Source organism: Bos indicus, chromosome 28 (assembly GCF_029378745.1).
Source record: "Bos indicus isolate NIAB-ARS_2022 breed Sahiwal x Tharparkar chromosome 28, NIAB-ARS_B.indTharparkar_mat_pri_1.0, whole genome shotgun sequence".
Taxonomy (NCBI): Eukaryota; Metazoa; Chordata; class Mammalia; order Artiodactyla; family Bovidae; genus Bos; species Bos indicus.
Genome location: NC_091787.1, coordinates 26,220,829 through 26,363,430, shown reverse-complemented (window position 1 = coordinate 26,363,430; position 142,602 = coordinate 26,220,829). Strand labels below are relative to the sequence as shown.

Below are 142,602 nucleotides of genomic sequence, written 5' to 3'. Positions count from 1 at the left end.
GCTTGTTGTGTGCACTGAGCTTTTCCAGTACTAACTCATGTAGTCTTGACAGCAACTCTGTGGGGTGGGTGTTGTTTTCTCCTTTTTACAGGTGTTGAAACTGAGGCAGTGAGCGGGAGAGAAACTTGCGCGCAGTCACAGTTAGGAAGCGGCAGCCTCGTTCTCTTTGTTTTATGGTTGTTGTTTAGTTGCTAAGTAGCCCGCCAGACTTCTCTGCCCATGGGATTTCCCAGGCAAGAATCCTGGAGTGGGTTGCCATTTCCTTATACAGAGGATCTTCCTGACCCAGGGACTGAACCCAGGTCTCCTGCACTGCAGGCATCTTCTTTACCGCTGAGCCACCAGGGAAGCATTTGCTTTAAGCAGAGCAATTTTGTGATTGGTCACAAGGTCGAAAGTCTCTTGGACCGTTCCCAATCCATATCCTCAAGGAGTCAGTGAAAAGCATGATTATAGTACGTTTGGTTGATTACCGTTGCAATGAAAATATTTTCTTAACCCTTGACCTGTATGTGTGCGTGATTTTATGAATAAATGTATTGATTGTGAGTTGACTCCATTAGCAACAAGGATCTCTCATAAACATTTTATTGAGATGCAGGATGAACTGTTTCTTCACTTAAGAGACAGGCATGTCACATGATTTAGAGATGAAAGAAATGAATTAGCCATGCTACCAGATTCATATTCTGTTGGGTCTGCTAGTAATTCATCCACAAAATCATCAATTTTAAAAATAGGTTCAATTTTGCCCACCCTCCAAGCCATTTTACTTTTTCTGTGATCCAAATGTTTGATGTTGTGTGAATTTAGTGGGCTTTTATTTTCCATGATTAGTTCTAATCTGGTTTATGACAGCTATTATAATTTGTGATAGTCTTACCCTTCTGAGATCTTGGGATGCAATTACCTTATTAATTTCCTGATCCTCACCTCTTCTAGAAGACTATATCATGTAGGTGTATGTTTTTATCTGACATATCTAAGTACATGAGTATGAGATTTCTATGTCCAGAGTAATTTCATTTGAGCATTCTGATCTCCTTTGAAGTAACCTGAGATTCCCTGGGAGTGTCATAAAAACAGATGGAAATCATTGGTTTAAGCTCTTCTTTGAATGTAAGTTAGGCAATTCTAGATGGTATATTAATTCCATCAAGGCACCAACTGGCCTAACTCTAAATAGCAACTTGGAAGCCTGAGGTTATGAATGCCCACAAAACATCAAGCTAAACAGTTTTCCACTATGCTAAGAAGCAAACACAGCTTCTAAATGTACCTTATAGCCTGGAAAATATTAGGCAATCTGACGTTAAAGTTTTTTATGAGAGAAATGCGGAGTCTTTCCTGTTGTTATATTTTTAATTTTAAACATGATTAATGTTGAACATTTATTTCCTTCATCAGAACTGGTGGCTTTAAAATCTTAATCATTTTGGGTAGTGAATAATATCCTTAAAGAGAGAACACATAGGCAATTATTGTGCCAGCAAAGTGCATTCTTGGTGTCTCAGGCTAAAATGAACATCGTCCCCTAACAAAAGAAACATTTTACTGGTTCTGGTTCTTAAGAACAACAATAGAACATGTCCTTTTAGATACTGTGTCCTGACCTTTTGGGCTTCCCGGATGGTACTAGTGGTAAAGAACCTGCCTGCCAAAGCAGGAGACACAAGAGACACGGGTTCAACCCCTGGGTCTGAAATATTCTCTGGAGGTGGTAACCCACTCCGGTATTCTTGCCTGGAGAATCCCATGGACAGAGGAACTTGGCAGGCTATGGTCCATAGGGTTGCAAAGAGTCAGACACAACTGAAGCGAGTCAGACACAACTGAAGCCAGTTAGAATGCACGCAGGACATTTTGGTTTGAAAGGGGGATTTACATGAGTGGGTGTGATGCATATCTATGTATATACATCCACATATGAACAAATAAATATTTGGTGTGTATGTTACATGTGTGGACGTTATAAGATGGGTAGTGACTGAGACTGCTGTAGGTTCAGAATTAAGCCCAGTTTGGGACTTCTCTGGTGGCGCAGTGGATAGAAGTCCGCCTGCCAATGCAGGGGACACAAGTTCAGTCCCTGGTCTGGGAAGATTCCACATGCTGTGGAGCAATGCCGTGTGCCACAGCTACTGAGCCAGCGCTTTAGGGCCCCTGAGCCATAGCTCCTGAGCCTGTGAGCATGCCTAGAGCCTGTGCTCCGCAAGAGAAGCCACCAGTGAGAAGCCCACACATGGGAAAGAAGAGTGTACCCCTGCTCACCAAAACTGGAGAAAGCCCAGGCAAAAAAAAAAAAAAAAAAAGGCCTAACTTGGATTTTAAAGAAATCTACCAAATGTTTAGCATTTAACCAATGAGCTCTGTTGTAAAGGAAAATGAAATGTTTCATGTTTCTAAGGGAAATACATTGTCAGCCCCAATTATGCAGAGTTGTAGTTAGGGAAATAAGGCACGTGATGTCATTAAATTGAATGGAAACAGAACCTGGAGCTCAGGGGAGTGTGCCAGTTGGTATCTTGCTCTGTTTGGTGCTGGAGCTCCCTGGGAGATCATCCCAGTACCCCCAGGCAGAACTCTTCGTGACAGTTGTGATGGGAAGTGGCAGCGTGCGGCTAGAGACTTTGGACTTCAGCATCTGTGTTGGGAGATTGTGTGATATGGCCTCACACCTCAGTGAAATAGCCCTTTACAGTTCAGATCCATTCTAGAGAATGGGGGCATTGATTTTCCAAATGCACACAAGCAGAATCCCATAGTAAAACTATAATTTATTTATACAAATGGTGTGTTTTTACAAAGGCCATCTGTCAGTTGACTCTCTGATCTAAAACAAATCTGTTTGTTCCCCAGAAGAAATAACATGTCTGTTGAAAAAGGATTTATGGACGACAGGCTGCCCAATCCACCAGCCATTGGTATAACAGTAACTATTTATGATATATTTACTTCTAAGGGAGTGCTGTGAGTAGAAACTATTACTTGTAAAAGTATGGTAATTAATTTTTCATTACCTCAAAGCCAAGAAATGGAGCCCAATCGCATTTATTAAGATTGCTGCACGAGAAACATGTTTTTTTCTAGAAAAGTAAAAGCATTCAGAGAGCTATGGCCTCCTGGTAGTGCACGGCTCTGATGGATGGGGTAGGACTATGGGCTTGAACTCAAGCCCTGGATTTGGTTTTGGAGGCCAAGAAGGCAAATCACTATTGAATGGTCCTGGCCACTTGATTTCTAGGCACCAACTGGTAGCCCTTATTGAAAATTAGATCTTACCATTAATACTGAAGGAAAAGAGGACTCTAGGTGGGGGAAACGAAGGAGAAGGGAAAACCCCCTGTCCCCATCCCTCTACACAAAACAGATACTCCACCGGATATTCATATTTTAACAATGATTTTGGAATGGAATCTAATATTTCTTAATATGTGCCCTTTTAAAGAAACTGGATTAGGTCACAGGAGAGTTACAAAAAGGTATGTTTTTCTTCTCTTAGGAAGCTTGCCATCTACCTGATAGCTCAGGACATGGTGATAGATACAGAAATCACCTTGACATTATCAATAAAAAATGGTTCACCAGAGTCAGTGGTTATCTTATCTCTGAACCCTTTCCTAAGTCAACACCAGTTCTTATAGTTTGGTTTTCCAAAGTATTCTTAAAATTAGCCCTACCAAGTTTTTTCCCCAAATATTTAGTTTTATTTTTATATTTCAGACATTAAGATATATATGACACCTGAATATGACACACAGATAGAAAAGTGCAAAGGTAGATGGTCCAAGGGGTCCTTTCCCTGTGTCCGCCAGGCAGCCAGGTGCATTCCCCAAAGTTAAGTTGCTTCTCTGTCCTTCCAAGCACCACTTTTCCCCTGGGTGTCTCTTTGTGGACAAAAGTGTTATTTGTCTTCTCCAAGGGACTCTGGAAGAGTATAGTCAAACCTCAAAGGGGACAGATTCTATGACAGCACATTAACTCCTCTTTGTTAAGATCTCAGGCAGAAGTTTGGGCACAGAGACTTGGAGGTGAGCTGTCGGTGAATGTAACCACGAGGACCTCCTGCTGATGCAGCCAAGTGAAAATTCCTACCCCCCACCACTCTTGATCTAGAAAAATCCTCATGTGATGTGAGTCAAACCCCAGAGACAAGGCCGGCACTGAAATACATTGCGTCTATCAGGCTGACGGTCCAGAGTCCCAGCTCTGAAGGCAGGGGGACCCTCCCTCACCTCTTGATGACTGCTTGATGATGCCTGGATGCCATTCTGTTTTATTTCCCCATAAATACCTCCCAGGAGTGGGGCTAGAGATGAAATGGGCACTGCCCCAGACCCCCATTATGTGGACAAGTCTCCCAGGGCAGTTGGACTGAACCCATTTACCCCCAAGCTCCCCACTTCAAAGGGCATCAGAATCGATGAAACATCTGTTGACCCCCATCACATCCAAGGTCGTGTCTGCTTGGGATCTCTGCAGCCTGGGGCCCCTGAGCAGGTTCACCTTCAGCTGGCGCTGCTGCTCCCTGGTTTGGGCTGCTAACATTCCCACCTGGAGGCCGGTTCCAGCTCAGCCTTTCAGGGAACTGAAAGCAGTGGACCAGGGCACAGCATGTCCCTGGAGCCTCCACGGGCAGGAGGCTGATGTAGCCAAGGCACTAGAGAAATGAGCTCTGGAAACAGTGGGAATGGGGCAGCTCATGGCTTCCTGCAACCTTTCAGCTGTGGCCTCCTCAGGTCTGGTTCTCAGCAGCCCTTGTGTTCCTCCCTCCCCTATTCTTACAGAGGAAGTTAGAGAGAGAGAGAGAGAGAAGAATTTCATGCTTGGGCTTCAACAGAAGACTTCCTGCCTCACCTAAGTATTCCTTCCATTTGATTTGAGTTGGAGAAGAGTATCAGAGTGAATGGGAAGAGAGTTTATGTCAAAGGAGACTTAATCACTCACACCTTCACTGTCCATACAGGTTTCAACCTCTTTCTTCTTTTTTCCCCTCCCTCCCAGTCTCCCTGCCCCGCCCACCCCGACCTTCTCCCTTCCTCCTTCCCTTCCTTCTTTCTTTCCCTCCTTCCTTTTTCGTCCTTGAAAATTCTTAGCTTGGGTTTTTGGGCACAGAAAGGTCCACTGAGAGCTATTGAGCTCTTGGGAGATATTAAGGCTCTGGGACGATTTGTGTGTGTGCGTTTTTGTTGAGCTCCATCTTATGTTGTTGGCAGCTTCTCATGGGGATTTCTCCCACAAAAGATAGCTGCCCACTCAATCTTCTCATCTCACCCCAGACTCCTCACCTCACCAGCTAGCTCTGGTTCCTTTGTTATGTACTCCCAGAAAACCTCCTTCATAGCAGATTGAAAACATTTTTCTGTAAAGGGACATATAGTCAATATTTTAGATTTGTGGAGGATATTATGTAGGTATTTATATAGCAAGAGAAGAAACAAATGTCCATAATTTTTTGTTAACACAATTCTAAATATAGTAATAATAATGGAATATGATATTTGTTTTTATTTATTTAAAAAATTAGTTTACTTTAATTGGAGGATAATTACTTAACAATATTGTGATGGTTTTTGCCATACATCAGCATGAATCGGCCACAGGTATACGTGTGTCCCCCCGATCCTGAACCCTCCTCCCAACTCCCTCCCCACCCTACCCCTTTGGGTTGTCCCAGAGACCGCTTTGGGTGCCATGCTTCATGCATTGAACCTCCACTGGCCATCTATTTTGCATATGGTAATGTATGTGTTTCAATGTTATTCTCTCAAATCATCCCACTCTCGCCTTCTCCCACTGAGTTCCAAAGTGTGTTATTTATATCTGTGTTGCCTTTGCTGCCCTGCATGTAGGACCGTTGGTACCATCTTTCTGAATTCCATATATATGCATTAATATATAGTGTTTGTCTTCTCTTTCTGACTTACTTCACTCTGTATATTAGGTTCCAGGTTCCTCCACCTCATTAGAACAGACTCAAATGTGTTAAATATTCATTAGAAGGACTGATGCTGAAGCTGAAGCTCCAATACTTTGGCCACCCGATGTGAAGAGCCAACTCATTAGAAAAGACCCTGATGCTGGGAAAGATTGAAGGCAGAAGGAGAAGGGGATGACAGAGGATGGATGGCATCGCTAACTCAATGGACAAGAGTTTGAGCAAGTTTTGGGAGATGGTGAAAAACAGGGAAGCCTGGTGTGCTGCAGTCTATGAGGTTGCAAAGAGTTGGACATGATTGAGCGACTGAACAACAGCAATATTTCATTGTGTATATGTACCACAACTTCCTTATCCATTCATCTGTCAAAGGACATCTAGGTTGCTTCCATGTCCCAGCTATTGTAAATAGTGCTGCTGTGAACACTGGGGGCCATGCGTCTCTTTCAGTTCTGATTTCTTTGGGGTATATACCCAGCCATGGGATTGATGGGTCATATGGCAGTTATATTCCCAGTTTTATTTTTAAGGAATCTCCACACTGTTCTCCATAGTGGCTGTACCAGTTTGCATTCCCATCAACAGTGGAAATGAGGGTTCCCTTTTCTCCACACCCTCTCCAGCATTTATTGTTTGTAGACTTTTTGATGATAGCCATTCTGACCAGTGTGAGATGATACTTCATTGTGGTTTTAATTTGCATTTCTCTAATAGTGAATGATGTTGAACATCTTTTCATGTGTTTATTAACCATCTTCATGTCTTTGGAGAAATGTCTGTTTAGGTATTTTGCCACTTTTTGATTGGGTTTTGTTTTTCTGGTATTGAACTGCATGAGCTGCTTGTATATTTTGGAGATTAATTCTTTGGAATACAGGTCTACTAATGAGAAGAATGGGATTCTATTTTAGGGGTGATAACATTTCTCCTCCTCCTTTCTTTCTTCTCCTCCCCTTCCTTCTCCTTTCTCTTGCCCCTCTCTTCTTCCTCTTCTCGTAGACATTTCTCTTGGATCTCTCTCTGCATACTCCAGGCTGTGCTGCTTGCTTTCTAGGATTGCTGTCTAATTATTTGAGGGATTTATCATTTATCTCTCCCACCCCTTTAACAATTTCCTTCTCCCCTTTTGCTGTCCTTCTTATTTTTGGTTGACTTCCTTGTTTTGGTGGGGAGCATTTTCCAGGAACTTCCTGAGAAAGGGTGCATAGAGGTAAAACTAGTTGCATATCTGAAAGCAGCTTTAGTCTATTAATACTCTCACATTTGATACTTTCATCTGTGCTCATTTCTCTTACACTTTTTCTCCTTAAGGGTTTATGTCTGTGAATTCCTTTATTATTATTTTAGTGGAGTTTCAGGAGGAGGTGAAAATAAACATAGGTAACAGAGTTTAAACTTCATCTGCTAGTCAGTGCATTTTTCCTTTTTTAAAAGAACCCCGTCCCCTAAATTTTAGTGAGATAGCCAGAATAACGACAGTTTTTCCTTGTTTCCCTTGGAGCTCGATGTGGCTGTGTTATTAAGTTCTGGCTAGTTCTGCATGTGATATGTGTGTAACTTCCAGGTCAAACTCTAAAGGGAAGAGGCTGGTCTTTTCCTTCTCTACCCTTTTGCCTGGAACATGGTTATGGTGGTGAACCATCCTCAACCTTGCAGAAGAAGGTAACACTTGGGGAAGGCTGAGCAACATAGAGAAGGAATCGGGTCCCCAGCATAGTGGGGCACCTTATCAGCTCTGGGCTTCTAACGATCCCTGGTATGTGGGAGAGAATTACACCTCTGTCTTGTTTAAGTCATTGTGAGTAGACTAATCCACTGCATGTTCAATCTGTCACGTTCAACTGGAGGAGGTTCTTCATTACGTGTAAAATAAATTTCTCACCTTTTTCACATGAGGGAATTAAAAGGCTCAGAAGTGGTGAGCAGTGGAGGAGGTAACATGTCTCTCATTGGGTGATAGGTGAACTGCTGTCACGTGACCACACTCCTGACTTATTTTGTTTTTCTTCATGTGGGTTCCTGGAGCTTAGAAATGAAAGATTTAGTTCTAGTCCTGGTTCCTCCACTGTGTGACTTTGGAGGTGATAGAATCTCTTTTAACCTTAATTTCCTCATCTATAAAATGATAATAATGGTTAAGAATGGGGTGGGGAGGTGTACCATATTGTGCTTTTGTAATTAAGTCTTTAAATGTTTGCTCTAAAATGAATCTTTAAAATGAATTTTACTTAACATATAAATTTACTGACTTCTCTGGTGGCTCAGATAGTAAAAGCATCTGCCTACAATGCAGGAGACCCGGGTTCGATCCCTGGGTTGGGAAGATCCCCTGAAGAAGGAAATGGCACCCCACTCCAGTTTTCTTGCCTGGAAAATCCCTTGGACAGAGGAGCCTGGCAGGCTACGGTCCATGGGGTCGCAAAGAATTGGACACGACTGAGCGACTTCACTTCCTCTGTCCATGGACTTCTCCGGGCAAGGATACTGGAGTGGGTAGCTGTTCCCTTCTCCAGAGGTTCTTCCCAACCCAGGGATCAAACCCGGTTCTCCTGCACTGCAGGCAGATTCTTTACTTTTGAGTCGCCAGAGAAGCCCCCATAATATCAATAGCTATTATTTGTTGAACATTTTCCATGTGCCTGGGTCTGCAAAGCACTTTTAGAATAATGATGATGTTAATAATAATAAACTCTATTGCATGCTTATGATGTGCTGTGTATTCTGCTAAGTACTTTGCATGTATTATCTCATATACTTCTTACAATAATTGCGTATGACCCAGCAATCCCACTACTGGGCATATACCCTGAGAAAACCATAATTGAAAAAGGCACATGTACCCCAGTGTTCATTGCAGCACTATTTACACTAGCTTGGACATGGAAGCACCTAGATGTCCTTTGACAGATGAATGGATAAAATAGTTGTGGTGTGTTACTACTGGAATACTACTCAGCCATAAAAAGGGATGTATTTGAGTCAGTTTTAGTGAGGTGGATGAACCTAGAGCCTGTTATACAGAGTGAAGCGAGTCAAAAAGAGAAAAACAAATACTGTATGTTAAGGCATATATATGGAATGTAGAAAAATGGTACTGATGACTCTATTTGCAGGGCAGAAATAGAGATGCAGACATAGAGAACAGACTTTATATACAGCGAGGGAAAGAAAGCGTGGGACAAATTGAGAGGGTAGCATTGAAACGTATACATTAGCATATGTAAAATAGATAGCTAATGGGAAGTTACTGAATAGCACAGGGTGTTCAGTGCGGTACTCTGTGACAACCTAGAGGGGTGTGGGGGGTGATGGTTCAAGAAGGAGGGTACATATGTATACTTAAGACTGATTCATGGGTTTGATCCACGGTCAGGGATACTAAGATCCTGCATGCTGCTTGGCATGGCCAAACCGCACCCCCCCCCAAAAAAACTAAAGATGTACATTAAAACAAGCATTTTGGATGAGATGAAGAACAGTCTTTTGCAATGAATCATTGAGACGTACCTAGGGCATGTTTTCCTTTCCTCTTCTAGGCTTCTCTGGCAAGAGGCACAGTTACATCACAGTCTCAGAGAGAATTTGTCTTCTAACTTTGTCTTATGGGCCCAAAGTCACACAGCTAGTGGCCCAACAGGCATCAGAACTGGGACCTTCTGATGGAGATTCCAAGGTTCTTTCCATTCCACCTAACTGACTCTGGTAATCTCACTACACATCATTGTGTGTGTCTTACATCAAAGGTTAGAAGAGACTCCAAAATAATTCAACACAGGAAGATTTTGCAGTTGGATTTCATGAAAATGAAAATGACCCCATTTCTTTATTGACACACATTCATTTTCATAAAAAGATACTTTTCATGGAAGCAATTAAGTAGATGTACCCAGAATCTTCTGGTGTATTCATAGATTTATGACCAAAGGACTGTGTAGTCACCATTTACTGATGAAATCATTTTCTTATCTGTACAAAGTCACAGCTGCCTTGTCCTTTGAGTCTGGTTTTGTCAAGAGGCCCAGTTCTCTTTCTGGTACACTGGGCTACCTCTCTCTCTGGTTGCCACATTCATCCAGCTCGTTAGGTGAAGGTAGTCACCACTTCGCTCTGTGTCGATGATCATGAAATTTAGTGCTCCCAAACACTGTAACAAGTGAGCAAGAAGAACCTTACTTAGAGCCAGAGGTGGTGGTGGTTTAGTTGCTAAGTGGTGAAGGCAATGACACCGCACTCCAGTACTCTTGCCTGGAAAATCCCATGGATGGAGGAGCCTGGAAGGCTGCAGTCCATGGGGTCGCTGAGCGTCGGACTTGACTGAGCGACTTCACTTTCACTTTTCACTTTCATGCATTGGAGAAGGAAATGGCAACCCACTCCAGTGTTCTTGCCTGGAGAATCCCAGGGTCGGGGGAGCCTGGTGGGCTGCGGTCTCTGGGGTCGCACAGAGTCGGACACGACTGAAGTGACTTAGCAGTAGCAGTAGCAGTCTGACTCTTGCAACCCCATGTTCTGTAGCCCACCAGGCTCCTCTGTCCATAGGATTTTCTAGGCAAGAATATTGGAGTAGGTTGCCATTTCCTTCTCCAGGGGAACTTCCTGACCCAGGGATCAAACCCGGGTCTCCTGAACTCCAGGCAGATTCTTTACCTACTGAGCTACCAGGGAAGCCTGTCAGAGCCAGAGGGGCTGGTCACAATTAAGATCTTTAAGAACTTTGAAAACGACATCCCTGTAGAGTGGCTATGACAGCTGCTGCTCATTGATATGAGAAACCATTGGCTCAGAACCAGCCAGCTCTGAACAGCAGGGCTTCATGCGCTACTCAAAAGTGTTTATTTCTTTCCATGGTGGTTGCTGAAATGCAGGCTCTAGGAATCCTGCTTTAAATGTGCCGCTGGAGACTCTGGGCTATTAAGGGTTATTGCTAGTGGTCCTCCGTCTAGGAAATGATTCCAGTTCTGTATTATCCATCTTTGATTTGGCTTAAAGGACTGCATGTATTACTGCAGAACGTTGTGGTGATTTTTGTGTTTGCTTTGGTAACCCGTATAGTCATTTGTAATGAAAATTATGTTGAGGATATTATGGTACATAACCCAAAGAAGCAAATGTTCACCCATCAGACGCTCTCAATTCTTTTTAGAATAAATTCTGTAAACTAAGCTTCACACGAACATGTTTTTATTTTCCAAGCAGAATGTGTGTTCAAATTACCTTTAGCTCACATTTATATATCCTTAAAATGGTTATGTGTATGAATAATTCAGTTGAGTTAATAAAATATAATAATTTTCTTATATTGCTTCAAGGTTAGATAAAATCCCAAATTTTGAACCTCTTTGTCATGAAAAAAACCTACATTATACATAGTGAGAGCTCATGACATCCCATGTACCACCACACTCCTTTTCAATTTAAAAAAAATCAGTAATCAACCTGGACATTCCTTTTATTTTTTTAAAGTACGTTGTAGTCCCTTTACTAATCTTTTGAGTGTGTAAAGTGTTTTCTTGCAAATGCTATCAGGCTGACATTCTTTTGTGGCTAATCTTACTTGACCCAGCCCTAGTCATTCACAAACAACAGATGTTCACGGGCTATTTTTCACTTTCCTGCTTGCTCTGTGAGCAATTAAGTTTGTAGTAGGCTGTGTCTTTGTCAGGTCCTCAGATTTCCAGTCAAACCTGGTATTTTCCTTGAGCTGATTTTTCCTCTCCTGGGATGCGGTCTTTTGGTGCGGTTGGCGGTTTGTGGCAGGCTTCATTTACGTTTGTTCTGGTTTGGGGTACAGCTAATTCAGGCATAAGGTTTCTGTCAGATGATATTTAGAGGCACTCTGTATTTCTGTTTGGAATTCTGGAACTATGGCTCTTTCTACAGAATTCATGAGTGCAATACCTCAGTCTCTTTGTTTACAAAATAATCACAAGACCTTCTAGACAAGAGCAGAGTCTCCCAGGGTCTCTAACTATTAACTCTAGCTTTGGGATAACTGTTCCTGATTCCTATCTCTCAGTGAAATATTATTAAATTAGAGCAACAGATTGACAAAATGGGGTTTTAGTTGCCTTTAATTCAGTTCTGTACAAAAAACTTTTGGAATATCTACTGTTTACTAGACATTGACTGTTAGCACACACTCCAGACCAATTTGGAAAGAAGTGGGCAGGACTGATGTAATCAAAGCAAAGATGCAAAGATAGTGAAATGAGTATGAATTTTTTCCCTAAAAGACCACATATCCAATTTGTGGATAAAGTGTTTCTGTTCGAAGTATTTATTGGTTCTATTTATTTTTATTCCTGATTGCAAAAGTTAATAGTATCCATAGTAGGCATTTTGGAAAAAAATAAGAAAAGTAGTCTTCATCAACACTCTCAACATCCATAAACTAACTATTAACACTTTAATCTCCTTCCTTTATTCTAAGCATGTCTATATGATTCACAAAACTCTTTATATTGTTTTTAAGAACTTTGTCTTGTAAGATAAAACCTCTATCTAGAAAATGACTCAAATGTATGGCTTAATATGTTATCACCAGGTGAGCACTCATAATTAATATCTAAATAAAGAAGTGGAACTTTACCAACACCAGAAACCCCTCATTCTGCCCCATCACCATTTCAACCCCCTCACCTCCCATGAAAGTAACCACTATTCTGATTTTTATCATGTATAACATTTTATCATTTATAACTTCTATGTATGCTACAAGCCTCAAAATACATTATTATTATTTTCATTAAACTGCCAACGATCTTTTAAAGAGATTTTAACAAATAAGAAAAACACTTTATGCAAATATTTCCATTTCTGGTGCTCTTCATTCTATTGCATAGATTCAGATTTCCATCTAAGTTTCCTTCCATCTGCAGGACTTCCTTTAACATTTCCTAAAGTATAGGTCTGCTGCTAATAAATTCTTTTAGCTCTTTTATGCTTGAAAAAGTCTTTATTTTACTTTTGTTTTTGAAAGGTATTTTTTTCTGAGTATAAAATTATAGGAGTGTAAGTTTTTGTGGTCATTTAGTTCTTAAAATATTGCTCCGTGGTCTTCTGACTCGCTCTGTTTCCATTCACTAGTTTTTATTTTTAGATTTTTTTTTGATGTGGATCTTTTTTTTTTCCAAAGTCTTTATTGAATTTGTTACAATATTGTCTCTGTTCTGTGTTTTGGTTTCTTGGTCATGAGGCATGTGGGATCTTAGCTTCCCAACCAGGGATCAAACTCTCACCCTCTGCATTGTAACGCAAAAGTTTTAACCGCGGGAATGTCAGAGGAGTCCCTAATTAGTTGTATTCTTATCAGTTGGCTGCTTATAAGATTTTTATCTTTACACTGACCTAAGCCGTTTGGCTAAAATCTTGTTGTTGCTCCATCGCTAAGTCACGTCTGACTCTGCAACCCCATGGTCTATAGTGTGCCAGGCTTCTCTGTCCTTCACTATCTCCCAGAGTTTGCTCAAATTGGTGTCCATTAAGTCAGTGATGCTACCTAACCATCTTATCCTCCACCACCCCTTTCTCCTTTTTCTTTCAATCTTCCCCAGCATCTGTGTCTTTTCCAATGAGTTGGCTCTTCGCATCAGGTGGCTAAAGTATTGGAGTATGCCTTGGTAAAGTTTTCTTCTTGTATTCTCTGCTTTGGGTTCATTGAACTTCTTGGATATATGCATTTGATAATTTTGATAAATTTTGGAAAAATGTCATCCATTATTTATTTCTTCAATTTTGGCCCCACATCCCTTCTCTTTCCTCTTCTTTGGGGACTCTAACTGTGCTTTTTCAGGCTGCTGGAAGTTACCCCACTGCTCCCGGGTGCTCTGGGGTTTTTCTTTCCCACACTTTTTTCTCTGTATGTTTTATTCTGGATAGTTTCTATTGCTAGGTCTTCAAGTTCAATACTTTTTCTTCTGTAATATTTAATATGCTGGTCCTCCTGCCCAGTGTGTTTTTTAAAATCACAGATACTGTAGTTTTCATCTCTGTTCATTTGGATCTTTTAAAAATATTTTGTTCAAATTGCTGCATGCTCAACCTTTCTTTTACTTTATTAATTATGTGTATTGTAATTACAATTGTTTTATGTCCTTATCTACTAACTGTTTGCGTCATTTCTGCCTCTCCTTTTTATGGGTCGCATTTTCCTGTTCCTTTATATACCTGGTAATTTTTTGTTGGCTCTAGATCTTATAAATTTTAACATGTGGGATACTGGATATTTTATATTTCTGCAAATATTCTTGAGTTCATGTCTGGGATTCAGTGAAGTTACTTGGGAACAGTTTGATCACTTTGAGGTTTGCTTTTAAGCTTTATTAGGTGAGGTGCAGATCATCTGGAGAAGGAAATGACAACCCACTCAAGTATTCTTGCCTGGAAAAACCCATGGACGAGGAGCCTGGGGGTCTGTGAGGTTGCAAAGAGTCAGATACAACTTGGTGACCAAAAAACAGCAACAGGTGAAGTCAGAACAATTTTTGTTTTAGGGATGATTTTGCCCCACTACTTAATGCCTCATGAATTATAAGGTTTTTCCAGGTAATGGACTTTTCCTGGATTTACGTGAGCTCCAGAAATTGTTCACCTTTCTCTGTTTGATGGTTCTTTCCCCAGATTTGGGTGGTTTTGTTATAGCCATGTGCTGATCAGTACGCAGAGGTTGTTCTCTGCGGACCTCTGTTGCTCTTGTCATGCATTCCTCTCCTCACCTGTAATTTGCCCCGTGGACTCCAGCCACCTGGCCTCCTGGACTCCCAACTTTGTTTCCTCAGCTCAGGAAGACTGTCGTGTTTCTCCTGTCTGCATTTTGGCTTGGATCTTTTCTCTAGGCGGTAAGCTGTGGCAGTTTTAGAGTTTACCTTCATTGTTTCCCATGTCTTGGGGATCACTGTTCTGTGCAGCCAGAGAGCCAATATCTAAAAATGCCCCTCCCCCCACCACATATACTTTGTCTATAGCTTGGTTATTTCAGGTGGGAAGCTCAGTTTGGTCCCTGTTACTCCATCTTGATCAGAAACAGAAGTCCCTATCTTGACTTCTATAGTGATTGCTCATTTATTCTACTTGGTAGTTTTATCACCCAGGGGTGCATCTCTAGAAACTTTAGTCTTGCCCATAAGAAAGTTATTATGCACCTTTTAAGTCTCTTTTAACATATAGACTTCTTCATCCTTTTCTTTCTCTTTTGTTTGATCTGTGGAAGAACTGAACTGTTTGACTATGCTGTCACATGCTCTGGCTTTTGCTGATGCATAATTTTGGTGTAAGTTTAACATATTGCCTGAGTCTTTTATATTTCCTGCAAATGGGCAACCAGATCCAGAGGTCTGATCAGTTTGGGGTTCAATCCCTTTGGCAAGATTTCACCAGGAGGTACATAGTGTCTGCTTGTTTCTCTTTTTGTAATGTTCGCATTAATGTTTAATGCCTAAATGTATTCATTCATTGAGGATTGCAAAATGGAGATATTCTAATTCTTTAATTTCTTTTTCATTTATTAGGTGGAGTGCTTTATAAAGAGACACATGTCCTCATTACTATTTGATTATTCATGGTACAGCTTATATGGGAAAGTAGAGTAAATGATTCATTTAAGATAAAAAATTGGTTTTATATTATTCTCTCAAGATGACTCATTAGTTTAAAAATTCATTTTTAATATCATTTTTAACTCATTGATTGATCGGTTTTAATCAATTGCAATTATACTTTTTGAAGCTCAAATTGCCCTGTCTCTGGTTAGGGGCAACCTCTTCAAGTTGGCTCTGAGTTTTTTTTTTTTTAACTTTTTATTTTGTATTGGGGTATAGCTGATTAACGAACGATGGGACAGTTTCAGGTGAAAGCAAAGGAAGTGCTCTGAGTTTTTTTTAACACCTTAATAGCTTAATAAATTCCTCTGTAATATGCCAATATATTCCAGGCTCATCTTGTACATTTCTTGCCCCAAACCAGGAATGGGAACTTGCCCAAGAAGTCTTTTCATGGAAAATGGCATTTTAAACACTCTGCTAGGGATGATCATTGCTGTTAGTTGATCAACGTTAGATCATTGCTGCTGGTCATTGTTTTCAGGCTTCTTTAATGCACAGAGCTAAGATTTTATGTGTATATGTTTATGTGTGTATATTTTTTCTTCTAAGAGAGAGACTATCTCATGTGTTCATATTGACACTTCTAATTCATAATGACAGATTTGTAAAATTCAACTTCTTCTATATTACAATTATATTTCCTGTCTTCTACACCAAGAATCTTGATTATTAAGGACAGAAGAGATGATAGAAATATGATATCCCATAATTACTCATCTACTTTATCCTCACACAAAACACCCTTAGAATAACAACTGTAATATTACAACCCCCAATGTTATTACTAAGGGCAGTTAAAATAATATTTTTGCATGTTGTGCCCCACTTAAACTGTATCAACTTGTTTGCACTTCAGCCTTTTCATACTATAAACCTCTCTCTTTTAGACCTCATTTAGTGTTAGTTCTATAAATAGCTACTTGTTTACCACTTATCACCAATCCTTATGTTAAATGTTCCTTTAATCATTTTGCTTGACTGAAGCTCCTTCTCTGGTATATTTCTCAAGAAGTTCTCATGGGAACAATATTTCATAAGTTTTTGTGTGTTGGTTAACACTTTATTCCTTTGTACTTGAATGCTACTTTTACTGTCTATAATCTTAGGCTTGTATTTTCTTTCTTTGAATATCTTAAAAATATTCTCCATTTGCTTCTGGAGAAATGCTAGTGTAGAAATGTTTCATGATAATCTAATTTTCTTTCTTTTATAACTCAACTACTGTTTCAACTAGATTTCCAAAGTATTTTTTTTAAGTTTAGCAATTTCATTAGAATATTTTGTGATATTGGTCATTCTGGGTTGATAATCTTAGATACATATGATATGTTCTTTTAAAATGTAGTTTCAAAATCTTTTAATTTAAAGAAAGTTTTTAAAATTATGTGTTTTGGTATTTATTCTATTCCTTTGTTTTAATTTTCTTCTTTGGAGACTCCTAGTATTCATACACTGAATTTTCTTATAGACTTTATTCTTAAGAGCACTTTTAAATTCACAGAACAATTATCTGAGATCACTTACTTTTGTCTTAAAGATTCATACTGGATCTTATTTAAAATATCTAATTATTGATAAATAAAAAGGCAACTTACTTTTTGAAAGATAGTTTTGCTGGCTACAATATTCTTGCTTGACAGTTCTTTCTTTCAGCAATTTGAATATATCATCTCACTGCCTTCTGGCCTCTCATTGCTGAGGAGAAGTCAGCTATTAATCTTATTGGGGTTCCCTTATATGTGATGAATCATTTTTCCCTTGCTGCTGTCAAGATTTTAGTTTTGGGTTTGAGCTTCAGTATTTTTACTATGATGCATCTGGTTGTGGATTTTGTGTGTGTGTATTAGTATTTATCCTACTTAGAATTTACTGATTATTGTAGTGAGCCCAGGCTGCTTTGATGTAACACATAGGCTGGGAGGCTTAAGCAAAAGAAATTTATATTCTCAGTTATAGAGGCTACAGGCCCAAGACCAGGGTGTCACCATGGTTTCTTTCTGATGAAAGTTATCTTTCTGGCTTGTGGATGTTTGCCTTCTTGCTATGCCCTCTCATGGTGGGGAGAGAGAGAGAAAAAAAAAAGAGAGAAAGAGAGAGAGAGAAGGAAAGGGAAGGGAAGATGAGAGGAGAGAGTTATGGTCTTTCTTTCTTTTCTTATAAAGGCACTAATCCCATCATGGGGATTAAACCTAAGTACCTCCCAAAGCCCTTACCTCCAAATACCATCAAATTGGAGGATAGGGCTTCAACATATGAATTTTGAGTGAAAAGAAACATTTAGTCCATCTCATGCCTCCAAATTTAATTGCAAGAAAATGACTCCCAACTTCACATTTCTAACAGATAAAAAATTTATTTACTGCCATCGTATTTATTTATTTATTTATTTATGGTACCTACAGATGTGAGAGTTGATCCATAAAGAAGGCTGAGCACCGAAGAACTGATACTTTTGAACGGTGATGCTGGAGAAGACTCTTCAGGGTCCCTTGGACTGCAAGAAGATCAAACCAGTCACTCCTAAAAGAAATTAACCCTGAATCAATCTCTTAATTTCCCTCTGCACTGTCCTCACTTCTGGCAATCAGCTGTTTGTTCTCTGTATGCTTGATTCCGTTTCTGTTTTATTATATTTGTTCATTTACTCTGTTTTTAGACCCCAAAATAAGTGAAATCATACAGTATTTGTCTTTCTCTGCCTGACTTATTTCACTTAACATAATACCCACAAAGTCATCTTATTCCTTTTTTTAAATTGAATTATAGTTGATTTACAATGTTGTATTGGTTTCTGGTGTACAACAAAGTGATTCAGTTATGCATATATATTATTTTTCATATTTTTCCACTATGGCTTATCAAAAGGTATTAAATATAGTTCCCTGTGCTATACACTAGAACCTCATTGTTTCTCTATTTTGTATATAGTAGTTTGTATCTGCTAATCCCAAACTCCTAATTTATCCCTCCTCCACTCCCTTTCCCTTTTGATAACCATAAGTTGGTTTTCTATGTCTGAGTCTATTTGTTTCATAAATAAGTTCATTTGTTTCATTTTGTTTTTTATTTTTAAAATTCATTTATTTTTGGCTGTGCTGGATCTTTGTTGCTGTGTGGGCTCTTTCTCTAGTTGTGACGAGCAGGGGTTATTCTCTAGTTTCTCGGCATGGGCTTCTCATTGTGGTGGCTTTTCTTATTGCAGAGCATGGGCTCTAGGGAACGTAGGATTCCAAAGTTGTGGCACGTGGGCTCAGTTGTTGCAGCTTCCAGGCTCTAGAGCACGGGCTCAGTCGTTGTGGCTCACAGGCTAAGTTGCTCCTCGGCATGTGGGACCTTCCTGGACCAGGGATGGAACCTGTGTCCCCTGCACTGGCAGGCAGATCCGTTACCACTGAGCCACCAAGAAAGTCCCATTTGTTTCATTTTAGATTCCACATGTAAGTAATATCGGATGGTTATTTGTCTTTCTCTTTCTGACTTCTCTTAGTGTGATACTCTGTAGGTTCATACGTGTTGCTGCACATGGCATTAGCTCTTTCTTTCTTTATGGCTGAGTAGTATTCCACTGTGTGCATATACCACATCTTCTCTAACCTTTCATCTGTTAGTGGGCATTCAGGTTGCTTCCATGTCTTGAGTATTGTAAATACTCTGTGAACATCAACCCTTAATACTCATTGGAAGGAGTGATGCTGAAGCTGAAGCCCCAATACTTTGGCCACCTGATGCGAAGAGTTGATTCATTAGAAGAGACCCTGAAGCTGGGAAAAATTGAAGGTAAAAGGGGAAGGGGGCGACAGAGGATGAGATGGTTGGATTCAATGGACATGAACTTGGGCAAACTCTGGTAGATAGTGAGGGACAGGGAGGCCTGGCATGCTGCCATCCATGGGGTAGCGAAGAGTTCGACACGAGTTAGTGACTGAAAAACAACAAAAACAATAACAACGTTAACATTGGGTGTATGTATCTTTTCAAATTACAATTGTCTCTGGATATATGCCCATGAGTGGGATTGCAGGATCATATGGCAACTCTATTTTTAGTTTTTTAAGGAATCTCCATACTGTTTTCCATAGTGGCTGCACCAAATGACATTCCCGCCTCCAGTGCCTGAGGGTTTGCTTTTCTCCATACCCTCAAGAACACTGGTTATTTGCCGTCTTTTTGAATAGCCATTCTGATAGATGGGCTTCCCTGGTGGCTCATCTGGTAAAGAATCCACCTGCAGTGTGGGAGACCTGGGTTTGATCCCCCGTTGGGAAGATCCCCTGGAGAAAGAAACAGCTACCCACCCCAGTATTCTGGCTTGGACTACATACATAAAGTCCATGGGGTCAAAAAGAGTTGGACACGACTGAGCGACTTTCACTTTCACATTTCTATAGACATGAAGTATCTCTCATTGTGGTTTTAATTTGCATTTCTCTGATGATTAGCAATGTTGAGCATCTTTTCATGTGCCTGTTAGCCATCTGTATGTCTTCTTTAGAAAGGTGTCTATTCAGGTCTTCTGCCCATTTTAAATTGGGCTGTTTGCTTTTTTTTTATGTTGAGTTGTATGGATTCTTTGAATCTTTTGGATATTAACCCCTTGTCAGATTATATTGTTTGCAAATAAAAAGAAATTAAAATGTTTCCTCTATTGATGGTCATATAGGTTTGTTCCTATTTTTTAAATAACAAACAATGTTACATTGAGTACTCTTGTGCATTTTCTCTCTATATATGTATAATTATATATGTAATACATTGGCATATATTTTTATCTATATAATATTGATAGATGATATATAAAGTATATTGAAAAATATTTTGAAGTTGTACACAGGGCAGTTTCTAGAACTATTGATCAGAATGTTTCTGTTTATACTTTAAATAGACAATACTCATGTTCCAATGAAATAATTTCCCATTTATTTTCCACTCATTCTTTTCTTCCCACTTGTTTTCATCTATTATTAGGACAATTTTAAGAGAATCATTGGGAAAAAAATCAACCATAATCCTGTCACTTTACATGAGGAACTTTTTTTGTGTGAGTTACATTTGTTCGTTTTGTCCATGTATTATTAAAATCTACCATTGTGTTTTCTGGACAGGGAAGCCTGGTATGCTGCAGTCCATGGGGTTGCAAAGAGTCAAACATGACTAAGCTACCAAACTGACTAACTAATCTTGTTTCCTGTTTATTTTCATTCCACTTAAAACTGTCAAAAACATTTCCCTGTGTAATTACATAGTCTTTCATCATCATCTTTATCATTATCATATGGTTTTATGATGGCATGATAAACTGAACAGATAAGATAGTAAATTTACTTAACTGTTTTGATGGAAACCATTCTAAACTGTAATTAAGAAAGATGTTCCTATCCCTTTTGCCCCAAAGATGCATGGATCTTTAGGTCTCTATTTGGAAGGGCTAGGCTACTTTCTGGAGGCTAGTCAGAGAAATACCAGGTGCTTAGGGAGTTTCCTGTCCAGTCCAGAGACACATTTTTAATAAAGGTTTTCATTCCAAAAGCAAGTTTGGAATTTTGTTATGGAAATTTTGGAGGGAGAGAGAGAACACTAGCCATTGATACTACCACTGTAGTATTAATATCTCCTTTCACTTAAAAATTAAAGGACTTTCCTGGTGGCTCAGATGGTAAAGCGTCTGCCTGCAATACGGGAGACCCAGGTTTGATCCCTGGGTTGGGATGAGTTCTTCCTGGAAAAGGAAATGGCAACCCACTCCAGTATTCCTGCCTGGAGAATCCCAGGGATGGAAGAGCCTGGTAGGCTACAGTCCATGGGATCGCAAAGAGTCGGACACAACTGAGCGACTTTACTTCACTTCACTTAAAAATTAATTTATTAATTAATTAGTGTTTGGTTGCCCTGGATCTTCATTGCCACACATGGGCTTTCTCTAGTTGTGGTGTGCGGGCTTCTCGTTGCGGTGGTTTCTCTTGTTGCGGAGCACGGACTCTAAAGCAAGTGGGCTTCAGTAGTGTGGTCCCCAGGCTCAGCTGTTGCTTGGCATGTTGAATCTTCCGCAATCAGTGATCAAACTCGTGTGCCCTGCACTGGTAGGTGGATTCTCAACCATTGGACCGCCAGGGAAGTCCCGTTTTGTTTTTTGTGTTAGTACATTTTCCCCTCAATTTGGTTTCTTTTCTTTCCTTGTCTTCTGTCTTAAAAAGTACAGAATACACGAATACATTCTTACTGTGTAAAAGATGAAAATAATTATTAAATGGAGAAGAAACAATATACCGCTCTTCATTCTAGCACAGGAGCCTCCCTTCCCTCTAGAGGTTCATTACTGTTAAATATTCCGCGAGCACAATTCTACTTTTATTTCTTTGTAGCTATATATATATAAGTACGTAAACAGTTCTTTTCTTTTTACAAGTAACACCTTTTCTCTATTGTTCTGTGACTTGCTTTTTCAATTCACAACATAATCTTAGAGCTAGACACGTTAACACTACTTTGTTTTCTTTAACATCCATTTGATATTCTACAGAAGGGATTATGGCAGAATTTTAAAATATTTCCTCTATTGGTAGACATTTAGATTTGTTTCTACTTTTTTCTATAACAGTGTTATAGCACCTACATTCTTTTTTGAAACATGAAAACATATGAAAAGTTCTGTATGGTAGGTTCAAGTTGAATTTCAAGTTCGCTTAGTAGATATGTTCAAAAGTTTGAGAGATGTAGTCAAATTGTCTTGAATTTATGTCCTTTCTAACAGTATATTGGAGTGTCTGTTTCCTTTTATTCTTGTCAAATTTAATACTGTTGTTGTTCAGTCACTCAGTCATGTCCGACTCTGCTACCTCATGGGCTGCAGCATGCCAGGCTTCCCTGTCCATCGCCATCTCCCGCAGTTGGTTCAAATTCATGTCCATTAAGTTGGTGATGCCATCCAACCATCGTGTCTTCTGTCCCTCCTTCTCCTTTTGCCTTCAGTCTTTCCTAGCATCAGGGTCCCCTCCAGTGAGTTGGCTCTTCACATCAGGTGGCCAAAATATTGGAGCTTCAGCTTCAGTATCAGTCCTTCCAGTGAATATTCAGGGTTGATTTCATTTAGGATCGACTCGTTGGATCTCCTTGTGGTCCAAGGGACTCCCACGAGTCTCTCCAACACCACAGTTCAAAAGCATCAATTTGTCAGCTCTCAGCCTTCTTTATGGTTCAGTTCTCACATCCGTACATGACTACTGAGAAAACCATAGCTTTGACTATATGGACCTTTGATGGCAAAGTAATATCTCTGCTTTTTAATATGCTGTCTGGGTTTGTCATAGCTTTTCTTCCAAGGAGCAATCGTCTTTTAATTTCGTGGCTGCAATCACCATCTGCAGTGGTTCTGGAACCCAGGAAAATAAAATCTGTCATTGTTTCCATTGTTTCCCCATCTATTTGCCATGAAGTGATGGGACTGGATGTGATGATCTTAGTTTTTTGAATATTGAGGTTTTTGCCAGTTTTTTCACTCTCTTTCTTCACCTTCATCAAGACGCTCTTTAGTTCCTCTTTGCTTTCTGCCTTAAGGGTGGTGTCATCTGCATATCTGAGATTGTCAATATTTCTCCCAGCAATCTTGATTCCAGCTAGTGCTTCCTGCTGCCCAGCATTTTGGATGATGTACTCTGCATATAAGTTAAATAAGCAGGGTGACAATATACAGCCTTGATGTACTCTTTTCCCAATTTTGGACCAGTCCATCGTTCCATATCTGGTTCTAACTGTTGCTTCTTGACCTGCATACAGGTTTCTTAGGAGGCAGGTAAGGTGGTCTGGTATTCCCATCTCTTTAAGAATTTTTCAATTTGTTGTGATCCACACAGTCAAAAGCTTTATCATAGTAAATGAAACAGAAATAGATGTTTTTCTGGAATTCTCTTGCTTTTTAGATGATTCAATGGATGTTGGCAATTTGATCTCTGGTTCCTCTGCCTTTTCTAAATCCAGCTTGTACATCTGGAAGTTCTTGGTTCACATACTGTTGAAGTCTAGCTTGAAGACTTTGGAAATTTATTATTATAAAACAAAAATGTTTAGTAATTTTTGGGAATGCCTTATTATTTTTTCAACTCTATATTTTTTAAAAAGCATTTATTTTTAATTGAAGGATAATTCAGTTCAGTTCAGTCACTCAGTGGTGTCTGACTCTTTGCAACCCCATGAACTACAGCACGCCAGGCTTCCTTGTCCATCACCAACTCCCAGAGACTACTCAAACTCATGTCCATCATGTTGGTGATATCCAATTATCTCATCCTCTGTCGTCCTCTTCTCCTCCCACCTTCAATCTTTCCCAGCATCAGAGTCTTTTCCAATGAGTCAGTTCTTCACATCAGGTGGCCAAAGTATTGGAGGATAATTACTTTACAATAATTATGTTGGCTTCTGCCATACACCAACATGAATCAGCCATAGGTATACATATGTCCCCTCCCTCCTCCTCCCTCCCAGCTCCCACCCCCTCCCACTCCTCTAGGTTGTCACAGAGCACCAAGTTGAGCTCCCTGAGTCATACAGCAACTTCCCATTAGTTATCTATTTTACATATGGTAATGTGTATATTTCTATGCTACTCTCTCAATTTTTATTATTGTTTTAGTTCATATTTTTTTTGCATTTTGGTACCTCTGTCTTCTTTCACATAGCACAATGTTTTCAATATTCACCGATATTGTAGCATGGATCAGAGCTTCATTTCTTTCTTTTTTTCTGACAGCATACTATATCATTATGTAGATCCATCACATCAGTTTATCCATTCATCAGCTGATGGACATTTGGGTTGTTTATACTTTTTTTTATTATTATGAGTAATGCTGCTATGAACATTAGTGTACAAGTTTTTGTGTGAACACATGTTTTCAGTTCTTTTAGGTATATTTCTGGGAATGAAAATGCTGGGTCATTTGGTAGCTCTGTGCTTAACTTTTTGAGCAACTGCCAAACTGTTTTCAAAGGAGTTGCACCATTTTGCATTCCCATTAGCAGTTTATTAGGGTTCTACTTTTCCTGCAACTTGTTAACACTTACAGTTATCCATCTTTTTTTATTATTGTTGTCTTAGTGGGTGTGAAGGGGTCTCTCATTGAGTGATTTGCATTTCTACACAGGTACCAGAAATGTCTTTCTTTCTTTTTTTGGTTGAAGTACACTTTCTAGTATTGGGTAGGGTTGGCCATCTTGATTATAACTGCAATGAGAGTTCATGGTCTAAGAAGTATTCTGAGTCCTGCACATCTGAATCTGTCTTTATTTTTTCTGATACTAGAATAACAGTTTGATTGGATATAGAATTTAGGTTCAAAATTATTCCATCTCAGCACTTTGAAATTATTCCCACATTGTCTTCTTTTTAAATCTATTTTTTGAAATAATTTCAAAGAAAAACTAGAGTAGTATAAAGAACTCCTATATACCCTTCACCCAGATTTACCATTTTTGCATTTTCCCACATGTGTTTTATTATTTTATTTTTGTCTTTATCCTTTCTATTTTTTTCTGAACTATTTGAGAATTGTAGTTATCCTTCCCCTTTACTTTTATTTATTTACTCACTGTGCATCTTCTAAAGGCAAGAATATTCACTCATATAACTATAATACCCTTGTAGAAACAGAAAATTTAACATTGATACAATACTATTTAAGCTTCAGACCATATTCAAGTGTTTCCAGTTGCTCTATAGTAAATTTTATAGCTTTCCTTTTTTCTCATCCAGGATCCACTTCATTCTCATGTCTGTTTAATTTTTATTCTTCATTATTCTGGATCAGTTCCTTGGTCTGTCTTTGTTTTTCATGACATTAATATTTTTGAAGAGTACAGGCCCATGTTTTTGTTGAATCTCTGTCCATTTACATTGTATTCTTACACCCGATGTTGTTAGTGAGAGTTTGGAGGTGGAAGGACTGAAGGAGAGTGTATTCAACTCAGCTTGAGCCCTTCTCACTCTTGAAGAGCCAGGGAGGTAAACAATCTATTTCTGCGATATTTGGTTCCCAGGCTCTTCAAGGCCTGGTCAAGCTCAGAATCCCTAGAGATGCCCTTTGACAGCTCATTTGGGAGAATTTACTGTTCTCTCAAATGGAGCCTGAGCTGGGAAAGAGATCTCTATGTGTTTGGTGCTGTCCAAGCCAATCTTCCCTGAATTCCCACCTTACAAATCTTGTCTCTGAGAGGTAATATGCTGACTTTCTTCAGCCACACTTACAGCTGTCAACAACAACTATAGTCATATATAAAAGTACCAATGATCACAATTGATCTTTGGCTCTCGCTGTAGGCCATCATAGTATCAGAAGAGATTTTGAGTTCAATGATTTCACTTTTTTTGCAAAGTAGAGGCCTCAGGAGATGGAGAGCTAGGGAAGGTCTCATCCCTGGTTAGTGCCACAGCCCTGTCTCAAATGAATATTATGATTTATTATTTAAACTCAAAATCCAGAAATCCTAAGGAAACCACTATTCAGCAGTGGCAAGACTAATACAGTGGCCACTTTAGTTAAATAAATACTGGAAAAAAGTGGAGCGGGTGGGGGACATAGTTCATGTCTCCAGGACTAAGATGCTGTGAATTTGCCAGCCTGATTAAAAAGGCCAGGTGGGTGATATGCATGAAGCATCATTGGCGAGGGGGGCAGAGCTTTATGAGTTCAAAAAAGAGAGACCGCAATTCATTATGCTAAGAGCATCTTAACTGTCAGCACATTGAATTAAGGGGCCAGTAGCAAAAAGGGCCTTCTTAGTTAACAGTCACAAACGTGAGGGGTCAGGGGTCTTTAATTCAGAGGAAAGACTCTAGCCGTGTAAACGTAGAGATTTATTGCTTACCCAGTGATGAGTGCTATGAGATCCAGGGTCAACCCCCTTCACCACATCTGCTTTTGATAAGCTCTGCTGAGTTAGTTATTTATGTCATGAGTTCTTAGCCCCAAGCTAAGTGGGGGTGGGGGTGGGGTGACAGTGGGAGAGACAGTGAACAGAGAGAGGGGAAGGGCCCAGAGCTCACAAAGGTCAGAAGGTTAACGCTCAAATATGGGGTTCCATCAATAGCTGTTCAAGGGTTTTCCTGATTATACTTTTACCAGTTGAAAAAGATGATGGGTTTTAATATTGGTGAAATAGGTCTGGGTGTTAAATAAAGCAGAGCATGGCTTTACAGTTGTGAAATATATTTTTGTGTTTTAATGGAAAAGTATGTTTCATCTATAGCAGGGGTCCCCAACCTCTGGGATCTAATGCCTTATGATCTGAGGTGGTGCTGATGTAATAATAATAGAAATAAAGCACACAATAAATGCAGTACACTTGAATCATCCTGAAACCATCCCCCCCACCGCCTCCCCCCCCCCCCCCCCCCCCCCCGCCACAAGCCATGGTCTGTGGAAAAATTGTCTTCCACAAAACCAGCCCCTGGTGCCAAAAAGGTTGGGGATCACTACTCTACAGCCCATCCTTCTGGGTCACCAGTATTTTGCAACCCTTTGTAAGCTGTAGGTGATGGTCAGATATGTAAATTCTATCCCCGACGGTAATAATTGGCTTTGCTCCCTTTGCTACTCCCCTCAACATTCCTTTCATCCACACACATATGTACATTTTAAACTTTTCCTCTGGACAGGTTAAGACGATTGTCTGGTTCTCTCATCATATGAGTCAAAATCTTTACCATGTGTTCATGTTATATCTGTGAGAGCGTCATGGTTTTACCTTTTTCTGAATATTATCTTTTCACAGAAAAACACTTCCATCGCCTGATTGTTTGTGAAAAAGTTCAGCCCCTCTCCTCTTCCATGTCTTTCTGAGATTTTGTTACGCAGATCAGCTCCCTGGAAACTTCTTCACGGGCACTTTTATATATCGGTTGTTTAAAACAAAAAACAGTTGAAACCTTCCCCCTCCTCCTTTTTGATGCTATTTTCTGCATTGTGGGGTTTAATCATTCGAAACTACAGGTCTGTGTATCTAAAGTACTTGTCTGTTTTACCAATTTTACATTAAGGAGCTGACAGAAGTTTGGGGATTGGGGTGGGGGAGGACAGGGGGAAAGAAAATGTCAGGAAACAAAACAGAAGAGGTGTTTGACGTGCCTCACCCCAGCGGGAGCAGTTCAGGTCAGGAAGGGCTCCTGGTCACATTTAATGGCGGAGTCAGATGCGGAACTCGTATCTCCTGTTGAGTTGCTGGTCTGCTCTGCTTCAGAAGAGGAGAGGCGAGGTAGACGTTTTTCCTTTTAGAAGCCCCTCATTGGACCCCTAAATTGTTCGATGCGATGACTGTATTTCTGATGCTCTGTTTTGAAGAGGGAGGGTCACAGGTGACAAGGTGAACGCCCAAGTCCCCTCCCAGCTGCCTTCCCCAAGCATCATCTAAAGGTGATTGATTTATTAATTTTGGCTGTGTGGGTCTTCATTCCTTCGTGCAGGCTTTCTCTAGTTGCAGTGAGTAGGGGCTACTCTCTATTTGCGGTGTGCAGGCCTCTCGCTGTGGCGTCTTCTCTTGCTGTGGAGCATGGACTCTTAAGATGCCCGGGATTCAGTAGTTGGGGTGCACAGGCTTAGTTGCTCTGTGGCATGTGGAATTTTCCCGGACCAGGGATCAAACATGTGTTCCCTGCATTGGCAGGTGGATTCTTAACCACTGGACCACCACAGTCCACAAGTATCACCTAGAACAGTAGGCAGAGAGGGAGACCCCATAGCCCCAGAGAAGGGCCTGGGTGGCCCCTTCTTTATCCCTAGCTGTTTTTCTCATGAACTGGAGAGACCATGATGTTGAATCACAAAAATTCTTTTTCTCATATACATGAGGAGGGGACTGGAGATGATCCCAAAGGCTTGTTTCTACTCTGACATGGTAGGAAGCCAAGATCAAGCCTTTTGGTCAATTGAAGTTGGAAGCAACCTGCTCTTCATCATGACTTTCTTTTGAATTGTATGGCTTCAGTTTGGTCATCCACAAAAGATAAGATGCCACTTCTCAGCTTTGATGGAGTTACATGCAGGATTTCCTTGGCTCCATCACAGAGTTTGCCTGGGACCCTCCTTGGGAATTCCTACCCACTTTCAATGGATTGTCAATTCCAGGTTATTTGACTATATTTCTGCCTTGGCAAAGGTTTTTTTTCATGTGACGTTAGACATCGATGAAACAATTTTGGTCAAACCAAGAACATATTCAAAGTTTGACTATTTCATTAAAAACTGTTGGAATTTATTTTTTCCCTAAATGCTCTTAAAGCTAATAAGATAATTCTGGTTATTAATCATGGGTCGTATACATAAGAGCCCTATTAATCATGGGTCTTATACAATGGAAAAAGTTCATTTCACATTCAATTTCTTTTTGGTTTTGTCCCAAAATAGAATTGAAGCAAAATAAAATACTAAATAGAAATCTCCCTTATAAAAATATTCATAGTCCAACCAGTTGGCCTAATGAAAATTAAGACTTAGTAATTCCAAGTGCATCTGCTACCTTTCAAATTTTAAAAACAACTGTGGCAGCTGTTTTCATTTTTAGATGAAGCTCCAAGAGGTTAAGTGACTTAGGCAGTCTCACATCCGTTAATGAAAGAGTCAGAACTAAAACCCACTCTCCTGAACCCTAATCCTTTCCTCTTTATATGGTACCATCTTACTTCCATTAGTTAGGAATGAATGCTCCCTTTAATCATGAAGCTCTTTTTCCCTTCTGAAAGATGTTAAAGTAAAGGTATATAATTTCTGGGGAAAAAAAAGAACAAGATGTAGATGATTTGTAATTTATTACTTAGATCAACTTCCATTTTAGAAAAGACAAAAAGAAAATATATAATTCATATTTACATCTTTTGCCATGGAAAGTATTTACACCATAGATATTAAGTACAAAATAGCATATAAAACTCTAGGACGACACAGACAGGAAGAACCGCAATTTTGGCAGGAGGTTTTCTGTCTCTTTTTTTCCTCACGGGTTTAAGTGCATTAGGCTAACTGTTGCCTAACATTTTGCTGATTTAGGCAGTTACTGTTTCATCTTTTTAGCTTGATGGGCTCTCCAAAAGAGCCTTTGTTCAGAATAATTAGTAATTGATCTTGCCACATCACTTGCGTGGGTTCACCTTTGAGCCTTAGGATACTGTGGTTCAGGCCACTGGCCTTTGTGGGTTTCCAGTGGGTAAGGTACTTAAAAGAGTAGTTGGACTTATTTGCTGCAATGTTACTCATCTGGGAGGAGCAAGGGTACATTTCAAGGAATAGGCTCATTTGCTATTTGCTCAGCCATGTTTTTCAGTAGAGAGAATTCCAATTGCAAAGACTATTCAGCCTTGAACTTTATGGGGTCAAGGACCAGACTAGACTGGTCACTAAGTAGACTGTCAGTTAGTGAACCACTGGCGGAACTGGGATCGAAGCTGACCCCGTCTCAGTGCCCTAACCCTGGTGTCACAGTGGCTGGAGTTGCTCAGAATGCCTGGTTGTGGAGGCAAGAAGTTTCAAACAGATGTGGGTATGGGTCAGCCAGGGGCTCTGCCCTCTATGTCAAAAACACTGAAGAAGCCACTTGTGAAGCCATCTAGAAATAGGTCCTCAGGCAAGTACTGATCACCTGGGATGTTTTCCCTCTGGTTCACCTGTAGCCTGGAAGTTACTGAAATGGAGCAAAGACCCCACTGCCATGCTGTCTTTGACCTGGTAGGATCAGGTTAGCAAACTGAATCATAGGCAATTAAAAATCAAAGTAAAAAATGGAAAGGACAGAACAATCCAGCAGAGGAATCAGTTCTGTTGAAATAGCACCTGATAAGAAGAAGAAAACCATATAGGTAACATGTTAAAGGACTGATCTTTTAATGTCAATATCTGTCTAGCAAAGATCTTGCTCACTGCTTAAAAAAGTGCTTTCCTATGTCTACTATCCCAAATAACTAACATAATTCCAAAATATCAAAGGTGATTGGAAAAATAGAGTGCACCAGAAAAAAAATTCAAAATTAAGAATGATAAAAGAATAATAGTGCTAGTGATCACAATTAAAAAAAAGAGGCAATGCTTAAAATACCAAGATATAACAGAAGATATTTACATGTATGACGTTAGCAGCAGCACAAAATGTATCAATGGGTGTGTACAATGAAACACAAACTGAAGATTGTGAGAAGCAAAAGAAACTGTTCCATTATCAAGCTCATCATGGAAATAAAACACTGTGCATTTAAACATTGTACTCCAAATGCACCAAATAACAAGAAAAAAAGCTTAAATAAAAGTGTAAAATTAACAAATGCATAAAATCCAATTGCTTCAATATACAGGCCGGAAAGATCCGCTTGGGATTACAGTGAAAGTTTGCAAAGTCCAGCTGGGCAGAAAGCAAATGGTGGGAATAAGGGAATCAGGCATTTTGCCCTTTGTGCTTTTTTTCCTGGTAAAATGGCATTTTTTTTTTGGCTGAATCGCTAGAATATAATAGGAGATTCTATACCGTTTCTTTCAAAGAAAATTATCAAAATAGATTAATTAAAATTCTTTGAAGGCCTTTTTTAGAATATGATTGGAAGAGGTCATGGTGCTTAGTGGAGTCTGGCTATTGAAGCAAAGTAGGGTCTGAGGCACAGGGATTCTGCTCTGAAGTGGTCTCTGTGGCCAGTAGAGGGAAGCGGAGGTTGAAGGTAGGGCCTTGGGCCGACATGCTCTGGGGTTCCCACCATCTGGTGAGTGTCTCTGTGTGGCTGGTAGCAGAGTCCACGAGGTACCAGGTCTCCAGGGCTCCAGGAAGGCATCTTGTTCTGTGGTCAGCAGACTGGGGTAGACCAGCTGGGAAATGTGGGCACTGACGTTCAGAACTGGACTGCTCTGAAGAGCCCAGTGTGAATGCCTCAGGACTAGATGAGGGACATCCTCACCAATGGCTACTTCAGAAATGAAAACTTTAACTGGAGAAACCAGGCTTCTTTCAGGGTCTCCTTCCGAGTGGGAACCTGCTTGGTTTATGATTAGGTTAACATTTGGACTGGAGGACTGTGTCCCAACAAAGAACCAGCCAGTTCCTCCAAGTCTGCGTGCCCGGGAAGAGTGTGTTTCTTGTCCAGTTGGTATAGTTAAACGTTGCTCTCTTCTGCCCCTACTCCTGCTGGGCAGGGGCTTGGAAGACGTGTTTTTACAGTGTCCACGCACAATCCTTTCCCCAGGGACATCACTTTGTCCTGCATGAACTTGCAGTAATGCCTTCTGATAGCACATAAAACACTGTTAATTTTCTCTTAGACACAGTTATACACCCTTTCGGCCACAGGACAGCAACAGAGCTACTTAGAGATTGACTTTCTCACATTGATCATTCAGGAGCACACATTGCACTTTAATGGCTATGGTGGCAGGGACCCTGCAGACCCTTGCTCATTCATGGGAAATACTGAGGGTCTTTTGTGGGAGTCTTGGATGGCCATGGAATTGGTTTGTTTCATTTTGGCTAAGCTATAAACCAAAGATTCAGTTTTAAAGAAAATGATCAGCTATGTTTTTAGCCACAAATACTTGGCACTGGGTTTCTCTGAATGTCTTATTGTGTGTTAGAGACTTTATCCCAGATTCCAGCAATTCATGCATGGAAGGAAACCAAGTGAGTTCCCAAAGAAAAAGGAAAGAGCCAGCAAGGGAGTTGCTGCCCCTCCTTGTCCAAAACAGCTTTCTACCCAGGTTCGGTGGGGAGCGGGTGTTTCTCCACGCAGGCTTGAGCCAGACCCCCTCTTTAAACTAGAAAACATGGACACCTGGTTGAAAACCAAACCAAACCGATCCCTGATAGGCATAAGGAAAAATGCATTTGACCCATTGAAATCAGCAAAAAAGCTACTGAATTATAGAAGCACAAAATATTAAATCTAGTCTCAACCTTTTACTTTAAGGATGAGGAAAAGGAAACTCTCTGCACCATAGCCTCTAGGCTTCCTCTGGAGACAGAGCAAGTCACAGGTCTAGACTAAGAAATGTGCTGTGACTTATTGAACTTAAAACCAGTAAAAAAAAAAAAAAAAACCCTGGAGACTTTACTTATGACCCTGAAGCCAGAAAATAAAGTATTTCTTCACTGGTAGGTCCTAATAACAATGTTTTATCAGATTCAGAATAGAAACCCCAAATAAAATCAAATAAAACAAAGGTGTGGATTTCTCTTCTTATGAGGAACATAACAGGATAAATGTTACATCTGTCAACAACTCTATGTAATTGAATGGCAGCAGGAGTGTTTGGTAGGAAAACAAAGCTGTCACACATGTTGACCAGATTGCAGATCTTTCTCCCCAGGGGTCTTGTTTTGCAGAGGTGGGCTACAATGATGCTCAGAGGCCTGAGCTGAGAGATGTGTGGGGGAACTGGGGGGTGGGTGGGTGGGGGCTGAGGATGGGGAGAGAGGCAAAAGGAGGTGAGGAGAGAGAGATGAGGGAGCCAGGTGGTCTGAGGGTGAGAGAACGGAGGTGGTGGGTGGTCTGAGGGCGGTCTGAATGGAGAGAGAACTGAAAAAAAATGAAGAAAATGGGTCGGGGGTGGAGGCAAGATAAGGAGGTGAGATCCTCAGGGGGAATCAAAAGGAAAGGCTGAGAAGACCATTCAGGCTGAAGGGCTGGGGTCTTACCCCTTGCAGGGTCAGAGATTGGTAAGAGGCTTTGGGAACCATCTGGGAAAGTGACAAAGGCAGTAGGAAGGTAGAAACCTTCCGGGCTCTCACCATCTGCTTGACAAGCGGAGGAGATGCACGCCCAGGACACTGAGGGACGTGGTGAAGGGGTGCCATGGAGACCAGTAACTGACCTGGAGCTACGAGAAGTCCTGCTAATTGAAAACTGATCTCTTTTTGGAAAAAAGCACCAGGATGTGACAGGGGTTCCTGCAGTGGTCAGGATAGGAGAGCCTGTTGTTGTTCAGTAGTTCAGTCATGTCCAACTCTTTGTGATCCTATGGACTGCAGCATGCCAGGCTCCCATGTCCTTCACCATCTCCCGGAGCTTGTTCAGACTCATGTCCCTTGACTTGATGATGCCATCCAACCATCTCATCCTCTGTCATCCCCTTCTCCTCCTGCCTTCAATCTTTTCCATCGTCAGGTTTTTTTTTTTCCAATGAGTTGGCATCAAGTGGCCAAAGTATTGGAGCTTCAGCTTTAGCATCAGTCCTTCCAATGAATATTCAGGACTGATTTCCTTTAGGATTGACTGGTTGGATCTCCTTGCATTCCAAGGGACTCTCAAGAGTCTTCTCCAACACCACAGTTTGAAAGCATCAATTCTTCGGTGGTCCAAATCTCACATCTGTACATGACTACTGGAAAAACCATAGCTTTGACTAGACAGACCTTTGTTGGCAAAGTAATGTCTCTGCTTTTTAATACGCTGTCTAGGTTTGTCATAGTTATTCTTCCAAGGGGCAAGTATATTTTAATTTCATGGCTGCAGTCACCATCTGCAGTGATTTTGGAGCCCAGAAAAATAAAGCGGGTTGTTGGGGGCACCTAAGGCGGGGAATCCAGTATAGAATGCCTCACTCCAGGAACTTAGCACCAGGTTGCCTTCACGGGAGGCGCTTTTGACCCAAAGGAGAGCTTGGAGGAAATAACTTTTTAAAAGTCATAGGAAAAATACAATTATTAAAAATAAAAAGAAGACATCTCACCTTAACATCAAAACAGAAATGCTAGAGAAACTTAAATCATCAGCAAACTCTATGCAGGTAAATTTTTTTTCTTCCATACAAGAGACCCACTGCCTGCAGTATGGATAGGTCCTTACAAAAATAATTATACAAGGAAAAAAAAAGTAATTCACCAGTGCTTTTATCATCAAGGAATTACTCTTGAAAATCTTTTATTTTTCCTTACTCTCTATATAATCAGTCAGATAAGCTGTTGATCTTCATTATGCAATTCGGAAAATTAGGTTCTGACTCATTTAAAAAATATACCAAATGTTCAATTAACTGCACTGAAGTTTCCTGCAAGACGCAATGCAAGAGAAGTTTTTCTATTGAAATACCGAGGAAATGATTGTTAAACTTAAGACGACAGATTTATGGGGAATGTTGGCTTCAATGTCCAAGAGGCCACAGGCAGGGAGCAGAAGTGGGGAGTTGCTGCTGGGGAGATGGTAATAGGCCCAGAATAAATAACACATCTTATTTTTGTTGTTGTTTTGTCTTTAGGACACACCACGAGGCTTGTGGGATCTTAGTTCCCTGACCAGGGATTGAACCCATGCCCTCAGCAGTGAGTGTGGAGTCCTAACCACTAGACCGCCAAGGAATTCCCAATAACACATCTTACATTGGAGCCAACAAAAGGGAAAAAATCCTCATTCAACTAGGAATATGGGTAACTGGAATTTTAAAGAAAGATTTAAAAAATTTGCTGATTTTTCTCTTTTTAGAGAAAAGAGAATAAACAGTATAAACATTTATGACATTTAGTTTTAAAAAGCAACTTCCCTGGGGTGGGGAAGTCAGTTCACATCTATCCTGTCCCCCATCAGGTTGGCCACCATTTCCACATCTCCATTTTTCAGTGTCCACAATGTCTGTCAAGCAGGTCCTCTGTGTGGACACAAGGGGGCCTGCTCTGAACCGAATTTCTCCAGAAATCTTAATGAACAATTTCTCAAGTGACTCCAGTTAATGGAGGTTTGATTACAAAAAGCAAGGTTTTTCCCTGAACTGAATACTAACCATCTCCTTGTCTAACCTTTATACAGCTCTCTCCCATGTTCCAAGTCCTTTCATGGAGATAGTCCTCCCATGGCCTGTGAGGCAGGGAGAACCTTCCCCAGGTTACAGAGGAGGCTTAGAGCATGGCAGGCACTTGTCCAAGGTGGCCCAGCCGGCACTGGGCAATCAGGCCCAGCTCACAGACCTCCTTCCTCCCAGGCCAGAGTGCCTCCCACTGGCGGGGAGAGCTGTAGGCTGGCTTATTTTGGCAGACTTTTGCAATAAAACACTTTGTCTTTGGAATGAGCAGAGTGCAAGAAAAATGTCTCTTAGCAGGCGATTTCCCTGTATATATTTTTTTTAAACAGTAAAATGAACCTGGGCGCCGGCAGTTTCCTCTTTAAAAGGTGGCTGTGATGGATGTGTCTTCCTCCAGTGATGTAGGTTCAGAGCTGGTGGTTTGCCAGCACGTGACACAGACCATTTTACTACTGATATATGTGCATGTCCAGGATCCTGTGAGTCAGTGAAAGTCCTCAAATCCCTTCACTCATGTGTTAATACCGTGTTCTAGAGGGCTGTTTTATATTTCTCCCGTGGGCCCAGGGATGGAAGGAGCATTGGATGGCTGGTTAATTTGGCTGTAAAAACCCAGGGGCGCCCACTGAGCCTCTGCGTATGGTGGCCAAGGAAGAAGAAAGGCAGTGGTGAGTACATCCCAGGCACTGTCCCTTCAGCCTAAAGGAAGAAGGCTTATTCCAGATGCTCTTGGAAGCAGGTAGCTTGCTGCCTATCTCCATCATCCCAGGACTGCACACGAGAGACGTGAGGCCCTCGGCTCTGAGGGCCAGCCCAGATGTCCGAGCTCATCGCCTAGTCGTGCTCATGGGCTTCTGTCCTCTACGACACTGTTGTGCCATATTCTCTTGAAGACACACGCGCTTTGCTTTTGCAGCTTGCTTGATATGTTGATCAGCTTACAACATTTGAAAGAGCCCAGGAAGTTAAAAGGTTCATGGTGGCAGCACCAAAGGAAGTTAAAGGAAATCTGTTGAGAAGGAGCTGGGAAAGGTGACCAGTCTCTGGCCACAGCCTCCTGGGGAGGCTTTCAAGGTCAGAGGGTGACCATGCCGGCAGCCACTTTGCAGAGAGGTCGCTCAAAGATCACAGTTCTTCACCGCCTAAATGGCATCCCAGCACCCTTGCAGCGCGGCAACGTCAGAGGGCGCTAGCTGCCAGCAGAGGGCGCTAGCTGCCAGCAGAGGGCGCTAGCTGCAGGGCCGCGGCAGAAAGCCCAGCAAAGAGTTGGAGGAGACAGGGTGAGGGCAGGTGTCTCTCGGTCTCCTGCGGTCACCCTCTGATCACCCTCAAGCCAGACCCCCCGGAAGGGTTCGGCCCGCGACCCTCTGTCCAGAGGCAGCTCCCGTCTTCTCCTTCCTCCAGGGTAAAACGCTTTTCCCAAGGCTTGGGCTGCCTGGCTTCACTTCTTGGCGACTAACCATGGACTCTGGCCCTTGAGGAGGCAGAGAGAGGCGAGTGTTTGAAGAGGAGCCCCGCTGCTGATGGGCATGTAGGGATGCCTCCCTGAGCCAGGGGTCCCACTGACCTGCGAACTTGGAAAGGGCCCTCCCAGTTTGGACCCACCCTCTTTATATTCCCTTCCTTCCACCACAATCCGGTTTGCCCTCCTGTAATTCCAGAAGCTAGCATGACCCAGGATCCCGCTCACTGGAAGAGTCTATGAGGAGGACGAGAGGAGGAAGGAGCCCCCATCTGCAGTGGCCAGCTCCTTTTCGCTGCTGTTAATTCCTTCCTGGCCCCCGGGTCCTCTCTTCATTCTTTCCCCTTGGTGCCACAGCATCCTCAGATGTACCCTCACTTAGCACTCGGCACAGTCCTTGCACTGCCTGGCACCGTATTAGCTCCCGGAGGGCAGGCTTATGGTCCTTAGGTGCCCCTCTTCCCTCCCACTGCCTGCACACAGTAGGTGCTTAATAAAGTATATTGAGAAGTCAGCAGGTCAGGGATGTTTGAGTCCCAGCCATGGCAGGGAGAGACCTGAGCTAGGTCCCTGAGGAGCCCAGTGAAAGAGAAAGTCCTTTTCCTCTAAGAGCTCACTGTCTAGTATGGGAGACCTAATTTCCTCCTCTAATAGAAGGTGGAGGGGAAAAAAAACAAGACACAGTTCTTGGTCGTTTCGGAGAGGGCGACTCATCCAACAGAAGAACCCAGAAAGGCCTTCCTAGGGCCCTAGGGTTTGAGCTGGGCCTTAGAAGGAGGTGGAATTTTGACAGGTGAGAAAGCAGGCATTCCAGGCCGAGGGCTCCCCACAGGCCAGATGTGTGTGTGTGTGTGTGTGTGTATGTGTGTGTGTGGAGGGGGAAGCAGAGGGTGTGTGCAGGAGCCGGTGAACAGACCTGGAAAGGGAAGCCCCACGGTGTGAGGCATCCTTGGCTCAGCTCTGCCTCCATCTACGTTTTCCTTCAACAGACACCCAACTGCTTCTCAGAAGCAGGGCTGTTTCAGGAACTGAGGGTCTCTGCGTGTGGAATTCTGCCTAGGCCTGTCAAATCCAGCTCCCTTCCCCGTGTCCTCCTCCCTGGCCCTCCTCCACTACTGCTTCAAGGAAACTTCCCCCTTGAAAACTCCCCTCCTTGGAGCAATGAGCTACTGGTTTTTCCCTGTTCCTTCCTTCCTTCTCTGCCCTCTGTCTCTGTGTGGATCTCCTCCTCTTTTCTGGACCCTCTTTCAGTGGTGTGGATGGGGTCTTAGGTGCTTGACATTTCAAGTTGCCTGAGAGTGTGTCCAGGTGCGGGTCTGAGGCTGGGGCCAGGCTGTAGGTAGGTGTGTGGGTGGGGCCCCGGGAAGGGCACAAGAGCCTGGAGTTAGGAAGGCAGCCATGTCCCTGTACATTCGTGGGGCTTTGGGACTCCAGCTGCATGCCGGGTGGTTAAAGTTGTGCTGTTGAGTCCCTGAAGAATGTGGCAACTTGGACACCATTGGGAGAGACCAGGTCTGCAGCCACTGCTGCCCCAGGAAAGCTGACCCCGCTCACCCACTCCCCAGGGCATGTCCAGGAGTCTGGTCACTCAGGGTTACAAAGCACATGCATGCGGCCCATGGATTTGCAATGCCAGCTCCATGCACAAAACTGTCACAGCTGAAAACGACTCTAGGTTGAGGGGCACGCCATGCTCCAGTGTCCCAGTCCTTCCAGGAGCCGACCAGTCAGTGGAATCAGGGGGTCCTCAAGATGTCAGAGGTCCCTGTCATTGATACCTGGGGAAACTGAGTGGTGGAGGAAGGGCTGGTAGCTGAGGCTCCTGACTCCTGGCCAGAGCCGGCCCCCTTCTCGGGCTGACGCTGACCCTCCCCACGTCTGTGGCTCTCCATTCTGCCAGGTGAAGCTGGGATCCTGGGAAGGGAGACCAGGTGGGGAGGAAGCACCAAGGGAGGCTGTGATGGGGCCATGGGGCATGTGGGAGGCGGTGATGGGGCCATGGGGCGTGTGGGAGGCGGTGATGAGGCCATGGGGCTTGTGGGAGGCGGTGATGGGGCCATGGGGCGTGCGGGAGGCGGTGATGGGGCCATGGTGGGTGTGGGAGTGGTGATGGGGCCATGGTGGGTGTGGGAGGCGGTGATGGGGCCATGGGGCGTGTGGGAGGTGGTGATGGGGCCATGGGGGATGTGGGAGGCGGTGATGGGGCCATGGGGCGTGCGGGAGGCGGTGATGGGGTCATGGGGCGTGTAGGAGGCGGTGATGGGGCCGTGGGGTGTGTGGGAGGGGCTGTCTCCTTCTGAGGGAGATGCACAGGTACAAGTGGCTGACCTTGGTGAGAATCCTTCCTAGGACCTAGAGGACCTGTTATACCATCACTCAGGAGGGGGCTGACTCAGTCTTTCGTCTAGCTGGGTGTTTGCAAGTCTCCAGGCAGACAGTGCCAAAGCAAATGGTACCAAATGAAACCAGGCTGATGATTTTTTTTCTCTTACCACCAAGCCCCTGGAGGTGAAACTTGAGAGGTTCTTCCCCGCCTCTCCCGGGCTCTCCTGCCCCCGCCTCTGACTTGTTTTCCTTGACTCTGACTTATAAACTTTTCTTTACACATCTCTCTATTTTATTATCTATATTCTTGCCAGTGACTCTGAATCCTTGGTGATATCAGCTGAGGTGTAAGAAGTAAATGAGGGCTTCCCCGGTGGCTCAGTCAGTAAAGAAACCACCTGCAATGCAGGAGACCTGGGTTTGATCCCTGGGTTGGGAAACCCCCTGGAGAAGGGCATGACAAACCACTCCAGTCTTCTTGCATGGAGAATTCCATGAACAGAGGGGCCTGGCATGCTACAGACTATGGGGTTGCAAAGAGTCGCACACGACTGGGCGACTAAGCACAGCACAGCACAGCAAGAAGTAAATGAACAAAAGATGAGGATAGAAACAAAGTAAGGTTTGGGTTTGCCCAGAGTTTTTCAGGGTGTTCAGCTAACACAGTATTTCAACTTCTGGAACTTTCCAGGGTATGTTTGACCCTATTTCAAAATCACTAGTGGGTTCTGATTGCTCCAGTGAGACCCTGAAGTGGAATGAGGCAGTGAGTCTGGAAAAGCCAGGTTACACTCTGATCTTAGGACCTCGGGTGAGGGGTGAGGAAGCAAAAGAAACGGTGAAGAGGGTGGCATTGCAGGAAGCACAAGTCAGGAGAGCCAGGACAAGAGCATGTCTCCAGGAGGAGAGGACGGACAAAGCTGTGCTGTGACTTACAGGCACCTTTGACTGTGCAGACGCTTTCCTTCAGAAAAATACAAAAAATGATCAAGGTGCTACTGTACAGCATAGGGACCTCTGCTCAGTGTTACATGGCGGCCCGGATGGGACGGGAGTTTGGAGGAGAATGGATGCATGTGTATGTACGGCTGAGTCCCCTTGCTGTCCGCCTGAAACTGTCACAGCATTGTTAAGCAGCTGTACTCCAAAACAAAACAAAAATTTTTTTAAATTACATTTTATGACTGCTCTGGTAGAAAGATAAATATAATCCTGGCTGGATGCATGGTTATATATTCAGTTTTTTTCTTTTGGATTTAAAAGAAATGAAAATATTAAGATATTGTCTTAACCTCTGAAAGCCCCCCCAAAGGCCCAGGCTTGTGTTCACTGTGCCTGGTGGGGCAGCTGGCTCTGGGTGGGGTCTGGGGAGTGGGCTTAGGCATTATCAGGGAAGTGTGGCATCCTGGGACCCCCTCAGCAGGAAAAGTAACTTGTGCCAGCTGGCAGCTGGGGCCTGGGTCCTTCATGCTTCTGCCGCCTGGTGAGGGGCAGATGACCGCAGAAAGCAGCTCTAATTCAACAGCTTCACTTTTCAAACAAGGAAGCCAAGACTCGGGGGAGGAAGGTGTCTGACGTCTAAATTATCTGAGTGGACATTTGGTAAGAACACCAGTAAGGAAGGTCCCTGGGGTTTGGACAGCATGTGGTCCCATGCAGACAAGAGTCTGTGAGTGCAACCTCACCCCACAACGCGGCAGGGGCCCCGCGAATGTGAAGCTCACTAACTTAGACTTCCTGTGACTACATGTGGACAGGGGCTCTGCTCCAGTGTGCTTTTGTGCTGTCTATGATGAAAGGATATATGTATATAAAGACAAAGTATGAACAAAATGGGGAAGGGTATTTAAATTACTCAAGTACTTTGGTATGTTCAAGCCCTTCAGAAGCACCAATTATGTGGTAATACCTAATAGTAAACCTGTGTGCTACCCCATAGGTAATATTTGCCTAGTCATTAAAATAGGTTTGTTTTATTTATAAGCAGTGAGACCTTTATAAACAGTGTATTAAGAACAGTACAGAAAGCAGTAAAATTCTATTTCTTAAAAAAAAAAAAAACCAGAATGCCAATATCTTAACCAGATTTGTTTCTGAATGTCCTTTGTTGGAGCAAAAAGACCATTGGGGCAAACTTTTCAGCTGTTAGTTGTGAGTGGACCTTGCAAATCTACAGCAAATGAATGGCCACCATCAACAATAGCTGGTATTAATGATTGCAGCTCAAAAGGAAGGAAAACAAACCAAAAATCAAAAGTACTAGCACTTAGCCCTTTGTAACCCTGGGGGTTTGAAGGGTTTCAGCACAATTGAACCTCACCCTTGTACATGGAGCTGTCAAGAACGTGGGGTGCATTACCAAAGACGTCGCTTAATACAGTCCTGGCCCTTCCTCTGTTGGACTTAAAATGGTTCAAACCATTATATTTCTTTCTTTCTTTTTTTTTTTTTGGCCATACTGCAAGACATGTAGAACTTTTTGGACCAGGAATCAAACCCTTGTGCCCTGCAGTGGAAGTGCAGAGTCTTAACCCCTGGGCCGCCAGGGAAGTCCTCAAACCATTATATTTGTGAGGACCCCTGCTTCTGGGACTTCCTGATTTAACAAGAAAAGAATGTAATTAATTTAGTGATGAATCAGGATCAAGAATTTCCACGTTTCACTTTTTTTAATAGTGAAAATCCATAAGCGTTTAAAATATTCTGAGACACACCTAGCTTAACAAACACCATGGACCTTCTTGTATCTGTGACGTCACACACAAACCAGCCAGCACCTGAGTGCTGGTTGGCCCCCTTTGGCACTGGAACACAATAATTTATTAAGCTTCAATACTTAATAAGTGTGCACAAATATCATGCAAACGTACAGCCGTACTCACAAATGAAAAGTGTATTAGAGTCTTAGACGTATGCAAAACATCTTGTAAACAAAAGGGAAGAGGTTGGTATTTTCTGTACAAAATATGCAGGTTTTCCTTTTTTAAAAAATAATCTGTAAGATGCATCATACTTCAGGCATTTTCAAAAAGTGAAAACTGTATAAAAATAAATATTCTATGTACAAACACACACACAGGCCAATCCCAGGTTAGAGGCATCACTGCAAAACAAAAACAAACACAGAACAACATGGGGTTAGTGTCTGTGGGTGTTTATTTCCCTTGTGGGAAGTGAGGTAGGTCTCGTTCTGGGTTGGATGGGAGAGCTTTGGGTAGGGGACCTGGGGGAGCCGGGAACCCCCTCCTCCAAGACCCTGGTGCTGTCAGCATCCAGTGGGAAACTATTTAACACTTTTTCTTTCCAGTCATTCCCCTCATTGGTCACTAGAGGGCACTTTCTCTCTATGCAGCCTTTGGAGGCCTGGCTGTTGAATTACCGAATCTTCCCAGAATGAATTCATGATGTGCATCAATAGACATCAGGCTCTCTAGCTGCTTCTTGCTTCTCCAGCTGCTTCTTGCTTCTCCCAGACATTGTACCTCTTGAGAGTAGCTTTTCTTCCCCTGCTAAGCTCAATCATTTCTATCTCCTAACCATCCACAGCAACCCTGAAGAAGAAAATCTTTTTCTTAGGGGACACACCTCTTTCCTGCTTCTTGGAGCTTTAACTAGGTCTAGGGGAATTAACCAAGAGGATGAAGTGACAGACAGATTCCTGGGGAGGAATCTCCCTTGAAAGCAGAGCTTTTCCTCTCTCTGGCTAGGGGGTGTTTTAGGTACCTGGGTGAGTAGATGCTCAACCTACATCTTGGTGTCTTGGTGGTTTCACTGCTTTTACCGAATCTTGTGAGCTAATGAGATGGTGGACACTTAGCCAGAGGAGTGGATTCATCTCACTGTAAGTGAGTGCTGTCACTGGGCAGGACTGGATTAGTTAAGCACAAACTCTTGGACAGGTAAGGATCTCCAGCTCGTTAATGAGAATGAACCAAGATCTTGAGACAGTGGTGGTGGAGGGCTGTTGAAAAGTCTCTGAACAGGAGGAAGGTGAAGGGAAGCCATAGGTGGGACTGCATGGCAGGTGCTGCCTTTTCCAAGACCAAGTTGGGTTTCTGGATTAGGAAACCAATGGCCCTGGTCATGCCGGGGAGCCTTGCACATTGGGGGCCCTGGATGAGTCGGGTGACTCTGTTGAGGGCACAGCCCTTTGGTGTCAGGTGGCTTTAATGATGACAAATGCCAAAGGCAAGCGTGAACAAATGAAACCTCCCTGTTGGTAGGAACTGTGGGACTCCAAGAGAGGGTGGGCAGGTCTCGATGTGCAGAAGCGTGAAACTCTGACTATTTAAGTTCAAGAGGAAGGGTTGAATGACGAGCTGGCAGGTCTCTGTGAGGAGGTATAGAATCCATATGACTTTATCCTTAAAGCAACTGAGATTTCCTACATCTGGATAAACGTCATCATCTGGCTTAAACGGCCTCTTATGAACACTATGAGACTAGCTAATGATAACTGATTTTGAAACATGGTTTAGAATTCCTTGTAGAAGAAGTATGGTATAAATTAACCTCAAGAAGCATAAAGATGTCATCTGTCCAGGAACATGGAAATTCCATACTCTGGGTTTGCTGATGCCCTAAAAACCATTTTTAAATGTTCTCAAATGCATGCAGTGAGTGGAATGTTTAACGGGCACCCTGGTTTTGGGACTGTTCCTTTTTGGACCCATGTCTTGCTGCCTCATCTGCAGGAAGGCCTGGAAGGGAAATCGTGCATGCTTTATCCCACGGCAGAAAATGGAGCCCACGTACAACTCTGCCCTGAGGCCCTGGAACCCCGGGAAAGCTTACCTTGTTCCAGCAGCCCTGGACTGGCAAGCCATCTTCACCCTGCAGTGAGGAAGAAAGGCAGACGGCTCAGACTCACCGGGATGGCCCAACAAGCAGCAGGATAAGGGGAACAAGGGCGCGGCCCACCTGATATTGTCTGTTTCTCTTCTCTACCCCAGGGCCTAGCCTCGGAAGGAGGCAGGAAGCAAGCCCGCCTGTCTGCTTGCAGGCCGAGCTCACATGTAGTGACAGCTCAAAGCTGAGATGGGCTGTCCTATCGCCTGTGGGCCCGTGAGCAGAGGCGACCTGAGCGTGGTGGAGAGGACAGTCCGGAGGCCTGCTGGTCTCCTCTCTGGCTGTACTGGGTGTGCAGTGCCTGTGGGCAAGCCACTCAGCACCTGGAGGCTTCAGTTTCCTCCTCCATAAAACCTGGGGAAGGTGCGGCTCTATGGAACGAACACACCCCACTCTCTCATTCTCTGATTTCTCTCTCTTCCTTAGCAGCTGGGGGCGGACATCCAGGCAGCTCCCATCTGTTGATCAATAAGGAGGAGGAGGGTTGATTTCGCAGGCTTTCACCGTGGGGCTGAGGTGCCTTCAGCAAGGAGGCGGGGCTCCCGGCACAGCCTTTGCTGTCTCATGGGACTTGGGGGGCTGCGCAGTGGTAGGATGAGAACCCACCAGGGGCCACTTGTCCCCTCTGCTGGTGCACCCGCTGAGCACCTGAAGCCTCAGGACATCCTGAGTCTCCTCCGCCCCCGGCTGTCCTGGCTGCTCTGGTGCGCCCTGGGGGAAACTGGAAACCCCTGAGGAGCAGGCAGGGAGGATGAGGCTGAACCAGGGCAGCGATCTGGTTCTCAGTCTGAGTCTATTAGAACTGCAGCCCAGGTTCTAGAACTCCAGGTTCCAGGGCAGAGAAGGAGATGCACACAGGGTTTCAGGAGACCCGAGCAAGTGGTCAGCCCCCGAGGGGCTGGAATGGGAGCCCCCTATGCCTGAACCTACTCATCCACCCATGACAGGCGCGGAAACTGCTCACCTGGAGCCCAGCAGACAGCTGGCCCTGCACGGGTGCTGAAGAAGTCTAGTTACCTTGTACTAAAAATCCTGATCAATAGCGCCGCCTCTCCCCCACCCCCGCCCCTGCCGCCCACTGCCCCACGCCCACAGTAACACAATGCAGGAGACGGCAAACAGCAACAACGCCAAACAAGAAAGGGAAGGTACGTAAACTTCCAGAGCAAAATTAAGACAAATGATACATTATTGGAGAAAATGCCAGTTTGCATTAAAGGTCAAATCAAGGTGACTTTCACCATCCCTTCTGGGTTGGGGAGGTTCTGCAGGGGAAGGTGGTGCATCCCAGGGTTCCATGAAGACCTGGGTCCCGTTTCCCAGCCCGCCATAGCGCAACACTTCCCATGGACTCTGGGAGGGACAGGCGCCTCCGCGGACCACAGCGACTTCCCATTGGCACGTGGACGGTGGCAGGGGGGACAGAGGAGGGCTGGGCAGGCAGGGAGGGGGTGCAGTGGCAGTGTGTGGGTGAAGAGCAGGGTGAGGAGCCAGGGCTGCAGCCGGCAGAACTCAGATTTCGGGATCCTGGAAAAGGCTGTGGTAGAAGGGATGACTGGTTGATGATCAGCGGAGGTGCCGTGGAGGGCGTGGGAGATTCCATGGCTGAGAAAGGTGCCTGTGAGGTGCATGCTGCATGCTGAGGATTCAGGAGACCGGGTGGGGGACAGGAAGCAGCCACTCTGTCAGCTTAATCTGCCTCTCCTGGTCCCTGAAAGTCCCTTCAAGGGGCTCTGTGGTCACCTGTCAGGGTCACATAGCATCTTTTCTTATAGCTTTTTCTCCTCTGTCCCAAGATAATTCCTGTGTGACTCTGGAGTGGGGATGTGAGGCTGGGAATTCTCATCTGACAATTACTGGTATGAAAATAGCTCCACGAGCTCCAGACCTCCTTGGGAAATTTAGGGGGGGCAGGAAGCTTGTGAGCAAACTGCCGTGGAATGAAGGGCCATCTTCTGCTTCCCCCATAGTGCGCTGAAAGGATTGCTGTAGAAGCCTAGAAGGTCCCTGCCTGGAGAGGGACTGGACCTTGGGAACCAGAACTGTAGTCACTTAGGCAGGTCTTATGCTTGGGAGTGGGTCCCCGATGTCTCCCTTCCTCCCTGTCTCCTCCCGTCCCTTCCTTAACCACATTCTCAACCTTTCCATGTTCTTCTAGACTTTTTGGTGGCAAACCACTGAAAGATAGGGGAAAAAAAGAGGAAGCCAAGGGAGGGTCTTGCAGCATCTTCTGGGATTCAAGCAGAAAAGGATGAACCCTCTAGGATCTAGAATCCTGATTTTGGACCATCCTTTCGTACTGGGGTGTCACCTGGACAGTGATCCCAGGTCTGTGCTGGAACGTCAGGCAGAGTACCCCCTCCTCTAACTTTGGTTCTAGAACTCCTCATTCTTCCCTGTGTTTATAAGGGTGTCCATCTGTCCTCTGCTAAATAGTGAGATGTTGGTGTGGAGAGGGACATGGGGCCAACTTGGGCATCTCATTCAAATGTTCATCCAACTAACTGCAGTGTGTGAAGGCAGAGAAGTCACAGTCCTGAGAGCTAATGCAGAGACTCTACTTCCCTGGCTTCCTTTCTGGTGGCAGTTTTGTCTAGAAGCTGTTCTGAAAGGAGGGTCCGATGCAGCTAAAGCTGGCATTGGGTGGGTAGGACCAGCTCACATTAAGGTGATGGGCTTTTGAAGCGGCTGCAAGAGGAAGAAAAAGAAGCCTCCTGGCAGACTTTGCATGCAAGAGGGGGCTGTGCAGGAGCCCCTGAGGGCCAGCCAAGGCAGGGTGACCCTTGGTGTCCACAGAGTGAAGAGGTGGGAAGCGGAGGCCAGATGGAGGGAGCAGGAGTGTGGAGGGCAGTTGGAGAGGCACACAGGCACAAACCACACACGTGAGGAAGGCCATACTGGCCATGCAGGCAAGGGAGGGTGATGCCATACCAATGGGCACGGGGCATCCAGTCCGTCCAGCCCTGGTAACCCCGGCTCCCCTTTCTCTCCTTTAAAACCTCGGTGTCCCTGTTCACAAAACCAACCACGATGATTATTTCGGTCAAGGCTGGCCAGCTCCGCCTGTGGCGTGGAGAGGCCCAGTCTTATCCTGGCCAGGATGCAGGACCCTTAGGGCATCTACAGGTAAACCTCAAACCCCAGTTGATTCCCGCCTTCCCAATTCAGCCTTTGTGCTCTCTCTGGATCCAGGAATGTTGAGCTTGGCGACGTGTCCTTCCAGCCCCCTCTCTATTTAGAGACGCACTGGCGTCAACACACACGAGCTTCAACTTAATGCATCATAATTTCAGGACCTTCCAATGGGTTGAGGGACACTTGAGAAGCCCAGCAATGTGCCATGAATCATTCCTCACTGGCTGTTTTGGGAAGGCTTCCTGGGGGTGTGTGTCTACTGACCTTGGTCTGCAGTTTTGCAGGTTTTGGCCGGATGGCTGGTGGGCATTGAGAGGCTGTATATAAAAGCCCCTCTCTGGCCTCGTTCTGCCCCGTTTGGGACAAAGGTGACCCTCAGGAGATGCTAGCCCTGGCGTCCTGCATCCTGACCAAGTGGGAATTCAGATGACTTGAACTGCTGGCCACAGAGGTGGCCCCAAAACAAAGAAGGCAAACGGGGGTGGTTCACAAATGCTACCCTGGCTTCCAAAGCCATCCCGGAGCTAAGAGCCGAGGCCTGCTCCCAAATCCCTTTCCATGTGGTGTCTCCATTTCCACACATCAATTGTTCAGCATCTTCAAAGGGAAGGGACTTAGTGGGAATTGCTTGCAGCTGTGGTTTTAAGGCAACACCAACAGCGGGCAGAATTTCATCGGCCACATGAACAGACCGGTTTTGGTGGTGTCAATGGAGTCATTCGGTTTTCATCTTAGTTTATTTGCCTTCTTTGTTTCCAGCTTGCAAACCTCCAGGAAAAACCAGAAAAACCAAGTGATAGATGGAAACATACCAATGGACAGGGGGCATCTAATCCAGGCGCTCCTTGGTCTCCCTTATCCCCCTTAGGCCCTCTAGAGCCTTTCTTCCCCCTCTCCCCCTGTAAATAATGGTTTAGTCCAAGAAAAAAAAAAAACATCAAAACTTTAGGATCATTCATGTGTTAAGGTTAGAGACAGAATAAAAAAAAAGAGGGGAAAATAGATTCTCTCAATTAGGATAGTCTCCTCAACAGGATTAGGGATCAGTGTCCACCCCACCCCACAAAGAACCTGAGTATTTGGCTAAGGCAGGTGTGTGTGTGGGTCAGTAGGGCTGAGAGCCAGAGGTGGGAGGAAGTGCAGATGGGTGATACTAATTCTGAGCCCGGAATGCATCTATATAATGGACAGGGGGACCCATTTCCTTCTCTTTGAGGGTTCATTTTTTTAAGGGATCTGGAACTTCCCTGGAGGTCGAGTGGTTAAGACTCCCATCTTCCAATGCAAGGGGTGTGGGTTCGATTCCTGGTCGGGGAACTAAGATCCAATGTGCCACACAGCCAAAAATAAATAAAGATCATCATAGATCACTCATATTAGAGAAAAAGGGTCTGCCCTAACAGCTTTTGTCCCAGTTGGGTCCATCCCTTTGACATTCTCTTAGGAGGCAGGGTGATTTTGTTCAGAGCCCTGGTGTGTGTGTGTGTGTGTGTGTGTGTGTGTGTGTGTGTGTGTGTGAACCTGGCATGCAGGCACGTGCGACACACATGGTAGTACATGAGCTTGTGTGTGTGTACAAGTGCATGTGTGTATGTTGTGTGTCTAGGTTCTCAGCTGGGTCCTCCCGTTCTCTGGCCCATCCTGGTCTGAGGTCATGGGCAGCTACTTGTATACGGATATGTTGACTCAAGGAATTCATTTGTTTCTGAAAAGCTTCAGCAAACATCATCTTTCTAAACTGAACCCTATTTTACATGTGTCAAGGTCACTCTACATTTAAAGAAGGGCTGTGGGAAACTCTGTGTAATGAATTTGAGTTGGGGTTTTATATGTGGGATTTCCTTATGAGGGACCAAGCATGCCCCTGGGAAGTCTCCCTGGAGCTCTCCTCTATTGAAGGCCGGTTGTCTCAGGCTTGGGGGCTTTCACTGTGTCTCGGGGTGGGTAGCCTAATGGTCAGAGAGAAGGCTTGCAGCTGAACGGGATTTGCCTCTTCTCAGCCGCGAGACTTTGGGAGCTTACTTAACCTCTCTGAGCCTCAGTTTCTTCATCTGTAAAGTGTGGATAATAGCACCTCCCTCAGAACATTGTTGCGAGGTCTTTGTGCACATTTAGTGCTTAATACTGGCATATAGGGATAAAGGGCTTCCCTCATAGCTCAGTTGGTAAAGAATCTGCCTGCAATGCAGGAGACCCAGGTTTGATCCCTGTGTTAGGATGTTCCCCTGGAGGAGGAAATGGCAACCCACTCCAGTAGTCTTGCCTAGAGAATCCCATAGACAGAGGAGCCTGGCAGGCTACAGTCAATGGGGTCGCAAGAATCCAAGAGTTGGACACGACTTAGTGACTAAACCACCATAGCAATAAAGAACTTGCCTGCCAATGCAGGAGGCGTAAGAGATGCAGGCTCAATCCCTGGGTCGGGAAGTTCCCCTGGAGGAGGAAATGGCAACCCACTCCAGTATTCTTGCCTGGAGAATCCCATGGACAGAGGAGCATGGCAGACTATAGTCCATGGGGTTGCAAAGAGTTGGACACGACTGAGGCAACTTAGCACACACGCATGCACTGGCCTATAGTATGTGCTCAGTCATGACAGCAGCTTCATAATAAGAGCAGTAACAGTTGTCACTTCTTGTCAGCCACTGTAGGAGCCAAGGCTGCCGTCGGAGGCTGGGCCTCCTGTCTACAGTGTTCCAGCAGTGGAAGGCTACAGGGTTCCTTAGAGGGAGGCAATGGATAAGAATACTTAAGATGTTTCTCCAGGCCTTTGAAAATTACCCACATTTCTTGATTTCAGAGGTTACCTGCAATTGCCAACACATCCTTCTAAGTGAGTTTTCTAAAATGCAAATGCCTACTTAGTGTGTTTAAGAGGAAATGTGTCTATGCATCTTAGGTGTCATGGCATTGGCTCTAAGATATGCCCACCAATGAGGAAATCATGGGACAGTTAACCTGCAGACAGTGGACAAGCGAAACCACTTGCTATTTGGATGAAGAAGCCCTGTGGGAAACTTTCTCAGGTAGGTGCCCCTTATACTCTGGGTGAGGCCAGCACAAAAGTGAGCACAGTTCCTTAAGTTCAGAGTGTGAGCACAGCTCCAGGGAGTGGGGCTCTGCAGGTCCTGATGATGGGCCTGTGGGGGGCAGAGGGTTAGCCGAGGTCCCTTCAGGATGGGAAACTTGCACTCTGGGCTGTCAGGTTCTAAGGGCACAGGAAGTGGCCTTATTGGGTCATCAGAGTTGTAACTTCACCTACATCCTCGCTGCTCCCTTTCCCAAGAGGACCCCTCTGCCTTGGTGCAGAGGGGTGTCAAATTGGTATGGGAGGGGGGCAGGCAGAATCAAGTGGCAGGGCGTTCTTAAAAAATGAACAACACTGCTTTTAGAGGAAATAAACTGAAGCTGGAGGACTGGAAGGGAAAGGATGAGGCTATGGGATTATTATAATGGGTGAACCTATCTAGAGGGAGAAATATTCAGGGAGTAAAGGGAGGAAGAAGCAGGCCCAGGCCAAGAGAGAGCAGACTGGGGAGAGGAAGGAGGCAAGGGGACCTGGGGAAGCAAGATGCAAAAATGCATGCGCACCCACATGCATGCACACAAGCCATGTACATACATGCACACGCATGCACTCTCCCATACACACACACCTGCACACACACACACATTGCAGACGGCACCTCTCGGAGAGTGACAGAAGCTGCATGAATGCTCCCAGACCTTTCAGTTGGCTGGTTTGCAGGAAGCCCCACAGTGAAACCCAATTTTCCTGATGCCCCGATTGCCAAATTCACACCACCCTTTACCCTGTGATGAATTTTTTCATCCTAAAAGTGGCTCTCGGGCTAAATTCACAGAGCTGTTAAGGGACAAGGAGAATGCCCCTGGTGACAAGGACAGACTCTTTCCCCTGGCATGTGTGTCCCCTAAGAAAACTGCCAGTCTTGGCCTCTGGGCCTTGCCCACCACCATGAGGACCGTCCTCCTTCCATGAGCAGGAAGGAGGCCCCAAGACCATTCTCTAGTGGGACTTGGAGTAGCTTGTTCTTAAGGCTGTGTCTTGGGTCACTCGGAGATAGGATAACAGACCTGGGGCACCCATCCGAGCCTCTCTGATGGGGTGCCCCAGGTGTGACGTGAGGCAGAGTTTGGGAGCCCCCTTCCATAGCCAGTGGGCATGAAGGACTTTGAACATCTCCAGCTTCACCTCCACAAGCAGTAATGAAACTTCCAACCTGAGCATCACCTAAGCACTTCTGGCCTTTTCCCTAGACCAAAGTGTCAGCCTTCTGAGTTTCCAGGTGCCAGAAAAAACTGGTCATGGCACAGAGCTGACTCTGCTTGGACCTTTCTTCATTTTGGAGGCTTTTATCACCAAGCGCTCATCTCTCCCCTCAAAAGCCCCATTAAGGCCAGTGGTGTGAAGAGGTCTGAAAGAGGAGGCGAGCTGTCGGGGGTACTCTTCTAGGACATTCTGGCTCCTGAGAGTCAGATCTCTTGGACGGAAGAATTATCTGGCCCTTGATTTGGAGACCTGCCCTTTGGAAGAAGTCTACTGGTTTTTTATGAGGCACTCCAAGGAAGGTTCGTGTAACTTGCCTGTTTTCTGGACTTGATTTTTACTAAGTGACATATTGCTAATTTATATGTGGGACAGGGGAGAAGTATATAAAACCTTAGAATAGGATCTGGAGAAGAAATATTTTCCCACTGAATCATGGGGCCTCAGTGGCTCATTCAATGACCTCGGTTCTTTAAGCATCAGAGCCACCAGCCTCCCACCATCTCTCCATCTGTGACAAGGGCATTGAAAATTTTTATTTATCGGCTTCACTGCATGATGTGTGGAATCTTAGCTCCCCAACTCGAGCTCCCTGCATTGGAAGGGCAGAGTTTTAACCACTGGACTCCCAGGGAAGTCCTGACAAGGGCATTTTCTTGCCTCGCTTCTGCCTCTAGAGCCACACAGTCACCACCACTGGAAAGATTGGTTTTGTAGCTTTCAAATGGCCCAGTGCCTCAAGCCAACTGAAAAGTCTTAAGAAAGAGGCTTGACAAGTATTAACTGAACATAACAAAGAAAACCAGAACACTCCAGAAACAAATTAGAAAGGAGGTTAGTATGCCAACTGAGAGGTGGAATGATCAATTATTTTAGTGGCCTGAACTCTCGGATGCCAGTGTTGGAGGTGGGCTTTCCAGGCCGCCGTAACTGGCTGGCCCATTTCTGGAAGTGGGTCTGTTTATTCCAGTGGTTTATTCTGAGCCTCTCTGATGGGGTGCCCCAGGTGTGATGTGAGGCAAAGTTTAGGAGCCCCCTTGCATAGCCAGTGGGCGTGAGGGGCTTTGAACATCTCCAGCTTCACCTCCACAAGCAACAGCGAAGCAACGATGGGCTTTTCATGGACAGTCTGAGAGGGTAGCTTTGCCTTTCCTTTCCTGTTCATAGAATATATGGGATAAATGGATTGCTTCTGACCAGCTGTCAGAAAGGAAACTTTAGGAATATGGAACTGTTCAGTAAATCCATCTTAAATGGAAGAGACTGGTGCTGATGCCAGATATAAATGTACCGATTCTGGCATGTTCTATTCATGAACGCTCTATTATCAGTGTTCAAAGACGAGCCAGAAGACCAGGCTTCTGCAAGTCCCGTGCTCTGTGTCTAACTCTCGTGGGGACTCAGAACGTCTTATCATAGTTTGGAGCATGTTTCTCCTGTTCTTCCTACTCTTCTTCTACCTCTAAGATCCTGGAATATTATTCCCACTAGAAGATGCTCTTGGCCTTCTAGGGGACGTGCACCCCACTGAGAACCACCGTGACGAGGCAGCCAACAAGACGTTCTAGAAAGGAAGCAAAGGCCAGCCCTTGGTGAGATGTTGTGCGATGACTGCTCCTGGGCACCAGTGTGCCATGTGGCCGTCAGGTGGCTGTGGATGCCGTGGACACTCAGGACTGTGTCCTGGTGAAGATGGCAGAAACTAAAGGAGGAGCAGGGTCCTGAAAGCCGTGACTCATGTCATAGTCCTGCCGACTCTTTCCAAGAGAAGCAACGGCTGGGATCCTTTTAAAAGGTTTGCCTGTGTACAACAGTTGTCTGCTTGTTCTTGGAGCTGGGATTTATTTTCTCTCTCACCAGTGACCTGGGATGCCTGGTAAAACTGGGTGTCAGAAGACGAGGACTCGGCAATGATGGATGTAAAAATCTCGTTTAGGGGCCCATTATCAGGGCAACCTAGAGAGAGCTGGGCTTGTGACTCCTGTCACTGAATGGCAATGCTAATCTGATGGCCGCCCTGGGACTCAGCCTCCCCTTTCCTCGTGGAAAAATACGTGCTACAATTTCAGGATTAGGTCCCTAGGCTCCCTGAGTGCCACGAATTAAGCCCCTCACTAGAAAGTCTTTTAATTTAGAATGATTTATCAGGAAAAACTGTATTTCCACATTGAGTCAGGAATCCCCAGTTGGTCATTCCACCTCGCCATGAAGACATTAGTGATCAGAGCCAAAGTGTGAGGACTCAGACTGACCCGGTTTCCTTTGTCCCCGGGTGGTCCGTGTAAACCCTGCAATAAATCAGAGAAACAAAAACATGTTAAGGAGAAAACACAGGATGGCCACACAGTCCTTCCTTCCAGGCTTAAAAAGCTCTTTGCTGCTGCTGCTAAGTCGCTTCAGTCGTGTCCAACTCTGTGTGACCCCATGGACTGCAGCCCACCAGGCTCCCCGTCCCTGGGATTCTCCAGGCAATAGTACTGGAGTGGGTTGCCATTGCCTTCTCCAATGCATGAAAATGAAAAGTGAAAGTGAAGTCACTCAGTCGTGTCCGACTCTTCGCGACCCCACGGACTGCAGCCTACCAGGCTCCTCTGCCCGTGGGATTTTCCAGGCAAGAGTACTGGAGTGGGTTGCCATTGCCTTCTCCACATAAAGCTCTTTACTGGTGCCTAATTCATCAGAGACAGGTTTCATGAGCCCCATTTTAAGGAAGGGGGACAAAGGAGAATACCTGCTCAAGGAACTTGACCTAGAGACAGATAATGAGTTATGGGTAAAGTCAGACACAGTTCTGGTTTCTCACTCTGCAGCCAACACCCTGGCCTGGGGTCGGGTTCTTCTAGATGGGAGCAAAGACTGCTCCTGGATAGGCAGGTGTTTGCATGGCTTTCCCACCTGCCTCTTCTTCTTTTTTTTTAATTGGAGGATAATTACTTAACAATAATTGTGTTTGTTTCTGCCATCCATTAACATGAATCAGCCATAGATATATATATGTCCCCTCCCTCTTGAACCTCCCTCCCACCTCCTACCCCATCCCATCCCTCTGGGTTGTCAGAGTACTGACCAGATTTGGGTTCCTAGATCCCACTTGCCTCTTGCTATAAAAATGACTCCAAAACTCCTGAGCCCCTCTTTTCAAGGTGCAAGTTGTTCTCTATTATTTTTTCCTTCAATTTTTTTTATTGTGGTAAAATATGGCCCTACTGTTAAAGAACCTGGCTTTCAATGCAGGATACATAAGAGATGTGGGTTCGATTCCTGGGTCGGGAAGATCCCCTGGAGGAGGGCATGGTAGCCCACTCCAGTATTCATGCCTGGAGAATCCCACGGACAGAGGAGCCTGGCAGGCTACAGTCCATGGGGTCGCACAGAGTTGGACATGACTGAAGCGACTTAGCACACAGCACAAAATTTCCCTTCTTAACCATTTTTCAGCATTCAGTTCAGTGGTATTAAGTACACTCATATTTTTGTGTAACTGCCACTACTTTCCATCTTCAAAACTCTTTTTACCTTGCAAAACTAAAACTCTGTATCATTAGACAGTAACTACTCATTCCACCTTTCATCAGCGCTCTACTTTCTGTCACTATGGTTTTGACTACTATAAATACCTCATATAAGTGAAGTCATACAGTATTTGTCTTTCTGTGACTGGCTTATCTCACTTAAATGTCCCCAGGGTTCACCGTAGTGTAGAATGTCAGAGTTTCCTTCCTAAGACTGGAAAATACGCTACTGCACACATATACCACGTTTTGATTATTCATTCATGTATCTACAGACACTTTGGTTGCTTCACATTTTTAGCTCTTGCAAACAATGTTGCTGTGACTAAACCTCTCTACAAGACTGCTTTCAATTCTTTTCCTCCTTGTCTTCTGCTGGAGAGGGATGTAAAGCAAAGACTGGCTGGAGGTGTCGAAGCACTGCCGAGTATGGAACCCAATTAGTGTACGACCTTCAAGTGGGTGGGAAACCAAAGTCCTGCCCCTCCCAGGCAGCCGACTTCTATAACCCAGCAAGGAGAAGTCCATTGCAAATGGGAAGCTGCCTGTCTTGGGAGATGTCTCCCTGCCGTCTAGTGATCTGGACGTGGCTCTGTCCCTGCATGAGGGCAGGGACCATGGCACAGTCACCTGTGAGACCCTCACTGCATCGAACACAGAGGCCTTCAGGGAAGAGGCTCAGCCATGTGTGCCAGATGGTCCGCACTGGTGAGGACCTGATTCCCTATCAGGGGCCATGGGCCCCGGGGTTTGCCTGGAGCAGAGCCCAGCAGGGGAGTGCTAGAGAGTGGGCTGGTGGCAGTTGGCTGCTTCATCTGTCACAGAGATGAGAATTCTCCTCGCTTGGCCCTAGATTTTTTGCTCCAGGCCCTGGGTATTCTGTTTGACAGTGCTTCTGTGGTGGGGGACCCGGGCGGGTGGAGCCTCTGATCCCATGAGACTTACAGGAAGCCCAGCTGCTCCCGTTGGTCCTGTCATCCCAGGGTCACCTTTGCTGCCCTGAAACCAGAGAAAGAACACATGAGCCTTCCCTGACATGGTAACCTTCCGACAGCCACTTTCTGTTTTCATACGAAACCTGGGCAACCTCTCCAGTCTCCTCAAAGAGCCTCCCAGGAAGTAAGGGCTGGTTGGAAGGTGGGGTGACTACATGGACTACACGCCCTGAGGAGGGGGCTTGGGAGCTCCTCTCACCCTTCTTCCACAGATCCTGGCCTCTGTGGACATTTGTTTGTTGGGGCGGGCGTACTGGCTGGCCAGAGGCAGAAGCAGGGGAGGAGACCAAGGAACAGGAAATGGGCATGGCAAGGCAGACAGGGAGAGAGAAGGAAGGGGGCAATGGGGAGAGAAAGAGAGCTCTGATTTCTCTCCGAAGCTGCAGGTGTCACCCCTCAGAGCAGCCACCCTGGTTCTCCAAATGGCTGCAGAGCTCGGGGAAGCCCACATCTGTCTCCAGAAGCTCGCTCCCCCACCTCACCCTCCCCCCGTTGTGTAGTCTGAGAACCAAAGAGACAAAGCCTCTCCTGTGGGCAGAGTCAGCAGGGTGGGCTTTCTGCTCTTACAGGTGGAGAGCCCAGCAGATGCCCACTCAGAGGTCCAGTGCCCATGCCAGCTCTCCAGTGATGCCAGGCCCTGAGAGTGTGGAAACCAGGCCTGGTTTGGAGGAGCTGGTGTGGGGAGCTTTCCTCCCCCAACCCCTGCACAAGCCCACTGCACTGGTTGTGGGAGAGTGACCCACGAGAGCTGGTCTGATGCGCAGGTCTCCTGGCTTCTTGACATCCCCAGGATTTCTAACACCACCTGGCACCATGTTCTGTGCTGTTTCCCTAAGTCACTGCAGAGTTCAGGCATGTCTGGTGACAGCAGGGTCTGGGGCCTCGCCAGTCACCTGTGAGCGAAGCCAGGTGACCAGAAACTGAGCGGAGGAAGCTCTCCAAGTCTCTGTTCACTTGTAGTTACAAAATGAGCACCCCGGGACCTCCCTGGCAGGGGTAGTAGTTAGGACTCAGAGCTTCTACTGTAGAGGGCATGGATTCGATCCCTGGTTGGGGAACTAAGAACCCACAAGCTGAGTGGCACGGCCAGAAAAAAAAAGAGCACCCCAGGCCTGCTGCACCCGCACAGGCTGGGAGGATCATCAAGAGAAGACGTGCATGAGGCGCTGGCTGGGTCTAGGAGGAACAGATGGGGGCTGAGACGGCTGGGCTGACACGGTGGCCCTGTGGGTCGCAGGAACCAGGACTGAGGGCCTGAGGCAGAGGGGGGGCTGAGGGGCCCCTGGTCTACCTCGCTGGGCACTCACCCTCTCTCCCTTTGGTCCCGCTGGGCCTGGAACTCCGATTGGTCCTGGAGTACCCTGGGGAGGTGAGAAAATGCGGAGGTGAGGGCCCTGATGCTAAGGGGAGCCCAGGATCCCCGCCCGATGCCTGGAGATGAGCAAGGTCCAGAGGCCCAGTTTTCAGGGTTGGCGAGGCCCGGCTCGTGCAGGGTGGACATTGGACTGGGCCGCGTTCCTGTTTGGTTTTGGGGGCCTCGGGGAGAGAGCTCTCCCCCCTGCCTCAGAGCCAGATTTGAGGAAGGAAACCCTTTCGCGTCACAGCCAAGCTTGCCAAGGCTGAAAACGGCAGGAGAACGGTTGCTTAGTTTGCTCCCAGAAGCGCTCGGGAGGGAGTTGACGCCATCCCAGGGGTGGGGAGGCTGGGGGCTGGCACGCCTTTGCTGACGCAGCTCCACATGCAGCGGGAGGGTCTTCATGCCACAGAGACCGATGCAGACGCACACACAGAGGCAGGCGTGGGAGGGTCATTCAGCCATCGTCCACCCCCACCCCGCCCCCACTGCGGGCCCTGGCCTTCAGCTTCTGGCCGGGCCTTCTGTCCCCATCCCAGGCCCTGAGGGACAGGCTGGATTGGAGAGTAGATTAGTGGATGTCTGCTGACGCTGGCCTGCCGTGGAGGTGTGCCCTACGTGCCCCTGACTTGGGGTTGCAGCCCCACAGGGCAGTGGGGGTGATCAGAGCTGTGTTGCTTAGAAACAGAGTGGGGCTTGCTAGGGCATAATTAAACATCTTCTCCAGGTTCCTGATTTACAGCACTGCTAGGCGAAACCTATAATTCAGAGCTTCCTATTGCTCAGCCTCAGTGATTGTATTTCTTGCTCAGGACATGAGGACTGGGCCTGGGCCTATGGGCGGTTCCTGGTGGTGCTGGGATGTAGCTGTGACAGGTTGGGTGGGAGCAAGTGGGCAAAGGCTGATTTACTTTAAGTGGAAAAAAGAGACATATGATGTTCGCGGTGGCCCCTTTGAGGGAGGAGGGAAAGATGTGGATGTCTGTGGCAGAGTGTCAGAATAGCACTCTGAAGTCACTGGTCAGCTTCAACTCCTCCCTCAAAGGCCTATAAACTGCGATTTTGGAGAAGTTTCTTGGTTTCCCTAAGAGTCCATTTTCCCACCTGTAAAATGGGAATGAGAACGGGAGTGTCTGCCTCCCAGGCTGCTGCCAGGTTAGAATGGATGAAAACGTGGCATGCGTTTGGTTCTGGGCCTGACACCTAGGAAGTGCCCAATAGATGTTAGTATTGGCAAGACAGGATCACTCTTCCTGTAAACATTTTCCTTTAACTTTCTGTTATTGATTTGATGAGAAAAAAACCTTCAGGTTCAAAGGGGACAGAAAATATAAATGTATACATTGCACTGCTCCCCTCTGTCCAATATGAATGGACTAAGTAGTTGAGAGGAAGTCATGGTTTCTCTGATTTCTGCCACAGATAATCTCTCTAGCTCAGACTGGCCACCTGGGAAAGGTGTGCTGGGTGCAAGGAGGACAGAGAGAGAGGGACTGTGGTGTGAGGCAGATGTGGTGAAGGAATGGATGTCAAAGGCTCTCAGAACACTAAGCTGGGACTTGCCTATGGCTCATCTATGCCCCACCCGCCCTCGCCCGTCAGTGCTGGCCTCACCCACATACATGTGGCTGCACAGGACTAGAAAGCCCTTGTGGGCAGACAGGAGATGGACAGAGCTCACAGGATGAAGACAACACAGCATGACGGGCACATACAGACACTGTTGTGTTTGGTGGGGATGAGTCACGGCCCAAACCCCTAGGGCTTGAGTCCCAGGCTGAACTCAGCATTCCTTTAGGAACAGATTCTTTGCTACTGGAGCAGCCTCCCACCCCACATCCAGTGGTCTTGAAACTCAGATGTGGGGACCCTGTGTGCATATATGAACAGGGAAATGGAGATGAAGGCCTATGGTCTTTGGTCAAGAGGCCTGAATAAGCACTTGTGAACTGAGCACAGATGTCACTTTTTGGTGTCGGTGGTGGGATAAGCCATGATTTATTGAAAAAAAAAAAAAAAAAAACAAACACAAGGCCACAGCAAGACAGATGAAAGGGCTTATAGGCCAGGAGTGGGGTGGGGTGGGGGTGGGTGGAGGGGTAATGGAGAAGTGACACTCACCGGTGGCCCAGGCCTGCCGTCCAAACCTGAAGCTCCCTGGACAAAGGGAACAGTTTGACCAGAAGAAGGGGAAGGGAGGAACGGGAGGGAGAAAAAGGGACCAGGGAGGGGAGAGGTGAGTGAAGCAGTGACTCTGGACAGACATAAATGCTGGTCATCAAACAAAATGGGAGAAATAAGCTTGGGAGGACAGGTAATGTATTCACATGAAAACCAACAAAAACATGGAGACACTGAGTGCAGTGTGGCCAACTGCTGAGCAAGCCGGATGGAGATCAGTGCCGACGGCCATCCCGATCCTCTGTGCCCCCTGCTCCCCTCTCTCCTTTCACCCTCTCTCAGAAACCTCTCTCCCAAGAGGCTGCAGTGTTCCAGGGAAAGAGATACAGAAAGTACAATCATGGAGAGGTGTCTGAACCAGAGCAAGTGCATCCTTCTACGGCCAGTCTTACATGGGGAAGACATGGCAGGTGGGGCCCCAGTAAGGATGGTCTTCCCAGCCTCCTCTGCACACCTGCTGATGTGAGTCCACACTAGGGGACCCAGGCGGCTCAGCTTTGGATTACGACATCCAGTAGATGCTGGCCTACTTCAGCTTCAACTAGGTGGGAGGAATTGGGCCTTGAATGATAATACTCATGCTGCCTGACATTTCTCTGGCACTTTACAGTTGGCAAAGCTTAACACAAACTCAATCCATTCATGTTATCCCAGACAGGACCTCTTTTATGGAAAAGAGGCTTTAGGAGCAGCTGATTGCTCCTAGGACAGAGGTCTCAGGCCATTTACCCCTTGGAATTAAACTCGCTGGCAGGGGGGATGCTATTAAGACCCACTCACTAGGCAGCATCCAGTGATATGACAGTGGGAATTAGAGCTCTCGCTCCTGCGCTGGGCTATGATGCTGCTCCTTCAACCACCTAGGAGAGCTGATGATGCCGACATGACAGCCAGGGAGAGAGTAGCTAGGACACTCTAGGCTAGTGAAGACTGAGTTCTTGAGAATGGCTTCCAACTGAGCCTCAGAAATGAGCCTAGGCCTCAGGATTTTAAAGGTGGGGGAATACCCCCAGGAAAGAGGGGGGAAGGGAGCTGTTTCATCCTGGATGAAGGATATCAGGTGGTAGGATCCTTCAGGGCCTCGCTTCTCAGTCAGGGGGCTTCCCTGGTGGCTTAGATGGTAAAGAATCTGCCTGCAGAGTGGGAGACCGGGTTCAATCCCTGGGTTGGGAAGATCCCCTGGAGAAACGAATGGCTACCCACTCCAGCATTCTTGCCTGAAGAATTCCATGGACAGAAGAGCCTGGTGGGCTATAGTCCATGGGGTTGCAGAGTTGGACATGACCGAGCAACTAACACTTTCACTTTTTCACAGGGCCTTGCTTCTCAGTCCTAGGACCACATAATCCTGGGACTGATCTTGCTTATGGCCTAGAAAGTTGTGGTTCTTAACCCCAGCTACCACGTCAGAATCTCCTGGGGGTGATGTTAAACAATACAGATGCCTGGGCCCACCCCAGCCCAATTCAAACAGAGTCTCCAAGAGGGAGTCCTGGGGAATAGCACACTTGAAATCTCCACGTGATTCCAGTGTACAGCCCGCATGGAGAATCTCTTCTGCAGGGTAAATAGGAAGAACTCAGTAGGATGTGCCTGGAAACACAGGTTGCTGCTGTATGAACTAAAACACGGAGGTGAAGCCTAAAAATAGAACTTGAGCTAAGCATCCATATACCTTGTCTATGCAGTGTGTATATATATATGTATATAATTTATTTATTTATTTATTTATTGCTGCATGTGAGCCTTCTCTAATTGTGGTGAGCAGGGGTTATTCTTCATTATGCAGAATGAAGAACATGGTGCATGGGCTTCTCGTTGTGGTGGCTTCTTGTTGCAGAGCATGGGCTCTAAGCTCACAGGCTTCAGTAGTCGAGGCATGTGGGCTCCGCAGTTGCAGTTCCCAAGCTCTAGAGCACAGGCTCAATAGTTGTGGTACATGCTCCAGGGCATGTGGAAGCTTCTGAGACCAGGGATTGAACCTGTGTCCCCTGCACTGGCAGGCGGATTCTTACCCACTATAAGACCAGGGAAATCCCTCTATGCAGGATTAATACTGAGTTATCTTGAGCGGTTTGGAGCAGAGGGCATGAACTGGAGGTTTTGGGGCCGTATGTGGACCACTAACATATTCTATATGGGTTGTAGTATTGCAAATAATTTTGACTTAATATTAGAAAATGAGATATTCCATCAAATGCCAGATGTCTGGCTTCCTTAGAAAAGTTAGAGTATGCAGAAATTCTGGACCCTCACTCCCCTAAGGCAAGTCAGCTGAACTGAGCAGGGATTGGGCCTTTTAAGAAGAGACACACGGTTTCCAGGAACCATAATCCCCACTGCTCCTTACTGTCCCTCTGAAGTCCATGTTAATTGTCTTTTATGAATATTGTTTGCTCTGCTGTTTTCCTAAGCCAGCAAAAGTACTTCTCTGTTCCCTTGTCTCTATCAAAAGCTGAAAAATTAAAGACAGTTGGATCCTTTGTCTTCCCTCTGGCTCTTTATTTGTTTATATTACCTGTTTGGTCTTCATGTCAACCTCTGACTGAATTCCCCAATGTTTACTAGGGTCGTTGGGGCCAGGAAAGTGAACAAGGAGAGGTTTGTGGTTGAGTGGGGGACTGGAAGTCTCTCTAATAGTAAAAAACACTTAATCATTCTGGACACAGCTTAAGACATGGGAAAAGTGTCTGCTAAAGTCATCAGTTACTGTAGTCTGTCAGGCGAAATCAGCTCCTTAAATATTCCCACATTTGATGCAGTAATGAGGTGTAATCATACCTTTTGCTCTTGCTGTTTGGTCACTGTGATTACATTAACCAGACCTTTTAGCCCTGCCAAGCTGGGGCAACTGGGCTTCCTATCGTTCCCCTGCTTTTTTACAGTTTCCTGGAGTGGGAGCTGGCCTTGTGCTCGGGAGAGAGGGAGCCCCAGTAGCTGGGAAAAGCTCTCTTTGCAAGGCTGTGGCCTCAGTAGAGGCTCAGCTTCTGGCCCAGCTGGGCCATTGACTTCATCTGTGAATTCAAGTGACTCACTTTTTTCTCCAGACCCATTAATAAAATGATTACAGGGAATCCTAAAGTTTCCTTCCAGATCTTGAAAAACAAACAATGTGTGCCAACCTCACTGGGGTGTGAGGGAGGGTGGAGCCCAGGGCTCTGGGGAGGGCGGTGACGTGTGCTTCCCTGGAGACAGGTAAGGCAGTGACCAGGCCAGTGGGGTTCCCACTGGAGCTTGGGGCACAGGAATTCACTGAGCCCAGGCCCCACATCTGGAGATGCAGAGGCCTGCCGAGCAGCCCCCACCCTGACCTGGGGCCTTTAGCTGAGATTAGAGAGCTCAGAGAACCGAGACGTGAGTGATCTTAGCCTGCTGGGACAGGAAGATCTGACTTTTTGCAAGCTTTTTGCTGTGGCCAGTGCTTAAGAGCAGAGAGCAGGGGCTCTCTGGAGTCTGCCTGGGAAAGCAGGAGAGAGATGGAGAACACTCCACTGTCCCAGCACTCTCAAGTCCTCTAAGCTCGGCCCCGGTAAAGGGAGATTTTTATTGCCTCAAACGAGCATAATTAGGACTGAGCACAATAAGGCTGTTCTTGGGTTCCCTCTGGTTCTCCAGCTGGGTACTCCTTGGGGTGGGGGTGGGGACTTATCTTATTCAAATCCACAATCCTCCAGAACCTAGGCCAGGCCCAGCCCAGAGGAGGCCCTCAGCAAGAGAATTCGAGCCCACAGTCTAGTCCAGGTGGGAAAGCAAAACCCCATGGAGCTCCGGGATGCTCACAACTTTTGAACCTCGAGTTTTCCAGTGGTCTTTCCAGGGGCCCTGCTCAGCACCTCCTCAGGACCACCAGGCTGGGCTCCTCACACCAGTGCGTAGGGTCCACGATACTTACGGGTAATCCCAGAGGACCTCGGTCTCCTTTTTCTCCCTGGACGCCCTTGTCTCCTTTTGCTCCGTCTAGTCCTGCTTCCCCCTGCAGGGAAGGGAGATGGGCGAGATCACAGAAGAGCATGGCCCAGACAACTCGCCCTCACATTCTAGGGTTCCGGAGACAGGGGTGGATGGTGGGGAGGGGGACAGACAGAGGAGGGAGGAGGTGGAGGTGGCTGATCCAGGGGTGGCTGGCTGGGGACTCCAGGAATCACTGAATTCTTAGCCTGGCTCCGCTCATGTTAGAATCCCTTGTGTCTCTGTAGTAACTTTGAGGTCCCCAAAGGGAAAGGGGATGGCAAGAGAGGAGACAAACTCACATCAGTTCCAGGTCAGGCATTGGCATAGATGACTATTTGCATAGCAGAAAAACTGGGACGCTGGGGATCCTGGCTGGCAAATGCCTGAAATGCCGCCACTGGATCCCTGAGTCTCCCAGACTAATCAGGGAAAGAAACTGTCCCCCGAAGAATGTCAGTGCAGGAGACACAGGCTTCCCCATGCCAGCAGTTTGCAGCCTCTTGTATCCATTTGCGATGTTGGGGGAGGGGGTTTGGAGAATCCCAGGCCAGAGTCCAATGGGCTTGGTTCCAGGAAGGGGTCCCATGTTCTGCCGCCCTCTGTCTCCCACCTATACTTCAGGGTGAGTGAAGGGTCTTGGGTAGGTTACATGGAAAAAGGATCTCATCATTTGCTAAGAATCTAACCTGTCACTCTATAGGGTGGATTGATGGATGGGAAAATTCTAAATCCAAAGCCTGTCCAGCATCAGTGATGGATGTTAATGGGACCGCAGGACTTTATTCTGTCCTAATTCTATCCCATTGGCTAAAGTGTCACATAATTCCATCTAGGGAAGGGGTCAGCTGGTCTGCCTCTGAAGCACTTCCTCGCTTTTCTGTCTTTACCGACAGGGCTCCTTCCTCCACCCCCTCACCCAGCAGCTGCCATGTGACATCATCTTACCTTTGGTCCAGGAACGCCTTGGAGCCCCTGCATTTGGAATCAAAACAAGGCACCTCAGAACTGCATTTCTGGTTAAGTCAATCTCGTTGTCCACAAGTTGGACCGCAAAAGGGCAAGGGCATAGGGTATAAAGCCTGGCCTGGGATCCCCACCTCGGGGAGATAGAAGGGAATGCTAAAGGGGGTCTGCTGGGGCTTTCTGGAGTGAGGCCTGAGCCAGGCTTCCCCAGCCAGGTACTAACTGAGAATCGCTCCGTGGCCCCCACAGCTGACTCCTGAGAAAATACTCAGTGTCATGAAAGGAAGATTCAGAGGGAAACAAGCAAAAGTGAAATAAATTGATATGTGCAAAATGCTTAGCATTGTATCAGGCACATCGTAAGTTTCAATAAATGTTGGTGACTGCCATTATTGCTACTGCTACTACTTGTACCAGTGGCAATGGGGTGACCCATCCTCATGGGGACTGTGAACCCCACAGAGGCAGGCACCAGCATCTATTGGTCCGGGGGGAGGCTTAGGGATCCTCTAGGTATAATGCAGAGGGGTCCCTTTAAAGGTGCCTTATCATCTGTAACTACGGAAGGGCCAACCTAGTGGAGTCAGTTTTAAATGGGTCACTTTCTATTTTAATCCTGCTGGCTGGTTAGTCAGAATAGAAGGAGAAGAACAGAAGTCTGATAGCAAAGGAACGGAGTGACTCTGACTTCTGCAAGGAAGGACCAGAGTCCATGACCAGACCTCGGGGCTGTCAAGCCCGTCAACTCTTTGCAGGAAACCAGGCAACACCCAGGCTCCTTGGTGTCACAGAGATGATGCCTGTTTAAGGTGGGAGGGAAGAGGAGCATGGAGGGGACACGTGGATGTGAAAATCCCTCCGTGGAAATAGACGATGGTTGACCTAAGGCTGAGGCTAAGCCCAGTGACTGCCATGGAGAGGGGACGTTAGGGGCCTAGTCACAGTGAACTGAAACACAGACAAGCCTTCCAACTCACCGGAGGTCCAGGAGGCCCCTCTGGCCCTGGTGGCCCAGGAACCTAGAAGCCAAAGGGAAACGATTAGCCCACCCCCTGTTATACTCTCAGTGGCCCTGCCTTTGCCATAGTCTGGGGTGTGGCTGGAGTTGCAAGGGGGAAGACAGAACCACCAGCACACAGCCTCCCAAACGAAGGCTTAGAACAGGTCAGAAACTCACAACAACTCATTTCCCTACACACAAAAAAACCTAATGCCTCAAAATGTCTATTCTTCTAGACATTTTTGAAAAACCAGAAAATCTGGCAGCCCCAGGCTCTTGTTCTTCAGTTCAGTTCAGTTCAGTCACTCAGTCATGTCCAATTCTTTGCTACCCCATGGACTGCAGCACACCAGGCCTCCCTGTCCATCACCAACTCCTGAAGTTTACTCAAACTCACGTCCATTGAGTCAGTGATGCCATCCAGCCATCTTATCCTCTGCCGTCCCCTTCTCCTCCTGCCTTCAATCTTTCCCAGCATCAGGGTCTTTTCAAATGAGTCAGTTTTTCGCATCAGGTGGCCAAAGTATTGGAGTTTCAGCTTTAGCATCAGTCCTTCCAATGAATATTCAGGACTGATTTCCTTTAGGATGAACTGGTTGGATCTTCTTGCAGTCCAAGGGACTTTCAGTCTTCTCCAACACCACAGTTCAAAAGCACCAATTCTTCGGTGCTCAGCTTTCTTTATAGTCCAACTCTCAGATCCATACATGACCACTAAAAAAACCATAGCCTTGACTAGACAGACCTTTGTTGACAAAGTAATGTCTCTGCTTTTTAATATGCTAGGTTGGTCATCAGAGAAGGCAATGGCACCCCACTCCAGTACTGTTGCCTGGAAAATCCCATGGATGGAGGAGCCTGCTGGGCTCCAGTCCATGGGGTCGCCAAGAGTCGGACACGACTGAGCGACTTCACTTTCACTTTTCACTTTCATGCATTGGAAAAGGAAATGGCAACCCACTCCAGTGTTCTTGCCTGGAGAATCCCAGGGACGGTGGAGCCTGATGGGCTGCCGTCATGGGGTTGCACAGAGTTGGACACGACTGAAGCGACTTAGCAGCAGGTTGGTCATAACTTTTCTTCCGAGAAGTAAGCATCTTTTAATTTTATGGCTGCAGTCACCATCTGCAGTGATTTTGGAGCCCCCCAAAATAAAATCTGACACTGTTTCCCCATCCATCTGTCATGAAGTGATGGGACTGGATGCCATGATCTTAGTTTTCTGAATGTTGAGCTTTAAGCCAACTCTTTCATTTCCCTCTTTTACTTTCGTCAAGAGGCTCTTTATCCTCTGCCATAAGGATGGTGTCATCTGCATATCTGAGATTATTGATATTTCTCCCGGCAATCTTGATTCCAGCTTGTGCTTCATCCAGGCCAGCGTTTCTCATGATGTACTCTGCATATAAGTTAAATAAACAGGGTGACATCATACAGCCTTGATGTACTTCTTTCCTTATTTGGAAGCAGTCTGTTGTTTCATGTCCAGTTCTAACTGTTGCTTCCTGACCTGCATACAGATTTCTCAAGAGGCAGGTCAGGTGCTTTGGTATTCCCATCTCTTGAAGAATTTTCCACAGTTTGTGGTGATCCACACAATCAAAGGCTTTGGCAGAGTCAATAAAGCAGAAATAGATGTTTTTCTGGAACTCTCTCGTTTTTTCAATAATCTAACGGATGTTGGCAATTTGATCTCTGGTTCCTCTGCCTTTTCTAAAACTAGCTTGAACATCTGGAGGTTCACGGTTCACATACCATTGAACCTGTTCTTGTTCTTGCCTGGCAACAATTACCTGAAACTCAAGGAGCGCTTTCCCCACTGGGTGGGGCTTCAGTTCTTCGGTTTACCCCAGTCCTCACCACTCCCTACTGGATTTTGCTATTGTTTTTTTTTTTTTTTTGGCTGTGCCACGCAGCATGTGCGATCTCCCTGACTAGGGAGTATACCTCTGCCTCCCGCACTGCAAGTGCAGAGTCTTAACCACTGCACCACCAGGGAAGTCCCTCTCTATTGTTTTGAACCCAGACCTTTTGTATTCATTTGTTCATGCTTGGTCCTGGCTGGGGTTTGAGTTTGAGACCTTTAGCTTAAAGAAACAGAGATTGGTTATCTGGAATGGAAGGAGACTGAGATGCTTCTCAAGAATATTCCTAAAGCTCTCCAGGTTGGTAACAGACAGCAGGGGGAATGTGGGTCTCTATTTCCTTTGAAGGTAGGTTAAAGTAGAAGAGATTTGGACTGGAGAGTGAAGATGAAGGAACCCTGGGAGGTCTTCCTCTCAGAGGAGGATGCTGTGACGGGTAGGTTCTGTCTCCGGTGAAGATGGACATCCATTTGTCCACGGTCAGTTACCCAAGAGGCTGGGAGGAGACCTGCCTGCTCTTTTCTGAGTGGGTCCCCCACTTCAGCTTCTGGACTCTCCTTGGACACCTCACCTTTCCAGGGACAGAATCCCCTGGAGTGTGGCCAGCATGGGGACTCCCTGCCAGGTGACCACAAAGGGAGCCCCTGCACTTGGCAGACAGGGAACTCCTGTTGTCCCTTGGCCATGTGGAGCTTTTAGCTTCACAATACTATAGTCACCTTGTAGGGAATGCAATCTTTGCAAACTCTACCTTCTTAAAAAAAAAATGTTTACTACTTTTTTTTCTTAGTATAAACAAGTAAATCATATATCCTGATGGGAGTACAGTTTATACAAATCATGCATATACTAAAATTCATAAAAGTCAATTTTACTATGTGATAATTTAAAGTATTAAAAATTTTAAAGGAATACAAATTCATTAACATAGTAAATTAAAAAGAATGTATACTTATGGCTGATTCATGTTGAAGTTTGACAGAAAACAACAAAATTCTGTAAAGCAATTATCTTTCAGTTAAAAATAAATTAAAAAAATAAATTAATTGAAAAAGAGAATTGAAAGAAGGAAAAAGCATAAATATCTCTGAGTAATGCTAATATTTTGCTTTATTTTCTTCTACACTCTCTTGATACATAAAATGTATTTAAATGTGTATCTATGCTTATGATGATATTATATATATATATATATATATATATATATATATATATATATATGTATATATTCAGCTCTTCACTGAATGGAATAAAAATGAGTTCCTACTAGCCGGGGCTTGGAGCAGGACTTGGCATAAGAAAAACTCTCCAACATGGGGACTATTATTACCATTAGTATTGTTGCGGTAAGTTATTTAATCATTTCCTCCTTGTTAGAAATGCAGGCTGTTTCCAATTTGTACTTTAAATACATCTGGAAGGAACATTTTTGCATATTATGTGTTTCCTGAATTTCAGAGCATTTCCTTAGGAGGCTATCCAAATAAATAACACACGTGTTCTATAATCAAGTCTGGGTTACTAAATGCTGGCGGGGCTTGGTGACACTGAAGGGTGACTGAGGCGACTTCTCTGGGGACTGAGAAGGTTTGGGGGTCTCTGCAGTGGTGTTGGGGTGGCGCAGGCTCTCCTAACAAATAGCCTCTCCCTCATGCATCCTTGATTTCTCTTGCTTTCCTGGCTCTTTCCTTGAGCCTGATCCCTTCCTGTCTTACGAGAAGGTGGCTTCCATCCTACCTCTCACTCCACAGCTCTCTCCTTTCCCCTTCACCACCACACTTCTCATACGAATACTGTCTCTCTCTGGAAACCCTACCTCTGGAGCTTCTGGGCAAACTCCTACAGACGCTGCTCCAAAGACCCATCCTCCGGGGTGCTCACCCGACTCTCTGAGCTGCTGCCATTCTAGTGCCCACAAATGGAGATTGTTTGCTGCACAGGGGCGGTCTGTTTACTTCCTGTCTCCAGGCTCTAGTACTGGGAATGGAGCCTGGCAGGTGCCATGTGAATGCCACTGAGGGACTTGACCAGTGGAGCGAACTTCACAACGATCCTGAAGTGCTCAGGAAATCTTGTTTCCTGCCCTCTTCCTGTGCCAGGCAGTCGTGAGTTTCATTCTAGAGCACGGCAATGCTGTGCCCACTGGAGGCTGTGGTGTGATGAGGTTCCTGTCACAAGCCCCGTGACACAAGCTGCAGAGCAGGCACAACCTACCTCCATTCCTGGGTCACCCTTCTCCCCTGGTTCTCCTTTCTCTCCCTGTGGACACAAAACAACACGGCGTGGATGCCAGCACTCGGGGAGTCCGGGATAGTCACCCTCAAATCTGTGACGAACCAGACTGGGACTAGGCTGTGTCCAGGTGTCTGCAAGGATCACCTGGGAAGCTATGGCGGGTAACAGGCCTGAGGATGAAGACCGGGACCGGGGGCCTGTGACCACCGGCTTCCTGAATCTGAGGTCCTATTAACAGCACATGGGAGGAGAGGCTGATATTCTGCATGGATCCGACAGGGTAGAGACCCTAGCATAGACCTGGGACTTGTTTCTAACCAACAGAATACGGCCTGTGGCAAAGGCGATGGTCTGTCTCTCTTGTGATTATGTTATAAGCTCAGGTACAAATTATATAGATGTTATACAACTGATAGGTTAAGACTATGTTACAAGTATGTCTCACACACACACACACACACCTCTGTCTTGCTTGCGTGCACTGACACACTCCTGCTGGCCTTGGCCTTGAAGAAGCAAGCTATTGTAATGTGATCTGCCTGCTATGAGAAAGGCTGTGTGGTTGGGACATGTAGGTGACCTGTAGGAGCTGGGGGACTCAGTCCTACTATAGAAAGGACTGAATTATGCCAACGGCAGTGAGCTCAGAAGAGGACCCCAGCGCTAAATGGGAATGCAGCTGATGGCAACCTGACTGCAGCCTTGAGAAGCACTGGGCGGAGGCCCCGTGCCTGGACTCCTGACCCATGGAAACTGCCTTAACACATGTGTGTTGTTTTAAGCCACTGAGTTTGTGGGGACTTGCTATGCAGCTACCGAAAGCAAACATGGTTCCAGAAGCAGAGCCAGGCCCACAGCGTGTTGATGGGGGACGCTCACACCACATAGGGAGCACTCCCTCCAGTTTGGAGGGGACATGGCAGGAGGCCACCAGCTGCCTGCCTGTCCCAGTTGAGTGGGCAGTCAGTGGCCTCTGAGGGCCCCTGCACTGGGTCAGAGGTGAGACTGGTTGACCTCTGAGATTCTTTCTACTTCTAAGAGGAGAATTCCTCCAAGTCCAAGGTTCTGGCACCTTTGAACTCTGTTGGCCCCTGGAGAGGGAGGCCATCATGTTGTGAGCAGAGGGAGCTGGAACCCCTGTTGACACCCGTCTGCACCTCAGGGAGCAGCTGCTCATCCAGTGGACCCTCCCGTCCCCAGGCTGGGATGGCAGATGAGGTCAGTGCAGCCTCATCACACCAGGCACCTGCTGGGCAGGTGACCGCAGTCAGGACACCCCACTTGCTTGCCCTCGTCAGCAGAGGTCTGCTGACAACCGTGATGCTCAGTCCCTTCGCCTTACTATAAATCCTGGGAGCCCGATTGGGCCAGGAAGTCCAGTCGCTCCGGGTCTCCCTTGGTCACCTGGTTCTCCTTTCTCCCCAGTTGGGCCGTCTAGACCCTATGGATTGACAAAGATCTCTGTTAATCAAGGGCCAGGTCGTCACACTGAGGTCTGCGGACAAGCTGCGGCCTGCACGTGGGACCCCCTTCCCCCGAGAGCGGATGTCTAGGGTGCCGTCCATTTCTCAGAAGGAAGCTGTGAGGCCCAAAGAAGGTTCCTAGGTCAAACCTAGCTGGCCTGGGCAAGGTTCCTTGTTTGTACCTCTCCTGGGTCTAGGGCTTCTGTATGCTGTCCCAAGAGACAGTTTTACACCCACAACTTTATCTTCCCAACAACCCAGGGAGGTATCCAGGGATGGCATTATCATCCCCATTTTACAGATGAGGAAACTGAGGCTCTGCCAGGCTCAGTGACTTTCCTGCGAATGGGAGGTGACAGAGCAGGACCCAGGTCTCTTGAGGCAGGAAACTAGCTTTCATAAAGTAAGGCTGGAGGAGAAAGCAGGTGAGCCCCTGTGCCCGGCTCCCAACCCTGTTTCCAGCTGCACCTGGCACAGTACACAGCTGTATCATGCTAGGTGGGCCCTGGCGCTCACCGGTGGTCCCGGCTGCCCCGTCTCCCCTTTCTCCCCCTTCTCTCCTGGGCTCCCCGGGAGGCCGTCTTCTCCCTTCATTCCTGCAGGCCCAGGCTTTCCTGGGGGGCCTTGGGGACCAGGAGGGCCCACATCTCCTGGTTTGCCTCGAGGTCCCTCGAGAAAAGATCAACAACACATATTAGATACACTCATGGAGGATCGAGGGGAAGAACATGAAAGAAAGGGGTGCTGGGGCCCCAGAGGACTTGGCTCTTTGGTGCTTTATGGGACCAGGCAGAGAGTCTGTGCAGTTGCCTGTGGCAATCTGAGGGGCCTTGGCCACCAGCCCTGGCCCATCCCAGCGTGGGTCTGCCTGGCTCCTCCTGGGGCCAGTAGTGGGCATCGGGGGGCTTCTGCAGGCGGGTCCCCCCTCCTCTCTCCTCCCTTCCTCACAAGGTGTGCACCCGGGCTCCCTCCAGAGCCTTCTGCACCCTCACCACCAGGGCAAAGACTATCTTTAGAGGTTTGTCTGGGCGTGTCCTTACCTTTTCCCCATCGAGTCCGGGAGGGCCTGGCAGTCCAATCTCCCCCTGCAGCCAGAACAACCCAAGGTCACTCTCGGACCAGAGGAGAACAGTATCTCTTATTAACATAGCACTTGCTGCATCAGGTGTCCTCAGCACAGGTGGAAGGTATGTACTTTTATTGACTCTGTTTTATAGGCGAGGACCCCAGTGCAGAGTTGTGAGCCCAAGGCCTGTGGTTAATACACAGTGGATCCCGGTTTGATTCCTAGGTAGGGAAGATCCCCTGGAGAAGGATAGTTTACCCACTCCAGTATTCTTGGGCTTTCCTCATGGCTCAGATGGTAAAGAATCCACCTGCTATGTGGGAGACCTGGGTTCAATCCCTGGGTTGGGAAGATCCCCTGGAGAAGGGCGTGGCAACCCACTCCAGGATTCTTGCCTGGAGAATCCCCATGGACAGAGGAGCCTGGCCGGCTATAGTCCATGGGGTCGCAAAGAGTCGGACATGACTGAGTGACTAAGCACAGCACAGCAAATAACCAGCTGCACCACCAAAGCAAGCTGAGAGGAAAGAGCAGCGAATTCCTCCTGGTAGATCAGGTAAGGCTTCAGGGAGGAGGTGGCAGCCTTCGAGGTGGGATTGAAATATGAGGACTTTGAAAGGTACGGGAGACAAGAAGGGACTTTAGGGCAGAAGGCCTCATGAGTAGAAGACAGAAGGACAAATGAGCATGGCTTTCTGAGAAAAGCCACAGGGATGAGGGCAGAGGATAAAAGGACGCAGGAATGGAGGGAGGCATGAGGCTGGAGAGGGGCTCAAGGGCTACGTGCTCTGATGGTGGGTTGGGTCCCTGCTGTGGGTCCAGCTAGGGCAGGAGCTTGTCTGGACCCAGGCCTCGCCGAAACAGAGGGGCCTGTGAATTACAGGAGCCTGAGACAGACATTGAGGGGAGAATTGCAGAGTTGAGGGTGTGGGAGGGATGGTGGGCAGGCGGCGCCTTGGAGCTTGGGGAGAATTACAGGCTGGAGTGGCGTGGTGGCCCTGGGAACATGAGAAAGACACAGATAGGGGCAGCCGGGGGTCCCGTGCTCAGAGATGCACGCGGGGCTTCTGCAGGGTCTCATCTGCCTTGTCAAGACAGTGTTACCTTCTCGCCTGGGATCCCTGGAGCTCCGGGTGGGCCGATCTGCCCAGGAAGACCAGGGGGCCCCTAGGAAAGGAAAGAGAGACCCGTGGGAGAATGTTACGACTGAGGAGGGATGGCCTATCTCCAGGGAGGTGTATGTGGAGTCTGATTATTTCCAAACATTTCATCAGCAGTAGGAAGACTTTTTTTTTGCAAAGAAAATAACAAGGAGACTCCACAGTGTAAGGCAGGTAAGCTCTGAGTGTGTTTAGGCTAAAGACAGGGGTGGGGATCCTAAAGCCACACCTATCAGCCTCTTCCTCCCCTTCCCACTACACCCTGGGGGATCCTTGGGTTCCTAGAAGACAAATCTGATCTTCCCTGACAGTGATTTTAAAATGTCTCTGGGAAACAACCCAAATGTCCATCAGCAGGTGAATGTCTGGTACATTCACACAGTGGAATACTATACGGCAGTGAAAAAGAACCAAGCACCGCCCAGGCCATGCCAGAAAAGAAACTCTGACACGTGATGCGGAGCAAAAGAAGCCAGATGCAGATGCTGACATACTGACTGACTCCATTCACAAGAAACTCCAGAACTGAAGACAGATCTAAGCTGTGGTGACAGAAAGCAGATCAGTGGGGTAAGTGTGAGATTGACTCTTGAGTCTCATGAAGGAATTTTCTGGAGTGATTGAGGTGGTGGATACCAGGCTATATACATTTATCAAAACTCAACAAATTCTATACCTAAAGTGGGTACATTTTATTGTATGTACAGTTAATTCAAGGTTGATTTTAAAAATTAAAAAAAACTTTTCCATGAAAGTTTTGTTTCAAATAGCTATTTCAAATAATATATTTTAATGTTTGCAAATGAAGCTCACTGATTCCAGAACCATTTGGTTAATACCAATCTCTGGGATTGAGGCATCGTATGACTGGTGCTTAATTCTGGATTTGTATCATCTCTAAATGTGTTCTCTGGCATATGGCCACTAAAAAATATTGACTGACATAAAATGTGAGTAGTTTAAGAATTTCTTGATCTCTCCTCTTTTCTCTGACTTGGAAGTTAAAGCAGGTGGTGATCATTTTAACTGCAGATATTCACCGAGGGCCTATCACTGGTGGGCACCCATGCAGGATCCAGGCTTAGAATACACTGGTTTTCCAGATGCAAATAATGAAATTGATTTCCAGGAAAGGTGGAGGATTGCTGCTGATTTTTTAGGATTATACTTTATTAGTGAAAGGTTGGGTAAAAGGAGAAACATAGAAATATCTTCCTCCATACCACTATTTTTTCGATGCTGCTGCAGAGAGAACCCAGCATTTATCTTTTGACAAGAGCACCCTGCTGAGTTGGTGAAGAGCCACTCTCTAAACTTCTGGAGGGGAGACCTCCAGGCTTGTCTTTCATGTTGCCCACTCCCAGCCCTCAGCCCAGCACCCGGGGGGAATCAAGGGACGAGGACTCACCATCAAGGCCAGTGTCCGGATCTCCTAAAAATCAACACCACATGATCAGTTGAAGAGCAAATCAAGAGCCACCTGGAAGGTCCCTCAAAACAGTCCTTGAAGTGTGGGCGCTGGGCCCCTTGAAGGAGCACCACAGAGGTAGACCCTCTCGAGGACTCTGTGCCTCCCAGACTCACCCCACCCTCACCTCTCCCAGAGGGTCATAATCACTGGACAGAGAGCACCCCACGAGCACCAAATGCTGTCCACAACAGAGTCAGACATGCCTTAAAGGGGACTGCAAGCTGTCCCTTTACCAGAGAGGGAAGAAAGAAGCATGTCTTCTAATTGCTGACCGGGACCCTCCCTTCATCTCCCCTCTTCTTCTAAGACCCAGATTTAAGGCTCTGATGTACCTCCATTTAAAAAGATGTACCTCCCTTTAAACACAGTAGAGAAAAACACGGAGCTACTTGAAAATAAATTAGAGGGACAATTGTTGGCATTAAAAAAAATCTGTACACCTTGAAAATGGATTCACATGGGTACAAGGATTCCTTTAAAGGAGCGGTTCTCAATCTGGGGTGATTTTGTCCCCCTGGGGACATTCGGCAGTGTGCAGAGACATACTTTGTTTTTTTATAGCTGGGAGGCAATGACATAGGTGCCATCTATTGGAATCTAGCGGGTTGAAACCTGGAATGCTGCTGAACATCCTCTGGCACACGGGACAGCCTTCCCACAACCAAGATTGCTGCTGCTGCTAAGTCGCTTCAGTCGTGTCCAACTCTGTGAGACCCCATAGACGGCAGCCCACCAGGCTCCCCCATCCCTGGGATTCTCCAGGCAAGAACACTGGAGTGGGTTGCCATTTCCTTCTCCAATGCATAAAAGTGAAAAGTGAAAGTGAAGTTGCTTAGTCGTGTCCGACTCTTCATGACCTCATGGACTGCAGCCTACCAGGCTACTCCGCCCATGAGATTTTCCAGGCAAGAGTACTGGAGTGGGGGTGCCATTGCCTTCTCCGACAACCAAGATTAACCAGCCCCAAATGTCAGTAACGCCCCACTTAAAAAAAAACATTTATGGCATGAGGGATCTTAGTTCCCCAACCAAGGACTGAACCCAGGCTCCCTACAGCAGAAGCATGGAGTCTCAACCACTGGACCACCAGGGAAGCCCCAAGAACCCCACTTTTAAAGGAGGGTACCGTATGAACCTGAACTATTACATTGACACAAAGGTAGATGGGTTCCAGGAAGACAAGTCCTACCAAGTGGGGGGGGAGTTTGTGTGCCAAAGAAATGGGAGTCCCAGAACCCCAAGTGGGCCAGCACCCCACAGGTGCCAGGATGCTCCACTTACGACTCTCAGTGACCCAGAGCTGGGCCACTTGGATTTCAAATGAGGGGGCTGTGTGTCTGGGGGATAATGGGGGGTGCCGAAGGAGAGAAGACAAGGGAGCTCCCTGGAAGCTCTGCCTAGTGGCCAGGCCTTGGAGTGTTAGAGCTCAGATCGCCCAGCAGGCCTGGGGCCCAGCCTCAAGGCCCACAGGTAACCCCAGATCTCTGTCTCTGGGTGGCCCCACTTACCTGGAGAGCCTCGTTGATGTTGCCGTTGTAGTCCACCATCTCTCCTTTCCCAGTTTCGCCCTTGGAGCCCTAGGAGACAAATGACACCTGTACCCAGAGCCTGGACCAGCGGGGACCTCAGGACAGGCACCTCCTCTTCCTGCCAAATGGGATCAGAGCTGACACTGGCTGCACAGGTGGATCCAGAGCTGCTGGCGGTGGCTCCCGGGGCTCCAGACACGCCCAGAGGATGCTCCGGGAATCCAGAACTAGTGGAGAAGCCTAGACTAGACAGACCTGGGGGACGCTGAGTCTGATTGTGGCTGCAATGTCAGACACCCTAGCCAGACAACCCAGCCGGCCAGGCTGCTCTTCGTGGAGAGCCCCAGACAAGCCACTTCACACCATGACCCCAGGGAGCTGGGATGGGGTGCCCTGATTCTCTGGATGAGAGATGCACGTACCTTGGGGCCAGTAGGTCCCTGTTCTCCAGCTGGTCCAGGCTCCCCCTGTTGCAGGACAAAATTGAAGTGAAATAGGCATAAAGTGAGCACAGAGAATCTGATGTCCCCAGATGGTCTGTGTGTTGGGGCCCTGGAGGGGCCAGGAGGCTCAGCTCAGCCCAGGCCAGAAGGGCGCAGGGCTCCAGCTCATGCAGGGTCCTCCCTTTGGGAAGTGCTTCCACCAGCCCGCATGCCTCTCTCCCTCTGAGCTCCCTTCAGCTTCACACTGGAAGGTCTTATTTCTGTCCTGCGTTAGCTGTTGGTGATTCTATCCTTGTTTTTCTGGGCACCTCTCTTTAGTCCCCTAAGTCAGCCACCTCCTTGGGTGCAGAGACCAGACTCTCTGCCCCTCTGTTCCCATCCCACTCAAGGAGCAAGGGTTCAGAAACTTTGTGCCGATTGCCTGGGTGGTCGCCAATCGCCGTGGAGAGCCCCAGCGGTTCCTGTCTGCTGGTGGAAGACCCAAACTGTGGGAGGAAACGTGGGGGGCCAGGGTGAGGGATTAGAAACACCCTGCCTCCTGGAGCAGGTTGGGTGGGGGAGGATTTGTACTTGTTGGAAACAGGACAGAACCGTGGGGAATAAATGAAAGGTGGTGTAAGTTGTGAAAAGTGAAGCACAGTTCCATACTTGAGCTGGGAAAATGTGAACACTGAACACAGCTTTAAAAAGGAAGACAGAAAGTAAAAACAAAGGGAAAACAAACCCTTTAATATAATTCAACTTCTGCTGACCCTTCAGTTGGTCAGCTCAGGGAGCGTCACCTCCAGATAGCAGCCGGCACCTCCCCGCACCCACAGTCTTGCAGTGCCCACAACAACACCATGCTGACCTGTGCCCAGAAGGAGCTGGAGAGAATGGAGCCCGCCTTTACCAGCGGTTGGAAAATAGTAGATGCGGGGACTCTGGGTCACTGCATTCCCCAGGCCTCCCTGTGCCTGGCCGCCATCTCAGAGGAAGTTCCCCAAAGCCCAAGGTGACCACAAGAGACGGCAGGCAGGAGTCATGGCTGTCAGCCCTGTGTCTGGGGGCTCAGTGGCAGGGACGGCCAAGACTCTCTCTCCCTCTGAGCTCCCAAGCTGACCCTCATCCTGCTCTTAGATCGAGGCCCTCTGTACCTTGTCTCCTTGCTCTCCTGGGGGGCCTGGCTGGCCATCTGCTCCAGCTTCCCCCTGGGCAACAGGAGAGAGATGGGATGAGGACACACAGGGGGCAAGAGATGGTCCAGCCATTCATGTTGTAGCAAGTGTCTCTGGGCTCTGTCTCTTTGCTCATATCTACTAACTCCCCCTATTCCACCTGTCTGACTTCCCCACCCTTGGGCCCTGCCCAGGCCCACCTCCTCCAAGCAGCCCTCCTGATCTATTCCTTTCTCCCTCTGAGTTCTGTGCTGCCAGGCTCTCCTCGGTTCTTAGTCAACACACACGTGTCCAGCTTGTTGAGGCCCCTAACTATGGACCCTCATGAACTTCTGGCTGGAGGAGGCAGGTCATTTTGGAGCCTGGAACACTTACCTCACCAGGTTCTGCCTGGGAGGCAGAGGTGAGTGGGAAGGGCCTAGGTATGTGGGGAGGGGGCCCCAGGAGGCCTAGGACCGGAGGAGCAGGGAGAGGCAGGAGTCTCTGTGGCTGATTCAATGTCCAGGCTACGGGCCTTTCTGATTATCCAAAGACCTGGCAGCCACTGGTCCTTGACTCAGTTACATCACAGCCATTTGAGTCAATGGTTCCTACTTCCATCTGCCCCAGAGAGGCCATCTCTTTTGGAGGGTCAAGGTCACTGCTTGGAAGTAGGAGCTCAGTCCCAGGAGCTCGGACCTTCTAGAATCCACTGGAACAACCAGTGTTTAGAACCCACTAAACAACATTTAGGGGAGGAGAGAAGGCAAGGTGCCCAGGATACAGAGTGCCCCAAATGGACTAGGGATAAGGACCACAGGCACTTGGATTGAGCACTGATCCCAGGGAAATACTCACCTTTGGCCCTGGGGGTCCAGGAGGCCCTGGGAGACCGGGCTCCCCTCTGCCTCCTTCAATGGAGTTGCCAGCATCGCCTTTTTCTCCCTGGGGGTGGAAGGTAGAGTTACCATCACTAACTTCGAGGGAGGTGGTTGGTCTCTGTCTTTTCTCCCCTCATAGTTCAAAGGACTGAAGACAGCAGCCTGCCCCTTGGTCTGTGCTGAATGTTGGGGAACTGTGGGCTCCAGCAGTTGTGTGGTCCTCCAGCCCCAACTGTGGGCTGGGGACCAGAGGTGTTCAGAAGCCTGGCTATGGGGTGTGAGGAGAGAATGGAACTGGTTACTAAAGTGGAACAGGTGTAAGCTAGAACAAGAACCCCATCAGGACCAGAATCGAGGTTTCTCAAAGTGTGTTTCAGGGAGCACTCCTTCAGCAGGTTGGGAATCTTCAGAATGTGACAAAAAGGGGTCTGGTGGCCAAGCAATGTCGGAAAGGCAAAATGAAATGAAGCTTTCCAGGCTCCTTCACCATGGGGTGCCGGGAGCCTCTTGGACAGGCCAAGGTGCTTATGACTCTCTGAGGAGCCTGCTTTATTTATTTAAAAAGTTTTTTATTGGCGTATGGCTGACTTGTATCAGTTCAGGTATACAGTAAAGTGACTCAGTTATATATACATACACATGTACTTATGTACATACATCCACTCTTTTTCAGATTCTTTTCCCATATAGACCATTACAGAGCATTGAGTAGAATTCTGAGGGTGCTGTTGTATACAGCCAAACTTATTTGACTTCTTTTTTTTTTTTAATGGAATGTCTATGGAGCTCACGTACTGTAGACTACATTTTCAGACCTGGTGGAGAGAAATCAGACCAAGTCATAGCTAGTACATTCTTTGAATTTGGGGCTTTCTGGGGACAGTCAGGACCTCCCATGCAGTTTCTCGTGCTTCTGTCCCCCAAGACAGAATCCGGCTGTGTTCCCACTGCTCTTCCCCAATCTGGGAGGGACCCCTGTAATGCCGGGGCCCGTGTGAATGTGCAGGGTGGGAAATGTGGGTGGGGATGGACGCTGGACCTCTACACAGAACCCACCATTCAGAGCTGGTTGCTACCCACCTTCTGCCCCAAGAGGCCGAGTGGCCCGGGGGACCCCGCAGCCCCCTTCTCACCCTGTGGAGGAAATGCAGACAGTTTGGGTTAGGAACTATTTCTCTAGTATGTTGGCGAAGACACCAGCCCTCCAACGTAGGGTCTTGACTTTCTTCTCTCCTGCCTCCCTGCCCTTACCTGGGCTGTTCTCTGAAGGACTCACTTCCTGCTGGACCCTATCCGGGACCTGACTCCTTCCTTGGGACACTTCCCACTGGTATCATTGTCCTCCCAGTCCAGTCCTGTGTGGGCAGGGCCCTTGGCACTTATCGAGGGAGAGGAGCCAAGAGCATTGAGTCCCTTTAGGGGGGTCTCCTAGGGAGATATGAGCCATTCAGAATGCCAATATTTGGCATTATTTTTTAAAAACTGCTTTGCTGTTTTTCATGTTTGTAACGTCTAGCAATTAGATGCTCCTGGTCTTTAGGGAGAACTTTCTGCCCACCTCCCTGCCTCTAGGGAGGACAAAACCCATCATACCAGAACTTCTCCTTTGGAGGAATATTTTGAGAAGTGTACCTCAGGTTAAATTGTGTCTCATGAAATTCATATGCTGGAGTCCTAACTCCAAGTATCTCAGAATGTGACCTTACTTGGCAATTGGACCACTAGAGATGTAATTAGCTAAATTATGAGGTCACCCTGGAGTCGGGTGGGCCCCTAATCCAGTATGATCAGTGTCCTTATAAAGAAAAGGGAACTTTGAACACAGACATGCATACGGGGAGAACACCATGTGAAGACAAAGGCAGAGACTGGGGTGATGCTTCAACAAGCCGAGGAAGACCAGGAATGCCAGCAAACTACTGGGAACTAGGAGAGAGGCACGGGACACCCTGCAGAAGGGTGTCCAACCCTGCTGACACCTGATCTCGGACTTCCGGCCTCAGCACCGTGGGCCAATCAGTGTTCACTGTTGAAGCCACCCAGTCAGCGGTCCTGTGTTAGGGCAGCCCTAGTAAACAAGCAAAAGTCACTCAGTTGTGTCTGACTCTTTGTGACCCCATGGACTATACAGTCCACGGAATTCTCCAGGCCAAAATATTGGAGTGGGTAGCCATTCCCTTCTCTGGGGGATCTTCCCAACCCAGGGATCGAACCCAGGTCTCCCACATTGCAGGTGGATTCTTGACCATCTTTATCATCTGAGCCACCAGGGAAGACCAAGAATATTGGAGTGCGTAGCTTATCCCTTCTCCAGTGGATCTTCCTGACCCAGGTATTGAACCGGGGTCTCCTGTTTTGCAGGCGGATTCTTTACCAGCTGAGCTACCAGGGAAGCCCAGTAAACAAGTACCCTTCTCTATTCTACCACCAAAGAATACTTTTTCTTGCCCTTCATTTAGGTCCCAGAGCCCCGCTCTCATTGCAGAGATGAAGGGTCTCTGTGACTGTGGACGACCCCCTCAGGGCAGCACCCAGCTCTCCTGATGCTCCTCCTTCTGTGTCACAAAGACTTCACTTGGATTCACAGCGTCCTGTATCAGGAGGGCCCCTCGAGAGTGCCCCTCCAGGCCAGCATGAGAAGCTCCACTTGCTATAGTCCAATGGTGGTTCTCATATGTAATAATATACACTGAGGGCCCTGGGCTCATAATTCACTCAGATGCCTCAACGAACTTTTCAGCGGTCAACACAAAGGGTGTTGCATCAGGTCTTTAGGTGTCATCCCCTTGCCACCTGCCCTGGGGTAGAAATGTGAATGACAAGAGGAGGGCATGGCAGCCCACTCCAGTATTCTTGCCTGGAGAATCCCCATGGACAGAGGAGCCTGGCGGGCTGCAATCCATGGGGTTGCAAAGAGCTGGACATGACTGAGCTACTAAGCACACACACAAGGGAGGGGAGGAGGGCCAGGTAAAAGCCCCAGTGATGAGGGGGACATGAATCCTAAGGCCCCAGCTCGCCCTGTGGTGCCTGCGGCTTTAGCGGGGGCATACCCCTGTCTGAGGCGGGGGTAGTCTGAGGGGAAGGGTGTGGGGCTGCCCTGCTGAGGTCCTGGGGGATGGGAGCAGGGGCAGGGAGGACCTCCCTTCCTTCTGCTGGGCTTTCCTCTTGGGCACCCAATGGCTTTCAGGGAGAAAGGCTGTGCCCTCGAGTGTGAATTTCCGAAGATTTGCAGGCCATCCTGGCCAGCACTCCCTTCTCCCTGGGCACACGTGCACCCACCGCACACCGCAAGCAGCATGACAGCCATGGGGGCGGGGGTGGGAATGGCGGGGGGACCAGGAGAGGCCGGGATGGAGGGAGCACACACTCAGAGACACAGTGTCCTACCCTCTGCCCCCTCTTTCCCGGCAAACCTGGGGGCCCCGGCTTCCCTGTTGCTCCTGGGTCTCCCTTTGGGGTAAGAAGAAAAAGTCACCGATAAGAGGATGCGGTAGGAGTGGTGAGGGGCATGGGGGGCAGTAATCATAGACGAGTGTTTCCAGAATATCTGCCCCCTAAGACGCACCTCTTAAAAAAAGATTGTCCTCGTCAGAAAGTTTGAAAATGCTGCAGAAGTTCCTTTGGTTTTGTTTAGTCGCTCAGTCCTGTCCGACTCTTTGCGACCGCATGGACCGCTGCATGCCAGACTACCCTATCCTTCACTATCTCTTGGAATTTGCTCAAATTCATGTCCATTGAGTCAGTGATGCTATCTAATCAGCTCATTCTCTGCAGCCCCCAAAAGGGTTTCCCAATGTATATTTAGCACAGTAAAGGCTCTGAGAAGGCCTGCAGGAAAGAAGCTTTTGTAACAGTTTCAAACTCCATTATTTCTCAAATGTCTTTGGCCATGGAAACTTTTCTCACGTTACACCTCTTATTGGACTGGATGAGAGACAGAGCCCTGCAGGTGTAGGGGACCATGTCGCTGCCCGCTGCAGCTGGTGGGAATGTAAACCAGACTGTTGCCGGGGCCAGGATCCAGGCAGGGGGACGCGAGGCATCTGCAGCGCATTCCTGACCAGCAAGCCCCTCTGTGGTGGGCTCTCCTCTGCTCAGTCAGGTCCCCAGCTCTGGACCAGCCTCGGGGGACACGGAGCAAAACAACAGCAGCCCCTCCCACCTCCACCCCACGCCTGATGCTCCGGGCTGCCCGGAACATTTCCTCTGTATCAGTACCTTGGCTCCTGGGATCCCAGGTTCACCCTGTGTGAGAGAAAAGAAGACTCTGGTAAAGAATGTGAGAGAGCCAGATGAGTGAGGCCAGGAGCAGAGAAGTGAAGCCATTTGGGGGCAGAAGTGTCTGGTCAGCTCAGGGCTTTCCTCTGCCTCGGACTTGGGCCCCTCCTGGACTGTTCCTTATTCTTCCCCGAGGTGAGACGATGGCAGGTGAGAGGCAGGCAGCCCAGGAGGAGGGAGAGGAAGGAAGGGGCATTTGCTATGGATGCCGTATCCCTGTAAATGTCCTGGAGGAGATCCACATTATTTCTGCTTCGGGAGTGTTCCTGCCCACTGGCTGAATTCTGGAGAGTAAAGCAAAGCACTAGACTCCTTTCACATTGGCAGGCTGGTGGGACCTTCAGCTGAGAATGGTAAACCTTTGCCAGTCACTTGCGTGGCTTACTTAAACATCTGTTGTTCAAGCTGAGCATCTGGCATACATATTGCTTCAAGGGCAACGGTTCTGAATTCTGTCTGCTCCTGCCTTGGTCCAATGGCCACCCACTGAGCCCCTGAAACCCCAACTCTGTCCTCTCTCCACCCCTCCCATCATGCCCCTCAGGTCTTGAGTTACAAGGTCCATTGACCTTCATCCTGGCCACAGTGGTTCCAGGAGCCCCCTGGCAAGACAAGGAAAGGCATGGGGACGTTCTCACCTGGCAGGGGGAGGGGGGGCGGTGCACAGAAGAAGTGGCCAGACATGAGACGTGGAGACGTTGGGCTGCCGCCCAGGTACACCGGGAAGGGGGTTGCTGAGCTTGGCTCAGACAGAGTGGCCTGAGAAAGACCCTCTATGCTCAGCCAGGCTCCCTGGGCTTCTAGACCCTCCTGGGAGACTCAAAGGGCACCATGGCAGGCAGCCCCTGGCTGGGCTAGATGAGGGGCGTCCCTGGGTGGAACGGGTGGAATACGAAAGGAGGAGGAGATGGAGGAGAAAGGGGGGGAAGAAGAGCCATGGGGAAGTGAACAGCAGCAGGTGGCTGAGTTTACTAAGCTCACTGGCCTCTGAGGCTGCCTGTGGGACTCTCCCTAAGGGAGCCCTCTAGTTCTAAGTCCCAGTGGACTGGGGAGCAGCTGGGAGTGAACCCTACTTCCTTACCAGCTCCAGACCACCAACTTTGAGGTAAATAAGCTGCCAAGCACAGCACTTAGTAAATTTCAAGCGAATGTCATTTTTAGGAGATCCTGATTCCCACATGGGTCTCAGGACTGCAGCCAGAGCTGAGGGTACCTGAGAAGTTCTTTTTATGACCCACTGATGCCCAGGAGGAGGCCTGGGCAGGCTGGGAGGCTGCTGGTGAGTGATGGTTCATGGGCTGAAAAGGAACACCCCTGCCTGAACAACAGGCCAGGCAGCAAGGGGAGAGGATGAGAAGAAATGTGCACCCCATCTCTGTTTTTATGGGAGGACAGGATGCAGGAGGAGGAGGCGGTAGGGGAGGGCACTGCGGCTGGGGAGCTGCTGGGGAGTGGGGGGAGCTGCATACCTTTGTTCCATGTTTGCCCGGCATCCCTGGCATTCCCCGTTCTCCCTGCAGGAAGGAACAAGAGAAACGATGAGAATAGGACCAGACTCAGGGCCCAAGGGCTCGGCCCTGAAGCATGGCCTTCGAGGGTGTCAGCAAGAGGGGTTGCTCCGGAAGCTTGGAATAACCGTTCAAATCATGTCTGCCAGGGATGGCTGCACCCCATCCTCTTTGAGCCAGATCTCTAAATTCTGCAAAAGGCCCAGAAATTTTAGCTTCCAATGCAGGAGCCCTCCCTCACCCCGACCCCACCAGGACCTCTGAGCCACAGGCAGGGGTGGTGAAGCTGGACTCAGAAGCGACTGCAACAGACAAGATTGCATCCCAGGCACTAAATTCTGGAAAATCCCTCTTGTAGGAAAGAGCAGAGAAAGGCTCAGCCATCTATTGCGTTTGTGTCTGGCACTGAGTGAAGCCGTCACATCTATCCTCTGTTCAATCTCTAGGAGTCCCCTCCAGTCAGTGTGGGAATGGATGTTATTCCTGTCCCACAGGTGAGCTCTGGAAGGCCAGGTATGATAGTCAAGGTCATGCAGAGCAGAAATTTGAACACAGGTCTTTTGTCTGCCAAAGCCCAGGTAGCCATTTCTCTCAGCCAACCCCAAGCATCAGATGCTTTTATTGCTTGGCAACCCCAAGAATCCGTTGCTTCCATTAAACACCTTCTGCAGGCCAAAGCCCTCTATTCTGGAGGGCCCTCAGGTCTGTGCCCCATAGGGGTGAGGGGTCAGTGCTCAGTCCAGGGCTGTCTTCAACCACTGGCACCGGAGAAAAAGGCTGAGCCCGGCTGGCCTGTGACCACAGTTCTGCTCTATGGCCAGCAGAGGGCGCCACAGGACTTCGTCAGAATTCTGGTAACTGCCGCTACAGCGCATAAGCTGAAGTCCCCAGTTTCCATTCCAAACAACTCAACTGGATTGACTCAGCCCAGAGGGACACCAGACAGAGTTCCCTGGGGTGGTGGTGGGTACAGGTGGGAGGTCAGCTTGCGCAGCCCTGGCTACTCAGACATCTCCCGTTTGAACCCCGTTCTTTCTCTTCCCATCTTTCTGTCAGCTTTCCTCCCGTGCTTCTGCCTTCTTGCCACCTCCAGTGAGAGAGCTGAGCTGGGGTGTCTGTGTGACCTCGGATAGGTTACTTTCTCTCTCTGGCTTCAGGATCCTGCAAAATGAGGACTAGACACCTCCTACTCACTCCTGCTCTGGGTGTGTTGGCAGCCCCAGAGCAAGGTTCCGTGGGGGAAGGGATGTTAGCTGTGGGTAAAACTGTGGTTCTACAGGGGGCTCAGGGGGTCTCCTCCTGCCCCAGAGCACAGCCTGGGGTGCCTCAGCAGGGGAGGAGGCTGGGGTCTGCCCACGCTCCATCTCTGGGTTTCTGTCCCCAGTCTCCACACAGGCTGTGCAGATCAAAACCTGGAGTGAGGGTGTCTGATGTCATTGGGGTTGTCTTCAGACCCTGAAGGTTTGTCTGTGAAGATACAACCGCACTCTCCAGGGAAATCTGGGCCCCTCAGAGGAGGCAGTCTCCTCGTTAGGATGGCTGACCTTTTGCCCCTCCCCTCCCTCTGGGTCAAGTCTCTTAATTCTGCAAGTGACCCAGACTCCCTTGATCCCCATCTCAGGGCCTCCCTCACCCCCGCCCCTATGCTGGGCAGGAAGCCAGGGTGCCCCTGGCTGACCCCACCCCGCGGGCTCATTCCACTCTCATCAGTCTCCTTCTCCAGGGTTTGTCTCCGGGGGCTCACCCCAGCCTGACCTCTGAACCAGGGTCTGGACTCAGCTTGCACCAGAAAACACTGATTCTGGACGATGGGAGAGGTGAGAGCGGGCTGAGAGTCATTATCAAGGACTCCAGGGTGGCTGTGAGCAAGGGCATCCGTCTGCAGGGTGATGGGGGGTGTGGAGTGGTGAGTGTTTCCGGGGCCATTGTTAAAGGGAGGACAGTGACACGTGTGTGTTCGCAGAGCTTTTCCTCTTGGCGTGTCTTTGTAAGAGCACACCTAGAGGCTCCTTCGTTCCCATTTTCCTACATGAAAGTTTTTTGTTTGTTTAAAAGGTTTAAGTTTGGAATTGTGCTGAATTTAGATCCACTAACTCACTAACATCTCAGCTGGGGAGAGAGCTCTCATAGTTTGCCAAAACCCGAGGGCCCCAATTTATCTCCTGCACTTCTTGTCCTCCGAGCAGGGATCCTGGAGGCTCCCCCAGGCAGGCTGGGGAAGTGGGTGCTCCAAGCATTACAAAGGGTCTTGCCCCAGATACCCGGAGCAAGGGTGGTGGCTGATGCTGTGGAGCCAGGCCTGCGAAAGGCTGGCTCTTCTAACCTTGGTTCCCAGAATCAAGGATGCTGGATGGCTGGCCTGCAAGGGGTGGATTCCGGTCTTGGTGGCTAAGAAAGTGCTGGGTGAGCTCACGTGGGTAGACAGGGGGCTGCCCTGAATGACCCTGAAGGCCGTCCCAGCCCCCACTTTTAGGACGCCACTGACTCCTGCTGCCCCTGCCTGGAATGCCTGCCAAGCATCAATAGGTTCTGTATTCTGGTTCTGTTTCCAGGTGGAAGGACCCATCCTTTGCCCAGATGATGGGATGGAAGCAAGCTCCTTGGAGCACAAACCAGTCGTGTTCTGCTCTCTTAATTGGTGATTTACTGTTTGTTGAACAAACAGGGCAGGGACTTGGCAAAGGAGGCAAGAGGTGGGGGGCTTCCAGGTCAGTTCCCCAGCCGAGCAAAGGTCAGGCCAGAGAAGCAGGGGGAGATGAACGGACCTCCCTAACGTGAGGCTCCTGCTGCGGGTTGCGGTCGGGGGGCGAGGGGGGGGAGGGCCTGGGCCGGAGCAGCTCCACACAGATGCTTTGTTCTCTGCAGGGGAGAAGTGTGGGGAGCGGAGGACTGGGGGGAGGCCAGCAGGTGACTCAGGCCTTAAGTCTGGACCAGGGCCCTTTCCTGGGCTGGAAAAGCCGGGTGAGGAGAACTAATGTCCTTCTCTCCCCTGAAGAGTTCCCAGGGCTCCCTTCCGGGAGAAGGGCAGCTCAGCTCCCTCTTCTCGCCGCCGCCGGAGCCAGCTCCAGACTGGAGAGGCCTGGGGCCACAGAAACGCCAGGTCGTCCGGTAATTAGGGCCGGCAGGAAGTGATCCAGGGAATTACCGGGGTCAGGCGCCCCATCGAAGGCCAGGGCTTTGGAAGGGCGGCTGGGTTGTAATCTCGATTTGAGATCGGTTGATTTTGTAGTTAGTTCCAAAAAGAAAAGTCAGCTCTAATTAATCTGGGGACTTGGGAGTGCAGGAGAAACAGGGGGCAGAGAGCACAGGCTGGGTTCTGGAGGCAGGCGGAGCAGGAGGGCTGTCAGCCCCCACGAGGCCTCAGATGTGGGGCCCATGTCTCAGCTCCCTGATCTGCTTTAACTGAAATGGCCTGGATGCCCCCCCAGGAATTCCTGGCTTTGAAAGCAAGTGCTGTCCCCCGTCTGCCTCTACAGCTTCCATCTGCAGGGCATGCTCTGCTGCACGTCAGCATGGCATGGAGCCTAGGGTTGCCCAGGTCCTCTGGGAGTCAGGGGATGCAGGGAAGTTTTAGGTTTCTCCGCTGGGGTGCACAGCTCAGACGGCCTTCTCCTGGCTTTATTGGAGGTCGCAGGACCAGGTCAGCTCCCTGGGGACGCATTCGGGTAGAATCAGTGCCAATGGGCAAAGCACTCCCCTTCTTTGGTTCTTTGAATAAAATACACCAAGTACCCCCAAGTTCTCTGCTTTAGATGTTCACAGAGAGACTGGGAGACTTGGAGGAGGGCCTGAATCCAGCCACAACCTTCTCACAAGAAGGAAAACAGACCAGCTCCCTCCTTCTTTCCTTCTAGTGGAGGAGATGGGAGTAGGCAGTGGTGGTGTGATATTGGAAATTATAGGTCCCCTGGGCTCATAAAACCCAGGTAGTAAAGTCATCCAGAACAAGACTTTGGGGCCAGAAAGACCTGGCTTCACTGCTTTGTAGCTGTGGCTCTAGGGGGATTCACCTCTGTGAACCTCGGTTTGCTCATCTGTAAATTGGGGATAAGAATAAAACCTACCTGAAAGGGCGGTTATGAGGATCTGATGAGATGATGCAAGCAAAGTGCCCCTATACAGCCTGGCACGAAAAGGCCCAGAAAGGTAGATATAATAATTCTAGTTATCATTCTTCAGATATGATATGTCCACCCACGTGATGCTTTGCTCTGACTGGCAGGTCAGAATGATTCTGCCTTTTTGTAGAAGGACTGAGGTAGGGTGAGCAGATGGGCTGGGTGGGTGCCCTTCTGCTCCTCATACCCTCAATCCAGCGCCCTAGCCAGCCGACCACAGGGCCCATCAGATCTCCTTCCCTGGGAGTCCCTCTTTCCCTGGAGCCCCACAGCCTCCAGGAGGTGCAACCTCAGTTATAAGCTGACTAAACACGAGGTTCTCACATCCTGCCTGCACTGGTCTGAAGACACACAGCCCGGAGCCAGCAGGATGGGAATGTGTGCTCGGCTCTGGTCCTTCATGCAAACCCCAAGGCTTAACACCCAGACCGCCACATGTGTCAAAGGCACCCCGCTACTGCCAAGATGGACGGGCCAGTTCTGACGTGCTTGGAGATAAGCTCTCACCAGGTTCTGTGATCCATACACAGTCTGACAATACTCACCAATCCTCTTGAAAGAGAGCCAAGGTTGCGATGCTTTAAACACACATTTTGTGTCTTGCAACACATTGAAAGTAGATTGGTGCCATAAATTTGGATCAAATAGGTACCACATGGGCGCACAATGCTCACAGTGTCTAGGCCATGGGGCTGGGTGCGAGTGGGGCTGCGGCAGCACACGGCCCGCTGGCTACACCGGGCTGCGATCTCCGGGAGCCGGTGGAGATGCTGCCCTGCCAGCCTTGGCCGGCCTTTGAGAGGATGCCAGGCTGGGACCAGCTGCTGGGCGGGTGGTGGTGCTAGTGGTGGTGGATGGAACTGATCAACAGCAAACTTCACAGGACCAGAAGCGCCTCTGCTGAGAGTTAAATTCCCTTACTGAAAGGCCTCCCCGCGTATGTGTCAAGTCGCCAGGACAGAGTAATGGAAGCAGACGTGGGGGGTCCGTTGTTACCCTGTGGGGCCCCCTCACACCCTGAACACACGGGGCGTCCCGTGGCCTCTGTCCCAGTTCCATGTCCCCATTGGGTGGCACAGGGTGCTGGGTGGGAGCAAACTCTCGTCTTCCCAGCATCTGTGACCAAGCTGCCCTTCGTGTGGGTCCCTCCTTCTAGGCCTCTTTCTAGGCAGAGAGCAGAGAGGGGAAGAGAGAAAAGAGATTTGGTGGACAAAAGAAAAGAGCCAGAGGGTTACCCCTCCACACCCCAGAGAAACCACAGGGGAGGGTGGTCTGCACAGTTGGCTTAGCCTGGGGTGACACCGCCCCTCCCCCGAGCAGACATTTCCTTCTGCACTAGGGCAAGAAGACTGGCTCCTGGGCTCAGACTCATGAGACCTAGATTCCAATCCCAGCATGATTATCACTAGCTGTGCAATGTTGGGGCTTCCCTGGTAGCTCAGACAGTAAAGAATCTGCCTGCAATGCAGGAGACCTGGGTTCAATCCCTGGGTCGGGAAGATCCCCCTGGAGAAGGGAATGGCAACCCACTCTAGTATTCTTGCCTGGAGCATTCCATGGACAGTGGAGCCTGGCAGACTACAGTCCACGGGGCCGCAAAGAGTCGGACACGACTGAGTGACGAACACTTGACTTGTGCAACGCTGGGCAGAGTATTGACCTCTCTGAGCTTCTCATCTCTTGACAGTGGGGATAACGCATCAAATTACTGGGCCAAGGTGAGATGAGATGAGTGAGAGACAGAGCGAAAGGACTTTGGCTGAACCAGCGACGTGAAGTAACTGCTGCCCTTGTCCTTGGGCAAGATTCTTCATCCAAGAATTGAAAAATGGGATGAAACACTTTAAGGAGAAAAGTAATATCTCATGAAAAAAGGACTCTTCATCTAAGAATTCTGATGGGAAGAATACTTCTGCCTGGGTATGGTGATCACTGGGGCTCAGGCAGTGGGAACAGGAACTCGTAGCCTCCTGAGTATCGCCTGACCTTGAGGAATGACCCCCCAAGCTCTTGGGGGTGGGCTCTGCTGCTGGCCATTGGTCGCCAGTGCACACCCTCTGGCCTCTGTTAGACTAGGAGGCTGTGGCTTCAGTGATGACAGGACAAGGGTCCCAGCAGAGTGAGGGCCAACACAGAGACGAGAGTTCTAGGGCCACCTGGTGGCTCCGGAGCGCCTACTGAGAAGTCTCAAGGACAGGCTGGGAGAAAAGGAGGTGGCAGGAGCCTTCCAGAAACGCAGAGAAGCCGGCAGCCTCATAGCTCCCACTGGATTCCATGAGAAGAGGCTGTTGTGAAAGGGAAGGGGCAGGTCAACAGAGAAAGAAAGCGTGGGGAACATGAACTGAGCGTGAAGGAGAAGGGCCTTCTCGGAACCCCAGGAGACCTAAGAGCAGTAATGCTTCTGACAAGCCCTGGATGTGGATGCAGAAAGGCCTGGACAGAGACTCGAGGGGTCTGACTCATAAAGCCAGGGTGGGGTGGGAGGCTGCTCCTCTCTAGCGGGGATGGAGCCAGCTCTGTTCTTAGGAAGCTGCTGCTTCCCTGAGCAGGAAGGGATTTCAATCCAGTCTCCCATCGGATATAGAAGCTTCTCTTAACACATGACAGACCCATAGTTTTCCAGCCTCTCCTTAAATGCTTCTGGTGACAGGAAGCTCCCTCCTTCTCAAGGTACCCATCAGCACTTGCTTTATCCTTAGTCAGGCAAAAGAAGTGCATCTGTGCTTTCTCCAGCAGCCCTGAGCCTCCTCTAGCAGCCCCAAGCCTTCTCTCTCCAGAGCAGGCTTCCCCAGGATCAGAGGCTGCCCCTCTGTCAGTAGGACCACGCTAATTTCCTCTGCAAATTCCACACAGTCAGGGCTGAAAGATTCCTCCCACAAACTTCATACAGAATGGCCACAATCATGGAAACAGGCCTTGTACCATCATGACACCCTAGCCCCAAGTTGACGCCTCTCTATCCTCAGGGCAACAGACTGCCCCCGCCAACCTCCTTTCTGAATGAACCAGATTTCCAGTTGGCAGGGGAATGCAGATGCCTGCCATGGTAGGGATGCCAGCCGTGAGCATCCCCATGACCCCAGGGGGAACTGCTGCCCTAAAGTTTCTTCACAGCTTGAGAGAGCTGGTCTGGCTGCTAATGGGAAAGCCGACCCTGTGCTGCAGCGGGAGGCAGTAAATTTTGTGAGTCTGCATGAGGGGATGGAAGCAACCTCGGGGGCTGTAATTTCCACTTCCTGACACAGTACAAACTTCGCAGTTCATGCAGAACTAATGAAAGATCTCTCGGGTCTTGCAATGTCACCCACCAAACACCCATAAAACAATGCAGTGAAGGCCCCTGTCGGATTACAGAGCTACAGAGCCTGTGGAATGTGCTTCTCCAGAGCTGATTCCTCCCTTTCCAGAATCCTCCCCTTCCTCGTCCTGCCTTTCTCTCCTGTCTCTTTTCTTCCCCTGGAAGGCGCCAAAGCCTCCCAGCTGGGGCCTGGAGGGTGGGATGGACTCCTTATGATGCATGGCATCATGGGAAGGGCCGTGACCTGGACTTGAATTCCTGCTTTGCCACTTAGGTTGTACCTCAGTTTCCTCATCTGTTAAATAGGAGAAGAAGAGTACCAGCCTCCCAGGATTAGATATAATGCAGGTCCCATTGAAGGCCAGCCTGGCACACAGGAGACATTCAGTAAGTGGTGTATAGTGTTAAAATTATTTTTACATTATTAAAGCTATTGTGATGACCATCTCTGGGCCTTGGCTCAATTGTTTCCCTGTCTAAAATGCCATTTCCCTTGAAATCTGCTGCTTGAAGGAGCACAGTGGTAGATTAAAGATGGTCACAAAGGCTTTGCCACCCTCCCACAATAAGAATAAGGGGCTGAGTCCTCCTGCCCCACTGACTTGAATGCTGAGTTACTTGCTTTGACCAACAGGACCTCAGAAAATGTGATGCAAGAGATGCTTTTTGAAAAGCACTTGTGCACTAGGACTCGCCTGTTTTGAAGGCTGACCTGGGCCTGCCGTGCTGTGAGGAAATCCATCCGCCCTACACTAGGGGCTGGGAGGCCACGTGGAGGAGAACAGAGGAGCCCAGGCCGCAGCTAGCGCCAGCCCCAGGCGTGTGGACGAGGCTGTCTTGGCCCCCCGGCCTCTCCAGCCATCATCCCATGTGACTGCATGAGTGAGCCCCGAGGAGACAGCTGGCCAAGCCACAGAATCCTGGGAAAGAATTGTTTTAAGACAGTAAGTTTGGGATGGTTCGTTACACGGCAATAGATAACTGATACACTTACCCATTCACCAGGATTGAACTCAGAGGCTGTCCTCTCTCAGACGACTTCCCGAGATCCTCCCAACCTAGAATGAATTTCCCTGAACCCCCTACCCCAATACTGACACGGTGCTTTGGGATGGTAGTGGTTAGTGCAATTGCCTTCACTAGGGTTATTTGCATAGGAACCCTGTCTCTTTGGCCTGTGAGTGGCCAGACAGCAGAGTTGGGACCATCCATATCCCCTACCATACCCAGAAGCTCTGCCTGGTCTCCACTTACTAGGCTCTCAGGGGGCAGGTGAGAACCTGGTCTGCCTCTGTGCGGACACGGCCAGTTGGGTTGGCAGGGGACACATTCCTGGCCTGAGGCCCAGCAGGGCCACTGACTTGCCCAAGGCCCTTCCTTCTCTGAGCCTCCTGCTTCCTCAGTGGAGACACAAACCCCCTGATCATTTAAATTCGAGAGTTTTGAGGCCCCTGCTGATGTGTGTGCAAAAGCATGTATGGACCAAGTCCAGACCCTGTGTACACTGTGGTGAAGCCCTACATGGATTGTCACCTGGTGGAGAGCCGGTCCTCCTTTCCCCTCCTTCTTACCTTCCGGCCGTGGTAGCCCTGGATCCCTGGGTCTCCCTGAGGGGAACCAAGATAAGGCCATTAGAGGGGTTTTCTTGCTTCACCCCCCTCCTCCTCGTTACCATCCCTCTTCTTTCCAATGACTCCAAAACCTCTGACCTCCACCTCCAGCCAACCTTGGAACAATAGCAGGGACTGTTTGACTTTTCAGAACCAGTCCTTGTCTTTGCAGAGGCTGAGGGAGGAGGGAAGGGTCGACTCGGCAGGGGCACAGGACCCCTGAGGGTCAGTTCTGGTTCTACCACGGGCTCCCTGTGGCACCTGGACAAGTCATGTCCCCCAGGACTTCAGCTTCTGCATTTGTGAAATGACTGGCTGGATCAGTGCTTTGCAACTTCTCTTTCCTAAAGCCACAGGGATTCCAGCTTCAAAGGGAGACTCGACACTGTGGGCTTCCAGATAAGGTTTCGAAAGGAACTGGATGGCCCCGAAGGTCCTTTCCAGTTCTGGCCCCTTAGGAGCCACTGTTTTACTGGGATGTTGTGACAATGTCCTGGGACCTGAGTTCCCAACTCGGACCATGATCTGTTTGGAGAGCAGGGCCGCATCTTCCATACCAGCCACAGCACTTTCTTGGCCTGAGCCCACGAAAGTGCAATCCTTGTGGAATCCGATCAATTCCCTTTCAGCCCCTTACTCAGTACCTGTCAGCGCGCCACCCCTACCCACCAGGGCACTTTCCCACCCACTCGATGCATCACCCAGAAGGACCCTCACCTTTGGTCCAGGAGGCCCAGGTAAGCCCTGCAGAAGCAAGAAGAAAGGTGAGTGGAGATGGATTCCACTGGCAAATGGTGAGGGCTAAACACACTTAGATGGTGCAGTTGGTAAAGAATCTGTCTGCCAGTGCAGGAGATGTAAGAGACTCGGGTTTGATCCCTGGGTCGGGAAGATCCCCTGGAGTAGGAAATGGCAACCATTCAAGTATTCTTGCCTGGGAAATCCCATGGACTGAGGAATCTGGCAGCTATAGTCCATGGGGTTGCAAAGAGTCGGGCACGACTGAGCAGGGATGCACACAAACACGTTTACAGTGGAGGTTGTAACGGGTTCTGGATGCGCTGGAGAACAGATCAAGAGGGTCCTCAAAGGGCATCTGAAACCTGCTCAGGGCACATGGGGACAACAGGCTCATGTCCCTCTGTGGAGCCACATGGGCGCCTCGGGCATCTCTGCTGTGCTGGCCCGCTGTAAAATAGGTCAATGGCATCATGCGAAATTGATAGTGTGTTTGGTCCAGGTCCCCACCCACCCACCTCCTAACTAGAGCCGCTCCCTGGAAAGCTGACCTTGCCCAGCAGAGCTTGGGTTTTGCCTCTGGCCCTGCCAGCTTGCAGGGGAGCCCTCTGTCTCCATTCCCCACCCCGGGGGGCTGTGACCACAGGAGCCAGCTGGGGGAAGTGGTGCAAGCCCTGCAGGAGCCCAAGGGAGAGGAAAGGGAAGGCAGGCTCCAGCGTGGTCCCGGGCGTGGGTCTGCCTGGCAAACACTGGCTGGAGAAAACCATGATGCCTGAGTCTGGCCTATTTCAATTGGTTTCAAAACACGCATTCTTGTTTTTTTTTTCTTTATAAACAACCTAACAAAGAAAACAGCCTGGCTTGGGTTCAGTGATCAGGAGCCCAGTGTGTATGGGTGAGGGCCGTCAGGAAAGAAGTGGATTTTGAGCACTTTTTAAAATTTTGGTTTATTTTCTTGGCTTGGTTTGTTTGGTTCAGTTCTCTAAATTCCACTTCCTTTTAGGTTTTCTGCTTTTCCTTCCATCAATCCATGAAAGTGAGACTAACTTCCCTCCCCAGGGTTCTGGGGAGAAATCATGGGAATATTTAAAATCCGTTACGGGGATCAAGCTGAGCAGGAGAGCTGGCTCTCCCAGAAAGGTAGGTTTTCACACTGCCATGCTGCCTTCTGGTCAAGCTGGCTGCTTGACCCAGCCTAGGGGGACTCTACATGGAACCTTAGCCTTGGAAGCCGGGGTAGCCGAGGGCCCAGGTATGAAGCCAAGTGACCTGGAATGTGGTCATACTCATTGTGGGCTACTTGACAGGGGCACCCCTGACCCAGTAATTCCACTTTTGGGAATCTATTGCAATGAAAGCATCGGAGATATGCACACACATTTATGTTTAAGGATGTATATTACAGAAGGCAATGGCACCCCACTCCAGTACTCTTGCCTGGAGAATCGCATGGATGGAGGAGCCTGGTAGGCTGCAGTCCATGGGGTCGCGAAGAGTTGGACGTAACTGAGCGACTTCATTTTCACTTTTCACTTTCATGCATTGGAGAAGGAAATGGCAACCCACTCCAGTGTTCTTGCCTGGAGAATCCCAGGGACAGCAGAGCCCGGTGGGCTGCCATCTATGGGGTCGCACAGAGTCGGACACGACTGAAACGACTTAGTAGCAGTAGCAGCATTACAGAAGGGAACCCATTAACTACATTGTAAAGAGACCCAGCAGTCCTAAAATCTGTATCATGGGAGACTCCTGATGTAAGAAAGGGCATGGTGTATGAGATTAAGTGAAAAGAGTAACAGGATACCAAGTGTTAAGTTATTCAAAACGTCACCGACCTGAAAAACATTTATGTGCCGAGAAGTCTAAGGAGAAAAATGGAAAGGACTCTCCCCAGCGTTAATGATGGGGAAGCCTGGATATGGGAAAGCAGACAGTTTAAAACTTTTTCTTCGTCTATGTTCCAAATTTTTCACAATGGATATATGATGCTTTTGTCATAAGAAAGAAAAACACTTAAACAAAAAAAGCCACGTGGAAAAAACATTATCAAACAGACTGTGTCCCTCTGCCTCTAATAACTGCTGACGTTGGTCTTAGCTCTGGGTAGAGATGCATTTTCTCTAAAGAAGAAGTCCAGGGTTTTCTGAGTTACTCTGCCTTGGTGCTTTCTTGCATGAAATAGGGCTGAGAAAGAGTTGGGGCTTGGCTAGAGCTTGCAAGCAGATGACCCGGTGGACACTGGGACTGACCTATTGCCTGAGTGTGGTCTTGCCCAGAGGGGTGTCTGTTGGCTTCCCTGGGCCCCTCCTGGCAGTGGTCCAATCCCCAGGCTCGAGGCAGGGTCCTTTTGCCTGACCGGGTGTGTAACTTGGTTGGAAGGTGGCCTGGGAGTGGGAAATCCACACACACCAGCAAAGGCGTGTCTGTTAGGCCATCAGATGCCCCCTTGCTATCTCCTTTAGGACAGTTTGTCCCAGCTCGAGTTTTCCTAAGCCCAGGGGGCAGGGGACATCCATCAGAGTGGTCCCGGGAACTTTCTCTCCAAGCTCCTCTCTCCTGAGGCTGGGAGAGACAGGCCTGCTCAGGGTTTCCCCCCTGGGAGGCAGTGGCTGAAGTGGAACACATGGTCCCATTACGTGTTTTCAGAACCAGAGAGCAACTGGTGAGCGTGACGGGATGGGCAGCTCCCACAGGGACGGGGCCAGCCACGTCCCGCAGCCTTGCCAATGTGCTTCTGCCCTTTCAGCGGGGGCCCAGAGTCCCATCGGTTACCCAGTTCCCAAACTTCCAGAGAATTCAGGGGGTGAATCTTGAAGGAGAGGAGCTGGTGGGAAGCAGGAGGGGTACTTACTGGTGGCCCCATGGGCCCTGGCAGTCCTGGGTGCCCCAGAGGTCCACTCGGTCCGGGAGGGCCTGGTGGCCCTGGTGGGCCTTGGATGCCAGCCTGGCCCTGTTCACCCTGAGGTTGGTGGAAACAAGTGTCAGAGAGAGAGCCCTGGGCTGCGGAACCGTCCCGCCCCAGTGCCATGCACCCGGTGAGGCCCTGCCGTGGACTCTGGGGGAGGCGGCGTGGTGTGAGGTGACGGTGTGGTGGTGGTGACGCATGCAGAGGCCGGTGGCGGTGAGCAGGTGGACAAGACATTAGGCCTCCAGAGGAGAGGCTTCCAGAGAGGATTTGCTGCGTGGGCTGTTGGTCCCCAGGGCAGAGCCCCGCTGCGGTGGCAGAGGCGGAGGAGCGGGTGAGTGCCCCCCGGTCCAGCCAAAGTCCTGTTCCCAGGTTGGTCGGATGACCAGGGTCCAGCCGAGGTGGCCGGCAGCCTCGGCCTGCCTCGACGCCTCCCTGCGTGTGACGAGCCCACCATCTCTGCGCCCTGGCCTCCCAGCCGTCAGATGAGAACAGCCTTTCCTTGTTTCCTGTCACATTTTGCCGTCTTTGATTATCTGGCCCAGAGGATCAACTGAGTCCTTAGGTCAGAGGCCACAGAATTTTGCTTAGCTCACCAAACAATTGGGCAAGAGATTTTATGTAAAAAAAAAAAAAAATATATATATATATGGCTTGGTAGCTTCTGCTGAAAAAAATGGAGCCTGGGCCAGCTAGACCCACATTCCTCGGGGGCCGCCATCAGCTGGGCTCTCCGGGTCCCTCAGGCCCCACCCGTCCAAACCATTCTGTGTGCAGCCTGCTTTATCACTTGTGTGATCTGTGCCTGACCTCAGAGGACAGTTGAGTTTGCAGCCCTTTGTCTGGTTGAGTTTTGAAGGTGTAAAGTGCTTCGTGCCTTTCTGGAGTCGCTATTACTATTCTTTTTCCTTATCCTGAAGCCTTTGTCACCCCACCCCACGCAGGTGCCCAGGGTGGACCCAGAGCCCAGGGAGGCAGGGGTGGGATCGTGAGGAGGAGGAGACAGCCTGGTCCACGTGACCCAGCTCTCAGGGCTGGCGGCCAGCCCGTGTCATCCGCAATCTGTGCAGACCAGTGTCGTTAGGTTGCTTTCTCCACGACCTCTCCGGGGAGGTTCTGGGTTCAGCTCTTGCTGAGGGGTCCAGCCCTGCAGACAGATTCGAGTAGAAGAGTCTGGCAGGTGTGAGTGCTCCAGGCTGGGATGCAGGAGACCCAGGTGGCCAGACTGCAGGCCAGCCCGCCCTTCTCAGTGTGATCTCAGTAATCCTTTATGACACTGTACATAGAAAAGGGGCCTGATGATGCTTGCTGCAAACCCCATATTATAAATAGGAGTGCATGACCTCAGAATGGGAACTCAGATTTTAGCAGCATCTGCTTGAACCATCTCTCCAATGGGATATCCTAGGACAGAGGTCACCAGCAATGCCACTTTTGGCCTGAGCTACATCCTGCCACACCCTCTAAGAATCCACTTAAGGGCTCGGAGAGTCCATGGTGGAGAAGGCAGCTGCAGAGATGGGTCACAAGTCCCATTTTACAGAAGAGAAAATGGAGGCTCAGAGAAGTTGAGCACCCTGACTAAGGTCACACGGACAATTTGGGGGGAACTGGAATCAAAACCCAGAACTCTAGACTTTTCTATTCATTCCAAATAAGCCCCCAGCAAGAATTGCTTACCATCCAAATTTCTGCACTTTGGCAATGACCTTCAATGCCATCTGCTAAACACATCATTTTTTTCAACTAATGTTAAACCCAATGTTTAAACATCTTACAGAGCCTGTGAAATCAATATTGGTTTATTGATTGGAAATGGACAAGCCTTTTTGTGTCCCACGGTGGCTGACAGAATAAAAACCTTATTCTCAAGGCAGAATCTGCAGCAGGAAAGACAGGGGTCCCTATTCTCTCTCTACTTCAGAAATCAGGTCAGGGCAGCACAGAAAGCTCTGGTGTATCCTCCTCCTGCTCTTGAAAAGGGAGGCAGTAGCATGCCTTGGCCCCGCTCAGTTTCTTCTGTAAGGTGGAGATGAGGATGCCAGTTCCACTCCTGGTGGCCCGTGTGGGATTACATGGGATAATCCGTGTAGAATTCTCACAACAGAGCTTGGAGCCCAGCAAGGGCTCAACACACAGCAGTCAGTGCAACTAGGGCCAGGAGGTGGGTGAGGGGGGCCGAGGCAAATGGCCACTCTGAGAGCAGGGACTCAGCTCTCCTGAAATGGAGTCTGACATGGGTAGGGGTGGCTGAGAGTGGGGTGGGCCTGGTGCTTCTCTGAGCTGCCAGTGAGCCCCCTGAATAACCAGGCGTTGGGTAAGCGCTCAGAGCACATGGAGGCTCTCGAGGATCTGGCTGGTGTAATGGGATACGGAGGCTTGGGTAGCACACGTGTCATGTGTCCCTCTGTATTTTTAGCCATTAATTGGAGTGATTTTTCAGCCTTGTTCAATCAGATACCTGAACATTCAGGCCCCTGGGCTCCGGAGTCAGGCCAGATGGTGGCTCCAGGCCCTGCTGTCAGGCTTTCAGAGAGCATCTCAGAGCCCTGCCACTTCCAGCACTCCTGCGACCTTGGGGGTTACCTCTGACCCCCAGTGTGAGCAAGGCTAGGGGTGCGGGTGGCAGCCATGGAATTCCTGGCCTGGCATCAAGCTGCAATGCCTTTGCCTAGATCCCTGGGTCTGTGGTCTCTTGCTCTTTGTTCTTTGTGATCTGGTCCTATCCCAGCCTCCTTGGCTTAGTAAGGCAGGACGAAGGAAGCAGTTGCTCACAATGATTACACCTGTTGGTTGTGGGCTACATTTCCTCTGCAAATTCCCTTGCTTCTCAAACTCAGGTTACAAGTGATCAGATGCTAAGCAATCTGCATTTCTAAATATAAAGGGTGTAGGTCCAACTGAGAGAGCCCTGGGTGTGGGGTCTGAAGACTCGACTGCCAGTTCCCACTCTCTCTTGCTGTTTGTGCCACCTTGGGTACAAATTCACCTCTCTGAGCCTCAATTTAACTTCAGCGCTTAAACTGCCAGGAAGTATTTCCAGTGCTCTGCATACACAATAACCCTATACAGTAGGAACCATCATTATTCTCATTTTACAGATGAGAAAACGGAGGCACAGAAAGGTGAAGTAATTCGCCCCAAATTGCATAACTAGTAAGAGTCGGAGAATGTGGGTGCTCTGCAGTTTACTGGCTGTGTGACCTCAGGCAACTTACTTAACATCTCTGAGCCTGATTTGCTCATCTGTGAAACAAGGATGATCATGCCTAACTCATACAACCATTGTGAGAATGTAAACGAAAGCAGGCTGGAAAACGCATGGCCTGGTGCCTGGCACACAGTGGCGGCTGCTTTGCTGGCTGTTGTGAGCAGTGACAGTGAGACAGTGGTTGAAGCTGCTGGGCCTGGGTGTTGTGCATTTCCACGTGTATGGCATTTGTAGGTCCGTCTTTGTCTAATTTAATGCAATGGGAGTGCAGTGAGATTCTGCTTTTGCCAACAGCCCCGGTGGCTCAGATGGTAAAGAATCTGCCTGTAATGCAGGAGACCCAGGTTTGATCCCTGGGTCAGGAAGATCCCCTGGAGAAGGGAATGGCCACCCACTCCAGTATTCTTGCCTGGGAAATCCCATGGGCGGAGGAGCCTGGTGGGCTACAGTCCATAGGGTCGCAAAGAGTCAGACATGACTGAGTGACTTTCACTGTCACAGCCCCAGCTGGTTCGTCAGGGCCCAGAGACTTGCCAGCCCCTGGGAAGCCCCGTGTGGTCTGGCCAAGGGAGGTGTCTACCTGGAAGGTCCGCCTTTTAATGACTGGGGGTGGAGCCAGCCGCACTGAATTGAGGAGAGGCAGCAGCTGAGGAGAAAGATGAGTTGGAAGGCCAGAGGGCAGAGGCCAAAGATCGCAGGTGTTCAGGAGGGTCAAAAGTCCACCAGGAAGGCAGGGTGGCCGAGGGGGAGGGAGGAAAGGAAGAGAGAAGAGAGATTAGCGGGTGTGAGGCACTGGAGGGAGGGCATGGACGGGCCGCTCGAGGCTTGTGGGTGCAGTGCTGAGCTTGCTCTTGGAAGGCACCCCATCCGTGGAAGGAGGCAAGCCCTCGGGGCGTTGGCAGCAGCACTCCCCAGTAGGGAGGGGCCTCCCCAGCCAGGCCTGCCCTCCATAGCCAAGCCGGGCCACAGAGGCCTCCGGACACACGGCCCAACGTTGCACTGCCAGGCCCACGGTCCCTGGTCGTGGACAGAGGCTGCAGGGCTGAGGGGAACAGACTCTGAGGCTCTGATTTGGGAGCCACAGGATCAGCCTAAATTGGTACTTGAAGCCAGGCTGGTGGGCAGCCACCCCTGGGTTCTTTTTTCAGCTGGACGAGAAGGGCTGGTGTCAGCAAATCTGGGGAAGATGGTCAAGGGCAGAGCCGAGCCCGGATCCTGGGGGCTGAGCAGGAGGGTGTGACCAGTGTGGGCACCAGCTAAGTGTTACTGAGGTCTCACCCAGGGGCTTGGAACATCGAGGCTGGACAAAGACGTCTCTGGCATGTTCAAGCACTTTTTTGTGGGGGTGGGGCGGGGAGAGGCAATCATGTTAGCTAACGCAATTTTCATTTCTGGAAATTCTGTCTGTTTCCAGCCTCTCTATCCAGTGGAGTTGAGCACCCACAGCTTTAGGAAGAGGTTAGAACCCATGTGAAAACAGAGGGCATATAATCCACCTCTTGTTTCTGAAAGCATTGTAGCTCGCACAAGGTGGCTGGGAGGAGCATTAGGAAGCAAGGACTGCTTGGGCTGAGGATGCACCCAGCCAGGGACCCGGGAGCCCAGTCACGGCCTTTCTGGGTCACTGCCACCTTGGTGGGTAGCTGCTTCGCAAGGAGCCCCAGCCTTCTCACTGGGGCCTGGGGATGTGCAATATTGGGCTCTGTGTCCATGGAGCCTGTCACCAGAGGGGCCCAGAGACCTTCCAGAACCTACAAACCTTCAGAATAATTATCTGGTTGGAGCGCAGAGCTGCTAGAGAGCCACTTAGGTGCTCCTGGGGTGGGGTTAAGGGTAGGGGGTTGAGGGGAGACAGGGCAACAGGAAGAGTGAGTGCCAGGCTCAGATACCAGCTCCCAGTCCCAGGGCATCCCAGACACCCCCTGTCCACCCGGCCTACCCCTCTCTCCCTGGGGATGCTGCAGGCTGGCACAGAGGCTCAGACCACCTCGATCATGTATCTCATAGGTTGGGAGGCCTGCCACCCCGCTCAGGCCTGCAGACCCCTCAGAAAGGCAACAGCCCCCCTACCCGAGAAACACCCTGCTTTCCTACCCACTTCCAGATGAATGGAAGGTGCCAGCTGCCTTGCCCTGCCCATCAGCTGGATCCCCAACTCCACTCTCACCCAGCCTGACTTGTTACACCCTGGCGCAGTCATAACCCTGGGTTTCTCTGCAGCCTGTGGCCAAGGTGTGCTGGGGCCTGCCATCCCTGCTGGCTCCCTCTTCCTGGGTTGGGCTCAAGGGCAGAGTCCCTCCCTTCTCCCTGCCCCACGCTCAGAGCTAAGGACACACTGTCAAAGCGGCTGCAGTTGTGTTGTCTTTGCTGCTGGGGGATGCTGTCTTTCTTTCGGGTAACATAACAATCCTGTGAGCCCATCGTTTCAAATAAACACAGCTGACCTTCTATTATTGTATCGGGATCAGGCTGGCCGGAACACCAGGGCCCCTGACTCCCTGGAGCACATGCCGCCGCCAAGCTGGCTCTGTCTGCACTGCCGCCGGCCTGCCTGAGCCCCCTACTCAGCCTTGGCCTCATCCCTACCCCAGCCGCTCACATTCAAGGCTGCACCCTGCCCCCAGCCTCTCTCTGGCCTGGGAACCAGAGGTCAGCACCTAGCAAGGCCCTCCTGGGGCCTTTTGGAGCCAGGTTGGTTGACTCAGAGTCTGACTAGTCTTTCTCTCCACTCCCTCAAGCCCCCTGCCTGGCAGGGGTGGATAGCCAGGGTGGCCACACTGTGTGTGTTGGGGGGCACAAGGCTGCCCGCGACAGGGGGATGGACACCTAAAGATGCCTGTCATGCCGGTCCCCGCTGCCCGGGGCTGAGAGTGGCGAGGGCAATCCACAAAATGAGGGGTGTCCCAGCTCACTGGGGCTCTTGCACCTTCATTCCCCCCCGCCTCTCCTCAGCGCCCCCCACAAGAGTGGCTCTCAACGTTAGTTAGTGCACACATCTGAGGGCCCTCAACAGGACTTCAGCAGGCTTTGGGCTCCGTATCCTGGCATGCAGCAAGGGAACGGAGGAACTGGATTGGGGGTGGGGAAGACCAGGACACTAGCCTGAGAGCCCCACCGCACTTGGAGCGGCTGCCTTGACTCTTAGGCAAAACAAAGACTTCACTCTTGCACTGACAGTCAGCTTCCAACTATCTCCCAGCATGCAGGTCTGGGTCATCTGAAGCAATGACTAACCCAAAAGTCCCTGTGATTTGGCCAGGGCAGGCAGACAGCCGGGCAGCCGGCCAGACAGACAGACACACAGAAACGCCGGGTAGGGAGCCAGACCCAGACTCACACAAGTTGCACAGCCTTATGTTGAAGGCCACTTGCAGAGGAGCGCACAGCCAGGCACTTGGAACTCCAGATACACGCATGCTGGGGGCTCCCAGCCCCAGCCAGTGCGGGGGTAGATACACAGAGACACATAGCTCTGCACAAACACACACACGCTGATCACCAGGCACAACCCTGGGGCCGGCCAGACGCACTGCCCCCATCATGGTGCTGCTCTGTCTGCTGAGTGCAGAGGATCTGTGTGCGCCCGGCCCCAAGCACTGTAGGGAAGAGGAGGCTAAGCTGGGGGCTGTGACCCAGGGATGGATCAGTTTTCGGGGTTCACTTACCCGGTGTGGGTACTCGCCACACTGACCCTGGGGAAGAGAGGGAAGGAGAGGAGGTGTTAGACACTTGTTGGGAGGTGGACCCTGGGGGGCAACCTCAGGACCCAGGGACACACCACACACACCACACACACATTCCCTCCCTCATGCCTGCTTGGCAGCGGGGAAGAAACCCCCAGGGCCTGCCTTCATGTGGCCCCAAGGAGCCAAGGGCAGGACTCTGCCACCATACATCGTGTGCCATGACGGTGGAGTCAGGGGTTGTGCTCCATGCCTGGCTGGGAGTATCTTCCGGAAAGGTCCATCCTCTGGGTGGGCCCTAAACAGGAGTCCCTGGATGGGAATAGCAGACACCGAGGCAAGGGCAACAGAGCCCTCAGACATGCCTTCTTTGAGCTGGGGTGCCAGGTCCCTGCACCATTCATTTGGGAGCAAGCCCAGCAGAGCCCCCATCAGAAATTCAAGGAGACAGAGCACATAGAAGGCTGGGAAGAGGGCCAAGCCAGGAGTTTACAAAACGGACCCCCTGAAATCCTAGAGGCTCATGGGAGGTGGTCAGAAATACTATGCAGGTGGCAGGTGGGATGTGTAGAGAAAGAGGCTGAGAAGGGCCAGGCTCCAGGCTGTCCCCTTCCCTCAAGAAAAGACCCCCACCCAGGGCAGCCTCCCTTCTCTCTCATACACTGAGTGCCACAGAGGGTTCCCTGCTTCTGTTGATAAAAACTGAAGTTTGAAAATAACCCTTTCAACCTGTTGGAAGACTGCTTCTTGAGATGAAAATTCTAGAAAACCCCCATCGGCTTACCTTTTCTCCCTTTTGTCCTTGAGGTCCCTACAAAGAGATGGAAATGAGAGAGTCAGAAACCGAGGCTCAGGACTCAGGGCCCAAAGCCTCTCTGCTGGAAAGCCCTGGGGTGAGATACCAACCAGCTGTCCCCAGGGACCCACCAGACCCTTAGGGACAGAAACACGCACAGGTGAGTGGAACAAAGAAGACGGGTGGAATCAGTCATGCGGGCCTGCATGGGGTTGCGCAAGAAACTTTTTGAAAGGCCTGAGTCCCAAAGGCCGGGCTTAGCCACCCATGTCTAGTCTTCCTGGGCCCGAGACAGTCCAGCTGTTGTGGCCCAGCTTCTTCATCCACCCGCAGACATGACTAGGTGTGCCCTGCTCCCCGCACTTGACTACGATGAAGAACAGGTGTCATCTTTCACTTATCCCTGCACCTGCCAGCATCTTGTGGGCTGGCCACAGAGGAGGCTGCGTGGGCGTGCGGGACAGGGCTCTGCTACTGCCAGACGCCCTGCACTCTCAGGCTATCTCCTCTCAGAACCGAAAGCACATTCTAACTCCTATCCTCCGCAGCCTCAGCATCAAACCCACTGAGCCAGAAGGGCTTCTGGGGACATGGGGGCTGGGGCAGTGTTCCAGACATCAGGAACTTTGGAGGAAATTTTGGCCAAAGAGAAGCAGCAGGAATTTCATCTCTGTGTTCTGGATTCCTTGGAGGAATGTAAGGGCCTCAGAGCTCCCCTCCAAGGGGTCTGGTCAAAAGCTCGCAAGGCTGAGAAATGAGCCTGGGTTCAGGATGGACCCCAGTTCTCTGAGGAGAATGCAGCGTCCGGCTGGCTCTCTTAGGGGCCTGACCTGAGGCCAGGGCTGAGGAGGCCTCACGCTTGGCTGGTGTGGAGCGGAGAGGGAGAGCGAAGGCGCCCCTTGTTTTGAAGACTCCCTCGGGGGCAGGCTTTGGGACATGCTGAGCTCACGCCCACGCTGGCCTGAGAGGAAGGCGCTGGCATCGCTCCTTCTCCGGGATGAGGTGATGGAGACGAGGCCCTGTGGCTCAGTGAGCGGTGGCAGCACTGGGACTGTGGAGGTCCAGCTGCGTCCACCCTGCTGCGTGCTCTGAACTGAGTTGGAACCCCGGGGGGCAGGGCTTCCGAACGTGGCTGGAGTCACAGGCAGTGCCCCAGCCCCTGGGGCTCTGAGGTCCCTTCCAGCCACCATCCTAGGGCCTGTGAGGGCCTGTCTGCCAGGCGTCTCTGTAGGGCTTGGAGACCTCAGGATGGGGGACAGATCCATCTGGGTGGATGAAAGGCCTCCTTTTGTCCCTGACTTGCTAACTGGGCCAATTACCAAACTGAGAGGTTCCCAGGAGGTTGTGGGAACGGACAAGTGGTCTTTGGGACAAACCATTGGCATCCCAGCCCATGCGGTTGACCAGGTGTTTAGTATCAAGTTCAACAGACTATGATGCATCTGGAAGGGGACTGAACTGAGGGGACCAGGCCACCTTCCCTGGGGACAGAGAGAGGAGTATGATGAGAGAGGGAGGTCCAGGGACCCAGCAAAATAACCCGAAGGTTTGGGACTGCAGACACATGGAGGATTGAGTCTGGACATCCCAAATGGTGGCCCATGGGACAATCACGGTCCCCGGGGATATTCTGCTGAACCCACACACTTTTATTTCAATTAACTGCCAATACCAAAGAGCATGGAGAGTACGACAAAAATCTGAGTTTCGAGTTTCTTTTAAGTATTTCAAGGTCGAGCAACACCTGGCACCAACGAGCTCTTGAGGCTGCCCCCTTAGGACGGGTCGGGGTCAGGGCAGTGTGCCGCTGGCGGTGTTTCCTCTGGGCCAGGCACTGTTTGAAACGCTTGATGCGAATTAACTCCTCGCACCTTACAACAGCCCTGTGAGTGGTGGGACAAGACGTGAATTCAGAGTCCTGGTTCTCCTTTACACCACTGGTGGGACCCTGATCCTGTCTACACCTTACATCAGGTTCTCAGGGCTACTAGGAGGTGGGTGGGGCAGAGGTGACCCCCTTTTGACAGGTGAGGACACAGGTTAAGCGGGGTGGGGGGGGTGTGTGGTAAGCCCTAGCCCTCAAGCTGGACGCCCGACGGATGGTAAACCATCCGGGAAGGGAGGAGAGTGGGAGATGGTCAGCTGATCAGCAGGCCAAGATAATGACACTAGATGGCATGTGGAATTAATAGCTTGGGGTCCCTGTGCCAAGCCAAACAGGAGCCTAATGGCTCTGTGGCCTGTTGGATTTTGATGGATGACCATGAGGCAGAAGGGGGATCTATCACACCGATGTGGGTTCGTGGTAGAAGTGATGGCCTCACCCTTCCCCCCCACACTCAAATTTGTTCTGACTCTAGAACAGACAGGGAAGATTCATGGGTGGTTAACTGGGGTGGGGCAGAGGGAGGGCAGGAGGAGGAGCCCCTTAGAAGGGTCCTTTTCTTTCTAAACAAAGAACCCTGGTAGCAAAAGGAGGCATGGTGGAGGGTAAGATCCTACCATGTGGGTCTCAATCCCATTCTATTACTTATGAGCTGTGTAGCCTTGAGCACTATACTCAACCACCCTGAGCCTCTATCTCCCCTTCTATAGAGTGGAGGACGATAAGCTGTTATTATGAGGATTAGGGCACAGTGCCCAGCTGATGACCATCATCATTACTTCTGGGGTTGCATGGACTGTGTTAAGGCTCTGCAGAAGGTGGGAAGGAGCAGGAGGAAGGTGGGGACAGTGGTGTGTTTCCCCAGGCCTGCTGTCTGCCTGGCTGGGGCAGGAGCGCCTGGAGCCCTGGGCAGCCTGGAGCAGGGAACACTAGAATGTCAGGCTCAGGGCTTCCCTGGTGGCTCAGCAGTAAAGAATCTGCCTGTCCATGCAGGAGACACGGGTTTGATCCCTGATCCTGGAGGATCTCATGTGCTGTGCAGCAACGAAGCCCGTGTGCTACAACTATTAAGCCTGTGCTCTAGAGCCCAGGAGCTGCATCTACTGAGCTCACACGCAGCAACTGCAGAAGCCTGTGAGCCCTAGAGCCCACACGTGGCAACAAGAGAAGCCACTGCATGGAGAAGCCCGCACACCGCAACTAGAGAGTAGTCCCAGCTTGCCACAACTAGAGAAAAGCCTGTTCAGCAACGAAGGCTCAGCACAGCCAAAAATAAATAAATAAAATTATTTTTTAAAAAAGAAAATCAGGCTCAGGACACAGTGCTGGATGGACACCCCTCGCTCCCAGTGTGAGTGCTGAGCATGAGTGATGGTTTGGGGACACCAGCTGCCAGTTCTGTGTAACACTGGCCAAGCAAGGACGCTCTCTGGACCTCTCTTTCCTCATTCCTCAGGTGGAGAAGCCCCCTGCCCACCTCTCCTCCCTGTGCCGAGTAAGTGGGATGCGTGGCACCCAGCTGGGGAGTGACCCTGGGGCAGACACTCCCTCGGCTGGGTAGGGTTTGTTAGCCCAGGAGGGCCAGTCCGACCCCTCCACCCACCCTTGAGAGAAGGCTTAGGGTTAGGGTGATCTGGTCTTACCATCTCCCCCTTTGGTCCCGGCCGGCCCTGGAAGGAGAAGAGCAAGTGAGCTGTTTGCAATCAGGACCCCCTCCCCGACAGCTGCCCCTCTCATGAACATCTGTGTCTGCGGCCATGTCAAAAGGGTTGAAATGAACAGAGAGGCGCTCTGGACGGGCAGCAGCCTCCCCATGGACTTGGGCATGTGTGGGGGCTCAACCAGGATGGGAGACCCTGAGGAGAACACAGGAGGCACCCTGAGGTGCTGGGGTGAGGGTTCGGGGGGCAAGGGTGTGAGCTAGAGCCCGGGCTCCTTTCAGAATAGCAGGTTGAGCTCTCCAGCCCTCTTCTCTCCCTGCCTCATTCCTTTCCAGCTCCTTCAGGAGGCCCGGAATCAGCAAATTCTAGGACGGCTGTTGCTCCAGATGCTGAGGGTACAGTTTGGCCACGGACTTGTACCCAAGGGGGTTGGGACAACTCGTTCTAATGGCCCTTCTTCCCCTTCTCATTGGCAATGACTGTACACCCCAAGAACATTCATTTTTATCTAAAGTGCCTTCTAAGGAGTCAGGGTCTCGTAGAAGGACTAAAAGACCCCAGGTTAGTGATCTGGACTAAGCGAGGGGGAGGAGCCCACAGTGTGAAAGGGGCCACTCACCGGTTTGCCGTCGAGCCCAATGGGACCCTGAAAGATAAACAGGCCAGATGTGAAGACTGAGCATCACAGGCGTTCTGGCAGACAGGCAGCCTGGGGGTGGTTAAGGACACAGGCTCTGGACTCTAACAAGGTAGGGTTCATGTCTCTGCTTCACCACTGGCTGTTATGAAACAGGTAAGCCTTGGCTTCCCATTCTAAAATGGGGAATAAAATAATCTCCCACATGGGGTTTTTGTGAGGAGTAAATGAAATGCCACCTGCCCCATGCCTGGCACCTGACGGGTGGCAGTTACCTTGGTACCAAAATCCTTCTCACCCTAGAGGAAAGTGGACGGCGTGTTCCTGGAAAGCAGGGCCAGCCAGTCCTGAGGCCTGCGGGAAAGGCCTGCCTCCTATCCTGCTTTCAGAATCTCTCGTAGGCCTTAGGAGGGGCTCCCCGGACATTCAGATGGCCAGCCGACTGCCCCACACCCCAGGCAGATTAACCCTCAAAGCCAGGTTGGAGGTGGCTTCCCCAAGATGCATCATCTTCCCCAGAGTCCACGGGCCAGCCGGGCTTCCTAGCCTGTGACCTTGCAGCCTGTCTGGCCTGCCGCACCTCTAGCTCCACGTTGATGTCCCAGTCCTTTTCTGCACTGTGAGTTGAGCACCAGGCTACTCTCCTTGGCGGCTTTCTGTGAAAGCCAGTGGGAGGGGGTCCTTGCTGACGGGCCAGCCCTGCCTGAAGTTCATCACCCAGCCAGGACCGAGGGTCTCCGCAGACACAACTCACCAGTCCTCTCCACTTACCGGAAATCCTGGAAAACCCCGGGTGCCCGGCTGACCCTGAAAAGAGTGGGAGAGGAGTGAGGATGGGCAAGGAGGCGAGGAAGCAAACCTTAGTGCCTGGTTCACCTGGGCTCCCAGAGGGTCCACGGTTTCCCTCCCATTCCGCTGTGATCATCCCTGGGAGACGCAGCCTGGGAGGCAGGTTGGGGAAAGATGGACATGGACCATCATAGGAAATCTCCAGGGACTGGGGGTGGGAAAGGGGACAGCGGGTGGTCAGCCTCCTTTGGGTCTTTCTGGGAAGTAGCTCCCTGAGCTTCTCCTTGCCCACCTGGATGCGCTGAACCCCTACGTGGGAACAGGGTGGGGAGCAAGGATGCTGGGGACTCTGTATCTACAGTACCTACAGCACACTGAACTCCTTGACTGTGATTGTCCAAGTCCTCTTCATTTACACAGTTGGTGCTCATGGCCACCTATCTAAGGATGGTTTGGGTATCAGAACTGACCTTCGGAATGTGTTTTCAGGCCAGAACAGGTCAGATTGTCCACTGTCCAGTGTCCCTTCACCTTGGCTAATGGGGCTCTCCTGGTTGGACAATGTCTGGATACCCCCCATCTTTGTGGGATGCAGAGCCATCATGCCCATTTCCCCCAGGGGGCAAAGTACACAGATCGGTATTCAGGTTGGAAATTTGAGGCAGGTTCATTGGTCACAGTCCAGTGGTTTATGATCCAGATTCAGGACAAAGGAGAAGAGTGGAGGTGAGAAGAAGCCTGAGGCTGTGCAAATCCAGGGTTGGGGTGGGGTGACCAGGAGGTCCAAGGTGATAGAGAGTTGAGAAACCTGGATCCCATCACTCTCCATTTGAAGAACTAGCCAGGGTTCTCTTTTGCTCACATATCTTCCAAGGTCAGCCTCGATCTCATCCCGATGTACCACTTTAGCTCCTTTCGTGCCTCACCTTCCCACCTACTCTCTGCCTGGGCACCCTGGCTGACCTGCCTGTCCCTGGACACACCACATCCTTCACATGACTAGCTCTAAGCTTGGAGTCTCCTGTTGGCTGAGATGGCCTCAGTCTCTTCCCAAGTCTGGGGTTTTGAGTCAGGCAGACTGAGTTCTAATCCTGTCTCCACCACCGAGGGCTGTGTGACTTGGAGCAAGCTGCTTATCTTCCTCATGCCTCAGTTTCCTCATCTATAGAATGGGACTAGCTATATAAACTCACAGGGTCATTCAATTACATCTTCAGAGCCTATTGAGATGGTAGCTGCCATCATCACGGTAAACTGAACTGAAATTTGTTAAACTGAACTGAGCCTAAGGCCACCACAACACAGTAAGGTTGCTTTTGATCTGATACGTCTCAGGGTCAATGGAGGTTTGTCCTCGCCAAGCAGTAGATTCAAATCAGACCCTATATCTAGAGGAGGATTTCTCTGGGTCCGTCTGCTGTAAACATGAAACCTCTCCGGGCTGCTTGGGTCCTCCTTGAAGCTGTGGACTTGAGTGTCCAGAGGCCTCTGCTCAGGGGACATGCCCAGGGGACAAGGCTGGGTGGTCCCTGTGGGCAGAATCCACGCACTGGTCAGGCGGGTAGCACACTGGAGCATGCCTCGGGCCTGGGATGGGCTTGTGGAAAGCATCCAAAGGGACAAGAGGGTGGAGATGCCACTCATGTAGCAGAAGGGCCCAGGCTTCTCTCCTCTCAAGGATAAGTGATGCTAAGAATAGCACAAAGGAGAAAACCCGGAAACCTCCCCGTGTAAACTTTCAGTTACGCTGAACACTGAGAGGCCCAAAGAAACGGTCAGGAGGAAAGGATTCCAAGAAACATCTTCAGTCCCGCTCCGAATAATATTTACATGGTGGGGATAATCACATGGTTTGCTAATTACAGAGCCGTCCCTGGTAGCAGGGTGCGTCTCTCCAACCCAGAGCCAAGTTTGGGGCTAACCAAGGCTTTTTCAGGAGATCTTGGGAGGGATGTTGTCATTGACCAACTGGAAACTGGGACTCCACTTCCTTGAGAGGTAGGGTATTGGGGAGGCACATGGAGAGGCTTGAAACTGGACTTTAATTTCTATCTAGATCTTCACATCTGTGCTGAAGGTGGACATCTCTGCCAATGGTTATTGACTGGCTGTATTTATTTGGGAACTGCCTGTGTGCATTCTTTACCAAAAACTCCTACTGCATGGTTTATCTTTTTCCTACTGATTTGAGTAAAGCTCTTTGACAAGAATAATAACTAGAGTCATATGTGTTGCAAATATTCTTTCCAATTTGGCATTTGTCTTTTTTATGATATACTTTCTGCCATATGGAAACTCTACATCTATGTCAACAAATATATCAATATTTTCCTATGGCTTCTAGGTTTTAGGTCATGTTTTGAAAGACCTTCCTCAGTTCAGAAATATAAATGTTTGCTCATGTTTTGTCCTCTAATTTTATGGCTGCACATTTTATATCTAAGTATTTTGTTCATTTGAAATTTATTCTGATTTCTAAGCTGTTTGTAGTTGTCTCAGTATCATTTCCTGAACAATCTATCTTCTTTTTCTATTGGGAAGTGAAGTCTTTATCATGGACCAAATTTCAAGATGCATTTAGCTTTATTTCTGTTCTGTTTGTTGTTTTAATTGCTCTGTTTCTACAATATGTTTTACTATCTAGTAGAAGAACTACACCTCTCCTTCCTATGCCCCTTTCTCTATTTTTCAAAAAGTTTCTGAAATTCTTACAAGATTTTTTTCCAAATGAAATGGAATATTGTTTCACTGAACTCCTAACTAACCCCCAAATTCACTGGTATTAGAATCATGTTAAAATTATGGATGATAGATTTATTTGTAGATTAATTTGCTGATTAATATCATGTCCTTCTATACAAGAACAAGGGCTTCCCTGGTGGATCAGATAGTATAAAATCTGCCTGCAAAGCTGGAGACCTGGGTTTGATCCCTGGGTCAGGAAGATCCCCTGGAGAAGGAAATGGCAACCCGCTCTAGTATTATTGCCTGGGAAATCCTAGAGGAGCCTTGCAGGCTACAGTCCGTGGGGTTGCAAAAGAGCTGGACATGACTTAGGGACTAAACAACACCAATATAAGAACAAGGGAAATAAGCTTTACATTGCTTTCTAAAATCTCTTCAAGGCCAGGGAAGAGAGGGAGCCAGGTGGATCCCTATGTCTACTTCTCCCTTCCTTTCTCCTGCCTGTATGTGCGTAGGGTAAAGCAACATAGACAAACCAAAGTTTCTGGATGGTGAGAAGCTTCCGTCCTGGCTGACCTCTCAAAGAGGGCCAGTCATGAATCTGTCCAGAGCCTGCCTCATTCCACCTCCCCGCCCCAAGTCAGTGCTGACTATCTTTTCAACAGGACTCTGTGCTAGTAAACACTTACGCTGGGGAGAATAGGGAAGAGAGCCCTGCTTTGTGCAGCATTCGCCGATTTCTGGAAATCTGTGATTCTGTAAATACTCTCATCACAGCCCATTTTAAGCCTTCCAGCCAGCCCCACACCTGCAGCCTCTTCTAAACATGCTCAGTGCTGGAGCAGGAAGGATCAGGGGAGCTCTGTAAACTGCAAGTCTGGCTTAGCAGAACATAACCCCAGGGATAAAGTCCCAACTCCTGGACATCATGTCCTTCACAATTGGGTCCTCGCTCACCTCGACAACCTTCTTCTCACCATCCTTGCTCTTGCTTCATTCTAGAAGAAACTTTCCTGGGACTTCTCTGGTGGTCCAGTGGTTAAGAATCCACCTTACAATGCAGGGGACTTGGTTCCAATCCTTTGTTGAGGAACTAAGATTCCATATGCCACGGAGCAACCAAGCCTACGTGCTACAACTACTGAGCCCATGTGCCCAAATTAGAGTCTGTGTGCTGCAATGAAAGACTCTGCGTGGCGCAACTAAGACTCAACACAGCCAAATAAATAATTTTTTAAAAGGAACTTTGCCCGTTTCTCCAGTACTACAACTACGGAGCCCATGTGCCCAAATTAGAGTCTGTGTGCTGCAATGAAAGACTCTGCGTGGCGCAACTAAGACTCAACACAGCCAAATAAATAATTTTTTAAAAAGAACTTTGCCCGTTTCTCCAGTAGTTTACAGGAATTGCACCTGCCTTGGAAGTTCTGCTCCTCCTTGATCACAGTTTAGTTACCTCTTCCTCCTGGAAGTCTTCCCTGCCTGCCTTCACCCCAGGTCAGGTGCCTCTCTCCGTGTCCCTAATTGTTCCCAGCTAAGCACTGACCATCTGGACTATAATCACTATAGGGCGGTTTCTCTCTGCAAAAGGGTAAGCGGGCTGCAGTCAGGTTTTCATCGTCTACACAGGATCTAGGATGCAGTCGGTGCCTGACAAGTATTAATGGAATGAATAAATGAAGACACATCCAGCAGGTGTCTCACCCTGGCTGTAGGCTGTCTCCTTGCGAGTGAGGGCTGGAACTTTGGATAGCTCTTCCTTGCCTCTGAAGAAAAGCTAGGGGCCGTGGGAAGGAACAAGCTTTCCTAGCCTGGCTGATGACCTCTCCAGTGCCTGCCGGGCCAGCCAGCGTCTCGAGTCCCAGCCTCCATCTCAGCTTAATGGGGCCCGTTGTTCTGGCATCTTGAACCATCCTTCACCAAAGTGCGTGGAGGTCCCCTCTTTGCAAAGACCATTTCTAAAGCTCCAAGAGAGGAGGCAGGTGGCCCCTAGAGCAGCAAGGCTGGTTCTCATTAGCAGCGTATATTCAAGGCCCTTCCTGGCTGAGTGGAAAGCCATATGTTCCCCATCATCGCCGGTCACAGAGGGCTTGTCCCCTTGACCTCTGCCCCTTGACTGCATTGGTCCCTTGGTTTTCTGGGGTCCCCTACTCTCACTAGCTCCAGGGGGCTTGCTGGGAGGAGCTGCAGGGGCTGCCCTGGTGTCTAGTGAGGACTCAGTGGGGGTGGACCAGCCATCTCTGTGGTGGTCACACACACAGGCCAAAGTCAGAGGGCCCTGGGCTTGGTCAAGCCTTCTGGTGCCATAAAGCCTCTTTAACACCAACTCAGCACTCACAGAGAGGGCTTTCTCCTCAAGGTAAATATCCTTTTTAAACAGTTGAACCTAAAACATGAAAGAGGGTGTTGGGGAAACAACGTTGGCATTGGAATGAGGCTGACTGGGCCCAAACCAAGCTCCAGCGCTGAGGAGCCAGGTGACCACAGGCCAACTCTGCGCCTTTCTTTCCCTCTCTGGGAAATGGGCTGGCAGGGCCTGCCTCACAGCTTTCCTGGGAGCTGAAGGAGACCAGCGCATGCATGGTCTTTCAGTTTAGGACCCAGCATGTCTCCAGGTGTCCATGAGAGGGAAGCAGTCACTATTACCAGAAATAGAAAGTACTTCTCACCGCTGGAACCAAGTCCAGCGTGGTGGTTATATTTATGTACGCGGAGCCAGAAGCAGGGCGGAAGGTGGGGGGTGGGAGGGGTGGCTAAAGCAGACCCTGCCCTCTGACCGTATTCTCTGAATGTGGGGTCTTTTCAACCACCTCTGTGTTGCCTGCTGAAAGCTGCAGCTAAGAGGGTGTGAGAGGACCAGCCTGATCCACACAAATGGAGCGCCGTGTCACATGGGGAGGCAGGCAGAGATGGTGGCCAAGGGGTACGGCCCATATCCCCTGTTACTCCCCTGTCCTCCTAACAGGCCCACCCCAGGCTTGGCCTTGCCTTTGGAACCTAGGGCACTGTCTTTCTCTGTGACTTTCCCCTCTCCTGACTTGCCCTCCAGCTGCATACCACCTTTGTCAGGAATACCCAGTACCTGAGGGGGCTTACAGTCCACTGGGGCAGCAGCCACGTGAGCCCAGAAACACAGGTGGTGGGAACTCTGTGGCCGGGTGGTCTGCTACAGCAGCAGAGGTCGGAGGGCAGACTCTGAGCACACAGCCCGGCTGAGTGTCATATCCTAGCAAGGCCCCACTCATGTGTATGACCTTCGGCAAGTCACTCAGCTTCTCTGGGCCTCGATTTTCTCATCTATAAAATGGGTGTGCTCATAGTACCTCCCTGTGAGGTTCTCGTAAGGGTTAAGTGAGCTGCTATGTGTAACGGTCTCAGGATACTGCCATAGAGTAAGTGCAAAGTGTCAGTCTTCAGCACTATTGTGTGGTCTGAGCCATGGAAACCTTGTTGAAGCCTGTCTGTGCAGCCCAGGACCCTTCAATCCCTGCCTCCAGCCCAAGCCCCCAACCGGCCAGCCCTGCCAGCCCCACTCTATCCTTTGGCTTCCCCTGCTAAAATTCCTGGGCTCTCCCCCTCTGCTCCCAGCTCTCTCTCACCATAGCCCCTCCCTGACTGTCCCAGGGTCCCCTCCCTTGGACAGAGCTTAGCAATTTGCTCTCTGACCCCTCTCCTTAGTCTGTGGGTAGAAGATTCCTGCTTGCCATTGAACACAGGGAGATAAGTTAGAGCGCTTCATCCACCCACTGGGTGAGGCTCCGGGAGTCTGAGGCTAGGCCTCTGCATCCCTTCCTCCCTCCCATGCATGGTCAGTTAGCAAAAGAGCCCAGGAGAGCATGGAGACAGCAGCCTATTGCTATGGGGGGAGCCTTGGGGCCAGGGGTCCTGGGTTCTAATCCTTCTCTATCTGCGGGATCCCAGCCAAGCCCCTTCCCCTCCCTGTGCCTCAGTTTCCCCTTCTGGGAGGTCCCTTCTGCCCTGACAATTGGAGATTTGATTGAAGCCCCGTGGGTTGGACACTTTGAGAAAAACAGTCAGTCCTCCTTCCCACAGTCACGGCATCTTCCTGCAATCACCCGAGCCCCCCTTTTGGTCCCTAAGGAACTGTACTGGAGGGGAAGCTTCTCTTGATTTTCCCAAGCCCCCGGCCGCTGGGCAGAGGGTACTGGGACCCAGCACCGAGCACAAAAAAAGAGCCTTTGTGGGCGAGTGGTGGTGGGCAGGCTTTGCCAAGACCAGGAGTGGGAGCTTGGGTCAGGGAACCAGGCCTCTGGGGTAGCTGCTCCCTGGGCATCTGGAAACAAGGCTTATCCCCTGGAAAGCTGGAGCACCGGGCCTCCCCACCCTAAGAAGAGCCAGCACTTCCTCCCTCTGCCTGTAAACAGCAGGGCTGCCTCACAGCAGCTGTCATTTCGTGGCTAGAGGGTTGGCTCTCAGAAACCTTCCCAAGAGGGTGTAACTGAGGCGGATTTACTTTCTTTAACATCGACAGCAGCACTGAGGCCTGGCCGGGCTGACCGCATCCCATGTGGTGGACATCACACCAGAGGCACAGCCAGGACTTGTGTACCCCCTCCCCACCCAGCCCGTCTCATTGACTCACCCATCCATCCATCCCAAAGAAGGGCAAAAACCACTTACGGGGGGGCCGCGGGGACCAATGATGGACATGCCGGCATCTCCTGGGGCGCCCTGTGTGGGAGAGAAAGAGGCAGGAGGGGAGAGGGAGGGGACGGGAGAGGGGAAGAACAGAAAGGAGAAGCTGGCAGGTGGGGAAGGCAGAGAGGGCGAGGGGGGACCCCAAGACCCAGAGACCGTAGGACAAGGAGGCAGAGCATGTGGAGGAAGATGAAGGACTCACAGGAGAGGAGATGAAAAGAGGATGCATGGAACATTCCAGAAGGATCAAGAAGGGCAGTGGGGAAGCAGGAGGAATGGAGAGAAGAGATATGAGTGAGAGCACATGATTGTGGACCAGAGAAAGAGGGCGGTGGGCCCCCAGGCCGGGAAGTGGGGAGAAGAGGATGTCGTGTGGTGATGGGGAAGACGGAGGTGCAGGGGGTGGGGGGAGAGAGGGAAGGAGGGAGACTCAGCTCAGCCATGGCTGCTCAGGCCCTAGAGGCGTCCCCACAGGGCCCTGCTCAGGATGCTCCCCAGCCTGCCCCAGCCCCAGCCAAATTTCACACCCCCTGAGCCTTCTTCCCCGGTCCCCAGTGCCCACGTGGCTGCACACCTGTAACTGCCAGAAAGCAGCCCACCCCTGGATGGAGCTGCTGTAAACAGAGGTGGGGACAAGACACACACTTGCTGTGTGGGCCCAGCAGGCCTGAGCCTGGAGGTTAGAGCTGCTTTGGCCTCCTAGTCCTGGTGTGGAGTGACACAGAGGGTTAAGTCTGCGGCAGAGTTTTCAGCCCGGAGAGGATGGTGGATGCTGGGCTGGGGGCTCAAAGTGCCACGTGTTCCAGCTGCCTGGATAAGCTTGTGTGTGTGTGTTGTGTGTGTTCCCCACACTTGGGGAAGTGTGACAGAAGGAGGATGAAGGGTGTATGAACACAGGTGGGGATGAGAGGCGATGTTCTGGCAGAAGGATTCTGACGGTGCCCGGCTGGAGGATGGCAGGATGCTACTTCCCTCCAGGAGTCCAGGAAATGCCCAGGCCTCACCTGCAGGTCTTGCTCTGCCTCACAGAACCTCTCTGAGCCCACATATCTCCTCTGTGAACAGGATGCTGAGAGAAACTCTGCTGCCCTTACAGGGCAAGGGACGGAAATGCATTGTAAAATATCATGCCTCACACGCAGGTGAAGAGTGAATTCAAATTAAGTAGCTGTTTATTCCATTGCAATTATATCATAATTTTTATACAAGGCAACATAGTGTGATGGGTAGGAGCCAAAACGCTTGGGTTTGAAGCCCAGCTCTGCTCCGTGCTGGCTGACCTTGGGCTACTTAACTTCTCTCTGCCTCAGTTTCCTTACCTGTAATGCAGAGATAATAGCGCCTGTCTCATAGGGTAGATGTGAAAATTTCATGAGATAATGGTGTAAAATGCTTAAAAGAATGCCTGGTCTTCGAAGGGGCTAACAAGTGTCTGCTATTATCCTTATACTGTGATTGTGTCCCTGTCTTTCTCCTGGGTGGTTTAACTGCCCGTGAGAGTGAGACCCAGTCTTTGTTACACTTGGAGGACGGCATAGCACAGTGGTTAGGGACCCGAGTCTGACCTGGAGTCAGGCACCCTTGGAATCCTCTCCAGCCCTGTCACTTAAAAAAGTTTTTTTTTTAATTTTTAAATTGTTCGGCCATGCCATGAGGCATGTGGGATCTTAGTTCCCAGACTAGGGATTGACCCTGGGCCCCTGCAGTGGAAGCGCCAAGTCTTAACTGCCAGGGAAGTCCCCAGCTCTGCCACTTTCTGCGGTGTGACTTCAGGTATGTGACCCTGCCTCTCTGTGCTTCAGTTCCCTCTCATGTAAAAGACTACCAAGCCTCCCTGGAAGGGCCACCTCACTGTTACCTGGGATGTTACTGTTACAGAGTAAACCGCTTAGAACAGCGCCTGACACCGTTTGCGCTTAATATGTGATTGTTGCTGTCCTTACTGTTGTCATTTTTATTTCGGAGGTGGGGAGACTTGCAGAAATACACACTGTGGTGTCCAAGCGAGGAAGTGTGGAGCTGGGACCAGGAGTCCGCTTCTAGCCCTCTGCCATCTCTAATCCTGTGGGACCTCAGGCAAGCCTCACACCCACTCTGGGCCTCATCTGGAGAGCCAGCTGGTTACTACACTGCTCTGTAATCCCTCAGAGCCCACCCGGTTCCAGGACAGGACTGTTTCTTCGGCGTCTAGCTTCCTGGGAGACTCCACTCCATCACCCCGGGAGTCTGTCTGGGCATTTGCTGGGGGACTGTCTGGGGGGAGCAGCATAAAGAGACTGTCTCGGCCTGAGGGGGCAGTGGTGGGCTGCAGGTGGGGATAGGACCAGCCACATACGACGGCAGCTGGTGCTCTCCTCACCTCTGGGAAGGGTGACTATCTAAGGCCAAAATCAGTGCCAGGAGGCCACGTGCAGCCCCCACGGGCAGCGGAGACCCCTCAGCCATGGGAGTGGGACCTCAGTCAGGGAAGTGAGACCTCAGCCCACGACTCCTGCCTGATGGGGTGGAGGCTGTTAGGAGACCCGGCCGTGAGAGGCTGCGAGGGCAGAGCAGGCTGGGCTGGCATCCTCCACTGGGGCCTGTGCACCAGGAGGAGGGCTGGAATGGGGGGCTTCCAAAAGCACCCCCATGAGTCCAGGGGGATGGAGGCACTGGTGAGGAGGGGAAAGCGTGGACTCACCTTCTCGCCTGGTTGGCCCTTTCCTCCCTGGGGCGATCACATGCAACATGGGGTGCAGGGAAGAGAGAGGGCGGGAGGGAGAGAAAAAAGAAAGGATGAGAGAGAGACACACGCACAAGAATTTGTGTTAATGGCATGATGACCAAACACAAGAAATCACCGTGAAATAAGAAACAAAACAAAACACAGATGCTAACACTCGACAGGTCCCAAGTCTGACAAGCGTAGCTCATGAACGGCTGTTGTCTCAGCCCAAAGGCTGGCCCCAGCCAGATAACTAAGAAGGAAATAGTGGCAGGGACCTTAAGAAGCCCTCCTGACATCTGTGTGTGTTTGTGTACGTGACAGACAGAGAGAGACAGAAAGAAGGAGAGCCCACCCAGGCCAGAAACATGTCTGGGGATCTGTGGCCCCAGCAGCCTGGGTCTTTTGAGGAGGGAGTGGGCATGGGAGAGACTTTTTCAAGGACTGTGAGGTGAGGTGGAGTCCAGTCCTTTTGAAGGTCTAGCCGAACACCAAGCACGAAACTGCCAAGCTAGACGCAACAGGAGTCGTTAGGAGTGGCCAGGCAAGATGCAAAGAGGAACACAGACAGAAGGACACACATCTGGGAGGATGCATCCGGGATGCAGAGGGAAGTGGGTCATGGCCAAGGACCCCTGGACCCATGGTGACCAATCCACCCTCATTCATAGCAGCCAGGGGCGCCACCTCTGGTGAATCACGAGAACATCTCAGGCATTTCACACGCATTGCCCACCCCAGTACTTCTCAGGTGGCCCACGCCAGGACGCCTACTGGGCAGCCAAATGGGTCCATTGTCACATTTAAAACAGCACAAGCAGCATAAAAGCACCAAGGTGGTTTGAAAATAGCTTTGTGTAGACGGAAATGGGAGACCTCCTGTCGCTCTTTCTCCTGCCCCACCCCCTGCCCCGCTGTGGTCAGATCAAGGCTTGGATGGACACTTCCTGAGGGGACACATGCATAGGGCCCAAGAAGGACGGCATGAGGGGGCAGGCCTGGAGGGGCTGCTTTGCACTCTGCAGGCTTCCCGGCAGGCTGGCGGCTGCACACAGGGTAGAGACTCCTGAAGCTTACCTGTCAGGAGGAAGGACTTGGGTGTCTTGGGTACCAGACCCAACTCCACCCCAATCCTGGGTAAACTGAGTCTCAACGTGCTCATAGACAAACAGGATCTCAGAGGGCTGCAGTGGAGAATGAACCTGGCCCAGGCTTTCCCAAAGTGAGCCCCTGAGAAGGCTGGCTGAATGTCATCCCCCTACTCTACAAAGGACACACTGACAGCGTGGGGGACTCAGGGTTTGGGCTTAGAGAGCTGGAGGCTAGAGAAAGGGTGAGGCAGGAATGCCACAGTGCTGTGATCTGGGAAGTGGTGGGAGAACCGCCCAACGGGGTGGCCCAGGGCTCCCAGTCTCCCTGTCTTGACAGTTCTTGCGTGGCCCAAGGGAGCTCAAAGCTCTGTGACATGGAACCCTTGTCCTGAACCTCTGAAATGTCCCAGAACCTAGGCCTAGAACTGTGGCTTCACCCTAAGGATCAGACCCTGCTTAGACTGTGATGCCCATGGAGGGGATTTGGGAGGTGGGAGGCAGGATTCCATTATTAGGGTTAGGAGCACAGATGTAGAGTCAGGCTGCCTGGATTAAAATACGCCAGTTCCTGGACCTGTGACCTTGGGACAGACACTTAACATCCGAGCCTCAGTTTTCTCATCTGAACCATGGGGGTGGACATCGTGCCTGCCTCATGTAGTTCTGGGGAGGACCGAATGAGCTGACGCGTGGAAGGCCCTGAGCACGAGACAGCACTTTCAAGTGTTAGCTGTGATCTGGTGCCTCTGCGCTCTGGGCTCACACCAGGCCAGCCCATGCACACAGGATGCCAGACCCAGGCCTAAGGCCAACCCAGGCCAAGAGGTGATGTAAACAAGGCAAAGCATGTGAGTGACATGGAGAGATGGCATGGGGTTGGTAGGGGGCACTGGAAACCAGGGTGGAGGTTGAGGCTGGCAGCTGGTGGGGACTCAGAGGTCAGATGGGGAGAGGAGGGGGGCGGGGAGGCCGGTGTGTGGTCATCACTGCCTTAGGCGGCCACCAGGTGCTGCCTTTCCAAGCACCAGGAAAAACCCTGGTGCTGGGCCCTCAAAGCCTAGTGCTAACCTTCCCATTTGTGACACAAGCTCCCTATCATGTCTTCTGTTTCACCATCTTATTTTTTCAGCAGGAAACGAAGGTTTTAACCCCCACCTTCCTGGTGAGGATTGGAGGCACTGCCTGGAAGGAAGCCCTGTCTTCATCACTAGCCTCTGTCTAGGGAAGATGCCTCCAGACACTGGCTACACTGTAGTTTCTGTAGGACACTTTCTGTTTGCGTTTCCTGCCATCTTTCACTGCTCTTGCTGGAGGATGGTTGCAGGAACAGCTATAAATCTGAGGGTGTGCTGCCTGTCTCGGCGGGGGGAGAGGTTAGGGCGTAGAGTGATGGGAGTTCTTCGTAGTGATTGGCAAAGAGCCTTTATTCGTGCCATTTTTGGATTTTTCCTTTGCCATGGCAATTCTCTGGAGAGTTAAAGCCATTTTGCAAGATCTGAAGGGTTGGAATAAACCATTCCCCTCTTCCTCGAGTGTCCTTTCTGCAGCAGCCTTGGGTGGGGAGAAGCGAGAGGTCCGACTGCCTCCTAGGGGGTGGGGTGGTCTGTAGGCCATGCCAGCACAGGGAAGCAAGCAACGGCTGCCCCATCGGGCAGAGATGCTCCAACTCACCACACGTCCAGGCATCCCAATGGCACCTTTGTCCCCCTGATGAAGGAGGCAGAAACAATTAGAAGTGGCCAGAGCCAGGCCAGCATGTGAGGGGCCCCATGGCTAGCGACACACCCAAGATCTGGTTTGCCTGGGTGCTTGGGACGATTCCCAGGCATCGTGGGTGAACTTGCCCCTTGAGCCCCACAGACTGGTCGCATCCTTGTCACGCTCAGCTTCAAGGCAGGGAGAGTGAATGGCAGCTCCCATCTGACAGAAGGGTGAATCATTACCCTTGCTCTGTCTCTGTCAGAGCTGGGGAACAGTGCTCATGGTCCCCAGCTCCTCCCCAAGCCCTGTGTCTGCAAAGACTACCAATACAGTCCTGCCCCTCCTCGCCACCAACCTGGCACCAACAGTGCGCCATGCAGCTTCAGCCGCATCAAGAGTTTCAGCTGCTCGGACGGAACTGCTCTGTTTTGCAGCCAGGGGTTATATCTCCTCATTCTGGAAATCTGCTTTTAAGTTTTATTCTTTCCTCTTTTGGTAGAGAATATTTTTTTGCAATCATATATGTGCAGACTCATAAAATCTGGGGTAGGGCTTGGGGTTTGCTGGGAGCCTGGAAGGATGGAAAGCCACAGGAGCTGAAAATCAGATGGTGTTTGTCCCGGTAGGAAAGAGCTGGGTTTGTGGGTTCATCTGAAGGGTGGGCACTTCTGGAGCGATTCTGTGTCTGCTGACACCACTTAGGCAAATGCCGTGAGGGATAATTAGCATCCTAAGATGTACATGGACACACCAGGGAGTCGCAACCAGCTCTGAATTAGGCTCCTGTTACACACACACTGTCAAGACTGAAGGTGTCTTCAGTAAAGTGTTCAGACTTTGGGAAAGAGTGGCAGGGTTGCAGCAAGGGTTATGAGCATGGATCATAACCACGATCCATGAGCTCCCTGAAGCTCCCTGAGAGGATGTCAAGAGACGATGGCTCTGGGAATCTAACTCTGGGTGCCTGTCACCTGGTGAGTGCCGTGCAGACTTCGTCTACAGGTACTGAGCCCAGCAAGGTTCCGGGGAAGTGACTGTTATAAACATGTGTGTACTTCACACTTTTGCACTTCACAACAAGCATCAGCAGATCTTTTTGTTGGTCACTCCCAGAGTAGCTGTGACCCTTCCCACTGAGGATGCCAGGCCCACTGGTCATCGCTTGTGACATCCCAATGGCTCACTTGCTCTTGTGCTTTTGAATGATCTTGCAGGATGTGTGTTTTGGTTTCATTTCTTTTTTTTTTTTTTTTTTTTAAACTAATGGTCTTTGCAGTCCTGGCCATAAAATGCTTGGTTTAGGGACGGGCATGGAGTGGCCGGAGACTGGAAATTCTTGTGTGGCGGCCCCTGCTCTGCGAATTGCCCCCAAATGCTTTTTAAAGGTGGACGTTGTCAGAAAAAAAAAAACAAAGTCTGCCCACGTTCCCCCAGTCATCTGACTTTTCCCCCTCCTTGGATTTCATGGGACAGATTGCCCTGTCCTTCTTTGCTCCAGGGTTCATACTTGCTGGGACAGTTTTCATTTTCAAAGCTAAACATTCTCCCACATGTATTTCATTAAGAGAGTCCTTGCTAGATTTGAATTCTAGAAGTTACTGGTGTAGTCAAGAGGTTATAGTACAATTCACATTGAAAAGAGGAGTAACTGGGATAGAAAGATGCACAGGAGGCTCTGGAATCCAATTGATGTGGCCTTCGGGGCAGGGAGAGAGGGCAGCCTGGTGCCAGCCCTGGCTCCCCCTAAATGCCCACCTTGGGCCTCTGGCTGGCTAGAGCATCTCTCCTGAGCCAACAGCCATCTGAGAGCCCATGGTATCCAGTACTCCATGCATCGATGCCCCAGGCTACACTCTACAGGGCAATGTCTTTGAAGACTTTAAAGATGGGTCTCATATACCCAGTATGGATCACGGAAAATAGCAGTGTGGGATGCTGTGTGATAACATGGGGCCTTCAACAGGTCTACAAATGAGGCTTGGACAATCGGACCAGCTGTTTTCCCTCTCTATTTCCTCATCTATAAAATGGGCGCAATAGTACCCCTTTTATTGAGTTGGTGAACGAATCAAATGTATAAAGAGCATTTAGCTTGGTGCCTGGCATGTATTAAGGTCTCCGTGAGGATGGTTATGAGTCCTATTTCTACTTTTGTCCCAAAGCCCCCGTGGTTACTGGACCCAGCTTCTCTAGCACTCAGAAATGGTAACTCGAGGGGGAAATAAAGTGTTTGAGTCTACTCTTACCAGGGGACAAAGCAGGGACAGTGGGCTTTAACGACGCTGGTAGGCAGGATAACCAGTAAGCCAGGGGGCTGCCTTCCCATCCAGCCCCCCTTTACGGGCCATCAGTCTGAAGTCAGGTGCAGCCCTGCAGGGGCTGCATGCTGTCATTGGCCTGCCTGGGACCCCAGGAAAGGTACCCAGGTGCTTCACCCTCAGCCGTAGGTGAGAGATGCTGAAGAGAGGCCTCCCATCCAGACACACCTGGTGGAAAGTGGCCACCCACCCTCTCCTGTCCTTGAAGTGAGGAACAGCCTGTGAGAGAAAGGCAAAGGGAAAAAGAAACGAAAGGTACTTACGGGGAGGCCGGGTCTTCCAGCAGGACCCTGAAATTAAGGAGGAAGAGTGAAGTTTAGGAAGGTCAGGGTATTGCAGTGTCTGAAAGTTCCAACTAGCTGTGTGAACTTGGAGTCCCTTGTGCTCTATGAGCCTCTGTTATTTTATAAATAAAATGAAGACAGGGCCTTAATCACTAAGCTTCCTTTCAGTTGTAGCATGCATTCAGTCACTCATTCATTCGTTCAGGAAAGCCGTTAGCAGAGGCCTTCTGTGTGCCAGGCCCAGGGCCTGGGCAGGGGACAGAAGACAAGAATGCCTCTTCATAACTCTCCCTCAAGGTCCATCAGAGCTCTGGGCCTCACGAACACATCCCCTCTCTCTGAGCCTCTGTGTCTCAGGGTTCCCACTCATGTGGTCTGGCCCTGGCCTGGGAAAGGGCCTGAGGGCCTGGGGCTTGGCCCTCCCTGTCCTACCACACAGGAGAAGCCAGACACCGTCTCTGATGGAGCCAGTCTGCCTGGGACACTTCTGGTGGACCTGCCCCACCTGCGCCAATGGACCATGACCAGGGAACAGAGGGTGGGAGCCTCCCTGGGGGGACCTCTTCCCCTCCGTTGGGATGGTGAGGGGAGCAGTGGGACTTCCTTCTTTTGATGCCTCTAACTGGCTTCAGGCCACTCTCTCTACAGTGAGTTGGCGCTGAGGGTGAGCAGGAGGCTGGACCCCACCCCATATGGCTCTGGGAGCCTGTCTTCACTGACCACAGCTATGTCTGTCTCAAACCCTTTACATGAATAATTCTAGGACTCTTGCCTAGCACAATTCTGGGTGTAGACTAAAGACTCGCTATGATGGATCTAAAATCCCATTGAAGAGAGGAAAACATTCAACAAAGTATTGATCATAATAGTTATTCTCAGAGTAATATGCACAGGCGTGGGCGCAGGAACGAAGGAGCTTCTGAAAAACTCATATATTTATCCTCCTGGCCTCCAACTTCCAGATAGATCTGATACAAGAGGGTGGTGGAGAAACTGCTCTAGGAGCTGCCTGGTGGGATGTCATGGGGCGCCCTGCAGAGGGTGGGGAGGACTACCTGGAGAGAGCTTCTGGAGCCGAGCCCCCACCCTAGCACGGCTGAGGCCTGGGGTCAGGAGAGACAGAGTCATGGTAAGGGAGAAGCAAGCTTAAGTTAAGAGCAGGGCTCTGGTGTCGGCCGGCCTGGCTGTCACTTACTAGTCAGTGACTTCAGGCAAGTCGCTTGGCCTCCCTGTACCTCAGTTTCCTCATCTTGTAAATGGAGAACAATCTCTACCTCTTGGGATCGAATGAGCTGATGTATGTAGAGCACGTGGCACAGGGCTGGCAGGGAGCCAGCGCTGAGGACCACAGTCATTAGAAGGGAAGAGGACTGGCTGGCAAGCGTGTGCAGCTGGGCCCACTCTGCTTTCAGAGGCACAGCCATCAGGTCTGTTTCCTCCTTCCAGACATCCCACTCTTCCCAGAAACCCACGGCAACACCAGGAGTAGGTCTCAGGGTGTCCATCTGGAGACAAGTCCCTCTGCTCCAGGGCTGCTGAGCAAATGCAGGCAGTGCCAGAAATAAGGCCCCCTTCCTGGGGCCTTGTTTCTGAGGATGTCCGTGAGGCGGGGTGGGGAGCACACCCCCACAGAGAACCAAGCTCAGGGGATGCTGGTTAGCGGCTGCAGAGGTAGAGGGTCAGTGTCCACTCCTCCTCTCTGCTGAGTTTTACCCCCGGGGCACTAAAAGGTAAGCTCCAGGGCAGGCAGGGCACGTTCTGTTTTGCTCCTGGTTCTGTCCCCATTGCCTCAAGGAGTGCTGAGCTTTTAGTAGGTCCTTAATTCATGCTTGTGAACAAATGAACCTGGAGACGCAGCCGCCTTCTTTCCCAGCCCCACAAAGACAGCCTGGGGCCGCCCTGGTGTCCTCCTTGATCCAGAGCTGTAGCGCTGAGCCAGTCCCTCTTCACGCCGCTTCTAAATGCCATCAGGGAGTGCGCCCACAAGGGGCGGCCACCTCCCTTGGTCCCAGGAGGCAGGCGCATCTGTGGAGGCTTCCCAGCCTCACACAGGGGCTCTGATCCGGAGATGCACAGAGGGGCTCTGTCCAACTGCTCGTGTGCTGGCCACTGATATCACCTGCACTCAGGGGAAGTTCTCTAGGGTCTTGGCACCAGGTAAAGAAGTGCTTCACCTAACTCTCCCTGATCCCTGACTTTCGCAACAGCTCTGCTTTCCCGTTTTCTCTGTCCACCAGGAAGCTCCAAGCTGAACCTGTGACTTGGCTGCACAGGATGCTGTGGGGTCATCAGCTTGGATGCCCCTTGTTTTCTTGCCTCTGCTCTCCACACACCTACCCACTGTTTCCTTATCTAGTTTATGAGTCACTCCCAAATGTTTCTTGGATTAATGTGGGATAGAAATAAAATGAAGTAGTAAATTAATGAATAAAAATGCAAAGACTAATAATTTCCTCCTGAAAATCTTTGGGGATCATCTAGGGAAGCCTTCTCTTTCTAGAGTTTAAATGAGTTAATATATTTTACATGGAAAAATATATACATAATTATACACACATGTAGGTATGTATAATATGTATACATATACACACATATGTATGTATACATATACACCATACATATAAGAAAGAAAGATGGCACTAAGTCGTGTCCGACTCTTGTGACCCTATGGATTGTAGCCTGCCAGGCTCCTCTGTCCATAGGATTCTCCAGGCAAGAATATTGGAGTGGGTTGCCATTTCCTTCTCCAGGCCATACATATAATTATGTATATATTCCTTACATCTGGATGAGGCAGGTACTATTACTATTCTCATCCTATAGATGAGGAAACTGAGGCACAGAGAGGTAAAGTAATTTGTCCAAGGTCACACAGCTAGAAGTGGCAGAAGCAGGATTCAGACCCAGGCAGCTTGGCTCCAGAGTCCATGCTTGTAATCACTTTATTACACTGCTTCCATAAAAATACAACAGTGTCTAACACATAGTTAAGTGTTAGCTAGTATTCCAGCAAGCATCACTTTCAACCAAGGCTAGCAGCTGAACATCCTGTATTTCCTCAAGTAAGAGACACATATACTTCCCTTGGTCATCTGTTTCAGTCTCACAGTTGGCGTCATTAAGACACTCTCTCTTAAACCTAGAGCCAGAATGGCCAACAACTGTCAGCTAGTGTGGACTCCAGCAGACTGGTAGTGACTGAGTAAAGCACTCTGTTAAGATGCCTCCTAATTCATTAGCAATGTCTGTCATGGGCAGCGGGGGTGCAGCAGTGGTGGGCACCTATTTTCGACCGCCCAGATGATCCCCGCTGCTACTTAAATCCATCCTCCACGGTTGAGTTCTCTAGATGCTGACTGTCCGTGTGTCCACAGGAACTGGAGTTACCCCAGGAGGCGCCCTGAGAAACACCCAGAGGGTGGCAGACCGGCCTTGTGATCAACTGCCATCTCCCTCTCCCTGCCCCTGGCTGGTAGCATTCTTCCTTTATGGGAAGCAGAGAGAGCAGGCAAGGGGGTGATTTCCACCCTGGTAGGCTTCCAATTTCCTCTTCATCTTGTGGTTTCAGGCAGGGTTGGGTGAAGACTCAGGCCTCTTCTGTGTCAGGTTGAGAATTCAGGAGAGCTACCTGGGCCCCTGTCCCTCACTCCATGGGACTGGGGGCTGGGTGGGCAGGCACTGGGAGGAGAGGATCATATCCACCCATGCATGCATACGAGCTAAGTCACTTCAGTTGTGTCCAACTCTTTGAGATCTCATGGACTGTAGCCCACTAGGCTCTGTGCATGGAATTCTCCAGGCAAGAATACTGGAGTGAGTTGCCATGTCCTCCTCCAGGGGATCCTCCTGACCCAGGGATCGAACCCATGTTTCTTATGTCTCTTGCACTGGCAGGCGGGTTCTTTACCACTAGTGCCTCCTGGGAAACCCACCCAACCACCTCCCAATTTGCTCCCACCCTGCAGAGCCCCCAGCAGTGACAGCACCTCCCTGGCTGGGGACCATTGTGGGATAAGGCCTGCAGAAGCTCTCAGGACACTGCATTCCTGGGGAGCACAGCCCCCAAGTCAGGCAGGGACCCAGCACTGATTCAGGTTAGCTGGGGAGCCTGGCTGTGGGGACCAGGTATAATGGGGGAGGTCCCTGGAGTGGGGGAGGTGAGGACTCTTTCTGGCTTTGTCAGAAAAGAAAGGGAAAAGCAGCCCATTTCCAGCAGGTGGTCCGTCGAAGTTTCCTATGCAGAGTTTATTTTGGAAGATTGATGACAGGAATTGAGGTCTGACATCCAAAACACGCACGATAAATCAACCCTCCTCCTCTCAGGGAATGACAAGATTTTCCTCTCTCTCTAAGTGAGCAACGAGCAAGCTGGGCGGTATCGTCAGCCTGGGTTCAATGTGCCTTTCAGAACACAGATGGAATGGAACATCATGGTCTCATTACAAACAGGGTGGCTGCTCTCCACGGTTCAGATCAAGACAACAGCTATGGAAATGACTTCTCCGAGGAAGGGCTGGTGATAGGCTTTCAGGATCCTTGAGAAAGATCTGATGCGGAGGGCTCGGCCCTTTCAACTCCAATCCCCAGCTCCTCGGGGCGTGATCTCTGGGTCTTTTGTTGGGGTATCAAATGCTGTCCTCAGAAGACACGCTCCTGTTCTCTGGATCCATTACTTCGGGGAGACAGTCTCCTTGGGCTCTTCTCAGGTTCTCTGGAAATGGCTCGGCTCACCCGCCCTGCCTTGGACTCTAGGGCAATGCGAGGGGAAGGAGACCAACCGGCTGCCTCGACATTGTGTTGTTTCCCAGTCTAACTTGCTGACATATCCCTCTTACATAAAAATACCACCACCAACAGCCACCACCTGCCTGAAGTGACTTGGCCAGATGGAGCTGCCCACACAGTGGGGCGAAGACCATGTCCTAGGAGCGGTCCACACTCACTGACCTGTTTACTGAAAGGGCAGGAGATCTTTCAAGGACCCGGACCTGAGTAGAGATGACCTCTTTCTTCTTATACCTGGTGCTCCTTTGACTCCACTTGCTTCTTTGGAGGACAAAGGAGCAGGCTAACAATGGGGCAAGCCAGCCTTTCAGATTATATTCGGGGACAGGCTTCCCCTGGGCACAACCTCTGTTTGGCCCTGGGGGGCGCAGAAGTGGATGGGAAACAAAGTGACGGCCATGTCAACCCTCTGGGGGACCCTGCAGACTTCAGTGCAGAGTATAAGGGGCTCAGACCCCCCACCCCGGGCCCGGTTACCAGCAGAGAGCAAGGTCTTTTGGACATTGGAGACCAGACTTCACAGGAGTACTTACAGGAGGCCCTGAAAGAGAGAGAGAAAATGCTAGGGTCAGTGTCACCGCCATAAGGGCTGCCTTAGAAGGAGCATCCAAGAATTCTTCAGCTGTGGGGTTTCCAGCTGGTCTCCGAAGTTTGCATTTTCCTGGCCCACTTTCACCCATCTAATCTCTTCCCCCTTTATTTCACCTCTGTATTTTTATCACTGGATGAGAAATCCAGAGGTCTGGGCCCCAGGTGCAGCTGGGCTGTGGCCCTAACTTCCAGTCCATACCTCAGCTGCCCACCCTAGAAAACAGGCTCTGAGGGATCCACTCCAGTTTGGGCTCTTGGTGGCACTGCTAAATGTGGGGTGCTGGGCACCAAGGCACTTTGACAAGGGTCAGAGGGTGACAGAACCTGGAGATTGTGCTCATCAGCACGCCTGCTGTCTCTCCATGCTCCCACGAAACGCAACGGGAAACAGGCAGGAGCAGCAGGAGCCAAAGGAGGTTTTTCCCTGAGTTCCCCCCGATGGCTATCAGGCCTGCCCTGGTTTCTGGTAAGCTCTGAGTCAGGCTTTCTGCCCTCCCGGGTCCACTGCCCACTCCCTCTTTCTCACCGCGCACCTCCGTGCCCCGGCCCCACCCTCCCTTCAGCCTCCCTTTCTTTCCTCCTCCTTGTGGCCACCTCCCGCCTCCTCCCTCCCACAGGCCTCAGCAAGAGCCCTATCTCATTACCAAGAGCCAAGAATTACAAATTCAAATGTTCCTTACAAATTCAAATGTTCCACAAAAGGGGCAGGAGGATGGGTAGGGAGGTAAGGGAGAGAAAAAAGCAGCAGCCGAGAGATTGCGAACTGAAAGGCATCTCTGCAAACACGATTCACCAAAGCCCAGGGCCCGTGGGATTCCTGGGGCGTCTGCCTAGCCCCTAGTGACCTGGCCACGTTAACACAGCTGCGACTCCTGTCGCTTCTTTTATGCTTGGCCAATAAAGACTCCTTATATTTCCCCTGGCTCCTCGTGTTCCCAAAGCCAGCTTCCTTCTCTCCGCCTTCATCTGCCTGCTTCTCCATCCTCAGAGGAAACAGCCTCTTTCATCCTGGCCTCTGTCAAGCCATCACATTAAGGGGACCAGAGAGGGGGAGTTCCCGGGTGAGGAGGCCCCAGGCAGGCCGGCAGTGAGTCTTTCGAACAGCAAGAAGGAGGGAGGTGGAGGGAGGAGGGGGACATCTGGGACCTATTAGATGGAGGGGCAGGGGAACGTCACCCAGAATCTGAAAATATCCCGAGTGCACCAGCAAGAGGGCCCAGCCCAGCTGGGAAGCCCGTGCCTCCTGGCCCGGGGAAGTGTCCTCATGAGAAACAGGCTGGTGACAAAGTTCAGCCCACGGCAATGTGGGGATGGTTTTAGCCACATGGAGAGCAGATGCCCTGCGCCCGCTCCCAGTGCACAGGCTTCGGGGGCGGCGTCCCTGGTGACACAGCAGAGCCCCGGTGATGGCCCTGTCTGCTGTTAGCGGCCTCAGCCATGCATCTGTCACCAGATGCAGCCGGTGAGCCAACCTGAGACTTGGCACTTAGGTCCCACCCAGAGGAGAGGCTTGCTGGGTCCTCCCAAGTAATATAAATTCTACTGCTCATTTCACTGGTGGCTCAGATGGTAAAGCGTCTGTCTGCAATGCTGGAGACCTGGGTTCGATCCCTGGGTCAGGAAGACCCCCTGGAGAAGGCAATGGCACCCCACTCCAGTACTCTTGCCTGGAAAATTCCATGGATGGAGGAGCCTGGTGGGCTACAGTCCATGGGGTGGCAAAGAGTCGGACACGACTGAGCTACTTCACTTCACTGCTGATTTCAAGGATTTTTATATCACCACCACCACCGCCGCACCTACTGCTGTGGTCCTCACGACATGCTGGGCACAATTCTAAGTGTTTTCCACTACAGAGTAGATTCTGTTATACCTATCTTGTAGATAAGAAAACTGAGGCACAGCACAAACCCCCCAAGGTCAAGCTGCTAGTAACCGGTGGAGCTCCTGTCTCCTCGTCCACGCCTCTCACTCAAAAAGCAACCCATATATACCTATGGCCCATTCGTGTTGATGTATGGCAGAAACCAACACACTATTGTAAAGCAATTATCCTTCAATTAAAGTCAAAAGGAAAAAGCCATCCACCTCACCCCCAAATCGCCCACAGACCTCTTCAGTCCTCTCCCCCAGATGCCACTGTGTTCAGCCTCTGGCTCCTCTCTCTGGACTCCACCCTCTCATCCCTCTTTTATGGGTCGCTTTTCTGATGCAAGAGAATGTGGTTCTGTCAAGCTCTACCAGGCTATCGTTCCCCCACTTGCCACTCACACAGACTTCAGGATGGAAAAAGCCTGTGTTTTTCAATTGATTCTGTGCCTTTGGAAGGGGAAGAGGGATAGCTACTGCTGCTAAGTTGCTTCAGTCGTGTCTGACTCTGTGCGACCCCATAGACGGCAGCCCACCAGGCTCCCCCGTCCCTGGGATTCTCCAGGCAAGAACACTGGAGTGGGTTGCCATTTCCTTCTCCAATGCATGAAAGTGAAAAGTGAAAGTGAAGTCGCTCAGTCGTGTCTGACTCTTCACGATTCCATGGACTGCAGCCCACCAGGCTCCTCCATCCATGGGATTTTCCATGGGATTTTCCAGGCAAGAGTACTGGAGTGGGGTGCCATTGCCTTCTCCGGAAGAGGGATAGAGGACTTACCACAAAAGACCCTATCGTTAACAGTTTTTTCTTTGTTAAGGATAATCCTCCAGGGTCCCCCTGAAAAATCTGTAGGCCCCTTGGAAAATCTAACTGCAGTCCTACCCCTGCTAGCTTCCATCAGAGCTCTGGATTTCAGAGAGCACGCTTCAACTAGCACCATGCTCAATGCCCAGCAGCTCCCAAGCAGCTTGGGAGCTGATGCTTTATGAAATCAGCCGTGCCTCAATGCCACTGGTGGCTCTCCCAGGTGGGTCACTTGGCCATGTTCAGTCACATGGCCATTAGTTGACTGGTCACCCTGGCCAAGCACCATAAGAGTCACCCCAAGGCATGGCCAAGTCCCCATTGTACAGATGAAGAAACAGAACCCAGGGAGGGGAGTGGTCATGCAGGGTCACCACGTAGATGGGTGTCAGGGATGGGTCCAGAACCCAGGTCTCCTGACTCCCCAGCTGGGAGTCTTCCTAACAGGCCACACTGCCTCTCATGGCCTGTGTAGTCGGTTTTCTCACCCACCACCTCAGTGAGGCCACACTTGCCCTTCCTAGGGATTGGCTGATCTCCTCCAACCAAGACAGTCATGTTCCTCCTGAAGGGACATGTAGGGATGGACTCCAGTAAAGAATCCTGGGTTGTGTTCTGTGTCACACCTTTATTTCAACCATTTTTAGCATGCTCATTTATTCACTCAGCAAACATTTAACAAAAGCCTGCAGTGTATCCTAAGCTGTGCTTGGCTATGGCTCTACAAAGATGAATAAGGCACAGTCCTTGCATGTGAGGAAGGAAAACTTCATTTTTTAATCACCTAATATCTGCCAGGCCTGATGTGCTAGTGACACAAGATGAATAACTCATTTCCTCCTGTTGAGAAATCAAGTTTCCTATGTCAGAGAGCTGGAGAGATTCCAGAGAAGAGAACTAAAATGAACAAAAGGATTTAAGGGAGATAGGCTGTAGGAGGATTCACTCACTCACTCAATCAACATTTACTGAGTGGCTATGATGTGGCAGACATACTGCTAAACACAGCCCTTATAACAGCATGTTCAGTCCTTATAACAACCACATGAGTTTGGCATTATCCCCATTTCACAGATGAAGAACCTGAGGCTTCAAGGTTAAGCAACCTGCCTAAGGTGGTCTCCCTGTCTTAAATGGCAGCATCTGTTATTTTTTAGGCTTAATTTCCATGTAACAGAGCCTGGATTTGAACCTGGTCTCTCTTTCCTGGAAGCCTGTGCCTTCCAGACTGGAGGTCACAAGGGCTGGAAGGGGCAGCCTTCTAATTTGAGCAGGTAAGGCCCCTCCCCCTCCCTTCCTCACTAGCCCTCCCCTCCTACCAGCCCTCCCCCACCTCCCAAAACATAGAGGGCTCTGTCCCATCCAGACCTTGGATCCAATCCTGATCCTGAATAGAGAAGAAAAGGGCCACAGAGTGTGCCCGAGTTCAACATCATATGAGCTGTGATCTGATCCTGTTTGACTGCTGGGCTCCTAGCAGCTGGGGTCCTAGCCCCAACCCATGCCGCCTGGTGCTTGGTGCCAGGCTGCCTGCAGCTGACCACCTGCCACTTGTCTCCGCCACGTGCTGACTCACCCATCCTGCCAGGACAGATGCTCTGCATCCCAGGCTCTCCTAGGACCTGGGTGACTAACTACAGTGCCTGTCTTGCTCTGTCTGCTAGAACAGGGATTCTTAATTGGGGTGGATCTTGTCCCTTAGGGAACAGATGGCAATATCTGAAGACATTTTTGACTGTTACTACTGGGAGGGCACTTCTGGTTCCTAATGGATAGAGGCCAGGGGTACCATTAAACACCCTACAATGTACAGGGAAGTTTCCTATGATAAACCATTATCCGACTCTGAATCTCAAAAGCATCAAGAGTGAGGAATCCAGCATGGACTAACAGGAGAAGTCCTGTCTCCAGGTTTCCCACATGCCTGTAGTCCTGCCTGTGCTCCTAGGTTGAGGCCCTGGTCCTCACTCTACCTATGGTTTGCCAACTTTGAGGATCTTCTATATGTTAGCCCATTCTCCCTCCACTCAAGACTTTGCTAGGACAAATGACAAGTCATTTATTGAGCAATTATTCTGTGCCTGACACTATGCAAACAATTTTACATACCTCCCAATGAATGAGCAAAGTAGCTACTATTATTATTATTCCCATTCCACAGATAGAAAAGCTGAGGCCCTGAGGGTATGTATTCATGGTCACAGAGTCATGCATTCCTGAGCTGGTCCTCAACGTGCTGGACTGCAGAACACTACTGTGGCATGAACACAGCCTGGCACGGCCTCTCAGGACCATGAGGCTCCCAAGAAGCCACACACATGGAGCGGAAATGACGGAGCAACCTCAGCATTAAGGAGTGCTGAAAGACAGAAACACGAGTAGCTCAAAAACTACCGAGAGAACTTGGTCAGTGACAGGTGTGATGGCCTATTAAGGGAAACTGCAATGAGGCAGCCTCTGCCCTTGGAGACTGATGTCAGAGAAAACAGGAAGCCCTTCTCCTGTGCAACCCCACAGTGGGGATACTGGCTTTACAGGGATGGTCCCTGCAAACTTCTGAGCAAAGCATCTGGATTTGGTGCCCTGGAAGCATGTCTGATGAACCATGCTTAGTGAACTGATGCTAAGAACCCTGTGTCTTAGCTCACTGAGCTTCACCACAACCCAGCTCTCATTTTACAGATCTGGAAACTGAGGCTTAGAAAGGACGTAAGTTACCTATGGTTCACGGCTGGCAAGGGATCCTGAGTTCCAGTCTAGCGCCCTTCCTGGAGCAGCCCACCACTGGCAGAGCTTTGAGAGGTGGCAGGCTTTACAGTTTTTAGAAAAAAATATATAAGTACTCAGATGGTGTCTTGTGAGGGCCGGTCATGCTCATCTCATCCCAGCTCTGCATTCAGTGATGTCACATTGGCAGCTAGAAATCAACCACAGTAGGAGTATTCACACCACAGAAATTGGCAAAAGCTACAAAGCAGCCTCACCCTGACCCAAGAGCCAGCTGTTAACCATGTTCCAGCACACTGTGCCTCTGATCTGTCCCACGATGATGTCAGCCACAAGGCATCTCCAGACCTTTCCAGCTCAGGTTGATGATGAGCAACAGGTCCTGAAAGGAGTGAGCTAAAACCACACATACCACACTCTCTATTCCTGCACTCGTGGCAGACATTGCTAATCAATCACAGCAAGTCTTCCCCCAGCGAGCCTTGACAAGGCTTCATAATTTTTTCCAATGTGGCTACTATCAATCAGCAGAAGCTGGCACGTGAGATGAAATCCATTAGTCATCTTGGAACTAGAGCCATCTGGCGGGTGAGACACAGGAAATCAAGTAGGGAAACATGGGGATTATTTTCTGACTAATCAGGGAGGGCTGGGCTAGCCTTGAGGGGCAGCAGAGTAGAGAGGCTGGGTACCCTGGACTCCCCAGCCATACCTCATGCCAGGGGTAGGGACTAACATCAGTTGCAGCCCTTTTTCCATCCAATTATCAAGACTGGCAGAGGGACTGGGAGATGTGAGCAGAAAAGGGACAGGAGCCAGTAAGATCCCCTCCAGTTTGGTTCATGTCCTGGTCCCAGGAGGTCCCCAGATGACCTACTGCTGCTACATCTGGAGCCACCGGAGGGCAACTTGAGTGGCCATCTTCCTGCAGACACCATGACGGGGCCTGGGGCCAGCTCTGATGGCTCCTGGACCCTTCTGCCCTTGGCAACAGCCCCCCTTCCCCACGGAGGTTGTCCCCCTTTCTTGACCTTGCTCCCCATCTTCTTTGGGAAGGGCCTGGGGACAGGCGGAGGTGGTGGGATGGGGGAGGCACATGTTTCTGGATGTGTGTGGGAGGGGTGCCTGGGTACCAGACTCTCCTTGTCTCCCTAACATTCGTTCTCCCTTCCTCCTTCCTACAGAACCCCGATTTTATTCTAGTCTCCATCCACTCTTCACACAGCCCCGTGTCTCCAGGGAAGCCAATCCCTGGACTGGCTGGGAATGGATGAGGGTAAGTGTCTGGGGTCAAGAACCCTCCAGAAGATGGCTCTGGTTGTGGGGTTGGTCAGTCTGTACAGTCAAAGAGGAAGCCCACAGCCAAGCATGCTGAGGGGTGGAACATCTTCTTCCACTACTGCAGCTCCCACCCCCACGTACCCAGTGATGGGGAAGCAGCCCTGAGGCTCCAGGAAGTGGCCCTGAGGGCTGCGGGCTGGCAGGAGGCCACAGACAAGGAGGAGGAGGCTGGGTGTGGGGACCTGGCTTCAGGGGCTCTACCCAGGGGACAGAGGGCAGCATCAGCCCCTGCAGAATGGACAATGGCTCCGACCAAAGATGTCCACAGGCCACATCTGCGTCCTCTCCCCAGCACCATGACAGCTGTAATCCTGGGAGGATGAGAGAGCAAGGGCTGGTGTCCTGAACTGACCAAGCGATGAGCCTCAAAGGCTAAGTATTAAGCAGGACATGGCTGAGTTCTCTGGGTTATTTCTCTCACCCTCAGCAGAGGAAGGGGCTTGAGAGCAAAATTGAGTGCAGTATGAGGAGGGGGAAGACAACTGCATCTTCGTATACATGAGGGGTGTCCCCTGCATGCTCACAGGATGAGTGTTTATCATTATAAATACCTGCTCAGCACCGGCCGCCTATGGGCTGCTGTGCTGGACACCATGAAAGTCAGACACTGTCCCTGTTCCTGGGGGCTCCTCTAGCTCAGGAGGTGCCCCCCCACCCCCAAGTAACACCTGGACACTCTGTCTCTCCACTTGAGCATCTGACAACTCCTTCCTGCAGACAGAAACCAGGGGCCCCCCAGAGTCAGACTGCGGCTCTCCCCCTGATTTCAGGTGCTGGACGCTGACTTTCATCCAGATTAGAATCAGGTTTGCTTCAGGTCTTGGAGGGATGCTGTCCTCTCTCCCTTGAGGCCCCCACCTACCTGGGTCCGTACTCCCCAGTGAGCTCCTGCCTGGGGTGCCATGTGCCTGGACTTGGCTGTCCATAGACACATAGCCCTCTGTCCACTCAAGGCTCCTGTTTTACCTTTCCTTATTTGACCCACAAAACAGCCCTGAAAGGTTGCAGCAGGTACCAGCGGCCCCATTTTATGGGCGGGGGTCTGGGGTTCAGGCAGGAGAAGTGTTGCCCAGCGAACTTGGGTCTCCTCCTCTGGCTCCAGCCCCTGGGCAGCCCGCTCACCTGCAGACTTGTGCCAATGACCACTGACTGTCCGGGGAGGGGCAGTGGTCTTAACAAGACCCTTGACTGCCTCTCTCCTCCTATCCGCCTGCACTTGAGCCCTGAATTGGGGCTTTCTTAGTCCCTTTGCTTGTCATGTTGGTCCTGCAGGAGGACAAGCCACCGATGCATCACCCCCTCTGACCCCAGACCTTCTTCCTGTCGCCGGATCTGGCCACAGTATCCGATGTTCCTGTGATAGGCCCTGCTCTGGGCAGCTCAAACATCACAGCTCTGCTGGCCGGGCCCCACCAGGCAACTGCTGGAGGAGGGGAGGGTTGGGTCGGTGAGGATTCAAGACCCTGGTCAGACCCACAATGGGACATTACCCGCTCCCCTCCCTGGAGACCCAGGAGAGGCCATGGGTTTCTTGGGTTTTGTCTTTACAACAAGGCCTGTAGCTTCCAAGGATGAACTTTTTTTATATTAAAGTCACAGTTATTGACAACCCTTTATGGGGCTGGTATCCTGAGTTTTGTCTCACCATGGTTATAAATACTAATATTTTAGTAAGGACTCAGCAACCTCCATCAAGAGCCAAGCATGTTTTACATCATCTCATCTACTCTTCACGACAGCCCTGCAAAGTGACACTACTATTATCCATAGCCATCAGAGGAGGAAACTGAGGCAGAGAGGTCACATCAGTGGCTTATGGTCATAGAGCCAGAGCCAGGGCAGCTCTGCCATGTCCTTAGTGGCAGAGCTGTGCATTACATCACAGATTAGCCTCCACAACCCTGACAAGCAGTTTCAGCTCTCATTGCTCCATTTTACAGATGGGTCTCTTGAGGCACAGAGAAGTTAAATAATTTATCTCAGGTCACACAGCTGTTAAGAGGCTGGCATTTGGAATCAGTTATACCTTAAAGCTCTCCTTTTTGACCCCTATATTTATCGCTTAAGTGAAAGCAAATAAAAGTTAGTAAGACTTTGGTGGTGGGGCGAGAAAGATAGACTGCTGAGAATGAAAATCTGTAATAAGTCCTTTCTAGTCCCTTTGATGGAGAAGGAAATGGCTACCCACTCCAGTATTCTTGGCTGGGAAATCCCATGGACAGAGAAATCTGGCGGGCTACAGTCCATGAGGTCTCAAAAGAGTTGGACACGACTGAGAGACTAAACAACAACAGTCCCTCTGAGGATTGCATGGTCATTCAGACCACTCTCGTCTCTCTTAAAGTTGGGTCCTCAAGCACCCCCACTCAAGGCTGATTGTTAACCTCACCGAGACACTGCCTGTCTGAGCAGCAACTACAGGCAGCCACACACATACTCGGTCTCATAACTTCATTGTTACTTTATTTAGCAGCAGAGGGACAGAACCTTGACAACTTGCACTTTCCACTTATCCAACTGGGCTCCTGTCCAGAATCATGGGTAAGAGCATGGGCTCTGGAGCCAAACGGTCACAGGTTCAAATTCCAACTTTGCTACTTGCTAGCTGTGTGACCTTCAGCAAGTTGCATAACCTCTCTGAGTCCCAGTGTCTTTTCCTATAAAATGGGGGTAATGATATTATCTGTGTGCCTAGTTGCTCAGTCATGTCTGACTCTTTGTGACTCCACGGACTATAGTTTGCCAGGCTCCTCTGTCCACAGGATTTTCCATGCAAGAGTATTGGAATGGGTAGCCATTCCATTCTCCAGGGGATCTTCCTGACTCAGAGATGGACCTTCATTGGCAGGTAGATTCTTTACTGTCTGAGCCACCAGGGAAGCCCAATCATATTATCTACGTTGTTGGATTTCAAGGAGTAAAGGAAAGAATACAGATAAAAATTTAACACTATTCCTGGCTTAGAGTAAGCATATATAGTAAATGATAGCTATGATAATTACTATGGTTATGAACTTGGAAAAAATGACCTCCTATCCCAGAAGGGTATGATGCCTTCCTCCATTCCAACCACAAGTATGGCTAACACAGAGAACTCTTCCCATGTTCCAGGCACTGTTCTTTTGTTTTATGGACATGACCGTATTCAGCTCTTAAAGGCATTATAAGATGGATACCTTTGTGAGCCTCATTTTGCAGATGAGAACACTGAGGCATAGAGAGGTAGTATCTCCTGTGTGGGGTCACGACTGGTGACCCAGGACCCAGGCTGTTAATTTCCATGCTGCTCTGCCTCCCAGATGAGCCCCTTGAAGCCCTGGAAACTGCAAAGAACAAACAGGCAGGGGTCAGGGTAAGCTGAGATAAGCAGAGCAGGATGGATGGGGCTGGGCCACCATGTGAATGAAATAGTATGAAGTCACCAGTGTTGAACCCTCGGGATGAATTACGCATTTTCTTGCTTCCTTGGACACTTCCAGGTTGGGGTCAGAAGAAGAAGTCCTGAGTGAGGAAATCTCAGTATAGGTCTTGCTGATGGAGATTGCAGGCCCAACTCAGCAGACTGAGGCCAAGGGCAGGCATTGTTCTCTGGCCGCCAGTTTCCTGAGTGGCCTCCGGCACAGGGCAGAGGGGCTGGGCTGCTGGAGCACAGATGGGGGCAGCGAGGCCAGGGAATGGGGAGAGGTTTTCTATCAAGACATTCCCTGTGGTGTCAGGGTGGCAACCAGTCAGGGCTGGGGTGTCCATCAGATTCTGCTGGCTCTGACCTGTATTTTGATAAGGATCGAGAGCCCCACTTGAACTTATCACCCTTGTCTAACTCTGGCAAGAGGCCATGAGATCCTCCCACAAGCTCTGGACAGCTCTCCCAAGGAGAGTTACTTCCTGCCCCGCCCCCATCCCTCACCTTGGGTCTTTCCCAAGAAGTCAGCAGTTGTGCAAGCAATGCTCCTTCGTCACATCCAAAGGCACACAGAGTTCTTCAGCAGAGGTCACAGCATGTACATCGCAGCTCCACGGCATCTCCTCCAGGCAGTTGGCTTTGATTTACTACAACCCCAGAGTCCTACGCACAATTCTCTCAAAGTTCTTAAAATATTTGGTTAGCTATTGTTCTCATTTCTATGCAAGGATGCCATTTACATGTTTTTCTTTTTTGTCTTTTCTGTTAGACTCTAAGATTTCTGATGGGTGCAACCTTCAATCATTAGTCACTATTCTAAGAGAAGTTGAGGAAGATTAGATGCTGCCAACTCCAGAGCCTATGAGAAGCCAGATAGGTAATGAATGAATGAAGAAAGCCAGGTGTAGCCCAACAGGGAGTGGTAGAGACTGTGGCAAAGTGCCAAAGGCTTGCTTGTGCGCCTAAGATACAGTCACTGCCTATCAGTTCCAACTAAGTACTGCCAGGAGGGAATGCAGACACACCACTGTCAGATCTTGAAAATAAGCAAGAAAAGTTGCAATTGGATAATTCATGTAAAATCTTCTGATTTCTAAATGCTGATACTAATTAAAATAATTTTTTTTAAACTACTACTCTGCAAGCTAAACAAAGCTGCATTTGGTCTTCAAGCTGCTAATTCACAATTCATAACCTCTGGAAACCTTCCAGACCTGATGTGTTCCAATCCCACAGCCTAGAATATGTGCTCATATTGCTGAGAACAGGAATGGGTGGATGGATGAGTCGATTGGCTGTCACTGAGCTAGAAGTCTGTGAAGAAACAGTGTCCTAATAGTATTTGCAAACCGAGCTTATGTTTGAGAGTCAGCTTTAATCAAGTGTGGAATTGTCTAGCTATACCAACTTCAAGCATGTTTACACTCATCTGCCTTTGCCTCCCTTCTCTTGCTGGGTGTGGAAGCCCAGAACTGGAGACTAGTACTGAACAAGTCCTAAGCCTCAGGGTGCCAGGTGAGTTAGAAAGCTAAGCTTTACTCAGGTTTGGAGGTAAAGCAGGGTTGTGTTGAACAGTGATTGAGATTAATTAACAATTAGTGAGATGCTTAATTGCCCTGTGTATCTACTTTTCTTAAATCTTACTTTAAATTGAACACAATTAAAAATATACACTGTGATGAATAATTAATAAATGTTAATGTTTGGTCAAAATTCAGAGTGTTTAACTTATAAAAATAGCATAACCAAGTGAAAAATCTGCTTGTCTCTATCTCTCAATTAACCATGTCCCAAGCACCTGTGCTACCTGCCTACGAGGTCATGGTTAAGGTGAGGATGTTTAACTGCGGGTCATTTGTTGTTGTTAGTTGGTAAGTCATGCCCAACTCTTTGTGACCCATGGACTGTAGCTCACTAGGCTCCTCTCTCCATGAGATTTTCCAGGCAAGAACACTGGAGTGGGTTGCCGTTTCCTCCTCC

At 49.4% G+C, this 142,602-nt stretch overlaps 1 protein-coding gene across 8 annotated transcripts; it reads right to left on the bottom strand.

Moving 5' to 3' along the window:
* Positions 1–41,860: 41,860 nt before the first annotated feature.
* LOC109553917 (collagen alpha-1(XIII) chain) lies at positions 41,861–125,126 on the bottom strand. 8 transcript variants are annotated; one of them, XM_070782193.1, is made up of 36 exons: positions 125,081–125,126; positions 122,470–122,505; positions 119,684–119,710; positions 116,986–117,036; positions 109,642–109,677; positions 108,853–108,879; positions 108,216–108,242; positions 104,676–104,702; positions 103,874–103,900; positions 100,789–100,854; positions 96,944–97,051; positions 94,072–94,098; positions 93,316–93,351; positions 84,290–84,334; positions 82,761–82,787; positions 79,620–79,673; positions 78,517–78,603; positions 77,659–77,712; positions 76,502–76,546; positions 76,059–76,127; positions 74,488–74,511; positions 73,024–73,086; positions 71,894–71,938; positions 71,370–71,522; positions 70,733–70,831; positions 69,370–69,414; positions 65,268–65,309; positions 64,273–64,299; positions 63,269–63,349; positions 59,317–59,352; positions 57,149–57,202; positions 55,792–55,845; positions 53,587–53,622; positions 46,843–46,920; positions 43,858–43,896; positions 41,861–42,166 (listed from the first exon to the last, which is right to left on the bottom strand). In XM_070782193.1, the coding sequence occupies exons 2-36, from the start codon at positions 122,482–122,484 to the stop codon at positions 42,164–42,166; spliced, it is 1,734 nt and encodes a 577-aa protein (XP_070638294.1). In that variant the 5' UTR covers positions 122,485–122,505; positions 125,081–125,126; the 3' UTR covers positions 41,861–42,163. The 8 variants fall into 8 exon arrangements, with proteins under 8 accessions (XP_070638294.1, XP_070638293.1, XP_019809782.2 ...); XM_070782192.1 differs by lacking the exons at positions 46,843–46,920; positions 100,789–100,854 and adding exons at positions 47,859–47,945; positions 101,968–102,024 and having other exon boundaries at positions 125,081–125,125; XM_019954223.2 differs by lacking the exon at positions 46,843–46,920 and adding an exon at positions 47,859–47,945 and having other exon boundaries at positions 125,081–125,125.
* Positions 125,127–142,602: the final 17,476 nt, after the last annotated feature.

Excerpts from the sequence above, each read along its gene's own strand:
- LOC109553917 (XM_019954223.2), bottom strand. Across the intron at positions 97,052-100,788 it reads TTAAAAGGCGGACCTTCCAG|GGTGAACAGGGCCAGGCTGG; the intron begins GTAGACACCTCC and ends CACCAACCTCAG. Across the intron at positions 65,310-69,369 it reads AGGGTGACCCAGGAATGGAG|GTTCCTGGGCCACCAGGGCC; the intron begins GTAGGTTGTGCC and ends TTTGGCTTCTAG.